General features: G+C 41.6%; 6 protein-coding genes, 1 long non-coding RNA gene and 2 other non-coding genes across 15 annotated transcripts; 4 read left to right on the forward strand and 5 right to left on the reverse strand.

Annotated features, from left to right (window-relative positions):
- The first annotated feature begins 247 nt into the window (after positions 1 to 247).
- Positions 248 to 7,789, forward strand: DNAL4 (dynein axonemal light chain 4). 4 transcript variants are annotated; one of them, XM_039338432.1, is made up of 4 exons: positions 248 to 299; positions 2,474 to 2,652; positions 3,948 to 4,031; positions 6,858 to 7,789. In XM_039338432.1, the coding sequence occupies exons 2-4, from the start codon at positions 2,581 to 2,583 to the stop codon at positions 7,020 to 7,022; spliced, it is 321 nt and encodes a 106-aa protein (XP_039194366.1). In that variant the 5' UTR covers positions 248 to 299; positions 2,474 to 2,580; the 3' UTR covers positions 7,023 to 7,789. The 4 variants fall into 4 exon arrangements, with proteins under 4 accessions (XP_039194366.1, XP_039194365.1, XP_039194364.1 ...); XM_039338431.1 differs by having other exon boundaries at positions 252 to 342; XM_039338430.1 differs by lacking the exon at positions 248 to 299 and adding an exon at positions 349 to 719.
- Positions 7,790 to 8,500: 711 nt separating this feature from the next.
- Positions 8,501 to 13,402, reverse strand: LOC120305956. Its single transcript, XR_005556142.1, has 3 exons — positions 13,233 to 13,402; positions 12,572 to 12,710; positions 8,501 to 9,910 (listed from the first exon to the last, which is right to left on the reverse strand). It is a non-coding gene; the product is annotated as an uncharacterized LOC120305956 (long non-coding RNA).
- Positions 11,996 to 12,114, reverse strand: LOC120306007. The gene has a single exon (XR_005556150.1). It is a non-coding gene; the product is annotated as a small nucleolar RNA SNORA26 (small nucleolar RNA).
- LOC120306008 lies at positions 13,069 to 13,188 on the reverse strand. Its single transcript, XR_005556151.1, has one exon. It is a non-coding gene; the product is annotated as a small nucleolar RNA SNORA26 (small nucleolar RNA).
- Positions 13,403 to 15,763: 2,361 nt separating the features above from the next.
- AP1M1 (adaptor related protein complex 1 subunit mu 1) lies at positions 15,764 to 27,233 on the reverse strand. The gene is made up of 12 exons (XM_039338435.1): positions 27,013 to 27,233; positions 25,985 to 26,141; positions 24,783 to 24,850; positions 24,380 to 24,510; positions 24,059 to 24,206; positions 22,407 to 22,533; positions 21,152 to 21,294; positions 20,663 to 20,734; positions 19,953 to 20,111; positions 19,509 to 19,634; positions 19,258 to 19,333; positions 15,764 to 17,992 (listed from the first exon to the last, which is right to left on the reverse strand). Exons 1-12 carry the CDS (start codon positions 27,052 to 27,054, stop codon positions 17,970 to 17,972), a joined length of 1,272 nt encoding a protein of 423 aa, XP_039194369.1. The 5' UTR covers positions 27,055 to 27,233; the 3' UTR covers positions 15,764 to 17,969.
- Positions 27,234 to 27,495: 262 nt separating this feature from the next.
- On the forward strand, positions 27,496 to 38,199 carry RAB8A (RAB8A, member RAS oncogene family). The gene is made up of 8 exons (XM_039338436.1): positions 27,496 to 27,668; positions 28,739 to 28,799; positions 30,068 to 30,128; positions 30,829 to 30,906; positions 31,757 to 31,846; positions 32,965 to 33,030; positions 34,224 to 34,274; positions 37,590 to 38,199. Exons 1-8 carry the CDS (start codon positions 27,545 to 27,547, stop codon positions 37,680 to 37,682), a joined length of 624 nt encoding a protein of 207 aa, XP_039194370.1. The 5' UTR covers positions 27,496 to 27,544; the 3' UTR covers positions 37,683 to 38,199.
- Positions 38,200 to 40,692: 2,493 nt separating this feature from the next.
- On the forward strand, positions 40,693 to 45,296 carry FAM32A (family with sequence similarity 32 member A). The gene is made up of 4 exons (XM_039338441.1): positions 40,693 to 40,846; positions 41,522 to 41,666; positions 41,788 to 41,841; positions 44,584 to 45,296. Exons 1-4 carry the CDS (start codon positions 40,770 to 40,772, stop codon positions 44,650 to 44,652), a joined length of 345 nt encoding a protein of 114 aa, XP_039194375.1. The 5' UTR covers positions 40,693 to 40,769; the 3' UTR covers positions 44,653 to 45,296.
- Positions 45,297 to 46,851: 1,555 nt separating this feature from the next.
- On the reverse strand, positions 46,852 to 68,589 carry TPM4 (tropomyosin 4). 4 transcript variants are annotated; one of them, XM_039338438.1, is made up of 9 exons: positions 68,235 to 68,589; positions 64,708 to 64,833; positions 58,711 to 58,844; positions 54,519 to 54,636; positions 53,620 to 53,690; positions 52,582 to 52,657; positions 49,875 to 49,937; positions 49,708 to 49,777; positions 46,852 to 48,043 (listed from the first exon to the last, which is right to left on the reverse strand). In XM_039338438.1, exons 1-9 carry the CDS (start codon positions 68,346 to 68,348, stop codon positions 47,961 to 47,963), a joined length of 855 nt encoding a protein of 284 aa, XP_039194372.1. In that variant the 5' UTR covers positions 68,349 to 68,589; the 3' UTR covers positions 46,852 to 47,960. The 4 variants fall into 4 exon arrangements, with proteins under 4 accessions (XP_039194372.1, XP_039194374.1, XP_039194371.1 ...); XM_039338437.1 differs by lacking the exon at positions 46,852 to 48,043 and adding an exon at positions 48,509 to 48,912 and having other exon boundaries at positions 68,235 to 68,577; XM_039338440.1 differs by lacking the exons at positions 64,708 to 64,833; positions 68,235 to 68,589 and adding an exon at positions 60,059 to 60,715.
- Positions 68,590 to 110,486: 41,897 nt separating this feature from the next.
- Positions 110,487 to 113,815, forward strand: KLF2 (Kruppel like factor 2). The gene is made up of 3 exons (XM_039338442.1): positions 110,487 to 110,628; positions 111,109 to 111,955; positions 112,513 to 113,815. The coding sequence occupies exons 1-3, from the start codon at positions 110,560 to 110,562 to the stop codon at positions 112,686 to 112,688; spliced, it is 1,092 nt and encodes a 363-aa protein (XP_039194376.1). The 5' UTR covers positions 110,487 to 110,559; the 3' UTR covers positions 112,689 to 113,815.
- The last annotated feature ends 3,823 nt before the right edge of the window (positions 113,816 to 117,638 follow it).

A 117,638-nucleotide genomic window follows, 5' to 3' on the forward strand; every position in this document is an offset into this window, starting at 1 on the left:
GCAATAATTATACCTTCGCACGAAACTCTCCTATAGTTTTCCACAGGATAAATTAGGAAACGAAGAGAAACTTCTCTACCTCTCAAACTTATTCTAATAATCTCATCAGGCAGATTATGAACACCTATCACTCCGTGTCCCAAGTAAATTGTGGAGGTGACTTAGGACCCCTTCGCATAATAGGCAAACCTTGGACCCTATCCGTGCTCTCTACCTTTAACAGATGCCCAATGGCAAACTAGAAGGCGGGACTTCCGGCGTCGGTTGCTAAGACAAGCACGTTTCTTTCCTTAACAACGGTAAGGAGACTGGCTTTGGGGGCTCGGGGTCGAGGTGACGCAGGTGAGATGTACCACCGAGTGTTCGTTCGGGGCTCCCGGCGTGGACGGAGCTGCTTCTGGCTTCCTCCTTGGACCGGGTGGCGCTCACCGGCCGCACGCCTTTCCTCTGCCGGGTCTGGTCCCTCGGATAGTGCCGTCCGCCCCTGCCTTTAGCCGGGTCTTAGAGCACTCCTTTCTCCTGAGCGGCTGGGTGGGACTGTCCCACATTCCAGCCCGTGTATGATCCGGGCGAGGCGAGCATCTGAGCGGAGCTCAGGAAGATGAAGCGGCTCGCCTGGGCTAAAGGAAGGCAGCCGAATCATTATTTCAGCCGGCTGCGGTTCTTCCTCGCCGCTCCTTTCGGAGGTGCGTGGGAGGAAATTCGGATTTTCACTTAAGGTATAGACATCCCTTCGGTTAGGTGTGAATCTGAAGCGGGCTGATACTCCAGAGGGAGGATTTACTCTCCCGCCGGCCTTGAATCACGGGGGAAGCAGGGTGCTAACCTTCGAGCAAGTGCAGAGTGTGTTTGCCCACGAAATGAAGAGTTAGCCCTTGCGTAGATGGAAAGCTTTCCGGGTCTGGAAATGTCCTTTTTTATGAATAAAATAGCAGGCTTTGTTACTTGATGTGATAAGGTACTATTCTCCTTAGCAATGAAGTGGACAACAGAATCTTATATTTTTTTTCTTAATACTTGACAAATCATTCTAAATTAAAGTGATCCAAAATCAGTGACCCAAATGGATCTTTTGATTGTACCTCAATAAGACGATTGATTGATTCTGATTCTAAGTGATAGTCAGATCAAAAATTACTGTGAGATGTATTTGCACAATATCTAAATATACAAATGAGCCAAAACTAACCTTTGGCTATGGGTTTCAAAATAGCTGAATGGTTGGAAGTTATTAACACACAGTATAGTTTTTACTTCAATTAGTACCTGGTGAAACCACAGTGGAATAATTTATTTGGAGGCAATGCAGTTTTGATGTCTCAAGATTATTGAAATAGTTTACAGAATAATTCAAAAACAACAACATAGTAAGAAAGGAATGATACAATGATACAAGGCAGTATCTTTTATACAAAGATATGGCAACAAAGTTTTACAGTTACAATATTTAAAAGATCATTATTTAAATGTCCTCAAAAAGAGTAACAGATAAGCAAGCTAAGCCCCTAATGCCTCCAAAATCACTTTTCCTATAAAACACACAAAAAAATTAGCATAATTTTTGTTAGTAATGAAGATTATTTGCCTAAGATTCCAGCATTTGGATGGCAAAATGATATTTCCTTCTGGTCTTTGAGGTCTCTTAAATTTTATCTTCCAAGAAGGCAGAATCATTGTAAGCATTTTTGTATTTTCATTTTACTGCTCATTGTTTAGTAGTTGCTTCTTACAATTTGCAATGAAAGATCAGATTTTTTTCAAATGTATAGTATGCCAAATGTACTGAGTATCTATGTTGCCTGTAAACAGCATACTGAATGATACTGTGGTATTTTTAGAAGGAATGCAGCACACTGACATCCTTCTAATATCATCCTGTATTGTGCCCATACGGTTGATTAATTCTTATTTATCCACATCTTCTATTTTTTTATGGAGCTACAGAATAATGTCTTGGTGATTTTGAAATTCATTATTTGAAACTGACTTACCTGAAATATATTTATGTCCCCTCTAGACCAGTGATTCATAGAGTCTCCAGAAAGAGATTTTTTTTCCTCTTATAATACACAATCTTTAAAATACATGTGAATACACAAGATTAGCTAATTGATTAGCTGTTAATTCCACTGGAGTAAAAAAGAGAGCTAGTTCCTTATCTGAAAGAATAAAAAAATCTGTACAAGACTTGCTACTTCTGAAACTCTGGTTCCCAATATGAAATTTAAACAAATTGTAATAATTTAGTCAAATAAACAGGGATCATTACAGTCACCATAATTCAATTTTTTTTTTATTATTGTTACTATTTGAAGCCTGTCTATTTTAACAATATTAGCAAGAATAAAAAAAAAACTAGACAAATGTCATTGTCATATAAATGACTGTTTATTTTAATTCTCTTAAAAGGGTTTGACTGTATTATATCCTAACTATTATGCTATATTATTTTTTCCTTTATTTTTCTATATAGCATAAGGTATTTTTTCCAAAACTGAACTGAATTCACATTGCTAGCCTACACGTGACTGGTTTCCTTCAAAATATTCTGCCCCCACTTGAAGTCACAGTGGACAGATAATGGCAGATACCGGGGAGGGGAAAAAAGAAGAAGCAGATTATAAGAGACTTCACAGCTTCCCACTGATTAGGGTAAGAATGCAAGTGAAGAGAGATGACATATTTCAAATCAGAAGATATTGAAATGTAATGCCATTTTTATATCTTAAATTTGTCACAAAAACTAAACAGAAGAGTGAGGGGAAGGATGGAGAGAACTAGTTGCCATAGTGACTGAAGAGTTATTAGTTTATCTGCGAAAATCTGATTACCCAAGGTATACAGAGCACCCTTGATCAAAATGTGCATTCCTGTCCCTCAGAGCTTAGTAAGCATCTTCTTTCAAGGCTGTTTTGTATGGCATCATACCATGTTTTTATAATGTATCATACCATGTTTTTTTATAGCGTATGAGCTGTGGTTAAAGTACAATACTGTAGGCTAATTCTGCTGACTGTCAGCAGTTTGGCAGTTTGATTCCCACTGGCTCAAGGTTGAATCAGCCTTCCATCCTTCTGAGGTCAGTAAAATGAGGACACAATGTTGGGGGGCAATAGGCTGACAGTTTTACAAACTGCTTAAAGAGAGCTGTGAAGCACTATGAAGCAGTTTAAGTCTAAGTGCTATTGCTATTGCTATCTATGTTGAAGAAATCTTTGCTATGGGCCCAAGCAAGCTGATACTTCTTTGTTTGTGTTACATAATGCTTGTGAAGTTTTCTAATGAAGGAGACTCTGCTCTCCCTCCCAAGTTTGAATGATGAAATGTTGATCACTCTAAAGCTAGCCTAAGAGGTTCATTCCAAGGCCTTAGGTAAGGTCAAAAATCAGGCTTAAGATTTTATATGCATAGAGATGGAAAGAAGTTGGTAGTAACTATAATGGAGGAATGGTTGGTGAAGATGATCAACTTGGTGAAATGGCTAAATTGACTTGTTTGATTAGAGAGAAGATGATATCTACATTTATTGGTGATTAGAAACCCCTTACAGACTTTTTGCATTAAAAAAGACAAAAATTAATATTGAGTCCTGCAGGCCCTGGCTTAGCACAAATGGTTGCAGGAGAGAGGCTGTGGTAGTTTCTTCATTAACCATGACAAAGTGGCATGTGTGAAGCTTTTCCCCTTTGTGTGACATTTGTATTAGAAAGGAGGATTGCAATTGAAACTAGAGTATATTGCATAGAAAAGAATTACTGGGGAAAAAGTCTGTAGACTGGTATTCTTGGTAGTTAATTGTCTGTAATAAATAAAGACAAATTTATGGAAGAGATTTGAATCCTTCCATTCTTCATGTCTTAGCATCTCATTATGATTCAGTGTTATGCAGTAACCAATCCTGGCTTAAAACTGACAGAGATCCTCTATGCTTGTAATTTTTTTCCCAGCACTCAGACATGCCGGAAGAAATGCGAGTTGAGGCCATGGAATTATGTGTCACTGCATGTGAGAAATATGCCACCAACAATGAGGTACTGACACTAAAACCTCTGTATTTGGTGAGACACCAGATATGCTTCAGTTAATTTTTAACCACCTCTTTCTAAAAGGAAAGGTAATAGAAGAAGCAATAAATCTATATTCTTATAGATTCTGGTATCATAAATATATATTAAAAACCAGTAATCATAGTTTGTATAAATGCCCTTTTTACTCCTGCCTTTGATGCTAAATCCCTTTCTATAACTAAATGATAATAGAGCATTTTTCCCTAGCATGATCTCTTTATGCTTAAAACCTAGCATTGCATGATAAGATTAATGTTAACTATGGTAATTTTTTTGTAGCTCAGCTAGCAGTGTTGTATGCCCTTAGGCCTCCCAGTTTGCACACAGTTGTTTCTGTTGGACGAATTGGATTCAATTATTATTTAGGGCAGAAAAATGCATGCTAAGCTCCATTCAAGCATCCAGAAACGTGTTCATTATGCAAGTGCTTTAGATTTTATTTATCTATATTTCCTATTTTTAATCTCCCTCAGTGATAGATAAACTGTGTTCCCTACCCATGTCACTCAGATGACTTTGACTCCTGTGGTCACTGATCTAGCGCAAATGACTACAGGAAAGTAGCTGTGATAGTTTCTTCAGTAACCAGGACAAAGTGGTACATGTAAGGCTTTCCCCCTGCAGACATTTGTGCAAGGAGATGCCATTTAACTGTAACGCCACCCCCATAGGGATCACTTAAGTCCGGGCCCTCCCAACCTCCTCTCCAAGCGGCCACCAGCCCAAAGAGGTCTCTCACATTGGCGCCTCTGTCTTACAGGGCACGTGAAGTAGTATTCAGTCACGATCGGCAGCCACACACATGGGGCGGTGATGGTCGCTCTCTCTCCCAACAGTGACTCACTTGGGATGATGGTGGTTGATCTCAGGCAATAAGAACTTACAGGGAAGATGGTAGTCAATCTCTAATGACAACAACTTGCTCAGAACAATGTTAATCAGCCTCTGGTGATGGCAATTTGTCTAGAACAATGGTGGCCAGTCTCTGATGACAGCAACTTGCCTAAAGCAATGGTAGCCAGTCTCTGGTGGCAACAACTTGCCTAGGACGATGTTAATCCATCTTTGATGACAACTTGCCTAGAATGTTGGCAACCAATCTCTGGTGCTGGCAGAGGCCTCCCTTGTCCGCTCTCCTTGTCCCTCTCTGACCTCACCCCATGTAATCCCTTTTTATCTTCCCCAGCTGATCCTATAAAGAAAAGAAACCCTTACCTCCCACTAAAAGAGGTATGTCAAACTCTTCCCTAACTCTCCCTCTGGCTAACTTAGTCCAAGGGAAAAGAATTAAAACTCCCAAACTACCCTCTCTCCCTCTCTTCGTCTGGCCTGCCTACAAGGAAAGAGAAAGAAACAATAAAACCTCACCTTTCCCCCCCCTACCCCCGCCTCTCTCTCTCTCTCTTTCTTTCTCCCTCCCTCCCTGGCCTGCTTCAAGCAAACAGCTCCAACCAGCCACTCTCACCATCTTTCTCTCTGCTTGGCTTGCTTCAGGCAAACAGCTCTGGCAAGCTACTCCCACTTTCCCTCTCTCTCTCTCTCTCTCTCTCTCTCTCTCTTTCTGCCTGGCCTCCTTCCAGCAAACGGTTCCAGCAACTACTCTTATCCTCTATCCCTCCCTGCCTGGCTTGCTTCAAGCAAACAGCTCCAGCAACTACTCTCTCTCTATCCCTTCCCCTTTCGTCCAGCTTGCCTGTAACAAAGCAAAAAAAGCAAACGCAAAAACCCCAGCTTTTTACTCTCTCTTCGATCAGCTGGATCAGAATGGCAAGCTCCACCAAGCCTTCTCTCTTCCTCCCTTCTATCAGCTTCCCCCCTTTTTTTCCCTCCTCTGAGCCACGCCCCGCTGCCAGACCCATTGCAGCTGCTGGAGCTCCTCATCTTCCTGCCTAATCAGCGGGGCTCCTGCAAAGCCTCTCAGCTGGCCCCATTCTCACTCCAACTCCGCTACATAAGCAAGGTCAGGGGAAAAAGTGTTCCTAATATTTCAACTAACGGAGCTAGCAGGATAAAGACCTTTTGTTACTTTGTTAAGCATTCTGGCAATAAGTACAGGTAGCCCTCGGCCACAATTGGGAGCAGAATTTCTCTTGCTAAGCAGGGCAAATGTTAAGTCAGTCATGCCAGTTTTACAACCTTTTTTTGCCACAGTTGTTAAGTGAATCACTGCAGTTAAATGAATCCTGTGTTTATTAAGTGAATCCAGCTTCCCCCCCCCCCCAATGACTTTGCTTATCAGAAGCAGACTGGGAAGGTCTCCAGTGATGATCACACATTGCCAGGATGCTGCAGTTATCATAAATACATGGCAGTTAACAAGCATCTGAATTTTAATGATGTAATCATGGGGATGCTGCAGTAGTGGTGGCATTTTTTCAGTGCCATTTTAACTTTGAACGAATGGTCGTAAGCCAAGGACTACCTGTATGCTAATTTACTTCTATCAACTGTTTTGTGAGTGATCAGATGTTGACACATTTACCTACAGCTCAAGCTATCTTCCTGAATACGGACATGTGGCTTTCATGGCAACAGTACAGATATGGCTTACTGCCTTTTTCTGGAATGTTTTTGGGATTCCTTCATCTAAATTACAGTCCTCTACTTGCTGGAGATATTAAACAGGCCCTAGCCTGCTTAGCTTTGCAGCCTAACATTGCCCAAATGTTGCTACCTGCTGGAAAACCTTTTGTTCTAGTAATATTTTTTTGTGAGGTGAAAAGTATATTCCATTTTAGTAATGTTACTTTTTTCTTTTGGTTTCTGTTCCCTGTCAAACTTTTCCTTCAGAGCGCTGCCAAGATGATCAAAGAGACAATGGACAAGAAATTTGGATCTTCCTGGCATGTAGTGATTGGGGAAGGGTTTGGCTTCGAAATCACCCACGAAGTGAAGAACTTGCTGTACATGTTCTTTGGAGGCAGTCTAGCAGTTTGTGTTTGGAAATGTTCCTGACACATTTTTCACTATTGAAGCTCACTGCAAGCAGGATACTTTTTTCCCAGACTTTTAATTGGTTTTTGTACAATTTAAAGGGCAGCTTTATTTTTAATAACAACAAATATTGGGCTTTTTCTTATTTATATGCAAGTTTTATGAGATATATTTAGTGTGTTATCTGTAAATCTGTTTGAGCTACCTAATCCAGCTCATAAGTGTTTTGATTCTGATTTTACCAATGTGTCTTCTTGCTTAGAGGTGGGATTGTGCAAGAGCAATTGGGTTTATGAAGCCATACATTGGAGGTAGGTGTGAGAATTTTAACCCAAGTTTGCTGCTACTTCTCCTTGCTATCCTTCCCACTTTCTGAGAGCAGACCTGAAAAAGCAGCTTTCTTTCTGTCTGGATGGCAGCTGCATGGTTGAGAAACCTAAGCTGGCGGATGGTTGCTAAAATGATTTGCCTCGCCACCTCACTACACCTAAAGAGCACTAATATAATTTGTGGAGCATATGGTGCAGAAATAGAGAATATTTTGCCTAGCATGGGGATGGGGTGGGAGTATCATACCAATATGTTCAGAAACTGGTAATGGAAAAAACGGACCTGACCTGCCGGTTTCTTATACTTCTAAGTACAATTGTACTTCCATTTTGTAGGCTGATGCCATCACAGAGGTGTTTGATTAACGGAATGATCCTAATTGTATTTTCTATATCCCTTGTTAGAATTTGGAATGGAAAGGGGATTTACTTTTTGCAATAAAACTTTTTTAAAATGCATGCCTGATAGATTCTCCTAGAATTTTGTGTGTGCTCATGAATGTTGAGGGACCAATAGGTACTTGCTTTCCAGTAGGATTCAAAGATCCTACTGACAACATGACTGAATTCAGTGTTGTCCTTTGGTTAATGCTTAGGCCACCATGTCGTGGCTCACCTCCAGCCTTCTTGGGACAGCAATTTGCTAGAACTGAGCCATGTGCAGGATCGTATTTCTTAATCGCCCTCTACACTTGGTGGACAATCCCAAGACATGTTTTGCTTAGAATGCCCCAAAGGTGCGCTATGCACTCATGAACTTCAAATCTCTAGTTAGCTTTAATGTCAGGTTGCATCATCCCATAAAATGGTGGTTAACTGCTATAGAATTATTCCACTGAAATTAACAGGACACCTACAGGCAAACTATATATCACAATGTAACAAAACTGAATTGGGACTACTATGTAATGGTGTCCTTATGGCCATATCTTACCAGTTTAGAATACCACTATAATGGTATTAAAACATATCAAGTAGTTCAAACTAACCCAAATAGCTGCATTCTCCCTTTCCCCTTTATCCAATTTCTGATGCAAGCCATCCATCAAAGTTATCAAAGCAGCCTTACTATATCATGGCCTGATTAAAATGAGTCCAGATAATCAACATCTTTCAAATAAAACTAAAGAGGTCATTGCCACCTTCCCACCAAAATAGAATGTATGAAAGTAGAATAATTAAAGAGGTTTATTATTCATTTTAGAAATTACACAGCTGCCCATTTTAAACATAACTCTGGGCAGCGGAGAAATAGGTAAAAGCAATATTTAATAAAAAGTGGTGTAAAGCTATACAGAATACATGATCCAAGCTGGGTTGGTCACCATAAATTAGTCTTCCAAGCCCATCCTCAGGGAACTTCCCCCTCGCCAGAATATGTGCTTTGGGCTATTCCATGCATAGCATTTGTGTGGTGCCTGGTTGTATTTGACTTTTTAGCTGTTGGTTGGAGTGTTGATGGCTGGTAAACTTGATTTTGTTTCCTTGTGCTACCAAGTCCTCATCTCCCAAGTACTTTATAAGCTGGTGGTAAATCAGCACTCCTGTTGTCTGACAAGGGATCCATTTCCCAGGCTTCAATCATTTCCTTGGCTATTTTTATACCTGCTCAGCCAACGTCTACAAAATTCAATGTATGTCCTTGTTCATTGCAATGTGAGGCTGCCAATGAGTTTGGATCTCATCTGACCGCTTGCTTGTGTAATTGCAATGTAATGGTTAACTTCCCATCTGTCCTACAGAGGGACAACACATGCGGGGGATCTGGTAGGTTACATAGGAAGTATCACCCACCTCCAAATGATCTTTGCAATGCATGATCTATCCTCATATGAGTAGCCTCTGGGCAGTGTGCAAGGCCTACTTGCAGATCTCAGAAGCTGCTTTCTACCATATAGTTGGTCTTGTGCCTTCTTTCTTCTTTTCTCTCCCCTGTTTTGTTGCACAGGAATCTTGTAATAAATGCTTGTGGGTACCCATTTGTCATGTAGAATACAATTAAAATCATATTGTAATTAAAGGTTCCTCAGAAGGCTCCATGTAACAAATCTATGGTGCTCCACTGAGGTTCTAACCCTATCATCTCAGGAAAGAGCCAGATTTCCAAGGGAAAGATGTTCCAAAGTTAATTTAAATCTTAAGTTAACAGGATATTTTCAACAAGAGTCTTAATCAACTTCTTATTAAACGAAGAAGAGAAAGAGAAACCGTTTTCACAGGTGCAATTCCTCCAAGACCAATTTTATCAAACAAAAGGAAAAAGGATGAAGGAAACAGATGGTGAACTTCTATTTTAACATCTACATTTCTGAAATCTACAAGATGAAAAAACAAAACAGGACAAGCAAATTGCCAATTTGCCCGTATGATCTGCCCCAACAATGGATCCAAGTCAATTTTATCTATGAAGAAAATCCAGTATTTTTTCCTCACAGCTCCAGGGCACAAGGCCAATACTCAGGAAAATTCATGGTAAAATATCAATTTGAAGCCAGATCTCTCCAGGCTAAATCAGACATCACAAGACAAATCTTCAGTGAAGTCAGCCACCAATCACTTTACCGATATTGTCTTTCCTTTCTGTGAAAAATTGGGGGATAAATAGGTTATTCATGGTGCCAACAAGTGCATGCTACATCTGAAGTAAACATGAAGACTTATAACCCTTTGTTGCTGCCCAGTGTAGGTACCTTACATACTAGAACCAAGCTTAGAATAGAGGGAAAGTCATCCAAAACCCAGAAATCAAACATTAAGCATTATTTCTGTTCCTTGAGTTTTCCATGTCCCAAGTCCTTCCCATCCATGATCAAATTTTGACAGTTAAAAATGATGTCTTCAGGTGGGAGCCATTCACTGTCTTAGTTAATAGAGGGATCTGGCAGAGAATGCATGCTACAGGTCCCATCAGCTACTTTCTGGAAGTGCCACCAGACCTGCTTATATCCTCAGGCCTGGGGATTGCAAGGAACCAGTAACATTCTAAAATGGTTCCATCATTGTGGTTTATATTCATTTTCCCCTGTGCCTGTGGTAACAGAATAACAAGAGTTGGAAGGGACCTTGGAGGTCTTCTAATCCAACCCTCTGCTCAGACAGGAAACTCTACAATATACAATTTCAGACAAATGATTGTCCAGTCTCTTCTTTAAAACCTTCAGTGTTGGAGCACCCACAACTTCTGGAGTCATTCCACTGATTGTTCTGTGGGGAAATTTCTCTTCAGTCCTAAGTTGCTTCTCTCCTTAATTAGTTTCCATCCGTTGCTTCTTGTCCTGCTGCTTTGAAGAATAGCAGAACCCCCCCCCCTTTGTGGCAATCCTTTAGATATTTAAATATCGCTATGTTACCCTAGTCCAGGGGTAGGCAACCTTGGCTCTTTTATGACTCGTGGACTTCAACTCCCAGAATTCATGAGCCAGCATGGCTGGCTGAGGAATTCTGGGAGTTGAAGTCCACAGAGAGTCATAAAAGAGCCAAGGTTGCCTACCTCTGCCCTAGTCCTTTTCATTAAACTAGATCAGACATGTCAAACACAAGGCCTGGGGGCCGGATATGGCCCGCAAAGTGGTTTCATGTGGCCCGCAAAGCCATCCTGGGAACAGTGAGGGAATGACCCCTACTGCCTTGGCCCTGGCCCAGGTCCCACCCCCTTCTGCCAGAGACCCTCTGATCTGTCCCACTCCTGCCCAGGCCCCCACAGACACCCTTGACGCGAATGATGCAGAACTGACCACGACCACCCAGTAGGCCACACCCACTCCATCCACGCCCACCCAGCCGGCTGCACCCACTCTGGCCACACCCACCCAGCCCCCCAAGGGCAACCACAATGCTGATGCGGCCCTCAGTGAAATTGAGTTTGACACCCCTGAACTATACACAATTTCTTCAGCAGTTCATATTTTACCTCTAGTCCCTTAATTATCTGTATTGCTCTTCTCTACATGCTTTTCTAGAGTCTCAACATCTTTTTTATATTGTGGTTTTTATATTTTAATAATGACTGTTCTACATTTTTAATAATGTTTTTTCTATATTGTTTTACAATTGTATGCTAGTGAGAGTCACCTTTTGTGAAATGGACAATTGTATAAATTTCACAAATAAATCAAGGTTTAAGATGTGTAATACCAGCTAGTTAGCATACTTTAAACTTATTTTGTCAGGGGAATAGGTAATTTTTATTATTAGAAGCACATCCCATCTTTATTTTGTACAATTTATTGCTGCAGAAATAATGCTCCTGCTTCCTTTTTTCCCCATAACACCCAAGCTGACCCAATTCAGTCTCCCAATTTCTAGCTTAGTGATTTTAACCAGTACACCACACTGGCTTTTAATTTAGAGAGGTGCATAGTCCTCAGGAATCTTTCGACTCTAGCAGAATATAAAGAGAAATATAAATTCTTTTCAGATAAAATTCTACTAATGATACTGATGAAATATCCATGTAACTGGTTGAAAAGAAAAAAAAAAAAAACCTGCCAAGAAAAGGCTAATTGGCGTTGCAAAAAAAAAAAACCAACCCTATGAAAGCAACTACTTTAAAATCCCAAACTCACATTATGATGTGTAATAAAATGCTACAGTCAGTCCTAACTGCACTGGTCATTCTTGAATAAATACTGTCTTCTAGTATAACACATATTTAGTAAGGATTGTCTTTGTTTCTCCCAATAGGATCCAGAGAAAAGTTTCATTCTCACCTCTGGGTTTAAAGAAGAATTTACTTTACCCCTCTGTATTGGCCACTTAAAGCACAATCAGCCTTAAGAGGGCAAAGCTAAAAGGGGGAGATGAATTCTACACATAGGTCCATCTCTAATTATGACTGACATTGGTAACTATGCAAGTGATAATTTTTCTGAAATATTGTGGCAATGGATAAATTGTAGCATTGTTTTTTTCAAATCTGACATTGTGGAGATTTTTAAAAGCATGCTTTCCAGCTATGGTTTGAGATCTAGTGGAGAAAAAGAACACATTCACCACCTTCTAGATCAAAAGTCAACAAGAATCAGAAAATCTACAATAAACAGAAGAGTTGGAAGGGACCTTGGAGGTCTTCTAGTCTAATCCCCTGCTCAAGCAGGAGACCCTATACCAGGGGTAGGCAACCTTGGCTCTTTTATGACTCATGGACTTCAACTCCCAGAATTCCTGAGCCAAGGTTGCCTATCCCTGCCCTATAACATTCCAGACATGTATCCACATGATAAAGAGTGAAATAAAACTTACCATTATTTTCTAACAGAAGGAACGGCTATTGCTTCAGCCATTACATTCATCTCATTCAGCAGAATAACTTCTGCAAAACACCAACAGTTTCATTGCAGGCCATTTGTGTAAGCAGACAAGTTATTCCTTGGGTCTGTGCCTGGAAAAGAATGACAACCAATTAATGTGGATGTAAAGAGCTCAAAGCAGCCAATTAATATAGCCACAGACCTTAACCAGGCCTATTTGAACCTTTTTGTTTTCCTCTGGTGTGTTGTCTGTGTGGTGGTAACAAAGAGCAAGTTGAGATACAATAAATTTTGTCACCTTAACCTCGTTTCTTGGGTAATTTATTAAGAATTTATAACAACTCTTAATAGTACAAAAATAGCCATTTTTACATAGGAATACAATAGAAGTTGAGACTAACGAGGGAAATTGGTACCCTTCCCGCCTGCCGCTGCCAATCCAGTAACAAGATCCGGGATTTGCCCTTATACTATCCCGCCAAACCCAAAACGTGTTTCTCACGACAGGATCCGAAGGCGGAGACCCAACCCCGCCCCAGGTTTCAGTGAGAGAGCGATCTACCCCCCTGTGTTGACCATCCTAAAGCACAGATCGCTTCGGAGGCGCATAATTTAAGGGGCGAAGAAAAGATGAGGGAGTTTCAACCCCCTACCCTGCGCGGTGATCATACGCTTCACGGGCAAGGCCTCCGCGCCTCCTTCGCTGCTGTGTTTTCGGCAGGAGGGCCGGGGTTTCTTTCCCTTCGCCCGCCATCTTCCAGACTCCCGCCCTGGCCTGGCGCATTCAACAGAACAGCCTCAGCCGCAGGGGGGGCGAGAAAAGAACGCAGGAGGCGCCCGACGGGTTTATATAGCCCAAGAAAGGCGATCCCGCGAGACTGGCTGGGAAGGGGGCGCGCAAGGGCGGGGCGAGAGGAAACCAAAAATAAATGAATGAATAAATAAATAAATAAAATAAGCTTAAATAAAAAGGTGGATGGGGGAGGGGGAGGGGGGAGGACGTGGGAAAGACCCATTTCGGATTTGTGGCAGAAATGGCTGCCAGGTTCATTGGCTCAGCGACCAGGTGCCGTCTACGCAAACGAGAACATCTTACACACACAAGTAGTCCTCAACTTAAAACAATTCGTTTAGTGACCATTCAAAGTTACAGTGGCACTGAAAAATGTGACTTATGACTGTTTTTCAGTTATGACCTTTGCAGCATTCCCCATGGACAAGTGATCAAAATTCAGATGCTTAGCGACTGGTTCACATTTATGAGCATTGATGTGCCCCAAGGGCATGTGATCCCCTTTTGTGACCTCACAAGCAAAATCAATGGGGAAACGAGATTCATTTAACAATTGGGTTACTAACTTATCAACTGCAGTGATTCACTTAACTGTGGCAAGAAATATTGTAAAATGGGGACAAACTCACTTAACAACAAAAATTATTGGCTCAATTGGGCCGTAAGTTGAGGACTACCTGTATATATATGGAAGCAAGCACATAAATATTCTTCATGTCTGGTTTTTCTTTTGAGGAGGAATGGGTGTTTGGTGTAATTTACTTAAAAAATATTAATCTTTGAACTGTTTTGCTCCAAAAAAAACTCTCCGGGATCATGATGCGCGTATTCTGTGTGGAATGAAATTGTGACTCCGTTGTTTTCCTTCAAGGAAGGAGCAGAGAGATCTTTACAACTATGATCTTTACCTTTGAACCAACAAACTTTTGCTCTGGTTCATAGAATTTAACGCTAGAAGTAAAAAGTTTTTACTCCAACATGTATCTTGAATTTTACAAATTACTGTGTAACTGGTGTGTAGTTTTTGTAAGTTAGTTGCAACTGCTGCCAAACTACATGGCTTCCACACGTTGTATAAGATGCTTCACAATTTAAGTAAAAATCGTTACTAGGGATCATAATTAATAATACTGTAACCCAAACAGGCCTTAGGATGAAATATGTGTCATGTCTGAACACTAATTTTTGCAAAAGAAAAAAAAGGCTAGGATAATTTGGTGGTATGTATGCAGTTTTATTTTCCTTTTTAAAAGAAACATTGTATTTGATCAGCTGCGCCTTCTCTAACATTGTAGCATTCATCTGAACACAAGGCATTTGTGCCATTTGGATAACTATATTTCCCAAATCACAACAGAAATCTGTTGCATGAGGTTTGCTCTAGGTTTTTTTTTACTGTGTAATTTGCAATCATTGATTCGATTTTCTACACTGATATAATTTTCAGATCAGCACTAATAGGATCACCCTTCCCATCAAAATTGCTTTACATTTTATCTCCCTGTTCCAAACTATTCCTTACTACATTATCTTTGTTTTTAACACATTAAACAATATTGCTCTTTTTTGTAACAATTCCTGCACTTTCACTTCTTCCACAGCCATTTTTTTTTTGCCAAGGCCCTCACATGGCACCACTGAACAATGGTCTGTCCCACACTAAGAATTGCTCATGACCCTTATATCCTTCATCAGTTTTATCACTCTTTCATTATAAACCATCATACCCTTTAATTTGTCCCTTTTTTATTTTAATTTTTTTTTAAAGTGTGTGCATCAAAAATGCTTCAACCAAAATCAGACCATTTTCTAAACAGATACTCATCGGTCATTGTTATAACATCACTTGCATTGAGCCCAAAGGCAACTGGACTTTCTTGATTTTTTTTTCCTTGAAAAGATTCCAAGAATCTTCTTCGGTTTTGAAGAACTGAAGAAGCTTCTTGGATGAGAAGCAAAACATTTTCAAGGAAAAAGCACAGGAAAAATCCAGTTGCCTTTTAAAAAGCACCTTTGGGACAACCATAACCTGGGTGATTGTGAATCTCTCTAGACACTTTCATTGAAGGTGGCTGGAATGTAGGACTGAAACCAAGTAACCAGTCCACATGCTGCCATGAAATAGCTAGGTGACAAGAGCAATCACTACCTCAACTCCTGGTGATATGAGCACATTATTTTGTTTTCCTGGGGACAATACAAGTAGTTTTCTACTATCTTTTTCTTGGCTTACATTACCACACAAAATGGTTAAAGTGAAAAAATTCACCAATGTTGCGGAGTTCCTTGGAGCAAGGATAGAATAAATATGCATCTTCTCATCTTAATTTCTCAGTCCCCCCAGGAAATACCAAGCTTTGATCTGTGCAAAAGAAAACCAAGACTCTAAAATTCTGGTCATTTCATTTATTTTAAACAGACTTTTAGACAACAAATACAATGCCCTGGTTAAAGGCATGATGTTGACATTTCTGGCAGCTGGAGGGAACCGTTTAATAACAGGAGTGGTCTTAGATCTAACTTTAGCAAGTGAGCCCATCTGTCCCTGACCAATCATTATGTTGTATATTTCTCAGGAATAGGGTGTCAGACCTGCCTTGGTTTGAAGCTCCAAGAACAATCCATTTGGTTAAAAAAGGTACAGTTTACTAGACTACAGTAATTCACTTGACTTCTAGTAAACTATACCTTTCTCAACCAAATGGAAGTTAAGGATTGTTCGTATTTAGAAGCTCAAGCTGAGACAAGTCTGACCTAGGGATTCTGTGACCTTCCAGAGTCCTGAACTAGAGTTTCCAACCGTCTCGGCAGTAGCATTTGCAGGTGGGTCAGACTGATGACCCACCTGCCCCTTTTCCATGAGCTTCATGATATCACATACATGTCCCACAGGGGAGGCACTGGAATGCTACTTTCATCATTCTGACAAAAACAAGCTACAGCGCTGCAATTCTTCATGATTACTGCCATGAAGATGGCTGAAAATTGCATTTTAGCAACTCTAGGAGGTCCCCACTGGAAACACAGCCCTTTTAAGTGCAACTATGGGTGAAAATATACCTATGAATGATTAAAGTGTACCATCAATCCATTACTGTTGCATTTGTTCAACTACAAAGTGATTTTTCATGGTTACAAGTAACGGACTAGGGCTATTTTTCCAGGAACTGACGGGTCTTGCTGCAAAGTTACATAGGGCATCACATTCCCAACTTCATGTGTATTGCTGCTCCCAATCCACTTTGTAAAAAGCAAGCTCTTAATGTAATCTTTGCAAGTGTATCATGAACTTGAACCCTACAACTCTTTAGAAGAAAAAGCCAAATTGTAAGCAAGATATGTTGCTAAGAAGCATATGTAATGTTGTGTGTTCTATCAGAAGTGACCAACTGCCACTGAGCAGACCTCAAAGACGGACTGCCCTAAAGGAAGCAGTGAGAAGGCAACAAAATCTTTGACCTAAAGCCATTAGGGGGGGACTTGCTTGTCCGGCTAAAACAGCCTTTCCTGATATGTGTTGGAAACAATTGGGAAAGGCTGAGTTGGAACACAAGGGGCAAGATAGGTAGGTTGCAGTGCTGGGAATTCCAGTCCCAACACACCCAGAAGGGGCTAGACTAGAGGAGGCATGGCACTCACAAGACACTCTGCATCTGTTTTACCGTTTTGGGAGTTCTTGTAGGAACCACCATCAACAGACACTGCAGCACCTAGATGACTGTGCCATTTGAAAGCTAAGCAAGGGCTGGCAGAATGATTCCCAAGCAAGACCCTCTATGCACAGAAACCGTCCAAAGAACGAAGACAAAAACAACAACAACAACCCTAGGACCTTTCTCAGTAGCAAGGTAAGTTTTCTATATACAGGTGGCTTTTGTTTAAGGAGAAGCAGATCATCTTACAAATTCTACAAAGTGGCTTCAGTTGCATGTTGTTCATCTCAGTTGCTGCTTGCAAAAGATATATGGATAGGATGTTCTTCTCGGCTAGATGATTCAGAAGTGGATGGGGTCGGGCATCCATTTTGAGAGCCGCGCCATCACATAAAAACACCTTGTAACACCAACTGCATGTTTTCTTTCTTGAACCGAGCACCATCGATCAAATGACTTTGCATTTTGTAAACTCTGCATTTGGGGAATCCGTTGTAGATAATTAATTTCCCAAAACAACCCAGCAATGCAAACAAAATTGATTTCAAGATGTCACCAGAGTTTAACTAGCATTTAGATGCATCAGCAGGCAAATGGTTGGCAAGAGGAGCTCAGCTAATACTCACAGAACTTCAGAAAGGAGGACTAATAGCCCCCAAATTCTGAAGCCAAGAAATAAGACCAGCCAAGTTTTTCCAAGATTGATTCTTGGCCTTGTTTCAAGGCAACAGCTACTCCTAACAAAAACAACACTGAATGGGGCGAACAAGAAAAAAAACATTCATGACGTCTGCACTAAACACTGGTCCAAGTACAGCTGGATATGGGACACAGCCTGATTCCACTTCCAGCCAGCAAGACAACCTTGGCCCACGCCTTCAAGCACCAAACATTTCTGACCAGGGATATTGATTACTTTCTTGGCCGCAGTAAATGAGCTGACGTTATTGTGTTCGAAGTTGATAATCTAGGAGGAAAAGAAAATTTAATGAGCTCAGTGATGAGAAGCAGCGAAGCTATGCACAGAGAACCCCTCCACTCCATTTTTTTTAACTTGTTCATTTCTTACCATTGCATCCAACCTTTTTTCTATGGAAATGAAACAGGCATGTGAAAAATTGCCTCTCATTTATTATTATTATTATTATTAAGTTGGAAGGGACCTTGGAGGTCATCTAGTCCAATCCCCTGCTCAGGCAGGAACCCTACACCATTTCAGACAAATGGCTGTCCAGTCTCTTCTTAAAAACTTCCAGTGTTGGAGCATTCACTGCTTCTGGAGGTAGGTTGTTCCACTGGTTAATTGTTCTAACTGTCAGGAAGTTTCTCCTTAGTTCTAGGTTGTTTCTCTCCCTGATTAGTTTCCATCCGTTGCTTCTTGTCCTGCCTTCAGGAGCTTTGGAAAATAGCTTGACTCCCTCTTCTTTGTGGCAGCCCCTGAGATATTGGAACACTGCTCTCATGTCCCCCCTTGTCCTTCTCTTCATTAAACTAGACATACCCAATTCCAGCAGCCGTTCCTTATATGCTTTAGCCTTCAGTCCCCTAATCATCTTTGTTGCTCTTCTCTGTACTCTTTCTAGAGTCTCAACATTTTTTTTACATCGTGGTGACCAAAACTGGATGCAGTATTCCAAGTGTGGCCTTACCAAGGCAGCAACTATTAGGGTAGACTGGGAAAAAATGACTAGTCCAAAGCCCCCCAGTGGATTCCCTGATCAAGTAAAAAATTGAAAATAGTCTCCCCATTGCTACTCCCAAGATTCTAATTACCATTCCACCCCAGACCTTGCTCATTTTCCCCATGTTTTTTTACAGAGGACCGTCTAATTCTAAAACTATGGTCAGCTATATACTAGCCATCCCATTACTTACTTAAGTGATTGCACAATTAACGTTGCTAGTTTGGGAGTAAGATCTGCCTAACGTATATATTTTAATCTTGTATTTTATATTTAAAATTTTATGTTGCATAGTATGCCTTATTTTAATTGTGATGCTTCTGGCACAAATAAATAATCCCATTCCTTATCCTAGGAGAAACACATGATAAAGAGCTCTGGTTACTTAACCAAATTCAGTCTCACCTAGACCTCATTCTTACTGCAAGCACATGGAAACCATCCTACACCACGTGACACCCACCAAGTTAAGCACTCGATATACTAGCACCATTTTGTGGCTGCAAGGCCACCTTAAGGTATCTAATAAGCAAAGTGTCTTTTCACATACCTCCGTTCTGGGTAATGTAGCGGACCCAAGGCAATGCCTGGTAGCCACTCTTCTCAATTATTTTTAAATAACGAACCTAGAAAGGAACAGAAGTAAACTTTCAGCTTCCGTCTGAAGAAGTCCATTTGCTTCCCACATTCACGGGGGTGGGGCAGATAAAAGAGAAGGAGAAGCATGAAGCATAGAGAGTGGACAAGATCACTGAAATCCCATCTAGGCTGGCAAGGCACCCACAATGATAGCCTGCTTACCTGAATTCCAGATGTGGTGAAATATGGGATTTCAAACTTCACACTGATGGGAGGTTTCCCTTCTTTGTCCTCAGCTTCCACACTCGGAAGCCCAAAATGGGCCCTCATCAAGTACTCCTTCCCTCCCTGTAAGTTAGCAGAGAGTCAAATTTCATTTTATCCCACCTTTCAGGGCTTCTCACACCAAAGAGCTGAAGGAAAACCATCCGTTCCACAAAATCTGTGCAATTCTATCCAGAGTGATAGACAGAATTCCACGGGATCGACGGAGGTGAACTAAACCATGCTGGACAGGGCAAAGTTCTTTTGAAATGAGCTAATGAAACTTGCTCTGAACAGTTAGGGAAGAACTGTCTACGCAAAGATCCTTTGGAAATAAAATGGATAGAGGGTTGTTTTTTTTTTGGCCTCTCTCCCAGAGATGTTCACAATCAATGAGCTTACTGGAAAAGACTTGATGGACCACACAATGGCACTGTTCTCAGGAACCCACTTGACATTCCCAACTGTGGTTTTGAACTTTGGTGAATCGGCATCATTGGGAACAGGAATGTGAATCTCCACGTTATTGGCTGTAGATCTGCGCTTGAATTGACTCTTGGCCTAAAAAGGTTTTAAAATTGCTATAGAAAATACAATCCCGAATAAACTGAGAAATTTGCAAAGTATAATTTTTAATTTCTTTCTAGTGTCTTTTTCTCCACAAGTACTGTTCCAAAAGGCTTGCTTAGTTTGAATAAAATGGGTGTTATTTTATTGGCTAAGAATCAATCTTTTCCTGGCCTCTTTTTCAACAAAAAAGACAAGGATAGAAATGTTAGGCTTGTTCTTTCAATCATTTTTATTAGATTTTTTTTAAAAAATGCACCATCGTAATTTAATGATGCAAAGTATGCTCCAAGGCCACACGCAGCCCGTGCTTCCTCATCTTTCCTTAACAACCAGGTATTCTCAATATTTATGGAATGTTCAATAGGAAAACATAGCAAGGAATGGACACTGGAGCCCTTTGAGATTTTACTCCATGTGCAGCCCTCCCTGGCCTCCAAGATGCTTTTAACAGCCTGCTACCTTTTCTCTAGAACCTTTGAGAACAGAACTGCTTTGCACAATGGACCACAAAGGGCCAACAGAGTTTTCTGGATTCCACTCACCTTGATCATGTACTCTATGCGACTATGGGAATGTTTCTCTATAACTGACTCAATCCAGATTAGAGGTTTTACCTGCAGATGACAAGATAAACTGTTATTGCATCACTGGCTCCCCAAGCACCAGAGGATTCATCAGTTTCTCCTTTATTTCTAGAGAAAAGGAAAGCCCCACACAGAGGATCCAAGACACTGATCACTACCGATCCCACAGTACAACTTGGCTCTTGACTGGTCTACAAGCAACCCAATGCTGCAGCGCTTTCTGTCTGGGATCATTTCACCTTCATTAGTATCATATACATAGCAGCAATCCAACATGCAGCAATTGATTGATTCCACCCATTTCACCCACCAGGTATTTCACAGATATCATCATGTGATGGTCTAAATGGAGAATTAAAGCCACAAACTCTTAAAAAGAAAGAGCCCCCCCCCCAAAAAAGGGGGGGGAACGATTCTGTTTGTAACCCAAGATTAAAACACACGTACATGGGTATTAAGACGATAGGACATGAGCTCAAATTCCCCATCGGGTGGGATAAATGAAATAGTCCTATCATTTTCAAAACGAGAGAGACGAACACACTGGTGGAATTTCACATCTTCCAGTTCCACAGATTTGCTCTTGCCGCCTGTCAGGGATAGAAGAGAAGGCCCGGGCTTGAAAAGTGTAACAGCAATAAAGGGAAGCTATAGAAGTAGGTCTGCTGAGATCACTTTAGGCCAATTTCCTAAAGCAGGGGTTTCCAAACCTGGCAACTTTAAGACTTGTGGACTTCAACTCCCAGAATTCCTCAGCCAGCTGTACTTGGTGCCAAACCAAGTTTGGAGACCCCTGTCCTAAAGAATAGCAATTTCAGCTATAAGAAGAGAAAATAAAGGCATGCATAAATCAAGTGCAGAGAATCCCAGGTCATAGGAGTACTCCTGTACAAACCCCATGCAGAAGACAGATAGATACATCACAGTAAAAAACAGAATTTATACATGCTGTTCCTAAGCCTGCCCCTCTAAGCCAGGGATTCTCATACTGGGATTGATGACCAACTTAAACGATGGTGGTAGATTTGTTGAGCAAGCAAAGCAGGCGTGGTGTCAAAACTCACTCCTCTTGTGCTTGGCAATGTCCTCAGGTGATTTCACCAGGCAAAGCAGAGAAAAAGCCTCAAGCTAGTTTTGAGGGATGGCTAATTGAGTAGTATATCAAAACCAAAACCACAGCAGCTTTATTTTATTTTACTCATAAATGAATTCATCATTTTAAGAGGTCATGGTAGTGCAAATTTTGAGAATCTCTCTCTAAGTTTCATAATGAAGAAACTGACAGGAGGACAGAATTAAACTGGTTAAGACAAAATGTTTCTGGAAGAATTCCAATTAGCACAGAGGAGTTCAAAGGGATTCTTTCATAAGATCCTTTCTAGTAAAATGACTCTAGTAATGAGTCATTAGCTATTCAATACGATGGGTTAGCAGTTCACATGCAGCTCCGCAGCACCCAATTTTCAGCTTCCAATCACTCTCCCAGCAATCCATGGCACAAGAACAGCCACAGTTCAGCACTTTAAAAAAAAAAGTTTAAAGGGCAAGATGGGTATTTTAAGCCTTGCAACATCCTCAAGCGTTTATTATGTCTTTTAAACTACCACCCCCCCTTCCACAGGTACAATTCTTTAAAATTAGGTTGCAAGGACAGGGAAGCAAAGAGGTAAGCAGGTAACCTGGAAGAAGCAGACATACTCACGGCCAGTATTATCAAAGAGGACTTTGTCATTCAAGCCAAGGCGAAGCTCTGGCATTCCAGACAAGAAAACCCTCATTTTGATGGATCCAACAATTTCACTGCGCAGAACATTCCCATTGGCACTAACCTGAAATTGAAGGGTGGGGAGGGGCGTGTCCACATTTCAAAACACTAAGGCAAAACTAACAAGATGAAATTCGGTGGTGATCAATGTAAAGTGATACTTTATAGCAACAGATCCCAACCTTTCTGGCTTTGCAGACTGCTGGTGGCTGGGGGCGGGGGAAGGGGATGGTTCCACGCAAGCGGCAGATGTCCACGCTCATATGCATACCGTTTGCACAAGTGGAGCTGCACATATGGCCTGGTTCGAAATGGGAGGTGGCCTGCTTTAATAAATGTTAACACAAGCGGAGAATACAAGGCATCTGGTTTTCCAACAGTACATATGAAATAGAATTAAAGCCTTTGCTGATCATATTTATGAGTTTTCAAACTAAATACATCTAGCAAAGGAAAAGTCCAGCACTGCTGGAGACTCTGTAGTGCTTCTTCAAACAGCTCCTTCTGCTAAAGGGATCAAAATCGGTAGCACTCAAAAGATGGAATGGGTTTGTATTCTATATCTCCATGCAGGAATACAAAAAAAATTCTCATCACACTTGTGTAAGAAGCACTGCGATGTTTCCGGGTTGAAAGGATTAGCTGGTGCCATCACCATTGCCCCAAGAGGTGCCTAGTTGGGGGCTTCTTTCATGTCCCCACAGGACCTGGAGTGAAGGACTGGAGCTCACTTCACCCCACAGCAGCACTCAGGTGTCGAACACAGGCTTGCTAACCTCCAATCCAGAGTCCTAACCATGTGAGTCACTGAGCTCCTACCAAGGGTAGGAAACCTTGGCTCTTTTATGACTCATGGACTTCAACTCCCAGAATTCCTGGCTGGCTCAGGAATTCTGGGAGTTGAAGTCCACGAATCATAAAAGAGCCAAGGTTGCCTATCCCTGTCCTAGACAGTAAAGGTTTAGACAGAGGAACAAATTGCCTGGATGGATGGAATCATTTTTATTGGAGGTATCTAAGCAAGGCCCGGTGGACTATTTGCCATCAATACTATCTTAATTATATACTCAAAAAACAATTTAAGTTCCTTTTATTTTATTAAGATCTGTTAAAAAGCAAATAAAAGGAACCTGAATAGATTTTTGAGTCTCTATATAAATGAGATTCTCTCTGTCAATCTCTTTTAAGTTTTCAGTGTTTCATCCCACTAACATAATCATTAAAATTAAACAGACTCAAAGAATTTTGCTGGACCTTTCTGAAGCTTGAACTCCAGGACAGTGATTAGAAATCAGCTCTTGTTTAAACACGGAGCGATTCTGGGCTGGGAAAAGAAATTCCAAAGATCTTGAAAAGCTGCCGACAGGCCAAAACAGTAGAATAATAAATCTGTCTGGACCATAAGATCTAGAGTGGCTCTTTTGAAGATGCTCCCATTTTCAGATAGCGTTCTCTCTCTCTCTCTCTCTCTCTCTCTTTTTTTTTTCTCTCTCTCTCCCCCCCCCACACACGCACCCCATTCTTCTTGCCTTTAGAGTAGCAGTTAAAATACATCGTTCAGTATTAATGATATATAATCATAGACCTACCAAAAGATTAACAGATTCTATGACATCCAGGAAGACTTCATTCTTTCGGTACTTGATCCCTTCAGAACGCCAAGACACGGCATTTGTAACAGTGGCAGGAGGGCGTGGGGCTCCAGTTTCCAGCTTGTGGCCTTCTTGTGTTATGTATCTATAGCATCACAGGCAAGATGTTCAAAATGCGAGTATCTGCATATTTTAGCCCTAGAGATTTATTTAAATTAGAATTACACCAATTAAATAAAAAACAGTTTTAGACATCCTGAATCGGGATTATTAAATATACAGAAAATGCAAGTTTTTAGCTCCAAGCCACATACTTACTCTTGTAAAATTTTACTGTCTGTAGTTTGGGGATATCCAAAGTCCATCAATTCATCTAGCAGTTCATAAATGATCACAAAATTATCCCGAATGCTCTCTTCTTCCAATTCCTTAAAATATTCAGAAAAGACCTGAAATAAAAAGGTAAAAGAAAACAATGCAATATGCCCACACAGTAATATTCCAATTTTGCTATCATTTTTAAAATAAAAGCTGTTAATGTAATCACAATGATTTCTCAATTTTTAAATGTCAACTACTACAAGGGTTGGGGGCAAGGGTGAATGCATTCAATGTATATTTTTCTACTCCAGTAATTTAATAGTCAAATATTAGACACTTTAGAGAATAAACCCCAAATGAAATCTCAGAATTTTAATAACAGAATCAATGCCACACTCACCTGAACTACCTTGTATAGAAATGAGAACACAAGAGATACACAGGCATTCTTCTTTGAAGTGGCAACCACTGGGATAGCATATTCAGGAGTTTATAAATATTCGTATTTCCAAGCTATTCCTCTTTATATTTTAAATTTTACTAGCTTCTTTTTCAATGAACATCCTATTTAATTTCCTGCAAACTATTAACTTGTATCAAAAAAATTATAATACATATCCTAACTTTAGAAAACCAGAAATGCAATGATTCAGAACTTCACTGATGTCTTTCTAAGCAAAATCAATGAAAGTATTGTGTCTAGATAATGGGAAAGAGGCATACTCTATTCTTTTGGACAGACCAATACTATGCCCAATTCCAGGCTCTGTATTTTAAGAAAAGTATTAATAAATTGAAATGAGACTAAAGAAAGGAAAAAAATACTAAGAGGCTGGATCCAGATGGATACCAGGCTAAACATGAAGCTGCATATGTTTAGCCTGGAGACAATTAAAACAATGTGAAATCAGTCTTCGACTATCTAAAAGATTGTCACATAGGAAAATGTTTTTAAAGGAGGGTCAATGCTAATAAATTCAAAATATAGAGAAAATTTGACATTAATATGGATTTCCTGATACTATGCTTCTCATTTATATTTGACTGGCCATTGAAAAGTCAGAGTGTATTGAAGACAGATCTTTAGAACTGATTTTCATGTTCTCTTCATAGCATGAAATGTTCAACAACAGAAGGCAGTTAACTTTGCTTCACTAGAACAGAAGTAAATGGATGACAATTTATCAAAGATGCAGCAGTAGGAAATTTTCTGCCTGAGTAGGATTTTTGAAATTTAATTCTGAAATTTAAAAGTTGGTGTAATTATTTTTCTTTTTCCTGACCAGATTTAGTGAATTCAGACCTGATCAGCTGCTCTCTGCTATCATCTAGACCGCCACTTTTTTAAGCCTGAAAGCATTTCTTGGAGATAAATAATAAATAAGTAAAATGTTTATGAGAACAAAGTACAGATTAGCATGTGAATAAAGAGGGAAATTGGTTGCCTTTCTTTTGACTTAGTTATTAACTTGAGCCTTTTTTAAAAATTAAGTTTGAAGTGGAAAGTTTGGTTAAAGAGATTCCTTAAAAATTGCTTTTTTCAGTATCTGGAATCCTAGATCAAGGTTGCAGCTCAATAACCCTTATTTTGGCAAAAGATACAGTATAAATTGTTGTGTTTAATCCACATGAAGCGAACACCTCCGTGAGCCAGAATAGGTGAGAGAGTCCCTTCTTCTTCCTTCTCCATAAGAATAGGCATAAAATGCTCTACCTCTGACATATCCACATCTCCACGGTAATTTCTACAGATAAGAACCTAAAATAGTAAGGACACTATTAGCAGTTTTTGAAACAGTAAAATTTATAAACGTTGCTTCAAACAAGTTTGTATGTATTACAAAAGAAACCACTTTTCAGTAATAAGTTACAGTACCAGAACCTCACTTATTCTTGATACTAACCAACCCTCTAGCTCAGGGGTAGTCAACCTTGGCTCTTTTATGACTCGTGGACTTCAACTCCCAGAATTCCTGAGCCAGTTGTGCTGGCTCAGGAATTCTGGGAGTTGAAGTCCACGAGTCATAAAAGAGCCAAGGTTGACTACCCCTGCTCTAGCTTTTAATTGGCCTGTTTGCTACTGGCCAAGTAGGAAGTGTAAGAGCTAGAAGCTCATTTAATTGGGCCACTAGTGGTATGACTCTAAATTTAATCCCAAGGAGAAACACATACTGTATCCTCCCAACAATTCCCTTTTACTCAAGAGCAAAATACAATTATATAAACAATAATAATATTAAACAGATTCAACTTGTGACTTATTTCACCTTTCTCCCTTCTCTCAATCGTAGATCAATGATTTCTGACATTCAATGCTGGAGTGATTTAGTGAGGGAGAGAACAGAACAAGAAAGAAATGTGGACACATGGTGACTTTCTGGCATCGCTCCCTGTTTAATCCCTTCCCTGGATATTCTATTTAAAATCAGAATTACCTTTCCATGTTTCTCGCAAAGCAAAAACTTGACACCTTACTTAGCCTTTCCTATTTATAATACCCATAACTGTTTTTTCATCTAACAAAATAAAGTAGCTACCTCTCTGAAAGCATTTATTTATTTACACTTTACAGCTGGTAGACTGCCCCTGCAGCTGGAAGTTTTGCAGAAGACTCATCCCTCTCTACACACCTTGCCCTTGAGATCCAATACATAGACAGCGCTAGCCGACATGACGGCGGTCCTCCAGCAGCCCGCACACGAGAAGCCCCGGTGCCCCCGAACCCAACGCTTCTCGATACGCCCAAAAGCCTCGCGAGCTCACATCCGCTTCACTTGCACTTCCGTTGTAAAATTGTGTGCCTAGAGCGGGGTGTGCCTAGAGCGGCATCCAGCCCACAAGAATGCTGTAATTGACCCAGAATGCTTATACCGCTAAAATTCCCTACAAGATATAACTCTATGATAACGAACGTACATCCGTCCAGCCAATGCTAGAGCCCGCCGGCCCGTGGGGACATATTAGCCAATGGCAGACCCCCGCTGTCGTCAAGACCGTCAATTGACCAATGAGATTTTCAGTCCAATTTTTCCGGCTATAATCTAGGGAGGGAGGACACCTGATGACATTTCAGTCACAGTAACCAATGAAATTCCATCGTTATGAAGATGGACAGCTTTACTGGCCGGTAGCAAACCCCATAGAGCCGCCGGGTCGAAGAACATGGCGAAGACCTACGACTACCTCTTCAAGCTGCTGCTGATCGGCGATTCCGGCGTGGGCAAGACGTGCGCGCTCTTCCGCTTCAGCGAGGACGCTTTCAACGCCACTTTCATCTCCACAATCGGTGCGTCACCGCCTGGCAACGGGAGCATTCCCACCTACCGCCACTGTCGCTATGACAACTCCTTGCTCCCTCGCGACCTCAACCCCTTCCGGTCGGCGTTACTATGGAAACCGCCCCCTCCCTTCTCCTGTAGCTCCAGAGAGGGGCCCGGGTGCGAAGCGGGCCGCTGTTCAGACTTGGGAGCGGCGAGAGGCGGCGTCCCCTCTGAGACGTTGCGGAGATGAAGGAGGGAACGGGTGTCGTGTGGAATGAACTAGCAGGGTGATCTGGGTTGAAGTCCCCACACCAACGGCCCAAATTGTCTGAGTTCGGCTATCTCAGGGTGATTGTGAGGGTAGCTGAGATGGGAGAAAGGCCCTCCGTCCTTGTAATTTGGCGAAGGAAACAAAAATGTAGTGAATTATTTTTAAAAGACTTGTTAATAAAAGTTGAAGCCACTTTTCCAGGCAGAAAATTAGTGAAAAATTGTAATCTACCTTCGCTGGTTTTAGAGGAAGGAGAGAAAAGAAAGGAGAAAGGAATAGCAGTGAAAAACGAAACAAAACAAAAAACCAAAACAGCAGTGGGATTATGATAGATATAATGCTAGATTAGATCAGAGAAATCCTGCTTTCAAATCATTCACTAATCAATATCCCAACCAATCACTGAATAGGTGACAACATAGTTAATTAAACTGGAATTTGCTGCTGTCAGATGAGGCTATGGCTTTATGAGATGACTGAAGAAATTTATGTAAGGGCTGTCAAGTGGTAGTACTTTTGATGGCTTGGCAGCATCCCTTAACAGTGATTAAACAGCAATATTGGAGCTCCTGTTTTTAATTTTTTTGCAGATGAGATGTTGATCTACTACACCAGAGTTTCTCTTAATTTTCTATGATTATTTTGTGGACAAGTAGGTGAATGAGTTATTCTGAGAAAGGGTAATATACAAAGGTATATGAATAACTAAAAATCCAAAGAAACTGCATTGTCCATCATCCTCATCTGTAAAAAAGAACAATAAGATACTTTGATTCCTTAAAAAGTAAAAAATGTTATAATATGTTTCTAAATCTTCTTTTGTAGGTATTGATTTCAAAATCAGGACGATTGAACTCGATGGCAAGAAAATTAAGCTGCAAATATGGTAGGGGACATCTCAGAGGCTACCAATTTTGTTGTATCAAAATATAATATAAATGTGGTGAGCCTACAATACAGTTGAACACCAATATTGGGGGAAAGTGCTTCAAACCAAATGCCAAATTTTAACCATTATTTTTACATATAATATCTTTGATTTCATATAAGCTCAATATTATTATTAGGAAGTAAAAAACAAATAGCAGTAGACTGATTTGAACCTGCCAAGAAAAAGTCAAAGGCAAATTAAAGTAGTAGGTACCTCATAGAATTGGAGCAATCTGATCCATTTGCCTTCTGATTGTTGTTTTTGGCTAGACATTGTTTCATAGTTGTCTCATCTTTATCATCAAATACTCATATTACAAATATTTTACTGTATGCTTTCTGTTAACACCATGGATCTAGCCAAAACTGAACAATCAAAAGGAGTCCTGGATGAGCCAATCAGCTGTTTTACATAACAGGTAGTCCTTGACTTATCAACCACAATTGGGACCAGAATTTGCATTGCTAAGCAAGCAGGTGTTATGTGAGTCATGCCTGATTTTATGAGCTTTATGCCATGGTTGTTACACGGTTAAACAAATCACCATGGTTGTTACATGGTTGATAAGTGAATCCAGCTTCTCCCACTTGACTTTGGTTGTCAGAAGCTAGCTGGGAAGATTGCAAATGGCAAACATGTGATCTTGGGATGCTGCAACAGTTGTAAATACATTCCAGTTGCCCAGCATCCAAATTTTGGTCATATGACTGCAGGGATGCTGCAATAGTCATAAGTGCAAAGAACAGTCATAAGTAACTTTTTTAGCATTGTCACCACCTACCCTATTGTTCATTAATTTACTGGTTCCCTTGTACTTATACCTCTTCTATGGTGGAGAGGTCTGCCTCTTCTTCGTACAAGGATCATAAGTGAGCAGAAAATCCAATGGACCAAATACTATCCCTTTTCCACTTTGCCCTTCATCTAAGAACACTGGAGCTGAATGATAAGCTATGATAAAGATGGAGCAGAAATCTCTCTTCTACTTTCTGACATTAAGGTTGACTCAGCCTTCCATTCTTCCGAGGTCAGTAAAATGAGGACCCAGATTGTTGGGGGCAATATGCTGACTCTGTAAACTCCTTAGAGAGGGCTGTAAAACACTGAAGTGGTATATAGGTTTAAGTGCTATTGCTATTAAAGATTTATTAAATAGTGGTGTAATGTAAAAGTAGTATTATTTATAAAATCCCTTGAAACAACATTTTGTCTTATTCTTCTAGGGACACAGCTGGGCAAGAACGGTTCCGGACAATTACAACTGCTTATTATAGAGGAGCAATGGTAAGTTCAATTCTCTAAAGTACTGATGAGCATTAACACTAGATAGGGTCCCTCAAAGTCTCTTCCAATCTGTTAAGATAGTGGTTCTCAACCTTTCCTTGACCACAAATCCCTTTTAAATACCTTTTGTGGCCACAGACCATGGCCATGGCCCTCTACAACTTAAGATTTAAATCATAATATTTCTTCAAGGATTAGAGGACTTCCTGTGATAACATCACAGGCACCCCAGGTTTCTGCAGACCACAGGTTGAGAACCACTGTGTTAAGATGTTCCTTCAGTAAGAATTTGGCTGTAGTCAATGTTAACGCTTTTATATATAAGCTTGCTGTTTTTTGTTGCTTATTGCTTTTCTTCCATCTTTTCTAAATGCTTAGTGTTTAACTTACTTTATTTCCTTACCATACTGTCATTTCTTTCCTTTTTTATGTTTCAAAACTGATTCCCTATTCTCTTTTACATCAGATTTAAATCTCAGAGTTTTGAATGCTTTCCACACAATTCTCATCTGCCTACCCTCCCTCGCCCCCATCATCACTAGTCAGATCAGTCTCCTGCTTTTTTCCACCAAACTGTTCCTTGGAAAACCTTTCTCAATGCTATCAGCTAAGTTATATCAGTTATCTTGTTTACATTTACATTGTCAAGTCCCTATAAAATTAAAGAAGCAACAGTCTACTTTTCTGTCTCATTCTTTAGGGCATCATGCTAGTGTATGATATTACCAATGAGAAATCTTTTGAAAATATTCAGAACTGGGTCAGAAACATTGAAGAGGTATGTTTTCTTTATTAAAATGTATAAAACCTGTTGTTTTTTTAAGTGTCAGATTTGGGTTATTTCTCACAGGTCAAAGTGTAGGGGGGAAAACCCTGTATTTGTCTCCTGATATTTGGGAGATACTAACACTTAAGAAGTAAAGTTTATACTTGACAGCATATTGTTCAAGGCTCTACTTTCATTGACAGATAAGAGGATAGATTAAAGCTAATGGGAAAAGTCTATGTTTTTCTAAGACCCTCAAGAGCAGTCATTGCTCTGAGTAGACAATCCTCCTAAATAGATTTTGGTGACCTGATGACTTTCAAGGGTGTTGAGATTACAAAGTCTAAAACTTAAATCAGTAGAACCAGTAGTTGGTTTGGAATTTTGGAGATGTGATTCTAAGATAATCTGAATATCGCAAGGTTATTGAAAGCTAGATGAATATACAATCTTTCTTTCCATAGGGCAGCTTTCTATTTCTTCCTAAACTTTTAGCCTAATGATGTCTGTTTGATTGCTGCAGAAAGTTGCGCTGTGGAATATTATTAATATTTTGCAGTCTAAATAAAATTTCATTCTTATTTAGCACAGCACCACATTCTGTGAGAAGTCTAGGTCTGATAGTGACAACATTCCCTATAGCTAGATTTCTTTTGTGGCATGGATAAAATGAGTACATGAAACAAAGAGATGAAGTAGTTGGCCTTTAAAATCTCTTATAACTTTAGGATTTTATAAAATTTGATGACAAAGAAGTTGTCCATATTAGCAATTTTTCCTTAAGCATCAAGGGAGGAATAATACATACATGCCAATTATGTTGTGATAATATCATAAACTAGTTGTATTTTCTTTCTCTTAGCATGCATCTCCAGATGTAGAAAAAATGATCCTTGGAAATAAGTGTGACATAACCCACAAGCGGCAGGTTTCCCGAGAGCAAGGTGAAAAGGTAAGGTTGATCCTAGAATCTAGAAATTCAGAGGATCACATAAAAAGCAATAAATAATTACCCAGCTCTGTACAGGTAGTCCTTAACTTACAACCACAATTGATCCCAAAATTTCCATTGCAAGATATTTGCTCAGTGAATTTTGCCCCATTTTGCAACCTCTGTTTTTATGGTTAAGTGAATCACGGCAGTTGTTAAGTTAGTAACACGGTTGTTAAGTGAATCCGATTTTCCCATTGACTTGGCTTGTCAGGTCACAAAAGGTGATCACATGCCTCAGGACACTGCAGTTATCATAAATACATGCCAGGTACCAAGTGTCTGAATTTTGATTATGTGATCATGGGGATGTTGCAATGGTCTTAAGTGTGAAAAATGGTCATAAGTCACTTTGTAACTTTGCATGGTCACTAAACAAATGGTTAAGGTGGAAGAATAGACAATATCATTCAGGAGGTTTGGTACTTACTCTGAAGTTGTATTAGGCTAACAGAAAACAACAAAATATTGGAACAGCCATGCTGGCAGTGAAAACTCTAATACAATTCACCTTTAATCATATATAAATCATCAGCCCTTGTGAAGACTACAGTAGGCTCCAGAAAACTTAAGATATTTCATATCATTTGCTTGATCTATCTATCTTTGTTCTGCGACACAAAGTGAAAAAAGAAAGCTCCTCTCTGATACCCTTTGTTCTTAGTCTGGACATTGAACTGAACATGACATAAGGGTGACCTAATTGGAGTACTTTGAGCATTTAACCAAAGAGGGTAGAAAAAAGCATTATGTCAGTGCAGTTGGCCCAACTTGGATGACTGTTTTTCTTAACCTTTGAGCCCTGAAAGGCCTTTGGTCTTTGTATGTTGTTAGAAATGTATTTATTGCTACAAATAGGGAAGCAGTTTCTAGCTAGTTTCTAGAAAAGCAGTTTTAAATAGTTAAAAAAAAAAAAACAGAAACCCATCTGTTGGACAGCAGCTAATATGCCGACATCAGATTGTCTGTATAGCTTTTGTATTCCTATCACATTAGAATGTTTTGTTTTTTGGTAACAAAAGAGGAGAATTTCATGTTAAAATTCTGTTTCAATTAATCTGAGGTCTCTTTTTCTTCAGCTTGCTATTAGCTTTGGAATTAAATTCATGGAGACCAGCGCAAAGGCAAACATTAATATAGATAATGTAAGTATTGGCTCTTCATCTTGTAAAACTACCGTTGTCCCAGTGGCAAAGGGTTGATCTATTGTGATATCCCAAATGTGATTCTGGCTCTGATTTGGATTCCAGTGCTAAGAAGGGTCTTAGTGGCTTCCAGTGGTTGGTGTCAAACTATCATATTAATATAGAAAAAGGGCAATCATTTGGAATAATTGCATCAATTATATTTAATTTGGTATTATTTTTTAAAACCCACTGACCTCTTTACCATGGCCATACTAAGTTTCTAGACTATAACCATCAACCACTCAAATGCCAAGTGCATCACCTGAAACAGTTTTACTTTTTGAACATTAGACTTTCCTTCTTGTTCACTACACTAGCCTTTTGCAAAGTTCTCTAATTTTAATCTCAAACATCTAGCAATCTTACTGCACATTCTTTGGTCTCATAACAAAAACAGTGTATAGCTAATCCTGTAGGAGACTGCATAATGGGTGTTTATTACGCCAGTTGGGAATCTTGGCAGTTGTAGCTGCCACACATCCCAATTGTTTATGGCCATATTCTGTAACTGTTGACCTATGAATGAATGGCCAAATGTTTTCTGTGTCCTTCCTCATTTTGAATAATTTGTGTTTAATTTTGGTGTTCTTTATATAAAGAAAACAGTTGAAAAGCAACCTGGAGTGCAGCTTGTAGCAGTGAAGCATTTTTCAGTCCTGCACTTTTAATAATAATAGTAGTAGTAGTAAAGTTGGAAGGGACCTTGGAGGTCATCTAGTCCAACCCCCTGCTCGGGCAGGAAACCCTACACCATTTCGGACAAGTGGCTGTCCAGTCTCTTCTTAAAAACTTCCAGTGTTGGAGCATTTACTGCTTCTGGAGGCAAGCTGTTCCACTGATTAATTGTTCTCACTGTCAGGAAGTTTCTCCTTAGTTCTAGGTTGCTTCTCTCCTTGATTAGTTTCCACCCGTTGCTTCTTGTCCTGCCTTCAGGTGCTTTGGAAAATAGCTTAATTCCCTCTTCTTTATGGCAGCCCCTGAGATATTGGAATACTGCTATCATGTCCCCCCTTGTCCTTCTCTTCGTTAAACTAGACATACCCAATTCTAGCAACCGTTCCTTATATGTTTTAGCCTCCAGTCCCCTAATCATCTTTGTTGCTCTTCTCTGTACTCTTTCTAGAGTCTTGTATTTCTTGTTTTCATTTTAGGCATTTTTTACACTTGCCAGAGACATCAAAGCAAAAATTGACAAGAAACTGGTAAGCACCTTCACTATAATAAAATTCTCTTGGGGAAAGTCTCTGAACTGTGACAAATATTCTCTTTCATGAGTGTGAAGATTCCCTGATTGTTTGACTCATTGACTGAGTTCACACATCACTCTAAGTCAGACATGTCAAACTCGTGACGTCACGCAACGTATCGGGACAGTTTCGCCATTGGTGGCAATCGGGTGGGCGCGGCTTCCGGATGATGCGTCCGGCCCGCGGGCTGGCAGTTTGACACCCCTGCTCTAAGTGGTTTGTTTTGTTTAGATTAGGCAATAACGTTAAGAAGCTAGGTGCACAAGTAGTGTTCTCATCAGTACTCCCAACAAAAGGCCAACATCCGTTGAGGAGAAAAATAATTTTAGAAATAAACCATTGGTTAAAGGGTTGGTGTCGCCAAGAAAACTTTGGTTTTGTGGATCATGGGCTGCATTTCTTACACGAAGGACTCTTGGCAAGGAATGGGCTGCACCTCACGAAAACAAGGAAAAATGTACTCGGAAAAAGACTGACCCAACTCATCAGGAGGGCTTTAAACTAAAATCGAGGGGGAAGGGTGACCAATCTCTAGAACCCAAAACCAATCACAAGTCCCAAGAAAACAAACCAAACAATGAGGTAGGCAGTGATGAGAAAAAAGAAAAACTCAAACAACAATCAGGAGATGCAGGAAATATACCCATGGACAGGGATAAAAATCTTAAATGCTTATATACAAATGCTCAAAGCTTGGGGAACAAACAGGGCGAACTAGAAGCAATAGTACACAAGGGAAGGTATGACATAGTTGGCATTACAGAAACCTGGTAGGACGAAACCCATGAATGGAATGGACTAATGGATGGATACAAATTGTTCAAAAGAAACAGGTCTACAAAAAGAGGGGGAGGAGTTGGACTATATGTAAGAGAACACTACACGTCTACCGAAATGCACATGATCAAAGATAAAACCTCCAGAATGTATATGAGTCAATATAAAAGAGAAAAAAAGTGACATTGCCATAGGTGTATATTACAGGCCACCCAACCAATCAGAAGAAATAGATAAACTTTTTGCCAACCAGTTAACAAATGTATGTAAGAAGCATACCGCAATAGTAATGGGAGACTTCAACTATCCAGATATCAACTGGGAGACAAACTGCAGTGAGCAAGAGATCAAACAGATTCCTAACCAGCCTAGCCGACAACTTTGCCACCCAAAAGGTGGAGGTGGGAACTTGATGTAAAGCTATACTGAACTTAATCCTTACTAATAGAAAAGAAGTGATAGAGGAAATTGAAATTGCCGTAACCTTGGGTGAAAGTGACCACGTCATACTGGAATTTAATATATTGCAAACACTAGCAATAGAAAACAACCCCACCAGTGTCTCAAACTTCAAAAGAGTTGACTTTAACAAACTCAGAGGGAACCTAGGAAAGATCCCATGGATGAACATCCTAAAGGGGAAAACAACCCAAGAAGCATGGGGAAACTCTGAAAAATGCGATCATAAAAGCCCAGGCCAGCACAATACTACTGAAAAAGAAAAACAAGAAAGTCAAGCATGGGTGTATAAAGATCTCTCTGACAAACTGAAAGAGAAAAAGGACAAATACAAAAAATGGAAAGAGGGGCACATAACTAAGGCCGATTATCAGCAGACAGTCAGAACATGCAATGATGATGTCAGGAAAGCAAAGGCTCAGAACGAACAAAGACTTCCAACAGAAATCAAGGATAATAAAAAAAAGTTTCTTTTAACATATTAACAAGAAAAAAGTCAAGGAAACTAGGAACACGAAATAACAGGCAATAGGGAGAAAGCAAAACTGCTTAACTCATACTTTGCATCAATCTTCACACAAAAAGAAACTATAGCCCAACATACCAAAAAAACCACTGCAAAAGACAAACTAGAAACAAAAATTAAGCAAGAAAATGGTAAGAGAACACCTATCTGACCTTGACGAGTATAAATCACTGGGACGCGACAGATTACATCCCAGAGATCTGAAGGAGCTGGCAGATGTTAGAACCATTACACTACATCTTTCATAAATCCTGGAGCACCAGGGAAGTACCTGAAGATTGGGAAAGGGCTGATGTAGTTCCCATCTTCAAGAAAGGGAAAAAAACAGATCCGGGAAACTACAGACCATTCAGTTTAACATCAATACCTGGGGAAGATCCTAGAAAAGATAATGAAATAACAAATCTGCAAACAACTAGAAGCAAACATATTTATAACTAGTAGCCAGCACGGGTTTGTTAAAAACAGATCATGCCAAACCAATCTAACTTCATTCTTCAATAAGGTGACTACACTAGTGACCAACTAAATGCTGTGGATGTAGTATACTTAGATTTCAGTAAGGCATTTGATAAGGTAGACCACAACCTACTCCTTGGTAAGCTAGAAAAAGGTAGAATAGACAACATCACCACCAGATGGATCTGTAACTGGCTGGCAAATCATACTCAATGAGTAGTCCTCAATGGCACTACATTTACCTGGAGAGAAGTAAGCAGTGGGGTACCACAAGGTTTCGTCTTCCTTTATAAATGACTTAGATGAGGGAATTGAAGGGGAACTCATCAAATTTGCAGGTGACACCAAACTGATAGGAGTAGCCAACACCCCAGAAGACAAACTCAGGATCCAAAAAGATCTTGACAAACTTGAACAATGAGCCCTATCCAACAAAATGAGTTTTAATGTGGAGGAAAGCAAAGTTTTACATTTAGGCAGGAAAAAATAAAGGTACAAGTACAGATTGGGTGAGACCTGGCTCAAAAACAGTAACTGTGAGAGGGACCTTGGAGTCCTAGTGGACGATCACTTGACTATGAGCCAGCAGTGTGCGGCAGCAGCCAAAAAAGCTAATACAGTCCTGCGTTATATAAACAGAGGTATAGAATCAAGATCACACAAAGTATTAGTACATAGTGATCATGTAAAACAAGAGCTCATAATTGGAGTTCTGAATCTAAAATTCCAAAGTGGGTACAAAAACTGTGTCTTTCACTTTTTTTTTATTCAACTGATTTCATAATTACTGTATATAATTATCCAATATGCCATACATAATTTTGCTGCTCTGGATATTTTGTTGCATAGCATTGCTGGCAACCTAATATTACTTACATGTTCCAACAGTATTTCAGCATTACTTCATTAGTTTTGGCTAGTTCTGCTGGCATAACTGGTATAACAATAGTATAATAGAGCTTCCACTCTATTCTGCTAGCGGGTTTTAAGTTTAAGAATGACTTTTAAATTTCCTAGTAACTGAATCTCACCATTCTTTACCTTTCTAGGAAGGCAATAGCCCTCAGGGCAATAGCCCAGGAATGAAGATCAGCCCAGATCAGCCAAAGAAAAGCAGTTTTTTCCGATGTACCCTTCTGTGAGGGGCATGGCCTTAACATGAGGTGCTGTTCAATATTTCTGGACTTGCCCATTTGCACGGCCTTTTTTCCTCTCTGGATCTGATTCTACATTAGTCTAATGCAATGGGACAAAGTGGCTCCTTTTCATAATCGTCCCTTCTGCGATAAAGAACTCCATCACTGCTCCACCTGACAAATGTGGGGCATGTAGATCAAGAAATCAGATACCGGACATTTTGAAACAGGCTTTTCTTTTTTTCTCGGGAGATGTGGTTTGTTAACTGTATCATGGCTAGTAGAAAAAGTAATGATCAGCATAATTCTAAATGATTTTCCTCTGCCTTTCCAATCTATGAAGGAGTATAGGGTGTAGCCTGTAAGACAGAATGAAGCACTGACATTTGTAGTGGATTACTCACCCTCCCTCTTGGGAGTCAGGAAAAATAAATTAGTCTGTTCTTGGCACTCATTCTAGACACTCCCACGATAGAAATTGCACAATGTCTCAAAATAAAAATAAATTATTTTTTTAGAGAAATCTGTGTGTATTCTTACATATACAGGTCAAATTCCTCTTGTGCTTCCTTCACAATATAGGAGATTGATTCAGAGAGTGTATTATTTGACTGATTAGACAAATGTTTGTTTTGGAGTGGATAGCTGTGAGCTTCAAGTCCTTGTGATCATATAAATGTTCCCAGCAGGTTAGACAACACCAGTTCACTTTGCTTACTACACCTTGGCCTGTCTGTGCTAATCTTGCAATTCTTATTTGGCATTAGACACTTGTCTGACTTACAAATACAGTAGCTGTTTTCTCCTTTGAGAAAGTCATTTTGGTTCAGCTTTTTCTGTGGAATTTTCTGAAATTCCCAGGCACAAGTTCAAACTTAGTATTGACCCTGCCACATATATGGCCACAATAAAAACCTGATCTTGTAACTTTTCTCCAGAGTATTCAGGATTCCAGTATAACTTCTGTATCTCTGGGAGACTCACTTATATGTTGGAGCCTGTTTACAAGACATTGATTATTAAAAGGTGATTTGGGCTTCATGACTAAAACTATCTTCATCAATGATTTGGATGAGGGGATAGATGCGGAAATCATCATATTTGCAGATGACACCAAGCTGGCAGGAAGACAGGCTCAAGATAAAGGAGGATCTGGGCATTGTTGAACACTGGGCACTATCTAACAAAATGAAATTCAATGGTGAAAAAAGTAAGGTTCTACATTTAGGCAAGAAAAACCAAATGTACAGATATAGTATAGGGGTACCTTGCTCAATAATAGTAATTGTGAGAGGGACCTTGGAGTCCTAGTGGACAATCACTTAAATATGAGCCAGCAGTGTGCTGCCGCTGCCCAAAAGGCTAACACAGTGCTAGGCTGAATTAACAGGGATAGAATCAAGATCACGTGAAGTATTAATACCACTTTACAATGCTTTGGTAAGGCCACACTTGGAATACTGCATCCAGTTTTGGTCACCACGATGTAAAAAAGATGTTGAGACTCTACAAAGAGTACAGAGAAGAGCAACAAAGATTAGGGGACTGGAGGCTAAAGCATATAAGGAACGGTTGCTGGAATTGGGTATGTCTAGTTTAATGAAGAGAAGGACGAGGGGGGACATGATAGCAGTGTTCCAATATCTCAGGGGCTGCCACAAAGAAGAGGGAGTCAAGCTATTTTCCAAGGCGCCTGAAGGCAGGACAAGCAGCAACAGATGGAAACTAAGCAAGGAGAAAAGCAATCTAGAACTAAGGAGAAACTTCCTGACAGAACAGTTAACCAGTGGAACAACCTGCATTGGCTGATACTGCCCCTTCAAGAACCCAGCACCTAGACGTTACAAGTCAACTTGAAACCTTCAAACTCTTTCCTGCCCAACCTAAAAAACAGGATGAAAGAAAGGATTCCCATCTATTACCTTATAATAACAAAGACAAAGGTTACAAGCAAAGATTCAGCTTACTGTCTAAAATCTTTGATAGAGCAAGCAAATACTGTACACACCTAGAGATCCTTCCCATCTCCGCTAAAGTTGATACCAAAAGCTGGACTTAAATTTATCTCAAAAGGACTTGGAAATGTAAATTTTTAATCTCTGCTTTTGGGAAACTAAAGCTAAAAATACATACATCTCAAATTGTAAATCACGTTACCATCTCAAAAAATGCAAAATAATATCTTTTTCTTTTATCTCTTTATACTTTTTTCTCAGTTCTTTCAGTCCAGCAGGCAGTTCAGTTACCAAGATTATCGTTTTCCATTTGCTAGATCTGGCTATCCTGCAGCACATTTGCTAATTTAGTCTTGTTTCCTGAACACAAGGAGATTCAAGTCTCTGGAAGCATTCAACAAGAGCTTGATCAAGACCGAAGACCAAATATCTGTCAGCAAGAAATACAAGCTGCACCAGGTCCCAGCAATGGTGGTTCTTACTGGACCTTGCATTTCTTTCAAAGACAATAGCAACCAATGGTGGAGTTTACATTCATGACTGCAGTTCAAGTGTTTCATTTGGAGACCAAATTCAGGTCTCCACTTAGCCATGAAGTTCACTAAAGTGACTTTGCGCCGGTCACTATCAGTCTAATCTTCCTCACCAGCCTATGATGAGAATGATATGAGAGAATCTTTTGAGGAAAAACAAAATGAACTGCAATGTGCCTTGCAATGATCGAGGGGACGTGAGGGCAAGCGTCTTATGACAATCCTGCAGTGTAGTCCACTTCCGAAGCTGGGCCTCCCTAAATGTACGTATCTCAGATAAAACATTCCCCCTGGCTTGCTCGCAGCTCCAACTACGTTTCTCTTTTGTTTTCCTTAACATTCCAAATAGTACAACCTTTTATGAATCTTCAGTAATTAGTTCCTGGAACCGCTCTAGCATTTAACTCTCTATGGGTTAAAAAAAAACTGCCGTTCCTTTATTTTAGGGATCCGCCCGTTTACTCATTCCGAGGTTTCTTGTTGTTTGGTTCGTTTAACCCGGAACTACTTTCGTAGACCTGTCCTCACATCCCCTGGAAGAGAGAGAGAGAGAAGGGGGGGGGTTGGGGAGGAGAAACGTTGATGTGCTGAAAGAAACGGGGGTTATGTCGGAGTACGAACCTGTCCAGCGAGGCGCTCTGCGTCTGAAGGGGGACACCGGCGGCGGGTCTGCGGGGAAACGGTGAGGGGAGCCTCCCAAGGCAGAAATTTGATAAGAGAGGCGGCCGCGGAGACGCTGGTTTTGTTCAATCTTCATCTTGTTTTTAAAAGTCCTACACTCACCCCATTCTTTTGGGGAGGCGGGGCTTCTTTTGCCGATAGCCAAAAAGAAATAATAAAATCTAATTTCTAGCTTTGGTCATCTGTAAGAAAACAAAGAGGCTTCACGACCACAACAAGAGAAGGAGAATGATTAATTTGGCTGTTGCTGTTGTAAAAGCTCTGGGAAAGCAAGGCGAGGCTGCCTCAAAAGAAAAGGCCCACTGTTGGAAAGACTTGGTCTTTTGTATAGTCACCCACACGTTAAAAGGGCAAAGAGGCGACGCATTTGAGAAGTTAGTGGAGTTTATAAATTGACAATGCTTAATTCCACTCCCCGAAATTAAGAAGTGGAGATATGATTCATAATTAGCAAAGTGTTTTAAAATCCTGATCTCTGCTCTAAAGACCCTATCCCCAAGCTTGATTCTTTGTGCCATGTTCCAATTTACCCTTTTCTCTAACAAGAAAATCCAAATAAAAACAAAGCAGAGTATGGGTGAAGATGTAGAAAGTTATCTTATTTTTCCTATCGTGCTTTATGAAAGAATTTTACTTACAATGGGTTTTATCTCAATGGTCTTTTTTTTTTTTTTAGAAAGAAGAAGAAAGATAAAGAAAGAAGCAAGATTGTAGACCAGATTGTGAGCAGCAAGAAGCAGGAGGAAGAAGAGGAAAAGAAACGGGCGTTGGACAAACGTACTCCAGCGCAGCTGGCCTATGAAAAAATGCAGGAAAAGCGGGTGAGTGTCTTAAGAGGAAAAAGGACCACTAAAGAGAGTTTGGGTGAAGCGGAAACTCATCAAGTGCAAAAATGTTCCTTGGCAGAATAACAATAACCAGTACTCTCTTTTTATTCTGTAGCAAATAGAACGAATCTTGAAAAAAGCATCCAAAACCCACAAGCAGAGAGTAGAGGTAAGTTCTTGCTTTTTGAGCTACATGTTCCTGCATAAAAGTAAACTATGTTATGATTTAGCATTCTATATCACCCAATCTAAGATGCCTCTAAGGAGGAAAAAATATGGATGAAAACGTTACTATTTAGATAGATACCTAAGCTATTTGCAAAAGAAGGTTAATCGATTTCCCCCTCAATCTCCCCTCATATCCTTCTATATTATAGAACAGCCTAAGTGATTTCTCTGGCAGGCAGTTCTTCCTTGGTCATTAGTCATTAGAGAAAACAAAATAAGAAAGACCTTTGAGATTATCCACTCTATTCAGGATTGTACTACTACAGCATTCCTTAAAAATGGCTATTTTTAAAAACATCTCTAGATAAAGAGAATCCATCTTAGGCGATCTGTCTCATTATTTATATATATTTTTAATCTTTTTTTATATTATTTTTTTTAACACACACCCCCATCTCCCTCAGAGAGTTGCTCTGGGTGGTGTACAATATATTGAACAGCTTTTACTGTTAGGAACTGATGTCCAATTAATGTCTGCTTTAAAATGAAATAATTTAAACCCATCATCTATCTATTCCACCCTATAAAGGTTTGTCAGATTTTTGAAGATTGCACATCTTCAGCTGTCTTTACCCTTCCAGTTAGGATCAGATCTAGGAAGGATAATCCCTTTGTTTTTGACCTCCTGGAAAATGAAAGTCAGAAAACTGAATAATCTTGGGTACTTTGCAGTTTTAATTATATGGAGTGTGGACAGTTGAATCTCCCATGTTTTTCTTCCCTGAAAGTTTTCTAAGCTGGTCAACCAAGGCATTATTTAAATTTTCTGTTGTTTATAGCGTACTCCCATAGAATATATTATTATACTTTTCCTTGTATTTTTACTCAGTGTCCTTGTCTGGAGCCTTGTGTTCAGATAGCTAGATCTGTATAAACAGATGTGCACTTTCATTTAATACCATTGCTCCTCCGTCCATTTAATATGATCTATTCCTGTTGAAATGTATTTATTTACTAAGTTTTGTATGTGACCCCAATCAAAGTACTCATAGTTTCATAATCCAAATCCACAATCATTAAAACAATTCAAAACAAGCAATAAAAATCATACAAATAAAAACTGGCATGAGATACAACTGCCCCATTGTACAGGTAGTCCTCAACTTACAACCGTTTAACAATGGTTCAAAGTTATGACAGCCTGGATAAGTAATTTATGAAAGGGCTTTTCAACCTTTTCACCCATTGTACCGCTTTTAGGATATGGCAATATCCGAGTACCACCCGTTGCCTAGCAAGGTGTCAAAAACTTAATGACCAAAAAAAAAAGGGGGGGGAAGTGATAAAGTACAGGTAGTCCTCAACTTACAACAGTTCGCTTAATGACTGTTTGAAGTTACAATGGCACCGAAAAAGTGCCCCCCAAGCCACAGCCAAGCAAGACACCTGCCTGCCCAGCAACGCTCTTCCTTTTTGAGGCTTTCATTGTTGTGAGCATTTCTGTTGAGGATTGGCAGCTGGGTGGCGTGGGGGGTGTTTGGTTTTTATTCCCCCCATCTGCTGGGTGGTTGCAGCAGGTTTTGGTCACTTCACATGACCCTAGGACGCTGTGACCGTCATAAATATGAATCAGTTGCCAAGCATCTGAATGTAAATCACAAGACTCTGGAGATGCTGCAACATTCCAGCTGATCGGCGCTTCTTCAGGGCTCAGCAGAAGTGCCAGGATCAGCACCGGGCTCCAGGGCTTCCACTGAGCCCTGACAGCCCTGCAGCTGCAGCCATCTCTCGCTCAGGCTTGTGCGGTGCTGCCACTGGTTCAGCTCATTCTCCTCCCCCGCTACCACTTTTCTAGGATGGTCGCGTACCACCTGCCAGGTGCCAATGCACCACAGGTGGTACCCGCACCACTGGTTGAAAAGCCCTGCTTTATGACACATCCTCAAAGATAAAACTATGACACCACCCAGCAGTCACATGATCACAATTCAGGCATTAGGCAACCGGCTCACATTTACAACGGTTGCAATGTGTTGCAGTCACGGATCAATTGGGGAAGCCATAATGACCAATTTGCTTAACAATGGTAAAAATGTTAATTAAATTTGGTCTGGTCACATGATGACCGTTTAACGATATATCACTTAGGGACTGAAATTCCAGTCCCAATTGTGATTGTTAAATCGAGAACTACCTGTATCCCCTTTTCCTCCTTGAACTCCCAGCAGAAGAGCAGTTCTTAACCACCTTCCAAATATTTAAGAAAGGCCCTACCTAATTTTGCAAGAGGAGACAAAGACAAGTTGTTCAGTAGAGTTGGGGCAAACATCAATTCTCAATCCCTTCATTTCATGCCAAGTCAGATGAGATCTTCAGGATGGTTCAATAAGACATGTAACTTCCTTCCTGTAATTACATGCTCATTATTAGGTGCCTGTTGAATCTCTCCCAGTGCCAGTTTACACATAGCATCAACGCTATTTTCTGAGCTCTTTCCTCCTCCTTACTTCTAAATGTGTATCCTTTTGATTAGACTGTTATAAAAATTGTGTTAATATATTTAAGGTTTCTTATTTTGGATTAATGTAGATTGAATACATACAAGCTAGATTCACCTAAATCAGAGGGAGTTTAGGTATTGACAATGAAATTTATTCAAATAGATATTTGCCAACTCTGGATATTTGTACTCTATATTTGTAAATGAGTTCTTGTTTCCAACTAATATTCTTTTCTTTCTTAGGATTTTAATAGGCACTTGGATACTCTGACTGAGCATTATGACATCCCCAAAGTCAGCTGGACTAAATGAGCATCTTTTCCATCAACATTTTCTTCTTATAAAATCTTTGTTTCTGATGTGAGGACAGACAGAGGTGTTGAGCTGCAACTCATTTGCCAGAATTGCTGTTTTCTTGTAACTTCCTTTTCTTGATGAAACTTGCTTTGAAAGAGACACACGGCACCTATTACTTCAAGTAACTGGCAGTTAGCTGTTTAAGCTGTTTAAGTTATTTCTGCTTTATTGTTGCACATTTAAGGACAAATTAATCCTTGGCTAATTATAGACAAGATCAGACATATACAAAACTTAGGATTTATGCAAATACTGTTGCTGAAAAACAGCTCAAGAAGGACAATTTAAATGCTTGGGGTGGGAGAATTACTCTGTGTATTGCTTTTCTAACTTGATTGCTGCATTGTAAAAGTATAAGTAAATGCAAAGGGAATAATTATATCAGCCAAAGCATTCATCCAGCATATTTCCATCATTTCTGAACACCCCAATTCAATGGCTCTACCATCTTCTTGGTATACAATCTCATCATTTCTGAAGAAATATTAATTGTAAAACAATTCTAATGACTCCCAGCTGGAAGGACCACTGTATTCTCTAAATTGTAATTTACTTATAATGATGAAAATTTGTTTAAATAAACTAATTAAAATCACATAGTTTGATTATAAATAAAGAGCGTGCCTATACCATATTGAAAGTTTAATACCACTACAAAAAGGTGATACTGAAACTAAATGGGTTGACTAAAACCAGCAGCAATATTGTTTTAATTCTTACCCATTTGAATCCTCCTTCCGTGTACAAGGATGACAGGATAATCATTTTGGTTTTATAGCATCAATATTTAATTTTAAAGCTAAGCTCCGGAAAGGGACAAAAATGAAAGCTACTGTAAACCCAGATTATATCTCAGCAAATGTATGTGCCACTTTTGGTTTTGTAGTTTTTGTGAACTGCTACGATCTTAATGTTTTATCTTCCTTCAGTTGATTTTAGACTCAAGTCTGTTGATCCCATGTAGGATTTTCTTCTTGGCATAAGGTGTAGAAGTGTGTTAGGGTTGTGCACCATGTAGGGGCTGCAAAAACGTGAAAGTTATACCTGTAATACTTTAAAGCAGCCCTTCCTTCTAAGAATAGACACACCTTTGTGTGTTGCATGCTCACTTCAGCAATGTCCCAAGTGGTGCAGTTTTAAACCATGCATCATAATGCAGTATGAAAAAACTTTGGGCGGATCTGAAAGTTGTCAGCCTGACTTTCAAATAGGACTTATCTACTCCCTTGTCCCCCCCCCCCGCTCCACTCAATGTCTTGCACTAATTTTGTACATTTTACTTAAATGTCTAATCCTTTCAGTAGTTCGAGATGGGTCACAGTTGCACACATCTGATTCTCTGAGGGTGGTCCTGGATTGTTGATTATCTGCTGTGGTAATGGATAGGACAAATTAAAACCAAGGCAATAATAGATATTCTAATTGAAATTTGGTGTGTAAGCTGTTTTAGATGTGAGGTTCACTATTCTAAAAGGTTGAACTTGGGAGTGGCCCAGAATTGTTATTGCAGTGGAAATGGCCTTTTTGCTGTTTGAGTTACCAGGCACCTCTTGTAAATTTAGGCAACGTCCCTAAAGCACACCATTTTTTCATTATACAGTAGTCCTCAACGTACAATCATTTGTTTAATGGCTGTTAAAAGTTACAATGGCACTGAAAAAAGTGACTTATGACCATTTGTGACATGACTGTTGCAGCATCCCCATGGTCACATGATCAAAATTCAGATGCTTGGCAATTGGTTTATATGTATGAGGGCTGCAGTGTCCTGGGGTCCTGTGATCACCTTTTGCAACCTGTCAAGCAAAGTCAATGGGGAAGCCAGGTTCATTTAACAACCCGATTACTAACTTAACAGCTGTGGCAAAATTGGGGCAAAATTCACTTAGTTGTCTTGTTTAGTAACAGAAAATTTGTGCTCGGTTGTTGTAAGTTGAGGATTATCTGTCTTCAGTATTTTCACACATTCTCTATAGTTCTGCTATTGCAAAGCAAAGATTATGCCAATTGCTACAAAATAGTTCTGCCAGTTACTACCTGGAGCTACACACATTTTAAATATGCCCTTATTCTGTTCAGCAGCTGAAACCTCACACCAGACACCGTTTCTATCATTTTTCTCTTCTATCTCATTTATCAACACGGCTTCCATCATCAGCTGTCATTTTTCTATTTATTTAAGAATGCCACATCAAGGAATATGTACTTTAAAAAAATTATTATTAGATCAAAAATCATGTTACAGGGTTCCCTTAACAGGAGTCAGAAAGTTTTAATACAGATTGATTTGGCAATTTTTCCCCACCTTGCAAAATTGAATAAATACAGAAGTAAAAAAAAAAAACACAAGCAACTCTTTTCTTATCAGAGCACAAGGAAGTAGACCAACAGGAAAATGTGGGGTTTTTCCCCCCTGCATCTCAAATCTTCAAGGAGATGAACCAAAAAGGACATTATTTAGAACATTGGTCTAAACTAGAAAAACAGTTGCAGCCTTTATAATTAAGTCAGTGGAATCCAGTGCTATGTGAATTAAAGCCCATTTGTTCAAGAGAACAGTCCAGCCCTGCCCTTCCCCTTACTATGCCCTTGTTCCCTATCTGCTCTGGAGGAGATTTGGAAGGCTTTTGCAAGGATTGGAGGTGGAGTGGGGAGAGAATTCCCCCTTTTCCAGTTGTGCTGATAGAATTGTGTTTCCAGCCTTGAGCTGCCTAAGGAATGTGCAAGCTACTTTGTCTTTTGTTACATTTTTGCAAGGAGATTTCCCTTATTCACATTAATACCCAAGAATCTAAGGCAGAAAAGATTCTTTGGCACTGTTTAACAGAAACCAAGGACATGAGACTACCACAGAGGATCCATCCAGATTCAAACACAGGGCAAATGTGTTTTGTGTTGCAAACTGCTATGAAAAGCAATTTTCTGCAGAACACATCATATGGATTGTGTGTTCCCAGTACTGGATGGGCCTAGCACCTTGGAAGGGCCAACGTACAAAAAAAAGGTTAAAAAAGACAACTTTTCCAGTTTCACAATGTGCTTGTCATATAAGACAGGGTAAGAACAGAAGCCTACATTCAGTTTGTGCCTAAAGCCTTAATATTTCAGGGTGGGGGAGAAAAGATTTGGTCCCATATTTGCTCTTTGCAGAATGTGAAAGAAAGAAAAGAAAAGTGGGTTCAGAAAAAGAAGCTGCCAATCCAAACATGACTGTCAGGGTTTTTTTTCTTGACCTTCCAAATCTGGGTGCTTCCCCCACAGATTTATATGCTGCCCAGTTCACAGAGGGTTTGATCCAGCGTTCGGTGCAGAGTCAAATTATCTTCTTTTGCTAGGGCAACTTTTTCTGGTGAGAATGGGAAAAAAAAATATTAAGAAAAAAACATCTCAAAGAATAGGATTGGTTCTAATTTTACATTCCAATTTTAGTTGCCTTTCTATGTTCCTTCAATTACACCTCTTCCCTCGATCTTAATGTTATTCTTGTGCCTGATACATTCATCCCAAAGGCCAGCTGAAGGAGAGAAACCTGTTCTGGGATGATGAGATTTATGTAAAAAACAGCCAGGAAGTCTGGCTCACCAACATCCGGAGGAGCAAAGGTGCCACAACCCTCTATTACAGGAACTGAATTAGTGAAAGATTTAAGAGTCACAGTTGTAAGAGTGGTCAAAGATCATCAAAGCCCAACATGCTCCTCAAGGTAGGAATTAGCTGGAGATAGATTTTATACACAAAAGAGGAAAACTCCAGATTGAGTTTCCCACAAAATGGCCTGATTTCATTGGTGATTTCCAGAAATTTCCAAAAATCAAATGGAAAATCAAATTTTATTTTCAGGAGAAAGTTACATAAATAATCTCCAACTGTTCTGTTGAATCAGTGTTCAAGCTAAACTTAAAGGGACTATCATTTTATACAGGAAACAAGGAACAAATGCCTTATACTTCATAAAAAGAGAAAGACAGCAAATGAGAAAAGATTCCTGAAATATATATATATGTATGTATGTATGTATTTAATTGCAGTGCAGTTTTTACAGAGAAAGGCTTGTGAAAGCACACAGAGGCAAAGAAAGCAAAAGCTGCTCAGTAGAAACACCCAGCAGGACAGGAAGCCCCATTGTATTTATCTACAAAGAAGTCATATCATTGAGTGCGTGGTCCAATTCCTCGCTGATGGCCTTGTATTTCAACTTTTGAGCATACAGCTCATCTGCAGGGCAAAGGGTGGCGAGAGAGGCAGGATGAAATGCAGAAGTAACAGGCGCATAGGCAAGTTCAGAGGCGTTGGCACAGAGCAAGGAGAGGTGGAAGAGAAGGAGGAAGGGAAAGAAATGAATGTTAAATACAAAAATTGAAACACAGCAGATATTTTACACAGAAATGCAAGATGATCATGAAAATGAAGATTTTAGCAAAAGGAAGTTGGAGTGCTGAAAAGATTAAACATTCAATATTCAGAGCATTTTAATTTGAGCTGCTTATACTGGCCTATCATAATTACCCTGGATTTGTCTGGGCCCCAAAGGAGGTTGTTTCAAGCATATAACATTTGTAAGTGACCAAAATGAGATATTTCAAATTTGGGACATCTGTTTTGACCTTGGAGGGCTCTTTGCCTTCAAAACAATTGTAATTCAAAAGGTTTTACACTCCCCTATCCAGTATTATATATGCTACTTTGAGCTCTTAGATCTTTAATGAAATTATTACAATAATCGTTTTTTAAACATTCTAAAAGCTACCCAAATTGCAAAGAATGAGCTTTGCTCACCCGAAGACCAACCAATCATATTCATGACAAAGTGAGAAATGTGAACACTTAATTAAACCTTATTCTTATCCTCAGATGCTATGTTAAATTGCACCAAGATACTGAGTGAGATTGCCATAAAGCTCTCTAGGGCAGGAAAAAGCCTTCTAGAGGCCAATTCACTGACATGCAATTATGCAAACAGTGCCCTGTTAAAAGTTTTCCATCCCAAGCTTCAAAAGCTTTATCCCGTACCTTCCAAATCATCAATGGTCTTTTCCAGTTTAGCAACTGTTCTCTCTGCAAACTCAGCTCGTGTTTCAGCCTGAGAACAGACATTAAAGCAATGAAAAGGTTGCACTACGGATCAGACATCACTTTCCCTCCTCCCATCTCCAAGCCAACATGATCACTGGCCTCACCTCCTTCAGCTTGTCAGTCAGAAGCTTGATTTCCTCTTCATACTTGTCCTCTTTTTCAGAATACTATGAAAACAAGGTTAACATTAATCATTTTGTTTGTAAGAGGAGGGAGGGAGAATTGCAGAAAAAAGCAACTGAAACCATTTTCATTTCTTAATTATTTACATATTGGACTTCCTCTAGGATGAATACCAGGGGCACCAACTCCCTGTTTTACTGAGACTCTTGAACCATCCATACTGGCTCACTAAATTTCAGCAACATAATATTAATATTAATAATAAGTAGTAGTAGTAGAAGTTGAACGGGACCTTGGAGGTAATCTAATCCAACCCCCTGCTCAGGCAGGAACCCCTGTACCATTTCAGACAAATGGTTGTCCAGTCACTTTTAATTCTTCTAACTGTCAGGAAGTTTCTCCTTAGTTCTAGGTTGCTTCTCTCCTTGCTTAGTTTCCATCCGTTGCTTCTTGTCCTGCCTTCAGGCACTTTGGAGAATAGCTTGATTCCCTCTTCTTTGTGGCAGCCCCTCAGATATTGGAACACTGCTATCATGCCCCCCTTTGTCCTTCTCTTCATTAAACTGTTCCAGCAACCGTTCCTTATATGTTTTATTTGAAGATGAAGAAGCAAAACAGAAGCATTAAACCATTACTAAAAACATGGCATGTATTTATGACGGTTGCAGTGTCCTGGGATCATGAGATCACCTTTTGCGACCTTCTTGACAAGCAAAGCCAATGTGGAAGCTGAATTCACTGAACAATCGTGTTACTAACTTAAGTGCAACAATGTGGCAATAAAGGTCGTAAGATGGGGCAAAATTCACTTAATAACTGTCTTGCTTAGCAATGGATATGTTGGGCTCAGTTGTGCTTGTAGATTACAGGACTACCTGTATCCTGGCAAAGAGTGCACTATTGAAAGACTTGATGGGCCTTGATCACCCTGGAGAATATCTACAAGTAGTCCTCAACTTAACAACAATTCATTTAGCGATGGTTCAAAGTTACAACAGCACTGAAAAAAATGACTTATGACCATTACCCCACTTACGACCACTGCCGCATCCCCACGGTCATGTGTTCAAAATTCAGATTCTTGGCAACTGGTTCACATTTATGACAGTTGCAGTATCCTGGAGTCAGGTGATCCACTTTTGCGACCTTCTGACAAGCAGAGTCAATGAGGAAGCCAGACTCACTTAAGAACCAGATTACTAACTTAACAAATGCAGCAATCCACTCAACAACTGTGGCAAGAAATGTCATAAAATGAGGCAAAATTCATTTAACAAATGTCTTGCTTAGCAGGTTTCCTGCCTGAGCAGGGGGTTGGACTAGATGACTTCCAAGGTCCCTTCCAACTTTACTATTATTATTATTAATAGAAATTTGGGGCTCAATTTTGGTCAAGAACTACCTTGACCAAATGATGATCACTGAAAAGTAAACACTGACTTGATACAGCACAATCCGTGTCCCATAATATAGTCCTGCTTCTTCCTGGGACAAGACTGACAGAACTGTATTAGGTGTGATTTTTTTGTTGTTGTTAAAGTGCACTCCCCTGTTTTTTGAGATCCTACCCAGCTCTAAGAGGAGTTCATAATGCACAGTGCTCTTCTCTAGCTGTATCTCCACCAGTCCACTGGAACAAAAGGCAGGGACCTTAGTGAGCTTCCATGGCTGACTCTTGATTTCATCCTGATTCAACATTCAAACCTCTATATGTTGGCTTTCACTAAACATCCTTGCATTAAAAAACCCCTGCTAACTCATCTTCCAAGTGATGGATTGTTTGGTTTCAAAGCAAAGATCAAAATAGTCTTGTACAAGATGTGCTAATGATGCATGGAGGGCAAGGAAAATATTTATCCATGTTTTATTACTCTGAAGTGATGATCTTCAAATCAATGGCCTGTTGATGTGTTTTGTAATAGACGAACATCCAACAGATGTTATTTAGTATTTTTATATGTCTATTCATCTACTTGCATATGGAACTCCCTTAAAAAAAAAAATCAAACCGCACTAGAGGCTGATCAATTGAGTATGTGCCATCAAGTTGGTGCCAATCTTTAGTGACACCACCTAAACACCAATATCTCAGGGGCTGCCACAAAGAAGAGGGAGTCAAGCTATTCTCCAAAGCTCCTGAAGGCAGGACAAGAAGCAACAGATGGAAACTAATGAAAGAAAGAAGCAACCTAGAGTTAAGGAGAAATTTCCTGACAGTTAGAACAATTAATCAGTGGAATGACTTGCCTCCAGAAGTTTGCTAGTGCTCTATCACTGGAGCTTTTTAAGAAGAGATTGGAGAACCATTTTTCTGAAATGGTATAGGGTTTCCTGCCTGACAGGGGGTTGACTGGAAGATATCCAAGGTCCATTCCAACTCTGCTCTTCTGTTATTCTGACCACATAGCTAGATTTTCTTCATGACTATCTATCCCTACCCTAGCTTTCATTCTTCAATGGTGAATCCATCACCACAGTAACTGAGTCCATCCACCTTGCTTCATCTTCTTAATAAGGTCTCAGCAGAGAAGATAAACCTCCAGACTACTAAAGCAGAATATAGAGGGAAAGGAAATCACCTCAGTAGTTCATTATAAGAGCAAAGGCCTATCCATCCCATCTATTTTTGAACCTTTAAAAAAGCATGAAACCCAATTCCTGATCTTTAAAAGGTTAGGAACCACCAACCTTCTCAGACTGAGCCTCAAGGGACTTCAAGTTGTTGGTGACGTTCTTGAGTTCTTCCTCCAGGTCACTGCATTTCCTATACAAAGCAAAAGAAATCATCCACTGTCAGCTCCTGGTCTTCTATTATTTAAATGAAAATATCATTGCCATTCGAAGTTTTAAGAACCTCTTTACTGATCCACTGTTTCTTATTTTGTAATTTATTTGTATCCAGTATTCTTACACATAAACATCTCAAGACAACCCATAATGAAAACCTAAAACATTTTTGAAATATGATGTGTGGGGAAAATTAAAAATCATTCCCATTTAACAGCATCCCCCCTCCCAAGTCCTAAGGAAAAAGATGAAATTTCAGTATGCATTAAAAGAAGACCTGCTTTCAGAGGTTAGGGATTATCTTCTCTGTGGTACCCCTACTTTACAGAAGTCTCTACCAAGAAATACATCCAGCCCTCATCTTGTGAGTACTCGTTAAGGAGGTCAAGGCTGCATTGTTTCAAGAATCCTTTATCTCCTACTGGTCTTGTATGGAGGTGTTCACTTTCTGTAATTAATTTGGGAGAATATTATGATTTTTCTCTATTGCTGTATGCCAACCAGAGTTCTTCAGGAATGGGTGGGTTAGAGGTGCAGAGAGAAAGAGAGAGATGCTGACAACATACAACTCAAGACTCTCTTGGACACTGTAGGGGGCTAGATGAGGGCATACAATCTGAAGAACAATCAAGTAAACCTATTGTTCCACAGAGAGATGACTCTCAAGTCTAGCGATGTTCTGAATAGAGCTCAAAGAGGTGTATAGACAGCTGAGAGGCACAATCAGTTTGTGTCCAACAGCCTTAACTGTTAGCTGTGATACACATGGAGCTTCCCTTGAAAAGTGGTCCAGAAATTACAGCAAGGGCAAAGTGCCTAGAGAACACAGATTGGGAAAGATGATTCTGGATGCCTTCAAGCACTTTTAGAAGTTACTCTGCAGGTAACTAATGAGTTTCTTGCTTTAATCAGATTTCTGACATACAGTGATCAACTCACAGTTCAGACACCTCAGCTCGTTCTTCAGCTCTTTCCAGTTCTCCCTCCAGAATGACAAGCTTACGGGCAACCTGGAGAAAGTCCAAAGAAACCATCATTGTGTGCACCAAACAATGTAATTCCAACATAAAGCACCTATTATGGTCAACATCTGCTCTACCCACCCAAAATAGCAAACTGGTACTTAAATAAAATTAGCAGTTTCTTGGAACACTACAGAGTCCAACTGCAGTGGTGAAACGCTGATCCCCCTGATATTTTCTCAGTGATTCTGTTTGGTTACTGTATGACAAATAATGCTTCTATCAGGGCTGTTCTTACTCTTTAACTGAAATGTTAAGTTCTAAATTTGCAACATAGACTGGAGCACATTCCAAAGAGAACGTGCGAATCAGACTCATGAGAAACACAGGAATTCAATCAAAATAAAATGAAGATCCAGGGCATCATTGAAACTCACCTTGTTAATTATAACTACCTTTGAAATCACAGCTCAGGCTCTTGGGAAACTACCTAATCCCCACCCACTTTGTGACTTGTCTAGCCAAGTTTTTATCTCTTACTCCAGATCTTTCAAGCAGAGCAAGGATTTCCCAGACATGCTGCCAGAGGCAGTTTCAAACTGGAGGAACTAAACCCAAGGCCTTCTGCAGCAAAAAAACAGAAGCTTCACCTCTGGGCTGTGATTCCACCAAAATAGGCTGGAAGACATGGGGTGACAACTGACATTTTGAGTTTGCAGTCTTTTCCTTGTTTCTTTAGGGCAACTGTGCTTGTCAGCCTTCAAATGAATTCAAACTGTCAGAATGCCATGCAGCATGACAGGTGTCCAGGAACAAGTCCCCACCCCAAACTGTTCCCAGATGCTGAGCCTTTCTCTCTCAGGATGGCTGCCTCACCTCCTCATATTTGCGGTCAGCTTCTTCAGCAATGTGCTTGGCTTCCTTCAGTTGCATCTCTTGAATCTCCATTTTCTCCTCATCCTTCATAGCTCTGTTTTCAATGACCTTCATACCTCTGTGGAAGGAACCAAAAGTATACTTTTAAACCCTCTGCGAAAGTTGTCTACAGAATTTATGTGTCTTGGTAGGATCCATATTTGGAGAATTATGAAGACCAATGAGGCAACAGTGTCCTGCATGGACAGCAATTTTAACATCTGTTCACCAACTAGAGAAATGTGATGGGTCTTGTTGTGCAAAAAATTATGTGTATAATGGAATTTAATCCTGGCTAGTCTGTCCACATTGCAAACCTTCTAGTGATGGCTTCCTGCATCTCTAATTCCCTCTATGCTTTATTATGATATGTTGTTGGTATTTTTAGACTTTTCTACTTAAATAAGCACTCATGCGCATAATGCTTCTACCATCTACTATTGTGCTCATTTGTCTTTATATTTATACAGTACATTTTATGGCTATGTATAAATCAACTTTTAAGCACAAAGCAATTTATATTAGTAATATTATTTATTGGGGTTATATTTCATAGTTTTTTCATTGATCAACTAATGGTAAAATATTTGCTCAACAAAACATGATTATTACAATTCTAATGGCCGTTAATATATAGTCACTATTATGATGTAATATCCAGATATCTATTTTTTATTTTTTCCAACAACAAAATGAAATGGGATCAGAACTATATCTGTCTTTCTGCCAGCAAGTTAACTGTCTGAAAACTGAACTGAATGGGATTACATTTGGGGTTGTTGGAAGAAACTGGCAAATGGAAAATGAAGTTTGAAAACTAGGTAGGTCAGGCTGAGGTCTAGAAAAAAAATAATTTTTCCCATGCATCTCAATGAGAAAGGCAAGGGGACAGAGGTTTGTATTGCTGGCACTTGCTTCATTGTAAGCCCTCTCTAACACATTGCCCAGCGCAGAATGTATACAACCCACATTGTGCTTCCCAGTGCAACCATACAGATCAATAGAAACAACACAGAACAAAAGACTTCAAAGAGCCATGATCAGCATGCTTTCCTTATGTGAGCAATAATTCTTGTAGCTGTATTATTAGAGTACTGTTTTGCAACCTCAGCAACTGTAAGATCTGTGGAACCTGAACTCCTGCTTGCTGGAGAATTCTGGGAGTTGAAGTCCAAACATCTTAAAGGCGTTGAGATTGAAAAATACTGTAGAAGAAGATATCGGTGGCTAATCTCCTGCAATCTATACAGAAGAGGGCCCTGCCCTATGGAACACCTCTCCCCTCCTAGCCTTTCATAAAGCCTTAAAGACCTGGCTACCCCCCACCCACTCCTTAAGTGCTGAGAGATGATTGGATAATGGCATAGCAGATTTGGTGCCAGGTTTTTAGTAATAGTAATAGAAGTAAAGTTGGAAGGGACCTTGGAGGTCATCTAGTCCAATCCCCTGCTCAGGCAGGAAACCCTACACCATTTCAGACAAATGGCTGTCCAGTCTCTTCTTAAAAACTTCCAGTGTTGGAGCATTTACTGCTTCTGGAGGCAGGCTGTTCCACTAATTAATTGTTCTCACTGTCAGGAAGTTTCTCCTTAGTTCTAGGTTGCTTCTCTCCTTGATTAGTTTCCACCCGTTGCTTCTTGTCCTGTCTTCAGGTGCTTTGGAAAATAGCTTGATTCCCCCTTCTTTATGGCAGCCCCTGAGATATTGAAATACTGCTATCATGTCCCCCCCTTGTCCTTCTCTTCGTTAAACTAGACATACCCAATTCTAGCAACCGTTCCTCCGTTTTGTTTTACAGTTTTAGTACGACTGTATATGTTGTTTTAACTTTTTATTGGGAGCTGCCCAGAGCTGGTTAAAACATGGTCAGCTATATAAACATTTTAAATGAACAAACTTCCTAGCCTTGTGAAAACTTCTGAAAAATTCTTAAACAAAGTACAGTACAGGCAGTCCTCACCTTACCACAATAGAACCCAACATTTCTGTTTTTTAAGTGAGACAGTTGTTAAGTGAACTTTGCCCTATCTTATGAACTTTCTGGCCACACTTGTCAAGTGACTCACTGCAGTTGTCAACTTAGTAGCACGGTTGTTAAGTGAAACAGGATTTCCTTGTCAGAAGGTCACAAAAGGGGATCACATGACCCAGGGGCTCTGCAACCGTCATAAATATGAGACAGTTGCCAAGCGCCTGAATTTTCATCACATGACCCGGGGGATATTGCAAAAGTCATAACTGTGAAAAATGGTCATAAGTCACTTTGTTTGGCCCGCTGTAACTTCAAATGGCCACTAAATGAACTGTTATAAGTCGAGGACTACCTATACCACCAAATGTGAGCAAAACGTCTGCTGCCCTCTTTCATTTCCAATTGATATCCAAAAATGCTGAGAGTAACCATCAAACAAAGCCACATGAACTGAACAGCATACAAACCTTTGTTCTTGTTCATTCCTCAGCTCTCTTGTCAGGACTTGTCAGGACTTTTTTTTTAAGATGATTTGGCTGACTCTCTTTAAGACCAACAATACAGATTTGCTAAGCCAGAAGCAAAGCTGATAGTGTAGCCGATTAAGGTAGCTTAGTATATAAATGTCTCTAGCTCTGATTTTCTTTTAGAAGGAAGTAATTCTCAGATTATTTCATTAAGCTGCCTTATTGTTAAGTCATTTTTATTAGGCCACTTGGAATTCTTTGACATAAACTTTTTTTACTATTTAAAGCTAAAGTAGGCCAAATTTTCATGGTACTCATTTTTCTCCTGGCTTTGAAGGCAGTGATCAGCATGACTGTCATTCTCAAGATTAATGCTTTTCCAGACATTCTAATATTTAAATTTTGGGGAGCTCTCACATGGCTGATTACTAGCAATTTGTCACTATATTCTGACAGGACAGAGCATTTGGGAGCCACATGCAAATTTAAACTCATGGATGGCCAATCTGTACTTTAAGCCTCATATGGTAATAAGAGAAAGCAAAACAGACTAATAGAGTCAGGGGTGGAACTGAACAGATGTCTGTCTTCATCCATGTAACTTTTTTCTTCCATTCGATCACATCTGATTCACAAAGACTGCAAAGACAAGTCCCTGCACTTTTCTTGGGAAGGGTCTTCAGAAGTGGTTCACCCTTTCCTCGGTCGTAGGGCAGAGAGAAGTGACTGGCCCAAGATCACCCAGCTGGCTTTGAGCCTAAGGCAAGACTAGAATTCACTATCTCCTGGTTTCTAGCCGAGCGCCTTAACCACTATACCAAAATGGCTCTCAACTGAACTCTAAATCAAGGGGGGAAAGTTGTAAAATGAATAATGACCTTATCCTGAACGTGTCAAGGCACTTCTAACTCTGCGCTGTTTACCACAGTATTCCTTGTCCTTTATTTTTACAGAATATTTATAGGATGGCCGGGAGCACACATGGGCAATATATAAGTAGTCCTCCATATCTGAGCCCAACATTTATGTTGCTAAATGAGAAATTTGTTAAGTGAGTTTTGCCCCATTTTACTTTTCTCGCCACCTTAATTAAGTGAATCACTGCAGTTCTTAAATTGGTTGTTAGAACCAAGTCTGGTTTCCCCATTGACTTTGCTTGTCAGAAGGTCGCAAAAGAGGATCGCATGACACTGGGACACTGCAACCGTCATAAATATGAGTCAGTTGTCGAGCATCTGAATGGAAATCTCGTGGCCACAGGGATGCTGCAATGGTCATAAGTGTGAAAAACGGTCAAAAGCCAGTTTTATCAGTGCTGTTGTAACTTTGAACGATCACTAAATGAACTGTTGTAAGATGAGGACTACCTGTATATTCATTTGATTAATTTATCAGTGTTTCTCAACCTTGACAATTTTAAGGCATGTGGACTTCAACTCCCAGAATTCCACAGCCAGCAATGCTGGCTGTGGAATTCTGGGAGTTGAAGTCCACATGCCTTAAAATTGTCAAGGTTGAGAAACACTGGATTATGTGAACTTTAAACTCTTTACTGAGATAAGGCAGTGGTTATCGAAAGGGGTCAGAATGAGGACCAAGAGTTTTAGAAGTGGGATTGACAAAGAATTAGCTGTACTCTTGACTGGAAGAGGTGCTGCCAAAGGTCAAACCCAGCACTTTCTCAGCCATGCAGCCCAGACCAGCCCTTTGATACCTCTCACTCTCATCAGCTGCTTTCTCTGCCTCCTCCAGTTTTTGCAGAGCTGTGGCCAGGCGCTCTTGGGCACGATCCAACTCTTCTTCCACCAGCTGGATCCGGCGATTAAGAGCGGCCACCTCTCCTTCAGCCTGGACAAGAGAGAAATCCTCAATTATTCAAAGGCAAGAACCTCACTTGAGACCGGAACTGAAGTGACATGAAACTTTAAAAAAAAAAAAGAAAGAAAGAAAGAATTGCCAGCCTCCCCACCCCTCATGAAATTCAACTTCTGCAAGACGTCAGCTTACTCTAAGGCCTCCTGAGAGCAACTTTTGGGCAGACTCAACCCTCTTGAGAGTTAAAAGCCAGTCCTACCTTGCCGGCACAGAAAGAATCATTAATGCACGTTGAAAGAGGAGAAGGACAGCAGTTTCAGAGAAGGAGAGGAAGATCTTTCCCTTCCTGGAGTATAAGCTCAGTCTACATAAGGTCCATCGGATCTGGGCAAATGTTCCAACTGCAGATCAAGGAACCGGCAAGAGGCTGGGAAGAGCCACCTCTCCATAAGCCACTATGGAACCGAAAAGTTAAGACCGATCAGACCAAGGCGAAGAAAGAAAGGCAGGTGGGCGGAGGGACCCACGTAGAGATTTTTTTAACTTTGGTGTTGTTTTTTTCATTAGCTGGAAAGAGGGAAGATGACAGACGAAAAGGGACAGATCACACTGAGAGCCTCTCCAGGCAAGCTGTCCAATTCCTTATCTTCGGAGCCCCCCCACCCCCCCAAAAAATCCGTCGGCACTTAAGGCCACCCCATCCGAGATGGCGACGGAGGGGAAACGGGCGGGGACCAGATCTGGGTGCGCCTGGACCATTCATTGCAAGCGCCCCGCTCCAAGAGCTTCCTTTTTCGGCCAAGCGAAACTTTCAATTAAGTTTAGCGGGAGCGGGGAAGCAAGCAAGCCAGGGCGACGATTCCTCCTACTCCGGCGGCGGGCGCCCCGCCTTGCAGGCCCAGATCGGGGGGGGGGCGGGGGGGCAAACGCCGGAGGAGGGGAAGGGGAAGAGTATCGGGCAGACCCCGCGATGCAGGAGGAAAGGGGAAGAAAGAGGCGGCGGTGCCGCCCTGGCGGACGTGGAAGCCAGCGGTAGCCGGGCTGGCTCCACCCTCCTCCGCCCGTCCTCCAGCCTTGCCTTATACGGGCAAAAGGCATATCCAGGCGGCGGCGGCGGCGGCGGCGGGCTGGCCGGGCTGGGATGTGGGAAAGAGGAGGGCAGGCGAGGAAGCGGAGGAGAGGCCGAGCGAGAGGCCGGGGCCCGGGAGGAGAAGCCGACCAGAAGCTTCCCCGCCTTCGATGCTCACTTTCTCGCGCAGCTCCCGCTCCTGGTCGCGCTGGCGTTGCAAGATTTGGGCGCGGTCCTCGGCCTCGTCGGCTTCCTGCTGCAGCGCCTGGATCTTGCGCTTCACCGCCTCCAGCGAACCTGTAGTGGCTGCCATCCTAGCGGCGGCTGGGTCAGAGTCGGATCCGGTCGCGAGAACGGCGGCGAGAGCTACACGTGAGCCGCGGCGGCAAGGATGCGGCTCCGGTTGCTGGCGGGAGGAAAGCAGCTGGGGAGGGGTTTGGACGTCAGCACCGCTGGAGGGCGGGGCCGTGACGTGGCCACCGCTGGCCCAGCCCGAACGAACCCGCTCCGCAGTCCTTCGGGAGAGCGAGGTGGGGCTGGAGGGGCGGGTAAGAACGGCTGGGCGGCTTCTGGCATCCTTTGATGGCCGAGCTTCTGTCTCCAAAACGTCTGCTGAGTGGCAGCGAGAAGGCGGTTCAGGCTGCCCCACCTGGACGTGCTGGGAGGGACTCCGTACCGGCTGGGAATTTGGGGGCTGTGAGAGATTGGAGACCGATTGCGCTTTGTCTGCTTGCGGGCTGTCAGGTCTAGCAAGAGTTCCCGCTCAGCTGACCCCTCGTTCAAGGCCCGACTGCGAAAGAAACCGAGTTTCTGCACCAATCAAGAGCGCATTCATTCGTCCCCACTCGCTATGTGGATATAAGATATATGGTGGTCGAACTAACCCTAAACAAGATTTCTCCAAGCCCCTGGTGTATTCAGTAGCACACAGGGTACCATGCCTAGGGAGCAAATCAAGAGATCAACCCAGTTGAGGGATCAAAATCCTTCTGGAAAGGCAGCCAGAGCTTGTGTTAGCACAACATGCTTCAGTGGTTCCTCTGAATGCACAGTATACTGAAGCACAAGTCAACAAAATGGGCTAGATGTTAATAACATGTTAAATTGCAAAAGAAAGGAAGCTTAGTGGGTGTACAAATACGCCTTCTGGGACTCTATCTCAGCTGGTTTAGCATATGTGAAGGCAGCCCTAATTGGAAGCTGTAGAGCTGGCTCTAGGATCACCTTCCTAAATTCCTTAATCTCATAACACGTGGATAGATTCAGCCGTAGTTTCAGCTGGCACCAAGCTAAATCCACAGATGTTAGGAAAATCCAGAAAGTTTGGCATTCAGACAAATTAACCATCACATAAACTAATTTTCACACTATTCAAAAGAAACAATACAAAAGTTAAGGAAACCAAAAGACCAGAACACATCCTCTCCAACAGCCAACACCCAGATAAGCAGGGATTAACACCAAGCAAACATCAAGCAGAAAATATGTTAATCAAGAAACTACCAAGAAGCAAACACACCTTCACTGGTATTAGGGCAAGCTACTTCATATAAACAGGGAGGAACCTCCACACTCCCTTAGACTGATGAGGTTACCTTGCTGGATAAAGAAACACCTGCAAGCAAATAACTAGAGAGCCCAAAGACTCCACTGTTCAATCCTGAGCTCCAAATATTCTCTTCTGCTGGCATCTTCCTTTTGTCCCGCACTTAGTGCCTCTATGCTCCTATACTGAGAAAGTGTTCATCTTTAAGGTTACTCATAAAGGTTGGTTCAGCATAACCTGGTCAAAAAAGCAGTTGTGGATTTTTCTCCCCCAAACATGGAGGCTTCAAAGGGGCTTCCTTGGCCCATTCTATGTAGGGTAGGAATTGCTTTGTGTAGCAAAGAAAGCATGAAAAAGGAGACCTCCTCCCTCAGACCCAGTGTGGCTAAACAGTGATGAAGGCACCAGGCTAGAAAGGCAGACTTAAGTTCTAGTCCTGTCTTAGCCATGAAAGCCAGCAGGGTGACTGGCTTTCTCTCTCTCTCTCTCTCTCTCTCTCTCTCTCTCTCTCTCTCTCTCTCTCTCTCCTCTCCCTCTCCCTCTCCCTCTCCCTCTCCCTCTCCCTCCCCCTCTCTCCCTCTGTCCAACTCATCTCACAGGGTCCTTATTGAGGGAAAAATAGGAGGAGGAAAGTGTGTTGCATAAGTTGCCACCTTGAGTTATTTGTAAAAATAATAAAGGCAGAATACAAATAAATCCTGTACATATTTTGTAGAAGACTTGGAGTGAAGAGGCAGTCTTCAATTCAGACTGAATAAGCTTTAGGAGAAAGCAGGAAACAACTCTTGCTTCCCAATTCTTGTAACTAGCTGAGTTTTCCTACACAGAAGTTCCTGCTATTAAAAAAAAACTTTTGTTTCCTCTTCCTCTTTCCTCCCTATCTTGTTTTCCTTCCAGATTGTTTTTTTTTTTTTTTTACAATGTAGGCTGAGGGCAGGGATCATTTGGCTCTTATGATTCTTGAAACAGCACCAAGAACCTTTAGATTCAGGAGGAAAGTGCAAATTCTTTAAAGCAAGAGTTCACAGTAAATCAAATTACAGTTTCTGTGACCAAGGACCAAAGTGGCCAAGGCAACAACACTATGTAAATGGGTGGTGCTGAGATTTCCAGAGTGATTTTGAATGGAGAAGCTGGAAATTGTTTCCTCTCCATGCTAAAACTTTCCAGTAGTTCACACATCAGTTTTGATTGTTTTGTTCCATGTGGTAAAAGGTCACACTTTCATTTTGCAAAAGTCTTTTTCTCCCTGTAAAATTTCAACAGTGCATTTGCAAGGAGTTGCAAAAAAAGAAGCAGCTTAGAAGAAAATATTTGTACCTTGGAGTTGAACTGTGGGGTCCTGAGTGCTCTCTGCGCTTGGCTGTTTCCTTGCATTACCAAACTAGGTAACATCATCAGTGCAGCGAACTCAGAAAGCACCAAGGACCTTACAAGAAGAAGCTTGGAAGCTACCATTTGGTTATAGGTGTTTTCAAATGGACAATAAGCCATTTTGGGGAGTGGACTTTACAAGAATAGTGGATAAATGTATGAGTTAAGTTGCTTTTGAAGTAAAGTGCTTGCACATCAGTCAGCAAGGGGAAGAATTAGGAGGTCTTGGTGCACTCTGAGCTTAGAGATGTTTCAATTACTTGACTAAGTAACATCAATATGACAGTATGGGTAATGAAACGCCTGCAAGCAAACAACCAAGCTGAGAGAGCACCAAGAACTCCACAGCGCAACCCTGAGTTATACTCTCTTCTATTGGAAGGGGGAATGTGGGCACTTCTCCAGCTAACTCTAATACCGTGGTTCCCCAAAAATAAGACCTATCCCAAAAATAAGCCCTAGTTTGATTTTTACACGTGTGCCTTATGTAAGCCAACCCCCCAAAATAAGCCCTACTTAAGACCCTGCCCACTCTGTCCTACTCTAGTTGCACAAGGTGGGGTGAGGCGCATGCATAAAACTCAAGCAAGGGTGGGGGTTGGGGATGGAGCTACCTCATGAGCCCCACACCTCCTTACCTCAGGACCGCCACAGCCAGGCCTCCCCTCACGGTGCCGGCACCAGCAGCCCTGTCCAGTAGGAGTTCGTGTGGCTACTGCCAGCATACTTCTACACTCACTCACTGCCATTCGCGCACGTTGCCCTGGCCTCCGTTTCACAGCAGAGGTCTTCAGAAAAGGCCTCTGCTGCCCAGAATGGGGCTCCAGGTTGACACGCATATCACCTGCAGTCTCTGTTTTTCCAGCAGAGGTCTTCAGGAGAGGCCTCTGCAGCCCAGAACAGAGCTCCCGGTTGACCTGTGTGTCACCCCTGAGCCTCTGTTTTGCCGGCAGAGGCCTTTAGGAAAAGGAAAAAGCTTCTGCTGGCGAAATGGAGGCCAGGGGTAATGTGTGCAAGTGGTCGCGGAAGACGTGGGTCAGCGGCAGCCACGCAGGTTCCTGCTGGATGGGGCTATTGGTGCCGCCGCCGCCACGAGGCGAGACAGTGGGGGAGAAAAAAGACATTCCCTGAAAATAAGACCTAATGCCTTTTTTAGAAGCAAAAAAAAAATAAGACCAGGTCTTATTTTGGGGAAAAACATGGTCTGTTGTACCAATAATATGCTTTGGCTGATGCAGTTCTGGTCTAGTTAAGATGGTTCAATTTCTTAGAAATTTTGTATCCCTTCTCTCTTCCTTTATTGGGACCTTGACAATTTCTTCCTTAGGCCTCAAGTTTTGGGAGGATTACCATTACATACACATTCAGTGATCACTCATTCTGTGACCAAAGTTACAATGGCACTGAATGAGGGATATTTACAACAGGGCCACATAGTCCACATCCCTGCGGTTATGTAATTATGATTCGGATGCTTGGTGACTGGCTGACAATTATGACATCACAATATCCTGCAGTTATGTAACTACCATCTGCCAGCTTCTGACAAGGAAAGTCAATGGGGAAGCCAGCGGGAGTGAGCAAAGGGTTTTATGATTTGTTTAACAACAGCAACCGGAATTGCTGCCACTGTGCAGCATGGTCATGTGATGTCGTGTTTTACAATCATATCACTTAGTGACAGATTATCATTGTTAAGCAAGGACTGCCTGTGTTATGTCTTCATTATACAAGTATCTTACAGTTTGCATTATGGTCATAGTAATAGTTGCCACCTATTATTAAATTGTTGATACAATCAGGTCCAGGTTCTTGTCACCTAGTCATGTCTTCCACCTCATTGGTCTCCCAGTTCTCTTCTTCCCATGAACCCTCCCCAGAAATCCGCATGAAGAGTCCATACATACATCTGTAGCTTTCTTTTCAGCTTGCTCCAATTTCTCCTGGGCATCCTTAAGAGCTTCAGAGTACTTATCCAGCTCATCTTCTGTTCCTTTCAACTTCTTCTGCAAAGCCATCAGCTCATCCTCCACCTAGCCAAAGATCAGAATTAGCCATTAGGACAATGTTTCTCAACTTTCTAACATCAGGCTGGCTGGGGAATTCTGGGAATTGAAATCCGCACATCTTCCAGTTGCTAAGGATGAGAAACACTGCATTAGTAGTTACCTGCTATCTTTTCAACTCATTCTGTGGCCCTTTTAAGGAAGTTTTTCCTTAGACTTGTTTACTGTGCATCCGATTTAAAAGTCCAGACCTCTGATCTTCCTACACAGATTTCATATCAAGAACCTAGGTTGTTTTTGAATGCTCAAAAAACCACTCCTTTTCTGGCTATGATAATTATGTCACTAATGTCATTGCTTTGTTTTTGCTGTGGGGTCTGTTAATATTCATTTAGTGGAAGAGATCAGGATCCTTTTTGTATCTGTGAACATTATTTCTCTTCAACAGCAAACCCGGTATGTATGGGGCAGATTATGCCCTCCTGGGAAAAATTAATACACACTTACATGGGAGAAAACTGTGTTTCAGGTGCAATCTATAAGATATTGTCCTACTTTTACTTGTCATTGTTTCTAAAATAACAAATTTCTTTCCAATTCTGACCCCAGGATACCCTTTTTGCTCAGCCCCTTCAACAGAAGTCTTCCAAACAATTGGAAAGAGCTGGCAAAATGAAAATTGTGTTCTTATAACAGCCATCAGCTTCACTTTGGCAACTGAGGAAAGATTACCATTTTACAGATCATGATTTTTTGATGTTGGATTCATTCATTAAGCTAGGTTGTAATGTAGTTTGGTTTAGGGTTAGTATGGTCTGTGAACCCAGCCACTATCATTTGCTGAACTATCCATAGTTATCTGGTTTGCAGACAATGCTAACCAGCAGATGAATTCACATTATACTAAGACAAAATCAAACCACATTATACCTTAATAGTATTAGCAGTTGCACTCATACATTCATACAAATGCAATATGCTAATCCAAATCCAAATAAATGATATCATCACTAAGATTGATTTGGATTAGCATATTACAGTATATGCATAATCCTATGCATTTATGTGATCTGTAAATGATTTGTATGGCCGATTCTAAGTTCACCCATTGCACTAATCCCTAACCTGATATACTTGCTTGTGCCCTAGGATCCTGCATGAAATCAGTTATTTTGGACTGTAAACCGTAGTGAGCCTATCGAAATATGTTTATTCCGTAGACCATAGTTTAGCAAACAATAGCTTCATTAGCTCAAAGTGAGACTTGATTTGGCTTCTTTAAGATCATTTTTTCCAAGCCATGGCTTTAGAACGAGCAGCCAAACTATGCTCCTTTCTTATCTTAATGGCACTCGCTCTCCTTCCACTTTCCCATATAAATCCATATTGCTTCCTCAAAGCAGCTATTTATATCATGTTGAGCATGCTCTGGGTGTCAGTTTGTCCCTCTTCTGAAGAGAATTTCTGTTATCTAGTGGCTGACTGGTGATAATGTGTTGGGCTGTTCCTTGGCTTCTGAGCTCTGAGAAAGAATGCTTTGTCCTCTTCTCTGTCTTCTGATGTGCTAGGAAAATTTGACCCTATAAAGGCAAAAAAGTAGCCCTCACTGAACCAGTTCAGGTTTGGGGCTTGTACTACCTAAATGCCCTATATTTTAGTCAGGTTTATTTGTGAGACTTCAGAGATTTCAACAAAGAGAAAAGGTTTCCTTTCATTGGCTGCCGTTTTACGATAGAAATTTGTCCAGACCCTACTTTTCCCAAGATTGCTCCAGTGATGAAGAAGGAAGCAAAGTGAGCCCTGGCCATCCTAAAGATATATCATGCTTTTTCAAAATTTCTCAGACAATGAAGCATATTATTAACTAGATGCATACATTGCTGTAAGCTATAGTTCATATAACCAAGGTTTCTGAATAAGCCATAATAGCTAGGATCTTCCCACATATTTAAGTGACAAATCATGGTTTTCAGACTGCAATGGGTTGAAAGCAGAATCAAACAGATCACATTATCTGTTAGTGCAATAAGTGAAGTTGACTACATTGTCCTCTACTTTGCTAAAGTCAGAAAACGGGAGACCAAAGAACATCTGAAACTCATTCTTGGACTCAAGACATGTTCCACCTGGTAGTGCCCGTATCTGCATGCTATACATAAGAATAATTTTAATTAGATGTGGTTTGCTTGCCCTGAACCCCTATTTGTGCCAGCTGTATCCATTTCAACAGGGAAACATATATCAGATCTGAATCCATGTCTAATTCTGTAAATTCATAGCAGTTCATTTTGTTTTAAGAAGTCACACAGAACTGATAGCTGGAACAGTTGAAGCATCCATCAGAGTTGAAAAGGAAGCAACAGCTTCATCCTAGCCACATTTTAGTTGCATTGTGGGGGGAAAGTAACACAGCCCCCACCAGCCATGCCAGAGCCCTGGCCCCAAAGGTCAACATTAAACCCAGATAGCAAGCAATTTGTGCTCTCCCTCTGTTACAGCAGTTACAAATAAGCACTTCTTAATCCTCCTTCCATCATATCAGCCATGACCTCATCCATCCTCACAGAAAATGTGAGACAGCTGTTCAGTCTGCCTTCAGTCCTTTCAGACATTTATTTAGGAATTGAAGGCAGGGTAGGTAGGCTAAGTAGGATGTTTCAAAATAATTTCCTACTTTAGAGGAAACCTGTTATATCGAAAAATTAAAAATTGTAACGACATCTGTCTAATCTGATGCTGATGAATATGAGGGATGACTTTTCTCCACCTTAAATTTCCTGAGGATGCAGCACACACCCCACATTTACCTGAGAGTAAGCCCCACTTATAAAGGGAAATCTGCCTCCACTCAGCCTTGAGTCTCTAGCATGGAAATAACACAACTGAATAAGCTCTGCTTTGAAAAATAACAGAATGGCAGAGTTGGAAGGGACCTTGGAGGTCATCTAGTCCAACAGTTACTCAAGCAGGAAACCCTGTACCATTTCAGACAAATGACTGTCCAATCTCTTCTTAAAAACCTCCAGTATTGGAGCATTCACAACTTCTGGAGGCAAATTGTTCCACTGATTAATTGTTCTCACTGCCAGGAAGTTTCTCCTTAGTTCTAGGTTGCTTCTCTCCTTGATTAGTTTCCATCTGTTGCTTCTTGTCCTGCCTTCAAGTGCTTTGGAGAATAGCTTGACTCCCTCTTCTTTGTGGCTATTAGATATTGGAAGACTGCTATTATGTCACCCCTAGTCCTTTTTATTAAACCAGACATACCCAAATGGAAAAGCTCTATAAGAAAGACCAAATATTTAGTCCAGTAATTGTACCATAACCAATGCATACAACTCTTGCAACAGCTACCTGTATCACCCTGAAAAGGCATGCACAAATCTCTGCAAATAATGAACACTCATTCACATCACATGCAGACCCTTCACCTGCTTGCACTTGTCCTCAGCCGCTTTCTTGTCAGCCTCCGCCTGTTCTGCTCGGTCAATGGCATTCTCCTTGTCCAGTTTCAGCATCTGCATCTTCTTCTTGATGGCTTCCATCTTTGCAATTTGAAGTAAAGGTGGCTTCAGGTGCTTTTATGTAGAAGAGAGAAGATGAAGGCTAGCCTTCAGTTGGAGGCTGTGTAGAAACAAATGGGCACTTGGGCAACTGAAGATAAATTTCTCTGAGAGCTTTCTCGCTGTGGTAGGCTAGAGTCTGATTGTGTCCCTGGTGGCTCCCTCTTCTTTCACAGGCAACCTTTCTAAGAGATAAGTTGGAACCCAGTCAGTCCTGGCATCTTTAGCACTCATGGATCACCTTATTTGGGCCTCAGCTTCTTTAAAGAAAGAAAAGAACTGTTTCCATTTTTAACCTTCCAGCAGGAGCAAAAAGAGATTGCAGGGGCTGGAGAGAAAACTTGTCAGCCATTGTCAAGCAGTTAAAAGAAATGCTGGGTTCAGGGAAGCAACGTAACTTTGTAAAAATCCAGAGTAGGTACTCTAGGTCAAGGATGAGACAAATTCATCCTTCTAGGATGACAACTTTGTGGTTAGGACAGTCTTTGGATCCAAAATGAGAAGAGAACCAGGGTGTAATGATTAAGGTGCTGGACCAGGACCAAAGAGACTCAGGTTTTGTTCTGTCTTCAGCCATGGAAGATCATTAGATGATTTTGGGTCAGCCACTTTCTCAGAGGGATTTTATTATGAGGAAAAACAGAAGGAGGAAGCATTAGGTACACCTCCTTAAACTCCTGAATAAAATAAAAGCAAGCTGGGTTCCAAAAAATAGTAATGGTTCTAGTTTCTTCCATGATATTGGTGGCTACTTCAGAGGTTTAGTCTAGTAGTCCAACCTCTTCTTAAAAAATTCTGGTAGCCAGAGAATCCCTTGTTTCATATGACTCATAACATGACACACATCTGAAGCATCCACCAATGATGTCTCTGTGTGTGTGTGTGTGTGTGTTTGTTATGACATACATAACAAGGAATAGTAGGTCTTGTTTTACAAGCTTGCAGTTGCCATTTTGACACTTTTTACTCTCCTTCCCCCTTCTTGTGGTTCCCAGTTCCAAATTAGTGGTGGATCAGGTCAAGATAAAAGTGAATTTTATTTCATTTACATTTAAATGAAATTTTAGGAAGTCCTCAACTTATGAACAGTCGCTTTTCGAAGTTATGATACCCCCCCCCCCAAAGCTACTTACAAGCTGGTTTCAAACTTCCAGTGTCAGCCCCCTGCCATCACATCACCGCATTTTGGGCAGTTGGTAAACAGCCCACCTTTACGGCTGTTGCAAGTCTCTGCAGTCACATGACTGCAATTTACAACAATTTTGCTGGAAAAGACGTTGACTTCTGGTTTCTAGCTTAACCACCTCATAACAAACTTTGGTGTTTGCTTAATGATTGCAGCATTCACTTAAAAATTGCCACAAGAAACGTTGTAAAATTGAGTCCAGACACAAGATGACCTGCTTTATGACCATCACAACTTACAATGGTATGGTCATAACTCAAGGACCACCTGTAAAAGCAAATAAAATTGGTTCAATTACTTTACAGGCCTGCACATACTTTTTTTTTGTCACATTCAAAATAACACATAGGCTTTCCGCATTCTCATATTTATATCTGGGGATTTCAAGGGGCACTGCTAGCAGCCTTCTAGAAATATAATTACTGCCAACTAAAATGAGTTGCTAAAATTATCCATTTTCATATAATTATGGCAGCTGCAGTTTTCAAAGTCAGAAAGAGGAAGTGGTTGATTCCTCTTAGTTATGTCAGGCGGGTGAGTTTTCCATGTGTGTCCTAAGATAAAGGGTCTAAATATGATGTATGATAAATCATTGGCTGTTATTGGAACTCGAAAATGTTAATCTGCTGTGTTTTTAATCTATTTTAGCAGAATTATTATTCTTTTCTCGACTGCATCACGTTTTTTTGTTTCAGTTTAACACTGATTCTGCTGCATGTCAGCTTCTGGCATTAAGGTGGTCCTCAACTTACCACAACTGCTACCAAAATTTCCCTTGCTAAGCAAAGTGGTTATTAAGTCAGCCTTGTCCAATTTTATGACTTATTTTGCCACAGTTGTTAAGCCAGTCATTGAAGTTGTTAAATGAATTTATGCTGCCATTAAGCAAATCTGGCTTCCCAATTGTTTTGCTTATCAGAAGCCAGCTGGGAAGATCACAAATGGACAACAGGTGATTACAGGATAGTGCAACTGTCGTAAATACATGCCGGTTGCCAAGTGTCTGAATTTTGATCACATGACTGTGGGGATGCTTTGACACTTGCAAATGACACTTTCGGTGCCACTATAACTTTGAACGGTCGCTAAACCGAATGGTTGCAAGTCGAGGACCATCTGTATTTCACCATTGGCTGCAGTTTCTAAGGATTGCTGTATAGCACACACAGCTATACATCCCACATCTAAAAGCTGTGGATTGCCTTTCCCCATTTTGTATAAAACTCTGTTTAAAAAAAAAGGAAGTAAATATTGATTGTATCTGTAATAACTTAGGAAGGGGGAACTCCTTTCTACCGACGGTAAGACTTTATCGTGGGAATTTTCATTGCATCTTGCGTCACCATTTCTGCTAATAATTGACAATAGTTGGCATGAATTGCAAACTAGAATTAGTTCAGGAGAAATTAGATGCTTTTTAAAAAGCACTCTTTGAATGTAAGAAGCCCAAATGCTTCTTAGGTTCTGAAACAGGCCAAATACTAGAGGCTATATGAGCTGCCTTCCCGATCTCCTTCTATCCTAACTCTGATGACGCTGGCAGTTTTTGACCGGACGAAAGCTTAGTGACTCTTCTTAACCACAGGCTTGTTTATATTAAACAGGCTGGTTTATTATATCCTGGTATTCGTTTTTTCTTTTATTTGTTAATATATATATTAACAAATAAATATATATATATGAAACTGACATATAAATGAGAATTGTCCTATAAATGAATACATTTCTAGTTACTCCAAACAGCTTTACTGTTCTGATATCCATCTTGCTATTATGGGGTTTCCGAAGCAGCCTTTACCAGTCCATTGTGTCCACAACAGATGCTGCTGGGCCAGACAACAGAAGTGGAACTCTTCTTGGAAACTCAGTGGAAATTAGAGCCATCCCTCAGGAACTGATGAGACCCTCGTCCATAACCTTGTATGGCAAACATTGAGGGGTGTAGAGTGAGAGGCAAAGCTTTGCAGGACAAGGCAGTGACAGGCAAAGACAAGAACCAGACACAGATTTGGCAGCCTGTGAGTGAAAAACAGTTGTTGCTTATTGGAATCCAGGTATGAATCCATCTTGGAAACTAGTCTTTGGGTGTCTTTCAAATGCGTGAGGACCACAACTCTCAAGATTCCCAGCTTGCATGGCCAAAAGCCATTTCTGGGAGTGGCAATCCTTTCCCAAAATATCCAAAGCAAAGCAATGGATGGATGGAAACTAATTAAGGAGAGAACCAACTTAGGAATAAGGAGGAATTTCCTGATCGTTAGAAAAATTAATTAGTGGAAGAGCTTGCCTTCAGAAGTTGTGGATGCTCCAAAACTGGAGGTTTTTAAGAAGAGATTAGATAGCCATTTGTCTGAGCAAGAGGGTTAGACTAGAAGGCCTCCAAGGTCCCTTACAACTTTGTCATTCTTCCCTAAGTTGGAATCCAAGGGAGAAAATAATCATAGATTGTATATCCCACATATACCATCTTATCTTGGGGCCAGGCTATTTGAAGGACTGTATTACATCCACCTGTCTCACCAGGGCTGAAAGGCAGGACATGTTACAAGTCCCATCAATTAGGAATGTACATCTGGTGGGACCATGAAAAAGGGCCTTCTTGGTGGTGGCTCTTTCTTTAATGGAAAATAATTATCCCCAACATACAGTTGGCCCCACCGAAAGATCCTAAAAATGTAGTTTTGCTAGCAGGCCTGAGGGCCATGAATGGAGACAACCAAGTGGTTAATTTAATAATAACAATAATAATAATAAAGTTGGAAGGGACCTTGGAGGTCATCTAGTTCAACCCCCTGCTCAGGCAGGAAACCCTATTCCATTTTGGACAAATGGCTGTCCAGTATCTTCTTAAAAACTTCCAGTGTTGGAGCATTCACTGCTTCTGGAGGCAGGTTGTTCCATTGGTTAATTATTCTAACTGTCAGGAAGTTTCTCCTTAGTTCTAGGTTGCTTCTCTCCTTGATTAGATTTCATCCGTTGCTTCTTGTTCTGCCTTCAGGCGCTTTGGAGAATAGCTTGACTCCCTCTTCTTTGTGGCAGCCCCTGAGATATTGGAACACTGCTATCACGTCCTTCTCTTCATTAAACTAGACATACCCAATTCCAGCAATCGTTCCTTATATGTTTTAGCCTCCAGTCCCCTAATCATCTTTGTTGCTCTTCTCTGTACTCTTTCTAGAATCTCAACATCTTTTCTACATCATGGTGACCAAAACTGGATGCAGTATTCCAAGTGTGGCCTTACCAAGGCATTGTAAAGTGGTATTAATACTTCACATGATCTTGATTCTATCCCTCTGTTAATGCAGCCTAGCATTGTGTTGGCTTTTTAGGCAGCTGCAGCACACTGCTGGTTTATATTTAAGTGATTGTCCACTAGGACTCCGAGATCCCTCTCACAGTTACTACTATTGAGCAAGGTACCCCCTATACTATACCTGTACATTTGGTTTTTCTTGCCTAAATGTAGAACTTTACTTTTTTCACCACTGAATTTCATTTTGTTAGATAGCGCCCAGTGTTCAAGTCTGTCGAGATCCTCCTGTATCTTAAGCCTGTCTTCTGGAGTGTTGGCTATTCCTGCCAGCTTGGTGTCGTCTGCAAATTTGATGAGTTCCCCATCTATCCCGTCATCCAAATCGTTGATGAAGATGTTGAAGAGCACTGGACCCAGAACAGAACCCTGGGGCACCCCACTACACACTTCCTCCATGTAGATGCGGTTCCATTGAGGACCATACGCTGAGTACGGCCGGTCAGCCAGCTATGAATCCATCTGGTGGTGATGCTGTCTAACCCACATTTTTCTATCTTATCAAGTAGTAATTTGATTGTGTTGTTGCTGTTGCTGGGGGGGGGAATGGTGGGGTTTTTTTTTACTATATGGTGGTGTTTTAATGTTGTGAGCATCTAGTCCTCTATGTGTGAATTTGGTAGCTACATAAATTTGTTAAATGACAACAAAAGAAATAATATACAGGAATAAGGTTTCATTAGATGAGCAACTCAAATAGTTAGCAGAACCATCTCTAACTCTCATAGACAGACTCAGATTATTTCCATTTCCATCACTCTTCATTTCAACTGTATTTCTGTATTTATTTATTTGTGTTCCGCCTTTATTATTTTTACAAATGACTCAAGGTGGAAAACATATCCAACACACTTTTGTTCCTCTTATTTTCCCCACAGCAATAACCCTGTGAGGTAGGTTGGACTGAGAGAGAAGGACTTGCCCAAAGTCGCCCAGCTGGCTTTCTTAGCTAAGGCGGGACTTGAACTCATGGTCTCCTGTTTTCTGGCTTGGTGCCTTAACCACTAGTCCAAACTGGCTCTCTTATACAACCTAGAAAACAACATTTTCATTATTAATGCAGTTATGAATTGAACAATGAATTTGTGAGCCTTACACCTCCAAACATCCTACTCACTAGTTCACAATCAATAGTGGATAGTGTGTTGGTCCAAACAAGATATCTGCTTTAATTCTGCTCTTCTCAAACAGATAACCGCCAAAGAACGGGATAATATTCAGATTATTTTATTCCTGAGGAATCTCAAACAATAACTTACAGTCAAGAAGAGTTCTTCTGATGAACATATCATAACCTTTTTCCATTGGTCCAGCACAGATAGAGTCATTACCCACATTTATCGCAAGAATCCTCATCCGTTTATCTGTTTCTTATGACTTCTTCCGACAGGGGGAGCCTACGAGCTAATGTAAGTATTACTTGAAAACGTTAAATCTTATTACAGAGGAAACATAAATGTCAGCTTATTGGTAGTATTGTGGGTGCAGGAGTAACCAATCTGAGGTTTGCTAAGCTATAAACTCAGCTAAATAAGAAATCTTCAGTTGAATAAGGTCGTGCACCTCTGATTTGTAATTGTGTTAATTGATTTTATTAAACCAATGCTTTGTCAGCCATGCAGAGTGCTATTGTGAGTTTAGTTATTGGTGGTCTATGGATCATGGCTTAACAGTATATATGAGCCAAATCAATATGGCTTACACAAAAGCTCATGGTTCAGACTGGTAGCTTGCTTAGTGCAAAGTATAAATCCAATCAAAGCCGTCATTGAATTGCTTTGTGGGGTGAAGGAGATCCTGAAATAGGAATATTTATTTATTTGTTTGCTTGCTTGCTTGAATCCTGCATTTACTGTTTTTACAAATAACTCAAGGCGGTGAACATATCCAACACACGCTCCTCCTCCTATTTTCCCCACAGCAACAATCCTGTGAGGTGGGTTGGGCTGACAGAGAGGGATTGGTTCAAAATCACCCAGCCAGCTTTCATGGCTAAGGAAGGACTTGAACTCACTGTCTTCTGCTTTCTAGCCTGGTGCCTTAAACAGTAGACAAAACTGGCTATCCGAAAGGTCTTTTGTGTGTGCTTACAAATTCTAATTTTAAGCCTTGTTTTGCATAATAGAATCTGTAATTAAATTAATAGCAATAGCACTTAGACTTATATATCGCTTCATAGTGCTTTACAGTCCTCTCTAAGCAGTTTACAGAGTCAGCACATTGCCTCCAGCCATCTGGGTCCTCATTTTACCAACCTCAGAAGGATGGAAAGCTGAGTTAACCTTGAGCTGGTGAGAATCGAACTGCTGGCAGTTGGCAGAATTAGCCTGCAATACTGCATTCTAACCACTGCACCACCACAGATCTTAATAACTGAGTTTCCTACACGTCCAATCATCATTAATTACTGCTTAAAACTTCTGGTTTCTCTCAAAACTCTTACTGTTCTATAAAGTGTTTATGCAAAAGTCTTGGGTCCCAATATAATACACACTTAATTGGGAACAAACAGTAGAGGAGGTATAATCTATCTGAAGGTTCATCCTTGTGTCTTGTTTCCTGCAGCACAAAGATACCTTGGTAATACAGATAATCCTCAACTTACAACCACAACTGAGCCCAAAATTTCTGTTGCTAAGTGAGATAAGTTAGTGAGCTTTCCCCCATTTAATGACCTTTCTTGCCACAGTTGTTAAATGAATCACTGCAGTTGTTAACTTAGTAACATGGTTGTTAAGTGAATCTGGCTTCCTAATTGATAAAAATAGAATAGAATAGAATAGAATAGAATAGAATAGAACAGAACAGAACAGAACAGAATAGAATAGAATAGAATAGAAGTTGGAAGGGACCTTGGAGGTCTTCTAGTCCAGCCCCCTGTTCAAGCAGGAGAACCTATACCATTTCAGACAAGTGAGTGTCTAGTGTCTTCTTTAAAATCTCCAGTGATGGAGCACCCACAATTTCTGGAGGCAGAAATTAACTGTTCCACTGGTTAATTGTCCTCACTGTTGCTCATCAGAAGATCATAAAAGGTGATCACATAACACTGCAACCAGCATAAATACGAGCCAGTCGCCAAGTGCCTGAACTCTGATCACGTGAACATGGGGATGCTGCCATGGACATAAGTGTAAAAACCAGTCATAAATTACTTTTTCCAGTGCCATTATACCTTCAAATGGTCACTAAACAAACTGTTATAAGTCGAGAACTACCTGTAATTTCTAAGTCAAAATCTTGATATATTACATATGATGATGCAACACTTTTTTTTTTTTTAGACAAAATCTTGATTTGCTGGCAATCCTCCTAACCAGCCTCAGTGTACAAAATACAGAGTAACACAATTAACAGAGGGCTTTGGGGTCTTCTAGTCCAACCCCCTGTCCATGGTAGGGGATTCTATGTCATTCCGGACAAAATGGTTGTCCAATCTCTTCTTCAAGTGACAGACCACCTATAACTACTGGTGGCAAACTGTTCCACTGATCAATTGTTCTGGCTGTCAGGAAATTTCTTCCTAATTTCTTCTTAAATTTGTTAGTTCGGGTAGGGTTATTCTAGTGTGTAATGTAAGTCCTGCCAAATCAATAGGGCTGTCTGCACTGATTATATGTAGTCCTCAATTTATGACTGTAATTGAGCCCAAAATTAAGGTCAAAAGTCATGAAGGTCATTAAGTTGGTCATCATAGGTCTGATTTTATGACCATTTGGGCAGAGATCATTGAGTAAACTGCAGTGGCTGTAAAATAAACACAGTGGTTGTAAAGCAAAGATAGCAGTCACAACAGTTGTCAAGTGAAAGGTGGGGTCATTAAACGAATACAGTGGATGTTATGGGGCATTTTTTGCTAAGAACTGGAAGTAAACACAAAAATGACATAAATTGTGAAGATATGATTGCAGGATACTGTAATTGGCCTTAAAAGCAAGCTGATTGTGACTGCCCAAATGCCTTCCCATGATTATGGAGGCAGCCATCAGAACTTCAAATCTGGATTGTAAGTAGCTTTTTCAGGGTCAATCATAATTTTGAATAGTCACTAAAGGACCAGTTGTAAGTTGATGACTATCTGTACATATCTCGTTGCAGCCAATCCCACATAGACCAGACTCTGTTAAAATTCTACAACCAATCTCCCCTATTCTGGTTATTAATAAATATTAACCACTCCAAGCCCAGATATATGCATACACGTATGGCTTTCAATGCTCCAGAATTTTTCCTGGATGTGCCTTTCGCAGTTTGAGAAGGCAGGTTCTTGAATGTTGAAGCTAAAAAAAGTGGTGCAAGATTGCTAACAATTAGGACAGAAGTGGCCAGGGGGTATCTTGCATTATCAAGAGTTCCTTCTATATAAAAAACAAAACAAAACATGGGCAATACACAGAAATCAGAACTGCTGCAGTTAAGACTGTGTTCAACTTTTGATATTCCGTTGGCCAATAGAGGGCAGCAGGGACAATCACTTAAAATGGAATACAGTTAAAAAGTCTCTTAAGTTCAGATGACTTCCTACTTTTTTTTTAATGGTTTTACTAAACAAAATCAAGTAACTATATTTACATGCATGCAATATACATAGAGAGAGGGAAAAAAATCAAAAAGAAAAAATTATAAAAAATACCAAAGGGCTCTAATGCGGTGTGAATAGACAGGTACTATACAGATAGTCCTTGGTTTATGAACATAATGGATCTTGGAATTTCTGTTGTAAGTTATGACAATCATAAGTTGCGGCACCCACGTGACAAACCCAAGTTTATAACATTTTTTTCCAGCAGATGTGAAACGAATACCACGGTGGTTGAATGACCCATTGTCTGCCTTTTTTTTTTTTTTGCCAGAAACTAGAAATAAATGCCCTTTTCCTGCAAAAAAAAAAGTTATAAATCATGTCATGTGACCGTGGGACTGCAAATGGCTGCAAATGTGGGTGGGTTGCCAACTGTCCAAAATTCAGTCACATGACTGCAGGTGGAGCAGCCATCGGAATGTTGAACCCTTGTCTCAAGTAACTAGTGACCAACTTTTTTACAATGAAAAGGAGGACACAAATAAATTGAAGAAAAAAATATCGTAAATAAAAGAAACATTTTTTTCATTGCAACAACAATATAGATAACTTGCATGTACAAAGTTTGCCAGCCGGGTGTTTTGGCACACTCAGCAGCAATTCCTATTGGCTTTCGAAAGCCAATAGTGGGAGTAGCACAGCTCATGCAAAAGCTGAAAAAAAAAACCCATCAAAAAAAGGTGCTGGAACGCCATTCTGAGCGTTCTGTGAGGGGTCAAAAAAAAGCCCTGCAGATTAGTCTTCAAATATCGAAATATCAAAAATGAAGGAGGACACTTTTTGAGGGAGGACAGAACTTACAAAAGGAGGACTGTCCTCCCTAAAGGAGGACGGTTAGTCACCTTACTCAAGTACCTTTTGGGGATACATCAGAACTTTGAAGGTTCTGATGTGGGTGGGTGATCGTAAGACAAGGACTACCTGGACATATGAACATTTTCAGGTGACTTTCTAATAACTGCGTGGACACCCATATCTGTGCAATTTTCTGGGCAAAGACCAGGAATAGTTTATTACTTCCTTCTTCCTGGAATGTTTTTCCTGATTTCCCTGTACAGTATTAAACAGGCTCCCCAGTGATAACGGTACTTTGCTTTCCAGCCCCATTGGCCACCTGCTGAGACACCAGATGGCCTAAATCCTATCCTACCATTAGGCTAAAACTGGATTACATGCTTTAAGATTGGAATACTGGATTTTGTTATGAATTTTAGATTGTGGTTTAATGCATTTATTTTATACTGCTAGGTTACTACAGGCCTGAGCTGACGAGAGTCCTGCCGTTTGCTGTTTGCTGCAATCTATTTGCATGAGTTACCCGTGTTGTTTTAAGGGTTTGAGGGTTTCTTTTGAAAACCAGGCTGCAAATATGGAAAAAAAACAAAAACAAATATAGCTTGATACGATTAGGAGAGCAGAGTGCTTTGAAATCTGCAAGATCCTACAAACCTGATTACTTTCATGGCCTCAGGTTCAATTTGTGATAAAAGCCTGGTCAGGGAATAGATTGGCTGATTTAATCCAGATTGTGAGGGCAACAGATTTGCAGCTTCTCAGGGACATCTGCCATAAATATTGATACAAAATAAAGGAGCTTTATCAACAGATCAGTACTGCAATTTATTCTTTAAGCAAGCATCAGTTATAAGACCCTTCCTTGGGTCCCTGTTTTTCTTCCTTGGGTTATTTTGTAATCTAGTTATGCCAGAAAGATTTGTGATTCAGCTATTTCATCTTACAAATTTTATCTGTATCCTTTTCAGCATGGACCCTGTTATAAAGCTGAACTTTGGTGCTGCATGTAAAGAGAGTTAGCACTTGTCTGGCACTTTGTGGTACACTGAAAAAAAAATTGATTTCACCTTCAGGATCCATCCCAAACTGTTTCTGCCTTTGTCCTCCTTCAGAGAGAAATCAGGGCATTTCCCAATGCAGATTAAAATAAATTTGCAACAATTCAACCCAAGTCTACAACAGCAAAATACAGGATGAAAATCAACCCAATACAAATGCATAAACAGGAGACAAACAATTAGCAAAGTACAAGGCTTTTTCTAAAAAAGTTCTTGTTTTGGTGCAATTATTCAAATTTCCTGGGGAGGCATTTCAAAAGACTGAACCGCACCCAAGAAAGCGCTTTTTCTTAGTAATTGTTCAAAGAGTGGGAAAATCTAAAGCACATCTTCAGAGGATGAGCAAAGCGTTTGAGGTGGGTTGAGGAAATACAGTCTAATGTTATTCTTTAAATTGCTCACAACACTTTTCCCCTGCAAGGAATGTTGTTGACATTGCCTCAGGAACAGGAAATTGAATCTGCATCTATTTTATACCTACAAGAAACAATCAATGGAAATTAATGAAGGAGGGAAGCAACCTAGAAATTTCCTAACAGCGAGAATAGTTAACCAATGGAACGGCTTGCCTCCAGAAGTTGTGGATGCTCCATCACTGGAGGCTTTTAAAAAGAGATTGGACAGCTACTTGTCTGGAATGGCATGGGGTCTTCTGCTCGAGCAGGGAGTTGGATTAGATGACTTCTAAGATCTCTTCCAACTCTGTTATTATGTCAAATACACATTTACTAACTAAGCATAAAGGCTCAGCATGGTCTAAGCATCCACATATGACATTTCCTACAGAACCTATTGTAACTAGGTTTTACATCTTGCACTGAAGTATAATTCATGGTTTTCAAATTGCAATAGTTGTGCTAACTCCTACTGTCGTTTAATATTATTGTTTAACAGTCACAATGGCCTGGATTTACACAAGACACCCTGCTGAAAACTGTTTGGATTAACGCAAAATGCTATATCACAAACCACATTATGACTATCTTTTGTGAAACCAGCAATGCAGCATGGCACGTAAGCAGGAGGGTGATTAGGTGGGAAGAGGAGAAGGAGAAGAGGTTACAGTAAAACAACAATAAATAACCTGCTTCAAAGCTCTAAATAATAAAGTCAAGTAAATAATGACTACAACAACACAGCCCTTTTTATTTTGAAGAATAGCGGTATTGTACTTTGCAGCTAAAATTAAAAGCAAATTTATTCATAGACACATGGAACGGTTCCAACAACTGAATGAACCACAGCCTATCAAATGCCAAATATAGAATCAAAGCGCCTTTCCCCACTTCTGAATTAGTGTTCCCCCTCCATTCTTGACTCAGCAGAAAGATGGGCAGGCATAAACTCTGCAATTTCCACAGCCAATCCCTATCCTGTCTCTATTGCCTCTATTCCCCATCATTGCAGTTGGCTGGGCATATTTTACACATCTTGAGGTTGTGCTTAATGATGATGTAATAAATGGGAAAACACTCTTTTAGCATCCGTACAGCAATTCAGTGATCTCACTCCTGGACCGACTAATGGAGGGTTGTTGTTGGGATATGTTTGTTTCATGGTTAGGTATGAGAGGGAAGTTTATAAAAAGCCGTTATGGTTGCTGAGTTCAATGTTCTCAGTACAGGAACCCAAATTAAAACACTGCTGACTTGTCTATCCAGGTGTTGCCTGAACACAATCAGCAAAAGTATTTATGGAGGAGAATATTTGTAGCTCAGGATTGAACTGTGGGTTTTTGAACTGTGGGGCCCTTGGTGCTCTCTGGTTGTTTTCTTGCAGAAATTTCATTACCCAACTAGGTAATATCTTCATAGGATAGGATGGGATAGGATAGGATAGGATAGGGTAGGGTAGGATAGGATAGGATAGGATAGGATAGGATAGGATAGGATAGGATAGGATAGGATAGGATAGGATAGGATAGAGCTGGAAGGGACCTTAGAGGCGTTCTAGTCCAACCCCCTACTCAGGCAAGAAACCCTATACCATTTCAGACAAATGGTTGTCCAATCTCTTCTTATAAACTTCCAGTATTGGAGTATTCACAACTTCTGGAGGCAGGTTGTTCCACTGATTAATTGATGATGTTACTAGTCTGGTAATGAAATTTCTGCAAAAAAACAACCAAGGTCAGAGACCATCAAAGTTTTCACCATAGAGTATTATCATCTGCCCCCCCCCCCCGCTCTCCTCTGCCATCAACAATTCTCTGTGTATATTAGATTATAGGTCACCCATTTGCTGGAGTAAATTATGATCTAGAAAAATTTATGTAACAATAAATTGGTCTATTTACTAACTACATAAGACTGTTCATTACTAAATACTTATGACTCCTAAACTTAATCTGCCCCATCACAGCATTCAGCTGCCACAAAATAAAATATTCCCACCTGTATTCAATATTACATTCACATAAGGGCTGCTGTAGCTTTATTGTCCTATATTCTGGGAAGGTTTTCTAAAGGGCACTGTTGTCCAAGAACTGCATTGATCTAAACTCAGGATCTGTTGGCTAATCTTGATTATGTCTACTTTGGCTTGATTTCTCACTTGCAAACCTGGAACTATCATGAGCAGGACATTAGGAGACAAACTCCAAAAAAGATAAAAAGAATAGCAGGCAATGTTAGATCCAGTCACATGGGAGCTCTGAAGGAGATAGGCTTCCAAGCAATATTTTTTTTATCTGCTTTTAAAGGGTGAGAATGATTTGATGAGAACTAGTCCTTGTTGAACAGTATTTTTTTTTTAATGTGTCAACTATAAGGTATGTGGACTTCAACTCCCAAAATTCTGCAGGCTGAGGAATTCTGAGAGCTGAAGTACATGTGCAAATTTGAAAAACACTTTTTATAGACTGAAGCCAATGCCATCTCTTAAAGTCTGAGCATTGCTTTCATAGACCTGGCAAGATGGCCGCCTTAGGCCACTTAAAGCTGAGCAAGATTCAAGGGAAGCAAGTCATCAGTCACATGATATCATTACCACTCTTTGCTATTTCACTGAGGGAGAGAGAGACAACTGGGAAGCGTAATGGACCACTGATTCATGCCATAAAATGCGTTGGGTCTGCTTGCTGCAATATTGCTTTAGCGCAAGAATTCCCTTGTCACGAGCTGATGCATTCTGCTCAAGAGAACCGCTTCCCTCTCTCTTTCTCGCCCAAACAGGACTACAATGATTTCAGTGGCAATGAGTCCTATAAGCTGTGCAATTGTCAAGCTCCAAGAGGTCACAAAAGGTTCTCGCTTGTGCTGGCAGCTGAAGTGTCCCTCACTGCTGTCCTTTGCCCTATCAACAGGAAACATCTTTAGCAGGGCAGGAAGTAGCTCTTTGTCATTGGCCAGGAATGAAAACATGACGGGATTCTCTCGTCCTATTAGGGCAGAGATATTTTAGGAGTTGTATATAAAGCAGAAAAGTGCCATGGAGAATGAAGAGAGAGGGCTGGTGGGTTGTGCTGATGCTTCGGGAAATAGCACTGCAATAAAACACTGCACAAGTTCTCCATCATCCACAGGTCTTGAAAAAGCATGTTAGGTAGTCAGGGTATTCCACAGCAATAAGTAAATATATCTCATTTTCAGCAACAAGACGTCAACCACAGTTTGCTGAATCAAGATACTTTCCTACCAGCCCTTTCATTTGAGCTATACACAGAGAACATACTGTAGATTATTTAAAGGCAAAAGAAAAAACGCACAAACCACATGTGTAGTCAACTAGGAGCTGGCAGGTTGTTTGTATGTGTTTTTAGAAAATTACTAAAAACCAGAATTCTGTGGAATAAATTATGCATATGTGCAACAGGTTTCTGTATCTGAAAAATGATAAGCCTTCAAAAACAGTTTGATCTGCTCCCTCTCTCAGAGTAAGGCTGTTGTTTTACACACTGTTTAAAAAAAAAATCCCTTTTCCATTTCAGTGTTCTAAAATGTTAGCTGTTCAAAACTGAATTCTCAGAGCTTGAACTTTCAGAAGTTTGTATATGTAAAGCAGGTGCATTGTTCATCTGGTATTTTGGAGGAATGATTTACATTTTCATTAATGGCATCTGATAAGTATCCTTTTTTTTTAAATTTCTGCTTCTGGATCTGTGGTTCTGCTGTGTTCAGGCCCTATATACTGCTATGGAACCTGTACTGATTTTCTGGGTGTTTTTGAATTTTTTGTGAAAACAAAATGAATACCAGGCAAGCCCTGTTTCCTTTGACCTTGCACATATCACTCAAGCAGGGTTGCGCCACAGCCTTAGTCTGAAGAGATTGTACCCATTTGTGCTGCTATCTTAGATATCAGTGATGGGAACTCTAGCACATGTGGTTAAAGTCAGAAGCATCTCCTAGATTCTGAGAAGAGAATACTCTCATACGCCTATTGATGCAAACACCTTTTTTTTTGGTTAAATGCTTTTTTTTAATTTTCTTTCTTGTTTTTTTTTAAAGTCCCATTATCTTCTCCCATTATCAAGATGGGAGTGATAACAATCCTTCATGTTACGGCTTTAGTCACTTGAGTTACAGTAAATGGTGCTGCCGCCGAAGGACTTTCTATATATATATCAGGAGTTTATTTTTCAGCTATTATTTTTTTAAAGAAAAATACAATCTTTTTACTTAAATGGTGGTTTAAATTGAATCTGTATCTTCGAATGGATAGACATAGTTCAGAAAATAGGAAAGTATATGCTTTCTCAAATTAAGCATTAATTCTGCAACCTCTGCTTGCAGAAGACTTCAAGAGCTGACAACCATTAAACCCCCTGCCGCCCCAGATTTTAGAATAACACCTTTTCTCTTCCTTTTAAATTTTGTTTAAACGTCAAGGATGAATTTGATGAAACTGATTATGTAGCACTTGAAAAAAAAATGTTTTCATCTATTACCAATCAACTTGTGAAACCCAGGGCTAACGTACACTTCCTGCTTACTTTGGTTTGAGAATCGGGCCCCTAACCGTTTCAGGAGGGGAAGAAAGGATAACGTCCTCATCCTCCCCCATGGCTGCTGGGAAGGTGACCTGGGTCTAGATTTCCTTGCTCTTCATCAAAAGAAATGTTTGCAAATAGGGTTTGCCAGTGCTGTGCGTCATGCCATAAATGCTGTGATTCGATTGGCTGATGTGTGTGTAGCAGGCCCAGTCTTACTCCCAGGCCCTGCTCTGTGCCTTTACCAGCCATTTTCTGACGGGTTGCCTGCCGTAAAAAGTTGGATCTCCTCCCTCGCCCTCCTCCAGTTCACTAGTCCTCAACTTACGACCACAATTCAACCCAAAATTTCTGCTGCTAAGTGAGGCATTTGTTAAGTGAGTTTTGCCCCCTTTTACTACCTTTCTTGCCTCAGTTGTTAAGTGAATCACAGCAGTTGATATGCTAGTAGCCCGGCTGTTAAGTGAATCTGGCTTCCCCATTGACTTTGTTTGTCAGAAGGTCATAAAAGGGGATAACATGACCTTAGGACTCAGTAACGGTCATAAATATGAACCAGTTGCCAAGCATGTAAATTTTGCTTACATGACCATGGGAATGCTGCAAAGGTCGTAAGTGTGAAAAACAGTCATAAGTCGCTTTTTTCAGTGCCATTGGAACTTTGAACGGTTGTTGTAAGTCGAGGACAATCTGTACTAAATATTGTTGTTGGTTTCGTTGTTTTTAAAAAATAAATGCAGCATTTTGAAAAAAAAAACTTTGTGAAATTGACAAACACTTTTGCAACTTTTTATTTTAGGCCACGGGTATGCAACCTTGGCTCTTTTATGACTCGTGGACTTCAACTCCCATGCTGGCTCAGGAATTCTGGGAGTTGAAGTCCACCATTCATAAAAGAGCCAAGGTTGCCTACCCCTGTTCTAGGCCAAGAGACAAGAAGTAATAATACTTGTAGTGGTCCTTGACTTACAACCACAGTTGAGCCCAAAATTTCTGTTGCTAAGCAAGACAGTTATTAAGTGAGCTTTGCCCCATTGTACGTCCTTTCTTGCAACCATCGTTAGGTGAATCACAGCAGTTGTTAAGTTGTCACATGGTTGTTAAGTGAATCTAGAATCAATGGCTTTCCTATTGACTTTGCCAGAAGGTCACAAAAGGGGATCACATGACCTTGGGACACTGCAACTATCATAAATATGAACCAGTTGCCAAGTGTCCGAATTTTGATAACCTGCAGTTTTGATGCTGCAATGGTCATAATGTGAAAAGCCATCATAAGTCATTTTTTTTTCAGTGCCGTTGTAACTTTGAACGGCCACTACATGAAAGGTTGTAAGTAGAGGATTACCTGTAGTTATTTTTTCACCATTTCTCCAAAGTGTTGCTGCTTAAATGAACACAGTTTTGTTCTTGCTTTGGATGGGAAAGGAAAAAAGAGGGGAATCCACCAATTTGGAGCTGTGTTAACCACAATCCGGACAGAACCTCATGGTGAATAATGTGGAAGAAAGCTGAAATCCCAGAAAAAGATTTCTTAAGGTGATTTTATTTCTAGCCATTTTCTACATGGGAAGTTAGTACCTTGAAAAGTCGCAATGTAGAAAAGTGGTTAGTGTCAGCGATACCAGGAGTATTTGAGTGATTCAGCAGCTTCTAGATGAAAAGTAGTGCTGGTTTTGGAAAAACATGGCCAGTGAGAAACACAGCTTGCTGTTTTTCAGTTTCACCTTTGAACTAAATCGTACTGCTCATCTTCAGGCTTCTCTAGAAATTCTTTTTTTAGGTTGCTGCTGCTGATCTCCTTTCTGTCAATGCTGCTAACATCAGATGTTCTTGCTTTGACAACAGATGCAAATGTAGCCATCTTTTCTCTATGGCTTTTAGAGTTCGTTGATGCTGGGAGGGGGAATGTGGATGAGAGTCCAGCTAGTCATAACAATAATAACTCAACCGTGGGAACCCAAGGTTATTAGGTCCAGAGTTGATAGAAATTTGGCCAGCAGGAGAGATGGGGGAAAAGCCCATACTTCAAGTTAATTGGGGAATGTGATTTATGACCGTTAATTGGAGGAGGGAATTGTGCTTTGTGCAAGGGGAGAGGAATTCAGTTTTTGGCTTCAACTATGTAGTGCCGATACTTTGTTTCTTGAATAAAAGATTCTTTAAGGAAAACAATGCCTTGAAGTTCTTTTGAAGAGATTCATCTGTCGGAACCATGACACTTTCTTTGGCTTGGCTCATTTCAGTCTTGATTTGCCCATCAACCAAGCTAAATGGACAGGGCATTGCCATCCAGGAAAAGAGTTAAGGTGGGATTTCCCCCCCATTCTTGATTTTTTTTTAATTTCATGTGCCCTAAAAATGGGCATACAGTACAAAAATATTAAAAATGCTGCAGCTGTCTTAGGATATTTTGTTGACGTGATTATGGGAAAGACTCTCTATAGGTTTAAGATTTGTGGACTACAGCTCCCAGAATTCTCCAGCCAGCATGTTGTCTGGGGTATTTTGGAAGTTGTAGTCCACACATGTTAAAGTCATTATAGTTGAGAAACATTGCTGTGTAGTTTTATACTAATCTTCTGTAGGCCAACCTCCTCTCCCTGCAGTCCTGTTTTATAGAATAGAATTCTGTATTGGCCATGGGTGATTAGACACAAGAAAATTGTCTCTGGTGCAATAGCTCTCAGTGTACATGCAAAGCAACAGGATAATGATAATCATAATAATACCAATATGAGTAAAAAACATAATAGGGAGGATGATGATACTACAGCCATACTATATGGATCTATACATCTATACACTATATATCTATGCACTATATAGATCTAATAACTATACATAGATATTAGACAGCAATGTGAGAATTAGGGTGATCAGCGGAAGAATTAGGTATTCAGCAGAATACCATGTATTGTTACATTACATGTGTTGTTCTTTATACTTTACACATCTCTCTTCCTTGTGATCCATCCCCTCTTCCTTCACATATTCCTTTTGCTGTTTCATTCTAATTCATTTTGTCCTTAACAATCAACTCACTACAATATATATCTTTCATATCTTTATTTAATCTGCATGTAAAAAAACGCTTCATTCTGGGCTCCACCTCTTATCGATTTAGCTTCTTGTTTAGTTTTATTTCTTCTGATCCATCCAGCGCTCACTAGCATATAGAGTTGGCAGGAACAGACTTCTTTTTAATACACTTCATCATTGCACTCAACATCCTTTTTCATGTTACCTAAAACAATGACTCAACACCCCCACCCCGGACCACAGTCATTCATCAAGTTGCACTATTTTCCCCAAAACTCATTTTTGGTTCTTCCGTTATCATAATTTACTGGAGCATAATATGAATTATCACCAGGGGTTTCTACTTTCACATACACCTACAACTTAGATGACACAGATTTGTACTTTTTTATGTGTGGTCTTTTCATTCATAAATAAACCTATACATATTCTTTCATGGATCCAGCAATTTATAATGGGCAAAAGGAATACATGTGGTCCTCGAAGTTATGACCGCAATTGAGCCAAAAATGTACGTTGCTAAGTGAGTTGCTAAGCTTTGTCCCATTTTATGATGCTTCTTGCCACAGTTGTTAAGTTATTAACAGTTGTTAAATTCCAAGTCACAATCTCCTATATGCTGTGGTCATCACTAGATGGGCCCATACAAAAGATATTGACCTTTATTGCCGATTGCTACTTTGGTCAATAAAGACATTCATATAATATTTGCTAGGATAATATATAATCTATAGATCTCTAATCTAGAAACTACTTTGCAAATGTTGCTAGCATCCCACCAATTAAGAGATACATGCAGCATATCAACATGCATTCAAGTAAAAAAAAAAAAAAAAACTGCAAAAGAGCCATTCTCAACTATCCGCAATCCAGATTCTAAAATTTCACTTGGCTTGGAATTTTGGGAGCTACAGTCTCAACCCATTTGAAGAGTGCCAAGTTGGAAAAAGTTGGTATTTTTAAAAAGCCATCAAAACCGGAGGGGGGAAAAAATATGAACAAAAACACACTCAAGCCCATAACTCTGGAATTCAGACTTCTGTCTTTCTGCATAGCAAAACTGCAGTATCTGTGATCTACAGTGCACTGCTGCTGTACAGTAAGCTAGATCTCAGAAAGCAAAAGAAAAAAAAGAAGAAAAAAAAAAGCTGAAGCCAAGTCATTTTGCTTTGGGCACGTGGCTTCAGTTCCAAAACCACTCAACAGCTTAACTAGAAAACTGCGGCTCTCCACCAACTATCTGAGGTTTACTGATACAACTGTTAAGTTAATAACAAGTTTTTTAAAAGATAAACCACTGAAAGTGATGCTCCAGCACTGCCAGTGTGTGGCCCAACTGAATCGTAAACTGTAGGCAACATCGGGTTTCTGAACCCTGAGAAAAAGGCTGAGCCTGGGAGCACAGGAAGGACACTGTACTCACCCTGTGCAGCACATGTTGTATCCCAGAGCTCTGTTGGTTTAACACCCCTCCTCTTCTTTGTAATTGTTAAAGAATGACTGAAGCTTTAGCTGATACCAACAGAACAATTTCCTCCACTGCCTCATGATGCACTTCTAGCTGCATGGCACTACTGATCCCATGTGGATGAACAGATGTTACACGGAGAAAAAAAAGCACATGCAAAGTTGCTGATACAAAACGTCAGGGCCTGCTTCCTTGTTACAGGAAGTCCTCAATTTATGACTGTAACTGAGTCTGGCAATGATGTTCATAAGTCATGATGGTCATAAAGCAGGTCACCACATGACTGGACCTGTTTTTACAGTCTTTTGTATGGCGGTCATTAAGTGAACACTGTAGTCATTAAGTAAACCCATTGTTTTCGCTTTGGGCCTTTTTTCTCTCCAGGAAACCAGACGTAAATGCCAGTTTCCAGCAAAACTGTGGTAAATCAGTCATTTGACCATGGGGGAATGTAAAAGGCTATAAATGCAAAACAATTACCAAGGCCCAAAATTTGGTCATGTCCTGTTCCAGGCCACGAGCAAAAGCACGCCGGAGGGAGTTAGATTTGTTTATTAGTACAACTAGCCCCAGTCATTCCCCAGGTCCCATCATGCCTGTAAAACATTCTTTGAGCAAGACCTGTTTCAAGGCAGGAGGGCAAAGTTCCCTCCAAGGTCTTCAGGCCAACCGTAGCAAAGTTCAAAACCCAAAGCAAGGCCAGGTGCCATTCCTTCTGCTCCAAAGGTTGCAAGGCAAGGGGGAGGGGAGCCAAGACAGCAGGGCGAGATGCAGCACAGGCGGGCAAGACAACGGCACAACAATGGCAAGAGAAAGACATGACAAAGACAATAGCAACATCACAGGATTCAAAACACAACAAAGGCCTTCAGGACAAGGCCTTCAGGGCACACACAGCAAATTGGATTCCAGATGGTTATCCCTGACACCAACTTAAGTTCTAATGCCCGCTTAAATAGGCGCCTCTGGGTGCTGCTCATTGAGAAGGGCAAGGCTACCTCCTCACGAGTAGCCTTGCTGATCTCTGCTGCACCTCTCTCCGCTTGGTCCTGTGCGGGCGGAGGCAGTAACTCCTCCTTGTCGACATTGATTGGTTGCAGCTATGTCTCCTCCTCAGTCTGCATACCCAGCTATTCGTCTGCATACCCAGCTCTAACCAGTTGTCTTCAGCACCTCCTCAGCTGCTTCGTCTTGAACAACCCTCTCTACCATTCCCGACTTTGGCTTCCTGAGTTGTCCACCAGAGCCATTCCAGGTTCTGAGTCCTCAACATTGACCCTCTCAGATGGCCCTGAAGCTGCCTCCTTCTCCTCGTCAGAGCCCACGTCTGAGGGAGCCATGACAGGTCGTGTGACTGGGCAGGGCAACGTCAGAATTCTAATTGTTCTGGAAGGTTTTAAGTAGCTTTTGGGGGAGGGGAGATGTCATAATTTTGAACATTCGCTAAGCGACCAGTCATAATCTGAGGACTTCCTGTGTTCTGCCAGCAAGACCCATCAGGTTCTTATATGGCTGAGCTGAAATTCAGGTGCTTGTAAAACTCCTGTTGCCACCAAATCTCCTTTTGAATCTCTCTAAGCAGGAGAGGGCTACTATGGCAACTTTATGATCTGTGGACTTCAACTCCCAGAATTCCTGGGTGCTGGTTTCTGGGAGTTGGAATCCATGCGTTAGAAAGTTGCCATAGTTGCCTACCCTTGCTCTAAGGACAAACTTTTCTTATTTTATTTGCCTTTGCCTCAAATCTGTTGAATCAATTCATGATCTGCACAATCCTCCCCTCATCCAGGGAAGGGCTGACTACAGGGCAGGGACCTGATAAACCTCTTGACACAGTTGTTAATTAGAGCAAAGTTCTGTGCAAGATGATTCATTAATATATTAAGTGAGACTCCCAGGGAAGCTCATACATACAGTAATTGCAACTTTAATTTTTTTTTTCAACTTTAACTTTTTCTACTCTAAAGTGTATTATATCCAGTCTAAGGGCAAGATATTATTTAATGTATTTAGAGACTGCAAATCTCCCCATAAAGCAATTCTGTGCAGTATACAAATAGACACAAAAGCATAAACCTATACATAAATATTAAAATAAAAAGCTAAAACAAGAGTAAAATTTCAGATTTAAAAAAGGCAGGGGAGAGACCTCAGGTACTATCCAGCAACATTGATGTGTGTGCCTCAAAAATATGCTTATGTGCTACAATTCTAGGCCCTCATCCCTGAAGAGACTATTTAAATAATAACATTTAAATTTTTAAAGAAAAGCCTGAGTCAAATGGCCTCTTTTTCCTTCCCAGCTTGCATGAGGAAGAAGTCTCTTCTCCTATGGGTGAGAACATTTTCAGCACTAATGAAGTCATTTGATAATTAGATACTTTTTGAGGCCAACAATGGATAGGTTCTCGTGATTCCCAATGATGTAGTAGTATAAATTGGGATATGATCTCCAAATTAATATAAGACCTTAATTTGTAAAAAGAGGACGTCCCAATTACACAATCAACCACTTTGATATGTTGCAATACCCATTCTGAATTATTTCTCATAAAACCAGAACCACTATCTGTTTAATAAATATCAGGCATGAATAACAAGACCCACACATGTAGAATTCAAACTAGCTACTTTATTTCCCAAAGGGGCTTTTTCAAAAGGCAATTGGACTTTCTTTGTTTTTCCTTGAAGACGGTTCGCTTCTCATTCAAGAAGCTTCTTCAGTTCTGAACTGAAGAAGTTTCTTTGATGAAAACTGAAGGAGTTCCTTGGATGAGAAGTGAAAGATCTCCAAGGAAAAGCAAAGAAAGTGCAGTTGCCTTTTGAAAAAGCACCTTGGGGACAGTCATGACTGAGAATCTCCATAGAGATTTACTTTATTGTTCTTTGCCTATAGTGCAGGAATCTGCCCAGTCTGGCAGTTTTTGCCAGGAAAGACTAGATAAAGTTCAAATGCATTCAGGGAAAGGGGGTGTTTCAGATCTTTTTCTCATGTGTTTACCTAGGGCAGGGGTAGGCAACCTTGGCTCTTTTATGACTCATGGACTTCAGCTCCCAGAATTCCTGACTTACCATGCTGAGGGGAGAGTTTCCATGCTGAGCCATGCTGGCTCAGGAATTCTGGAAGTTGAAGTCCACAAGTCATAAAAGAGCCAAGGTTGCTTACCCCTGACCTAGGGAATTCATGCCAATTGCCCATTTGAGTCCTCCTTGAGATTGGGACAGTTGCTCTAGAATAAGGATAGGATAGGATAGGATAGGATAGGATAGGATAGGATAGGATAGAATAGAATAGAATAGAATAGAATAGAATAGAATAGAATAGAATAGAATAGAATAGAATAGAACCTTGGAGGTCTTCTAGTCCAGCCCCCTGCTCAAGCAGGATAACCTATACCATCTCAGACAAGTGACTGTCTAGCCTCTTAAAAATCTCCAGTGATGGAGCACCCACGATTTCTGGAGGCAAGCTGCTCCACTGGTTAATTGTCCTCACTGTCAGGAAGTTCTCCTTAATTCCAGGTTGCTTCTCTGTTTGATCAATTTCCAACCATTGTTTCTTATCCTGCCCTCTGGTGCTTTGTTGAATAACGTGACCCCCTTTTCTTTGTGGCAACCCCTCAAATACTGGAATACTGCTACTATGTTTCCCAATTTCTTCTTTTCTTTAGACTAGCCAAACCAAAAATAATAGATCAGTCTTCCCCAGTCTGACCCCAGCTGGTAGATCTGGCTGGGATTTATGAGAACTGTAGTCCAGGCTAAGGTATGGAAGAATGACATGGATGGTTATGATTTGACCTTAAATGTGAGACAACTGCATCTGGTAAGTTATAGGTGATGCTCTTCTAAAAGTGACAGGCAATATCAGGTTTTTTTATCGCTCTATATGATCACCTTGAGGGAGTTTTCTAAACTAAAAAAGAGATGGATAACACTAAATAAGCAAATAATTGGTTATTACTTTACAGCTTGCCCTACCATGGCATGAGTTCTCGATTAGAGTTGGCTGGCTTGCTTTGCTTTCCAAGCCACACTTTTGCCTGTTCAAAAGATCAGCAGAAAATATTTTCCAGACACTTTTCTTTACATTAAAACTATTTGTTTTTCGCAAATGTGAAGGAGCAAAGTCTGGGCCAGGAGGAGGCTTTCTGGCAGAGACCAAAGTTGGCAATCTTTTCTTTTCCATTCGTTTTCTAGAGCTGCTTTTCTACTCTGCCAAAATTCTTGCAAATTATACAGCAGGTTCCTCCCCTTGTACAAACCAACAGAAATATCCAAAATCCTTTCCAACTCACTGCTCAGTTTCCAAAATATGTGAGTAGGCTCCCACTTGCTAAGCCAGGCTGAATAGAGAAGAGTAGGCTATTAGTCTCCAGACATAAACTTGGCTGAGTGTGCAACCTTCTCCTCTTATCACAAATCCCCTTGAACATGTTGTTGTTGGGGTTTATTTATTTATTTTTCACAGAAGAGGAAAATACATTGTGTACCTTTTGATCTAGATGGCATGTTTTATTCTGCCAGCTACATTCCTGGCATTATCAGGTGAACTCCAACCAAGCACATGAAACAGGTTGTTTTTTAAAAAATTGAATTGAATACTTTATTTGACCGAGTGTGATTAGACACACAAGGAATTTTTCTCTGGTGCAGAAGCTCTCAGTCTACATACAAAGCAACAGAATAATGATAATCATAATAATGCCAATAAGAGAGGGGAGTAAGAAAGATAGTAAGTAGGATAAATGGATAAATAATAATACTACAGCCATACTATGTGGGTAAATACACACCGATATTAGACAGCACTGTGAAAATTAGGTGTTCAGCAGAGTGGTGCCCGAGGGGAAAAACTATCTCTGGGTCTAGTTCTTTTGGCATGCAATGCCCTATACAACGCCATCCTAAGGGGAGGAGTTGAAACAGTTTATGTCCAGGATGGGAGGTGTCTGGAGATACCTTTTCAGCCCTCTTTCTGGCCTATGCACCCAAATATAATGCCAAGCTGGAGACAGCTGTTTATTGCCTGATCCTGAACTTTGTAAGGCAAAACCCCCAGTTCAGCCTCCAGTTGAAAGAATTTCCACAGAGAAGGGAAAGTTCTGATAGAAGAGAATATTTGTAACTCGGGATTGAACCCAGGTGGGGCGAGGTGGGATCCTTGGTGCTCTCTGAACTTGATGGTTTTCTTGCAGATGTTTCCTGATATTACCTAGTTTGGCAATGAAACGTCTGCAAGAAAACCATCAGGCTCAGTGAACATCAAGCAGCCCACAGTGAAGGATCTGAGGCTTGACAAATTTCAGCTAGGCTGAGTAAGACCTCAGAGCTCAGTAGCCCAAAGATATAAAGCAGCTTTGTAGGCGTTAACTACTAACATTAGAATCATAACAACAGGCAGGACTGCCAGATTCCAGTTGTAAAAACCGAAGCCAACGAAAGCAAGACAGAATTCGCTCTGCCATGTTAAAATAATCATCAAGCAGCAAAGCAAATATTATGTCCATTAACTCTGGATAAAATATGCCCAGCCATGTCCCTCTCTCTCCCAGCATCACAAAAAGAATTATTTTGCATCTCGAGGTCCTCTCATAGGATTGCCACATGGAGGCTTCAAATACTATGCACTGAAAGCAGAAAATGCAGGCTCTTCAAAGCATCCATGAAAGAGGAGCCCTTGTGTTTCAAGTCCAGGCCAAGTATTTATCCAGCTGGCACCGTTCAGCACAGCGCATACATGCCAAAACTGTGCTTGCGGTCGCCATTGTGTATAAAAATACTGCCGCCTGCTCCTGTGCCTCTGTCTCCAATAGAACCCTCCGTAATTCTCTTTCCAAATAAAAGGGCAACCTATTTCTGGTGGTTTTCTGAGGCTTCCTGAGTTGTAACGAGGCAAATTTCTGAAACGCTAAAATTGGCTTCTTCCATCCTCATTCTCAAACCAGGACAACTCTCTAGCCTGCCCCATTCTGGGGCTTGCTGAGCTTGTTACTGTATTAGCCTGAAACTAAGCCACCCTGATTGCATAAAGGCCCTTGGGGCTGTTGGTTCTGGGAGCAAGAACCCTGTTCTTCACTTACAGTCCGGACTCGGGGAAATCAGGGGTTGGTTGGTTGAAAAATCTGAAGGATTCCTAGTCTGTAGAATGCTTAATTCAGTCGATTTGAATTGGCCTGTTCTCTGGCATGACTGTGAAATTGTAGGTATGTGCTTTGATGTATTTGGAAAATGCAGGATGGAAACCATTTCTTTCATCAAAACACAGCCAGTATTTTGTCCATGACACGGATTGGTACCTAGCCAGCTTTTTTCAAGTCAGCTCTTTGAAAAAAAAAATCAGCTAATCTGTATATGACTTTCCATTTTGCATTTTGCAAGGGGGCCTCCTTTCCTGCAGAAAATTTGCCAGAGGAATGTTTTTGACTCAACATCATGCCGGTCTTCCCAATCCCCCTTGTTTGAACAGCATTTTGTAGTGTTAAAGGTGGGAGGGGAGCTCAAAATTTCATCTTATCAAAGAATTTCTTCAACTCCGTTTTAGAGAATCAAGTTAAAAAACAGAGTTATGACAGTGGGTTTGGCTTCCCCATTGATTTTGCTTGTCAGAAGGTTGGAAAAGATGATCACATGACTCCAGGATGCTGCAACTGACATAAATATGAGTCAGCTGCCAAGCATCTGAATTTTGAACATGTGGTCATGGGGATGCTGCAACGATCATAAGTTTAAAAATCATAAGTCACTTTTTTCAGTACCATTGTAACTTTGAACAGCTACTAAATGAACTGTTGTAAGTTGAGGACTACCTATATTCTATGGAAGCAAAAGTTGGACTTTAAAGAAGTAGGCTAGGAACTTTTGAACTTTGGTGTTGGGTAAGACTCCTGATAATACCACGGACAGCCAAGAAAACAAATGGATGGATCATCAAACAAATCTATCCAGAGTTCTCATTTGAGCCACTGATGAACAGGCTTAAATTATTGTCCTTCATATACTATTATGTGAAAACTTCACTGTCTGGAAAAGGCTCTAATGTTGCAAAAGGTGAAAGAAAGGAAGGATAAGGGATCTGGAGGCTAAATTGTCTGATGAACAGTTAATCAATCAATCAGAATAGAGCTGGAAGGGACCTTTGAAGTCTTCTAGTCCAACCCCCTGCTCAAGCAGGAGACTCTATACCATTTCAGACAAGTGACTGTCCAGTCTCTTCTTAAAAACCTCCAGTTAAGGGAACTAGGTATGTCTAATCTAACGAAGAGAAGGACAAGGGATAACATGATAGATATTTTCCTGTACTTGAGGGGCTATCACAGAGAAGAGTGGGTTCTCCAAAGCACCTGAGGGCAGAAGAAGAAAAAACAGGTGCAAGTTTATTAAAGACAAATCCAACCTGGAACTAAGGAGAAATTTCCTGACAGTGAGAACAATTAATCCATGGAACAGCTTGCCCCCTGAACTTGTGGAAGGGGAGATTGGACAACCATTTGTGGGATTTAAAGTCTTCTGCTTGAGCGGAGGTTGGAGTAGGAGGCCTCCGAGGTCCCATCTGATCCTATAATTCTATAAAAGAGAAGAGGAGGATGACCAGTTGCAAGGTGGATGGACTCAGTTACAGTGGTGATGAGTGCCCCATTGGGAAACGTGGAAGAACAGGCTAGGGGTAGGTCATCATGGAGAAAATCTATGTTATTGCTAGGAGTCAAGAATGACTTGATAGCACCAATCACTGGCTCAGTCAATCAAATCAATCAACCATTCTTAGAGTTGCTGTGCCAACAAGTCTAATGCTAGATGGTGCAAGTGCTAGGTGGGGAAAGCTGATCCTAAACAATGAATTGGAAACCCCCTCGCTGAAGTCATGAACACAGAAGATGTTATTTTAAGGTCCTCACTTCCCTGATTGGGGCAGGCCCTGTTATCACTGTAAAGATTTTAAAAGGGACCCATTTGTGGCATGTCAGAATCCTTTCCCAAGCCTTGCTTCTCTCCCTGCTGTACATTTCAAACAGCTTTATTCTCATGATTTAGTTACAGAGTTTTCCCTCTCGTGTTATGATTCTAAAACGTTACTACTCATTGTCAGCAACCATTGGTCTAAAATAGATTATGTCTTAGAAAATAGTAACCATGTATTGTATGAAACATTCTCTGCCTTCTGTTCCCTGTTTCCAGATTTAATTTCATTGTGGATGTTTGCCAGAGGTCCAACCTGAGTAATTGATATTAATTCAGTGTTACGAAGGTGCTTCTCATAACAGATCTTACAGATTTTGTTCATATCTCATATAGCACTATCTTGCAGTGTGTTTGATTTGGGCTTAATCTTTATCCAGTTATGATTCATAAACCACAGTTAAGCAACTAAAGGCTTAGCATAGTGTGTAAAACTAGTTGCAGTACATAAGAGCAAACATTGGGAGATTGCAAGGACTGGGACAGGGACCCCAAAATAGAAACTGCTGGAGGTTCAACAGGGACTAGCAGTTTGAATTCTACTGAAGGGCGATGTTAATAGCTTCTGTAGAGTGATTATAAGCACTAGAAAGCTGCTTTATTGGTCCACATATTCAACAAGGAGAGACTCACAGTCAAATTTCCACAGAGGTTCAAAGCTAACTGGGTGCCTTTGGGCCGATCCCTATTTTCTACCCTTATTTACCTCATAGGTTTGTTAAAAGAAAGAAAAATTCCAAATGGGAAAGAGAACTACATAGGATGCCTTGACCTCATGGAAGAAGGGAGGAATGAATAACTCAATAGAACGCTTGTCACTTATTTGGGGCACTCTGAATATTATATATTTAAATGGAGTCAAAATAAGGAAGCTGAGGGGATGGGAAACGCTGTCATTTCCTCAAAAGCTACCTTTCAAAAATGTGAAGGGGGGGGGAAAGCAAGCCCCCTTCACAACCATCACAAAGGCAGCCTTCATAAACGGAAGACCCAGGTTAGACAGCAAAGGGCCTATTGAACCAGGAACCTTGGCTTCTGGTGTTCCTGGAGAGAGGGTCCTCACTGGAGAAGCCACGGCCTACTCCGCACCCGGTGTGCTGGCTGCCTGCCCTCTGAGGCTTTCAAAGGATTTCTGTCAGGTCTTGAGCACTTGCCAGGTTTTTTTTTTTTCCCCACCGAGCTGTGTTGTTGTAGTATCCAGATTTTGTGCGCCAGGACCGCGTGTTAGCAGGAAGCAGAGCCAAGCGGGCTTCCTGAACGCCTGGGAGAGGAAATGCTGCCATCAGCAGGGGAGGCTGTGGTTAAAAATAACTTGGGTATATAAAGGTTGCAGAGGTTCCCCTCACTTGCTCAGATTCGCTAGTGTGGCTGCCTTTGACTTACATGCGCAGCGCGGGCTCCCGGCAGGAGCAGCCAAGACACAGGTGCTTCCAAGGGGGAGAAGCTGGTTGGCTGTGGATGCCCGAAGGAGCAAAAGGCCAAGTAGGGGTGCAATTGCCTTACACCCCACTACTTTAACACACCCCAGACAGCAAGGGACCCCATCTCCTTCTCCCCAATGATTCTGCCTTTAGCAGACACTTCCACAGCGCATGAATTGTTCCAATGATCATTTTTCACAGCTCGGCTCCCTCTGGAGCATCACTTTTTTCTCTCTCAGCTCCCGCTCCTAGATGATCTTGTCATAAATGGAGACACCCCACTTCGTAAGCCACCCAGTAGTGAGGTGAGTGGCATATCCATTTAATAAAATGAACATTAAAATTCTCTGCAAGTGTCATGCTATGGGCCGAACACAGGTAATCCACGAGGTATGGACCACAATTGAATTTCTGTTGTTAAAAAAAGGTGGTTGTTAAGAGAGTGGCGCTGACTTTACAACCTTTTTTTGCCAAGCAAATCCCTGCAGTTGTTAAGTGAATTATGTGGATATGAAGTGAATCCATTGACTTTGTTTGTCGGAAGCTGGATGGGAAGGTTCCAAGGGACAATCACATGATCCTGGGATGCCCAAACTCTTGTAAATACATCTTGGTTGCCAAGCGTGTGAAAATTTGTTCATGTGATTGTAGAGAGGCTATGACAGACATAAGGACAAGGGTACCTCATAAGTCACTTGTTTCAGTGCATTTCATTTAATTCTATTTAACTATCTCTGCTCCAGAGAGAACTGGAGATGAGATGCTCTGCCTGAAGTTGGGCTTAAGGGAGCAGTTGGGAAGGCTTCTAGGACTTGGAGCTCTCTCTGTGGGCACACGTGCCATTGCCCCAGCCTTGCCTCTCCCCATGACCCCCTCCTCACCAGCAGCCTCTTGGAGGAGAGTCGCCCCTGAGCATGGCCCATGTGGAGCAGCGCAGCCAAGAACATGGCAGCCAGGCAGCATAGCCAAGAATCTGGCCTCATGCCCCATCGTGCACAGTTGATGCTGCGGGATGTGGGCAGAGGGCGTGGCCGCCATGGCGCTGCTGGGCTGCCTGGGTGATCTGCAGCGGGCCCTGGAGGCGGTGAGTGGCCCTGTGGGCAGGCGTGGTGGGGGTGGGGCAGGGGGTGGAGCAGGGGCGGTACCACTGGTTGAAAAGCCCTGCTATAATGCATCTGGAAATATTCAAAGGGATGATTATAAAGCCCTACATGATATGGGTGTAGTTCAGTGGTTCTCAACCTTTCTAATGCCGTGACCCCATAATACAGTTCCCCATGTTGTGGTGACCCCCAAGTGGGTGTGGCCACCAATAAGAGGGAGTAGGACAGCTAGGGAAAAGGGAAAAAAATGGCGGAAAGCGTGGTTTGGCGACCCCCATGAAATGGTCGTTTGACCCCAAATGAGGTCCCGACCCACAGGTTGAGAACCACTGGTCTAGTTACTTAAGGAACCCCTTGTCTCCCACAACATCTGGCCAGCCAATCTGATCTGGTAGGATTGGCTTGTTCAGGGTTTCTTCAATTAAATAATGCCATCTGACAGAAGAGAATATTTGTAGCTCTGAGTTGAACTGTGGGGTCCTTGGTGCTCTCAGAGTTTGGTTGTTTTCTTTCAGACTTTTCATTACCAATCTAGGTAACATTATCAGTGCACCATAATGGGGCTAGATAACATCATCAGTGCATCATAATGCCGTCTATTGGAACCCCAGAAGTGCACTTTCTCTGTAACGGTGCCTGTCCTTTAGAATGAGGTTCCATCTATAGTTTGAAGAACCCTTTAAAGACCTGATTTTTGCCCATTTTGGCAAACATGAATAAAGGCCTCTTGGATTGTGTGAATTGTTTCTCTTTCGTTCCTTTTCAATTTTGTCACTCTGGTATCTTTTATTCTTGTATTTTTTTTTCTTGCTTTAATGTTTTAACTTGTGAACCACTCAGAGGAGTGGGGAATTGGGAAACATTCAAATTAAATAAATACATAGATGTGAAATGAATTTCGCTTTAGTTTTGGTATGGCCCCGATTTTGGCTTTGTTTCCCCTATTTCTTGGGATGTGACCTCCTAGTCTGCCTTCTGTCTGAAAAAGATTATGAATCCCCACAATTAAAACACAGGAACGTTAACTTGTTGGCAAGGGGCAAGCCTATAGTCTTCTGTGTGGGAATCTCTCATTCAAACCAGACTTGCTTTCCGCAACCGAGTTTTTAATTGCTGCAATGAATTAAGAAAATACGAGTCTGCCCTTGAGCATTTATGAAGTAGACTTCCTCGATAACCTGCCATCTCTTTCTGAAGGAGGTCAAGACAATAGGATTTACATTTCCATATGATGTAATTAATCCTCTGTCAGGCAGACGTGGCTTCCAAAGCCAGGGAGTTCTTTTCGTGCAACCCATTGGCTTCTTCCTTCTGCATGCAAAGCTGCCTCTGATTCACACTTCCATGAATTCAGCCTAGGAATGTGGCAACCCCAGCAGGTGCTGCAATTCAAAGACCACTCATTTCTGACTCAGTTTTGAGTATGACACAGGCCCTGCATGACAAGTGATTATCTGGGGGAGGGCCAGGACTTCAACCCTTCCCTCTCTGGCAGCATTTGACCATCAGAGCAAGTAGAAGCCTCCAGTCTCCAGCCAATTCTTTCTCTGTCCATCCTTCTAGAACAGTGTTTCCCAAACTTGACAATTTTAAGGCATGAGGACTTCAACTCCCAGAATTCCACAGCCAGCGTTGCTGGCTGTGGAATTCTGGGAGTTGAAGTCCACATGCCTTAAAATTGTCAAGTTTGGGAAACTCTGTTCTAGAATACACCTGGGTATTTTACTCCTAACCCTCCCACCAAGGCCACCTCCGGCCCTTTGGCTATCCCTGTCTGACCCGCTTGGACTGCTTTTGTTTTTAAGGCTTTTTTTTCCCTTCCAATTTATACATGTCTGAGCATGCCTGCCTACACACCTTCACAGTCCTTTTGGTTTGGTCCTCCACAACAGGCCCAGTTTTTCATGTGGCCCCTTGGGAAAATTAATTGCCACCCCTGGTCTAGAGTATTGAAGAAAGAGGCTGGATGGTCAACACAGCTGGGTTGTCCCAGAGCAAGAGGGAGTCATAATTGTTTCTGCGAGGATGAAAGACATCACCCTTCACCTACCCCAGAGCCTATGAAGGCAACCTTCCCCCATCTTTTCTTGCTACAAATCAGAAGTAGTGTTTTCCAATAAGCCCATTCAAGGGGTATCCTCTGTTTTGTCGGTTGCCCTTCATTCCACTTCAGGCAAAACTGCTACACAAAGTGGCTTCTGTACTTCCAGTCACAGGCTGCTGCCCTCCGTGGTCAATTTTTCCTGGACTTAGGATTTCTTTAGAACTAACAGAACAATTAATCAGTGGAATGGCTTGCATTCAGAAGTTATGGGTGCTCCATCATTGGAGGTTTTCAAGAAGAGACTGGACAGCCACTTGTCTAGAATGTTTTAGGTTCTCCTAAGCAGGGGAGAACTTCCAAAGTCCCTTCCAACTTTTTTATTCTGTTATTCTGCTGAAATGCTGAGGGTTTCTTTCATCCTCCTTAATGATCCACTGACCAACTACTGGAATCCCTTTTTTTTGACCAATTAAAAGTTGGGCTTTTTTTCTTTCTTTTACAAGTTGACTAATGGAAAGGTGAAATGGTGAACTTTCCGTATTTTTTTTTAACCAGGTGACACTGAGAAGAGTTCTGCCAATCTTCTCATTCTGTCTAAGTGATGGGAAGACGGGTGCAACTCATGGGGCAGTGTCTTGGGTGGGCGTCAATTATTCTTTCTCAGCCCAACTTATCTCATGGAACAATTTTAATAGAATCAAAATTATATATCTTATATATCATCCTGAGCATCCAGAGCAGGCCTGCAGAACATATGACCTATGGACCTTATGTGATCTACCAAGCAACTTTTTATGGCCTGATAGAGTTTTTTTTTTTTAAAAAAAGTAATAAACACCAAGCTATGTTGTTACCACCAGTTCCAGTATAGGTAGCTCTCAGCTAACAATCACAATTGGGATCAAAATATCTGTTCTTAGGCAAACCAGTTGTTAAGTGAGTCACACCCAACTTTATAACCTTTTCTGCCATGCTTATTAAGCAAAACACTGCCATTATTAAGTGAATCACATGGTTCTTAAGTGAATGGCACAGTAGTTAAGTGAATCCAGCTTCCCACATTGATTTTGCTTATCAGAAGACAGCTGGGAAAGTCATAAATGGTGATCACAGGGATCGGCTTGTGGGTAAATACATCGGTAAATTCATAAATACATGCCAGTTGCCAAGTGCTCGTGATTGTGGAGCTACTGTGATGACTGTAAATACAAGGACTGGTCATAAATGTCTTTTTTTCAGTACCACTGTAACTTTGAATGATCATTAAATAAATGTAAGTCAAGGACTATGTCAACTTCTGTAATGAACCTAGCTGACGCCATCTTTGTTGTTCATTCTCAGTTGCCACATAAAGAGAAGGGAGGGGGGATCAGGTTGCTTTTACTTTTATTAGACTATATATAGAATGATCCCGTGGGAACCAAGGTCATTCTCATTGGACCTGAAGGCGGAGAGAAGAACTGTCAAGAAGGCCGCCAAATGTACTTATTGGATAATGTGATCAGTAGCATAATAGAAGGGAGGGAATTGTTACATTTAATTATTTTGAAACTCTGGAGGGAAAGTTTAGAGTTGGTTTCATTTTTGATCCTGCCGATATTGTGTATCCAATAAATATGTTATTTGAGGAATTATTAAGCCTCAGAGTTCTACTTTATTCAGTTTCATTAGTCAGAACCTTGTCATTGCTCTACTATGTTATTGCTCTACTAGCTGCTGAACAGCTGATCGAACTCTGGGTATTTCTTTCTGACTCATATTGATTTTCAATTTATTTAACTTGGCCATTTGTCCTTCACAAGTGGGGCAGGCCTACTCTAGAGGGAATATGAAATATAATGCAATAAATAAATACACTGCCAGAGAATGCTTCCAAATGGCTAAACATGGTGCAGATTCAAGATAAAATGTAGGCTCGTGTTTCTCAACCTTTCCAACTTTGGGATGTGTGGACTTCAACTCCCAAAATTCCCCAGCCAGCTATATCTGGAATCCAGATCCTAAGCATAGGAATTACAGCAGCCAATTAATTAAATTGCCTTACTGAGGCCTCACCAGCTGGATGGGGAATTCTGGGAGTTGAAGTCCACACACCTTAAGGTTGCTGAGATTGAGAAACACTGATTGTAGGCAGTTCAAAGGAGGAAAACACTTATGCTATTTGCTTATCTCATCTCTGCCCTTAGAACAACAGCACAAGTTCACACTGCCAGTAGAATGCATTGGTCTTCTGTTGAAAAGAAAACAGAAAATCACCAAATTTTCAGAGTAGAATAGGGCAAAAATAAGATACCAGTGACATCATATATAAATACCCAGCAGAGAAACCATGATTCACTTGTAGAGTGTGCAATGTGGGCTTTCACTTTTATGGCATCCACATTTTGCATTTTTATTGCTCATGAAGAGAATTCTGATGAGGCCATAATAAGGCAATTTAACTAATTGGCTGTAATTCCTATACTTAGGACCTGGATTTCAGATATAAAGTCCCAGATAATTGTAATTCCCCTCCCCCACCTCAATTCAAGAACTTTGCTTTAGCCAATCCAGTACTTTGCATGAATCAAGGCACGATGTTCTCCTGACTGCCCTAATGCCATAAGGGACATTCCTGTCTCCCTCTTGTTCGTTTTGTCCAAGTGGTTAAGGTACCAGATTAGAAGCCAGGAAACTGTGAGTTCTAATCCTGCTTCAGGCATGAAAGCTGGCTGGATAACCTTGGGCCAATCATCAGGTGACAGTGAGTTCTAGTCCTGCTTTACATATGAAAGCCGGCTGGGTAACTTGAGATCAATTATCAGAAGACAGTTCTAGTCCTGCTTGAGATATGAAAGCCAGCTTTGGAGCAGTCACTCTCTCTTAGCCCTATCTACCTCACAGGATTCTTCTTTGGGGAAAATAGGAGGCAGATGGAGTACTGTGTGTGTTCGCCACCTTGAATTATTTATGAAAATAATAAAGGAGGGATATAAATATAAATAAATAAAATATACAAAGATGACCCAGCTCTGAAGATCAAATGCTAAAGACACAGAACGGAGAAAAGACAAAGAGTCTTTATTACTTGGCTTGCAGCTTCTTAAAGCATCTGGCTGCTTTAAAACAGGGTGGCTGAAACATTTATATAAAATGTTAGAAAAAGCACAAACCCACAATGCTTCTATTAGGCCAACTCAAAATACAGACAGAGTGCAAACAGCTGAATTCTCCAGAATTCTTCATTGGGCAAGATGGTAAACAAAGGGAAAACAACAAGAAGGGAGAAGGAAAAAAGTGACTAATGCTAAAGCCATGGGATCTGCTCTTAATTATGGTCTTGACAAATGTGGGAACAGGCTTCAGACTTTTAAAGTAAGTTCTATCAGGTGCATAGAGATTACCAGGAATCTTCCATGAGCTGCCAACATAAGGAAACCAACAATAGTTGACATAGATAATAGACATATAAGAGCTATGTGAAGGGCTGTTGTGGCTTATGGGCCTTCCAGTGAGGCAAATATCAAAAGGAATTATCTCAGAATAACAGAAAAACAGTTGGAAGAGACCAGAAGGTCATCTAGTCCAACCACCTGCTCAGACAGGAAACTATACCATTTCAGACAAATGGTTGACCAGTCTCTTCTTAAAAACTTCCAGTATTCTAGCATTCAGAACTTCTTGAGGCAGGTTGTTCCACTAATTAATTGTTTTAGCTGTCAGAAAAATTTAACCTTAGTTCTAAGTCAGACATGTCAAACTCACGACGTCACATGACGTCGCACAACGTATCGGGACAGTTTTGCCATTGCCGGCAATGGGGTGGGCACGGCTTCCATGTGACACGTCTGGCCTGTGGGCTGGCAATTTGACACCCCTGTTCTAGGTTGCTTCTCTCCTTGATTAGTTTCCATCCATTGCTTCTTGTCCTGCCTTCAAGTGCTTTGAAGAATAGCTTGACTCTCTCTTCTTTGTGGCAGCCCTTCAGACATTGGAATACTGCTATCATGTCATCCCTAGTCCTTCTCTTCATTAATAATAATAATAATAATAATAATAATAATAATAATAATAATAAAGTTGGAAGGGACCTTGGAGGTCATCGAGTCTAAACCCTGCTCAGGCAGGAAACCCTATACCATTTTGGACAAATGGCTGTCCAGTCTCTTCTTAAAAACTTCCAATGTTGGAGCATTCAATGGTTCTGGAGGCAGGTTGTTCCACTGATTAATTGTTCTAACTGTCCAGAAATTTCTCCTTAGTTCTAGGCTGCTTCTCTCCTTGATTAGTTTCCATCCGTTGCTTCTTGTCCTGCCTTCAGGTGCTTTGGAGAATAGGTTGACTCCCTCTTCTTTGTGGCAGCCCCTGAGATATTGGAACACAGCTATCATGTCCCTCCTCATCCTTCTCTTCATTAAACTAGACATACCCAATTCCAGGAACAGTTCTTTGTATGTTTTAGCATCCAGTCCCCTAAACATCTTTGTTACTCTTCTCTGCACTCTTTCTAGAGTCTCAACATCTTTTTTACATTGTGCAATCAAAGGTGGATGCAGTATTCCAAGTGTGGCCTTACCAAGGCAATTTCATTCAGTTTACCAATCTCATATAATTATCTAAGTCTTTTCTTTTCATCTTTATCCTTGTGCCACCTTTGGAATGAAGAGCTGGTATATAACTTTTATAAATAAACAATTGAGAAAAATGTGAATGTGAAGCTCCTGCCATGATCTTCCTGCTTCCCTCCAAACATATCATGTGGGAAGCTCTCTAACGTAGCTTTGGTGTTTCTTGGCTGGCCTTTTCAAGCTCTGGGTAGTGTAATGCAGGGATGAAATTGGCTTGGAAAAGGGAAGGCCATCACTGTGTGTGTGTGTGGGGGGGGGGGGTGATCAGGCAAAAGAGATGGGACTCCAATGGTGTAATTGAAGCCTTCCCTTTTCCTCTCCTCTCCTCTCTCCCCCTTCCCCCTCTCCTCCCCTTTCTCCTTTCACCTTTCCCCCCTTTTCCCTTTCTTTCTCCTTCTTTTCCCATTCCCTTCCTTCTATTTAGGGAGCCAATTTGGTCTAATGCAGTGTTTTTTCAAACTTGGAGATAATTGAGGATATTGGTCTAATAATGGTTTAGGTTGTGAACTAGGAGCAGGGAAACATGAGTTCTAGTCCTGCGGCTAGAGATGGGAAGGCCTGTAAAAAAAATGGGGAAAATTGGGGAAAAAACAACAGCTTTTTTCCAGGCCTTCCCATCTCTAGAACTCCTGCCTAAGGCATAGAATGCAGTTGTGTGACTTTGGACCGGTCATTCTTTCTTTCTCAGCTCTAGGAAGAAGGCAAGGGCAAACCACTTCTTGAAAACATTGCCCAGAAAGCTGCAGGACTTGTCCAAATAGTTTCCAGGAGTCAAGACTGATTGGAAGGCAAATGTATTATAAAACTATTTCAGATATATCCTTTAGTTTAGTGGTCATGTGTTTACTGTTTTAAAACGCCAGGACATAGAAATTAGGGAGAATCCTGGGGATTGGAGGGGGGGGGGGAAAGGATTTTGCAGATGGCCTTCAGATATAAGGATGCCAAGTTGCCTGTCATATGTAAAATGTCCATTCCTGTTAGTAGCAGCTTTTCTGTATGCAGGAATCCAGGATCAAGTCGTTCTCTGGAGGGATATCTCTAGATGCTCCAGGTCAGTCAATTGCAGTCCAACCTACCTTGTAGGGTTCCTGTTGAGGAGGACATGATGAGAAGTGCACCACTGTGTACCTTCATTGCTCTGTGCATCCAACAGGAAGGCAAGATAGCAGTTGTGTGTGTGTGTGTGTGTGTGTGTGTGTGAAAATAATGTTGTTATTCTGAGTTCATGGGGAAGGGACTTTTTTCACCGGAAAGGCTTTGCTTCTGACATTAGTACCTGCAGGTTTTGCAGAGGAGCTAAACCGTATTTGCTTGAGAGAGGAGAGGGTGTCTTGGTTTTTTTTTTTCTTTTCACCAGCAGCAATCGAAAGAAATTACACAAGTGTGAAAGTATAAAGGCATGACTCACCAAGCTTTGTGTACTAGGTTACCGGGCGTCTCCGCCTGAAGGCAATCAGTGCTCGCCAGTGAACTCTTCCACGCCAGCCTGACATCACCGTGGTGCAAGTTCACTCACTCACTCGCGCGCGCGGAGGAGTTGACCGTTGCCATGGAGACAATGTTTTCGCGGAATCGGGAACCGCGGGGACTGCAACGTGGAGTTCGGGAGAACAACGGAGGGCAACGTGGACCAATCTCAGGGAAGCTTCAGAAAGTCCCGCATATGCTCTAGGCCAGGGGTAGGCAACCTTGGCTCTTTTCAGGAATTCTGGGAGTTGAAGTCTACGATTTATAAAAGAGCCAAGGTTGCCTACCCCTGCTCTAGGCGCTGCACACAGAAGCCCTGTCCCGGGACGGAGGGAGGGGGACCCCGTTCATTTAGGGGAGAAAGGTGAGCCTCACCCTTCCCTGGAGAGTACAGCAGGAGGGGAGAGGTTGCAGAAGCAGCATCTTGGAAATGCGGACGAGGGAGAATCCAGACACAGCCTTTGACACGAGGGGCTTAGAAGCAACCAATTCTGTTAAATGCCAATACAGGCTCGCCCCACCTAATAGAGAAACGGATGGATTTGGGGGGGGGGAAGCGTGTCCAATGCTTTGATCGAAATAGGAACGCGCAGGACCCCCCCCCCCTTCGCGGTTGAGCGAAGCCACCCGGGAGGTGGGAGACAGTGGGCCAACAGAGCCTTTGAACACCGGGGGCAGCATTTTTCCCGCCTCGGCAAGGGGGTTCGACTAGATGACCTTTTAGGTGGCCTGCGATCCCCCGTGCTGCTACGGTTCAAGTTGGAGGAGACCCGGGAGACCCCCACCCTCCGACTATCTCTTGCTGTGACAGATTAACCACCTGCTCCCGGACAAAACCCAAAACCCCGCCGGGTCCCCGTTTCCAAAAGCCCTCAACTTTGAACTGAAAAAAAAAAAAAAAAAAGAGGAGATAGGAGGTATCAGCTCCCAAGGCACAGATTTCAGGTCCGGATCGAGATTTGTAGAGGTTTTATTTTTACAGATAGTGTTTCCCGCTCCGATCGCTTTTTTCCCTCTCTTCCAACTACCCCACCCCCACCCCGCCTGCCAGATTTTGTTGGACTCCCCCCTTCGCGCCCCTTTGGCACGCCGGCAAATCGTTTCTGGATTTGTAGCCTGGATCGCGGGGCAAGAATTAGCAGCGATCGGGGCGAGGCAATCCTGCCTAGGGCGCCTCTGAGGATCTCAAGCGCTGGAAGCGAGAAGGGGACTTTCACTGCCCCTCCCCCCGCCCCAGGTTCGAATCCCGATACAGCCGTGAAGAGGCGGCCTGACATCGCCACCGAATCACAATCACTGCACCATTGTTTTGTTTATATGCCGCCCGATGGTTTTCGTTCTCAACTGCTTTGGAGCCTGGGAAAAAAAACTTTCCTTTTTTTTTTTTTTTACAACTGTTAGCAAATCCTGCCGAAAATCCAGCCCCGTCATTAAAATTCCGTTCTGGCCCATGGCTGAGAATATCTCGGCAGACAAGGGGCTTCTCTAGGAAAGAAGCGACGGGCAGTCCCTCCAAAACCCAAGAGACGCGTTGAGCGGGATTCCTCTCCCCATCGGCCGCCCCAGCTTCATTTTAGCAGCCCGGTCCAGCCGTTTGGAGCCCCCTCGAGACCCACCAGAAGTGCGGAGGGCACTTCTTACTGGAGAGAAAGGGCAGGCGGGCGAGGGAGCGAAGGGTCAGATAAATATAAATATTATCTAACTGCTTCGTTAATGTTTTCATTCCTCGTTGCAATGGGACATAGAGGGGGAAGAGGCACGGTGCTCTCTGCCCTGCCTCGCAGCCGGGATGGTTTCGCGCGGGGGACCTTCCAGCAATAAGCTGGGCTCGTCTATCGCCCTAAATCACACGAGTGGCCGAGTTCAGACGTTACGTTGCTCCCCAAGCCCCGCCTTGGTCCCTCGACTCCGATCCCGTTTACCAGACGCCCTGAAATCCCTGAAACAAATCACATGGTGGTTTAAGGCGACGTGTGAACGCTGCCCAACGCTCGACGCCCAGTTTTTTAAGCAAACAGAGCCTGGAAAGATTTCTCCTCGGTTCTCCTTTATTAAGGAGTCTTTTGAATTGTTCGGGAAGAAACCGAACCGGGCAACCGGCTGAGTCCGGAGGTTCAGATTTTCCTCTGTCTGGAAAGTGGTACAACTCCGTTATTTCATCTTGCTACTTGTGCACTTGGTAGTCGCAGGAAAGCACACTGCACATGCCCAGAGGCACCAGCCTTTCCAAACGTCAAACGGAGGGAGCTAACCGGAGAGATAGTGAGGTGGAACGGTGCCTGCAGGCAATTCCCCCCCCCTTTCCTCCTTTGCGTCCTGTCTAAGTGTTTGAAGGCCATATGTGGAGTACCAATAAAGGAGAATTATTTGTATCAATAAATAATTTGCAGTTCCTCCCAACCTTGTGCTACGTTCTCCTTTACTGGTAAGGAGGTAGTGGTCTGCAAATCCAGATTAAGTACCCCGCGTCCACAGGCTTCTACCATTTTTGCTCCGGATTAACTAATTCGGGACTGCTGGGCTCCCTCTAACACGGAGGAGACATGATCAGACGGTGCCGTAGTGATGTACCGGGGACTCCTTGGTTACCTTTGTTTGGGTCAAAAGTCGTCACCTTTTGTCTCCCCAACGTCAAAATGAAGCTTAAGGGGAGACAATGGGGATAACGCGTATAAACGTCCACCGCGCCGGCTTTGGGCATCAGATGCCTTTGAGGCGAGTGTGAGTGGTATCGCTTCGCACGAGCTGTGAGAAACTTTGCGTTTCGTTAGGCATCTCGCGACATGGAAAACTCGCGCCGAAGACCAGCTAGGGGCCCAGGCCACCTGGGCAGCGAGCGTTTCCGTCGCACGAGGAATGCGAGACCCGTGCAGCTCGAGCCCCTGGCTCGGCTGCCCGGAATGAGTCCGGCCAAGCCGGCCGATAGCTCGCCGCGCCCCGAAGATCAGCGGCCGCGGCAACCAGAGCGCCTTCCTCCGCTCCGGACTCGCTCTGGCGGCTCTCCTTTTATAGGGGAGCTAAATTTAGGCCCGCTCGGCCAGGCAGGAGCGGTAACTGTACATCCCCCGAGCGGCCCCCCCCCGATCCGGAGACGCGTTTCCTCCGTTAGCGCCATTGGCCTGCGCGCATACTCGGCGCGTCTTAAAAGCTCTCCGCCGCCGGCCAGGCCTTCCACAGCGCTGCAGACAAGAGATCGGGGCAACCCCGAGGCAGACATGGCGATGCCGGCCTCCAGCTTGCCTTCGTTCGCTTCTTTCCGCAAGGACAGCCGCCCAGCTTCCCAAGTGAGTGTCCCGGAGACGGTGGGGAGGGATGGCTCTCTGCACATGCTCAGAGGCACACCCGCTGCCCCGGTGACGGGAAAGGGCCAGCGTGGAAGTTTCGGGGGCTACGACCCTGGCCGGTGTCCCGATCAAACCTGAGCGGTGGCCCCCACCGAACTCGGAGGGACTCGCTTCGCCGGCTGCCCTCGCAGGAGGAGCGCCGGGTCTTGCCCGGGGGAGTCACGGGAAGGCGCCCTCTGTTCTCCGTTACGCCTTTGTGAGGCTGCCTGGAAACAGATCCGGGGGGCTTGGGGGGGACGGGACCGCGACCCCTCCCCGGGCCAGGCCAATCTCTCGGTCCAGTCAAGGCGGGCCTGGGACGGAGCTGCTTCCGCGCGGAGGTCCACCGGAGGGCGGGCGGGCGGGCGGGCGGGCGAGCAGGGTCCCGCCGGCCGGCTGGGTCAGCGCCTACTAACTCGCCCGCTTCTGCTCTCCTCTCAGCAATGGTCCTGCGGATTGGAAGCTGCGATGCCGTTCAGCCACTGCCCCTTGCCGGACCTGAGGTCGAGGATGGAGGGTGTCGTCCCTATCAGGGACGAAGAGCTGAGCACCGTGCTGGATCTGGTCCTCTCCATGGGCAGCAGCGACAACAGCCTCACCTCGGACATGCCTCGGGGAGATTACGCCAGACCGGACGATTTTTACGGGATGAATTCGGCGGCTGGATACTACAGTCCGGTGGAGACTCGCACGCCGACTCCCTACAGCCCCGTTTTCACTCCCGAGATGGATCCCGCGGAGCTGGAAGCGGGAAATTACGCCCACGGGCATTTCTTCGTGGGCTGTAGCTCGCCCTTCGTGGACAGCGTTAAACCGGAACCCGAAGTGGACACTTACGAGCCTCCGCCAGGCCTGGGCTCCCAGGTTTGCACCAACATCAAGCGGGAGAACGCCCCGGCGCCCTGTATGCTGTCTGGCTCTCCCCAGCTGCCTTGTGCAGAGACCCCCCCAATGAGCCCGGATGACCTGCTGATGGCCTCCAAGCGCCACGGACAGTTGATGCCTCTCCCACAGCAGGGCTACCACCCAGCCTTTCCCCAGCCTCAGTACCCCCAGAGAGCCTCCCCTTATGGACTCTTTGATGAGAGCCTCCCCTGTCAGGCCTCGGCCTCCAGGACCCTTCTCACCCCACCTGCCTCACCCCTGGAAATGCTGGAAACCAAAACGAAGAGGGGGCGCCGCTCTTCGTCCCGTAAACGGACTGCCACGCACACTTGCACTTACGCTGGCTGTGGAAAAACCTACACCAAGAGCTCCCACCTGAAGGCACATCTTCGAACTCACACAGGTAAGCATCCTTTATTGCCTGCTAGGAAGAAAGGGAAGGCGGATTTGGACCCAAGGGAGTAATAAGTAGTTTGGCCACACATTATTCCATGAAAGTGGGTAGGTTTCGAGGAAGTTGCAGCTCACTTTTCAAGTAGAAAGTTTCAGAGGAGTCCCTGTTAAACACACAAAGTTTCCCCCCTTCTCCTCCTGAGGTTTGCACACATTTCGGGAGGAGTGGGCACAGAGGGAGACATAGTTATGCAGGTTCAACTGAGGTCATAATGGATATTTTACCTGCCCTAAGGCAGTATAGGGCAGCAGAGAGCACATCACAATGGACGGGTGTGAGGTATACAGCTGTTAGAAAACTACAGGGACTTTTGGCTTTTTACAAAAGGATGCTTTGACAGCCTTTCCTACTTAGGATAATGGGAAGGCAGCTACATTTATAAGGGATATAAGTTTAATAAATGAAAAAGGCAGATCCTTTCAGAAGGAACACAGAGCCTGGTGGTCACTCTTGGCCTGGCACATGCCAATAATTTTTTTTTCTCTTTTCTCCCCCCCCCCAAACAGGTGAGAAACCCTACCACTGCAACTGGGAAGGGTGTGGATGGAAATTTGCTCGCTCAGATGAACTGACCCGCCATTATCGGAAACATACTGGGCATCGTCCCTTCGAGTGTCACCTGTGTGACCGGACCTTCTCCCGTTCTGATCACCTGGCATTGCACATGAAGAGACACATGTAGTTTTCTCACGCCTGTGGCGTGACCTGAAGAACTCTGGGGATGGGGAGGAGATCTTGTAGCTGGTACTACTATGTCTGTCGATGGAAGACTTGGAATGAACCCCGACCCGAGGAAGCCAGTCCTTCCAGTGCTTCCTGAAGAGGCCAAGAACCTGACTGACTGGTCTTCTGCTATGGAAGAACAAGACTTATTTATAGGATGGAGAAGAGACCAAACTGGGCGACTGCAGCTCTGAAATCAAAAGCACTTGAAAGAACTGCAATGTCTACCATGAACAACACGTGGAAGAGTACATATTTAACCTTACAACCAAATGCATATTATTTCACCTAATAATTTTCCCAATTGCTACTTTTGGCTGTGAAACTTGGGACTCTGAAAAAGGCAGAAAAAATGGGGATGCCTTTAAACTGGGGTGCTGGAGGTGACTATTATGCATCCCCTGTACACAAAAATAACAAAGAAATCCTAGACTGACCCTCATAAAAATATTACTTGAAACTGAGATTGTCAAACACGAGGCTGTCATATTTTGGTCATGTCATCACAGCTGACACACTCGAAATGTCAATTGTGCTGAGAGTGATCAGCAGAAAAAAAGGGGGGCTGCCCTAGCACCTGCTGGCTGGCTACTATAAAAGATGACAGAGATGACCATGGCAGACCTGAGGGATGCAGTGATGATCCAGAGTGGTTGAGGGTCAAAAGAGCTGCATGGCTGACAATGACAGAGAAGAGACAAAGGGCTGGCTATATGTACATAGCTGACCATGCTCAAAACATAAGCTGTATTTGAGGACTGTAAGAGGTTTACTGTAGCCAAAAACAAAAACTTACTTTCTGAGACAGGAGGTTCTCACTGAGAACATGCCAAATGTATGCTGTACACTCAAAGTGTGCACTCAAGGTGCCTTAAACTAGAACTACTGGGAGACAGGTCCTGTAAATAAACTTGTCTTTGGACCGGAATTGTATAAATATTGTAAATAGTTCTATAATGAAGTTGGAATATAAACAGGAGACAAAATAGGTTTTTTTTCCTCTGCCTATTCTTTTATTTTAAATAAATTTTCTGAAAACTGTTAAAAAAGACTTTTCTAAAATAAAATAAAATAAATTTGAATTGATGCGTCTTTCACCCTTATTTAAAAGTCATTTGCTGAGAGTCAAAAGTCGAAGTTCAGTGACAGGATGAACCAGGCTTATCTTAAAAGCCGCTTTGCTGTTCTACCAATGTCTCAGCTGCGCCATAGGACAGGGCTTGGTAGCAAAACTGTCTCTTAAGTTCAAAAGCAATCAAGGCTATAATTTGAGTCTCGTTTTTAGTTTACTTGATAGCTATTTTGGTAGCACCCTCAAATCTCTTCCAGATGTAGATACAACTGTGCCAGCAGTAAACCTATGGGCGGTTTTGCTTGTTGGTATTTTTTTCTAACTTTGGAACATAAACATCATTTTTCAGTAATTATAGATTTTTAATCTATGATCTTTTCACTGTATTTGCTCTCAAGTCCTGGGTGGCAGGATAAATTTGTGAGCAAGGCTTCTTCATAAGTAGGTTGTAAAGATACATCTTTAAAATGACCCCTAATTCCTAGAGCTCATAGATTTTAAATATTTTTTAACTGGATGTTAAGTTTCCCAAAGTTGCACAGGAAGTGGATGGCCACACAAATCAAACTGAATAAGTAAGTATAACCACCATACAATGCTTTAAGTTCCAGTATTAGGAGAAAGTGGAATCTTTATGAACTTTCTCTTCATATTTTTCCCTAAAACAAAACCATTCATTGCTACAGCAGATCTCTGGTCATACTTTTAGCTGTCTTTTCTGAGCTTCACCACCACACCATTATGCTTGTTGAGATGGAATGTCCCAACGTGCATAATATTCCATAAATCATTATCTACCTCAGCACAGGAACAGTGCGGAAGTTAAATTAGGACTACTAGATCTGGGCTGCAAAAATCCAGGTTACTACAAGGGGGCAGCAAAAAGAGCTCTCTGCTATTATCTGGTGTTATTCAGTTTTTTGCTGTCTAGATTTGACAGTCATAGGTAAAGTCAGGATCCAAAAGGATGGGGTTCAACCAATTTATTGGTTCTTTGTTGCCCTGGTGAGTTGGATATGTTGTCCTATCAAAGCCAGGTTGTAATACTGGGCTGGGAATGTTAGGAATTATAGGACAATTAAAGGACACCAGGTTGGGAAAGGCCTGGCACACCAGGTATGTGAAAGTTCTCACTATTATGTTTGAAGATTCTCCTTATATCCCCCTCAGTGGCTCTAGAGCCAAAATAAAGGATTATACAGGACTGAATAGAACTAGACCCTATCAACAGATTTTGTCACGTCTCCTATTCCCTACCATGGCGAATCAGAACAGAACAGGGTCATGGGAACAACTTCTGGCTGCTATTTACTACCCAAATATTGATGTTCAGCAACATGGTGTCTCTGATCCCAGGGATTCTGACTGGTTGAATATCTATTAAATTTCTCTTTTACACTATTTGAATTGGTGGCCAGGTAGATTATAATTTCCCAACCTTCAACTTTACTGAGTGACCCAGGGTTTCAAACGTGAGAGGAAGAAACACGGCTCTTCACCTATTTTATCCACATTGCACATAATTTTACAAACTCCTTTCTCAGCCACCTTTAAAAACAAAACACCAAAATGCTCCAAATTACATCATCTTTTCTCATAAGGAAACTGCAATATCCCTGAACATTTTGATTGCCACTTTTTTCTATTTCTGCAATCTCCTTGCCAGGATGTTTCTACACAATATTCCAAGTATGTTTGTATTACATTGCTGTATTGGCAATTCTAGTTCCATAATTATACCAATGCGAAATTTGCCTTTTTTTTTTTTCACAGCTTCTGCATTTGGGTTAACATTTCCACTGAATGTTCCACCATAACCGCAAAAATCTTTCTTGGTTAGTCATTCCTAGGTCAGATCTCCTCAATTAACGTCCTCAATACTTAAATAGTTAACTGGTAAAGATAGAAAAGGAAAACAAGTTTAAAATTTGCATGTAGGGATGGGCTGTTGTACACAACATTACTAAAATTAGCACTTCAATTGTACACTTGCAGAAAATGACTGGGAAGTTATTTAAAGTAGCTGCAGAAATAACCACTCTGCTCTGAACAATGAAATCCTGTCATTTCTTTAAAGTGGCAAAACAAAAGTAGATTTCCCTTTTGAAAACACTGCCTGGAGAAAAGGTTTTGCTGCTTTTTGATGGCGGGAGGGAGGTCCTGTGTTTTCACTGCAGAAAGAAACCATTGCACAATCCCTTCCAGAAAGTATGAAAGATATGCTAAAATGATCGTTCAGATTACTGCAATTGTTTCAGCTCCTCCTCCTCTTTCCTCCTCTTTCACCAACTACGGGGCACAAAGACATCAAAAGCAGCTTGGGGTTTATGTAGTGGTGTAATAAGCAGAGAGTGTTACAAGAGCAATATTTGTGTCTTCAAAAACTACACTTCTTCTTTCAAGAGGCTTGTTTGACCACAAGTCCCTTTCTCACAAGTTGGAGGGCTCACTCCAAACCTTGCACCCACAGAGATCCACCTATATCCCAGTTTGATTAGATCCAATATGTTTGCAGAGGTGATTCACAGAAGCTAGCCAACTCCTTATTTGTGCTTGAACTTTGCTATAAACTAACAAACATTAATTAAAAATATATTAACCACCAGAACTTTAAAACGTTTCAAATCTCATGGAGACTATTCATATTCTCTGGAGTTGAAAATTGACTTGCAATATTTCCTCTGACTCCCCATGTCAATGATTTAAAGTGGACTTTTTCAATTTCAACAATCTTTTAAGATTGTGGACTTCAACTCTCAGGATTCTCCAGTCCACATATATTAAAATTGCTGAGGTTGAAAGACACTGGTTTAAAACATTTTGAAGAGTTCATTAGACAAAGTAGGCTTGGGCAAACTTTTGGAGCAAATTTTGGGGAACAAGATGATGATGCAAAGTGGTGACCCTTCTCATCAATGTCAACAGTGCCAGAGTTTTAAGATTATTTTTTAGGGTTGACTGGCTGGGGAATTCTTCAGCTTGAAGTCCACAAATCTTAAAGTTACCAAGGTTGGACATCGCTGGACTCTAATGTAAGAATAGTATAGTATATGTACTGCTGTACTCTCCGAACACTGCAAGGCATATTATGTTGATATCAGCAGAAGCATCTCGTTGTGTTTCTCATTTTGGAAATAGCTGTTTAAAATGCAAAACTGGAATGTTGGGCCAATTGGAGATTATCATCTCCTACTGTGTTTTCCCCAAAATAAGATCCACACAGAAAATAAGCCCTAGCCTGATTTTTTGGGGTGGGCCTAATATAAGCTCCACCCCCTCCACCTATCTTGCCTCACGTTGTGGCAGCAGCACGGGTGCAATGCACGCGCTCCTGCCCCGCTGCGGCCGCAAGCAACCAGACGGTGGGAAGGAGTGGGCAGGCGGCTGAAAATCCTCTGAAAATAAGCCCTAATGGGTCTTTTGGTCCCCCCCCCCAAAAAAATCTAAGACTTGGTCTTATTTTCAGGGAAACACGGTATATTCAAAGGTAATTGGTAATTTCCCAGTGATCTTGGAAAATTTCATTCAGAGAAGATGCTTTTCTCATCACCTGTTTCCTTAATCCTTTGGAGATCTCCTGTCTAACATATTTAAGCTATATTCTGAGGTTTCCCAACTGAACAACAAAGATACCTTCTCACTACCAAGTCAAGATTGCTTCTAAGGGTAGAGACTGTTGGCTGTTTTATATGGAGGAGGGTTATCTAAATTTTCAGGCTGAATTCTATAGAGAACTGTACCTAGCACAGTGGTGGCGAACCTATGGCACATGTGCCAGAGGCGGCACTCGGAGCCCTCTCTGTGGGCATGCGTGCCATTGCCCCAGCCTCCCCCCAC

The sequence above is a fragment of the Crotalus tigris genome, unplaced genomic scaffold (assembly GCF_016545835.1).
Source record: "Crotalus tigris isolate CLP2741 ecotype Arizona unplaced genomic scaffold, ASM1654583v1 scf7180000017701.1507938, whole genome shotgun sequence".
NCBI classification, from domain to species: Eukaryota; Metazoa; Chordata; class Lepidosauria; order Squamata; family Viperidae; genus Crotalus; species Crotalus tigris.

What these genes read in the sequence shown, in the direction of transcription:
- KLF2 (XM_039338442.1), top strand. Translation starts at nt 110,560, where the DNA reads ATGGCGATGCCGGCCTCCAGCTTGCCTTCGTTCGCTTCTTTCCGCAAG. An exon ending in ACAGCCGCCCAGCTTCCCAA is followed by an intron (nt 110,629 to 111,108) that starts GTGAGTGTCCCG and finishes CTCTCCTCTCAG; the next exon opens with CAATGGTCCTGCGGATTGGA. An exon ending in ACATCTTCGAACTCACACAG is followed by an intron (nt 111,956 to 112,512) that starts GTAAGCATCCTT and finishes CCCCCCAAACAG; the next exon opens with GTGAGAAACCCTACCACTGC.
- AP1M1 (XM_039338435.1), bottom strand. Translation starts at nt 27,054, where the DNA reads ATGTCGGCTAGCGCTGTCTATGTATTGGATCTCAAGGGCAAG. An exon ending in TAAACACAACAATTTATACT is followed by an intron (nt 24,851 to 25,984) that starts GTATCTTTTGCC and finishes ATGCTATCCCAG; the next exon opens with TGGTTGCCACTTCAAAGAAG. An exon ending in TCACCACATCTGGAATTCAG is followed by an intron (nt 19,334 to 19,508) that starts GTAAGCAGGCTA and finishes GTTCCTTTCTAG; the next exon opens with GTTCGTTATTTAAAAATAAT.
- FAM32A (XM_039338441.1), top strand. Translation starts at nt 40,770, where the DNA reads ATGTCGGAGTACGAACCTGTCCAGCGAGGCGCTCTGCGTCTGAAGGGG. An exon ending in GGCGGGTCTGCGGGGAAACG is followed by an intron (nt 40,847 to 41,521) that starts GTGAGGGGAGCC and finishes TTTTTTTTTTAG; the next exon opens with AAAGAAGAAGAAAGATAAAG. An exon ending in AAAAAATGCAGGAAAAGCGG is followed by an intron (nt 41,667 to 41,787) that starts GTGAGTGTCTTA and finishes TTTATTCTGTAG; the next exon opens with CAAATAGAACGAATCTTGAA.
- RAB8A (XM_039338436.1), top strand. Translation starts at nt 27,545, where the DNA reads ATGGCGAAGACCTACGACTACCTCTTCAAGCTGCTGCTGATCGGCGAT. An exon ending in CTTATTATAGAGGAGCAATG is followed by an intron (nt 30,129 to 30,828) that starts GTAAGTTCAATT and finishes CTCATTCTTTAG; the next exon opens with GGCATCATGCTAGTGTATGA. An exon ending in CAAACATTAATATAGATAAT is followed by an intron (nt 33,031 to 34,223) that starts GTAAGTATTGGC and finishes TTTTCATTTTAG; the next exon opens with GCATTTTTTACACTTGCCAG.
- TPM4 (XM_039338438.1), bottom strand. Translation starts at nt 68,348, where the DNA reads ATGGAAGCCATCAAGAAGAAGATGCAGATGCTGAAACTGGACAAGGAG. An exon ending in CTGACCGCAAATATGAGGAG is followed by an intron (nt 53,691 to 54,518) that starts GTGAGGCAGCCA and finishes GACTTTCTCCAG; the next exon opens with GTTGCCCGTAAGCTTGTCAT. An exon ending in TTGAGGCTCAGTCTGAGAAG is followed by an intron (nt 49,938 to 52,581) that starts GTTGGTGGTTCC and finishes TTGTTTTCATAG; the next exon opens with TATTCTGAAAAAGAGGACAA.
- DNAL4 (XM_039338432.1), top strand. Translation starts at nt 2,581, where the DNA reads ATGGCAGATACCGGGGAGGGGAAAAAAGAAGAAGCAGATTATAAGAGA. An exon ending in ACAGCTTCCCACTGATTAGG is followed by an intron (nt 2,653 to 3,947) that starts GTAAGAATGCAA and finishes TTTTTTTCCCAG; the next exon opens with CACTCAGACATGCCGGAAGA. An exon ending in AATATGCCACCAACAATGAG is followed by an intron (nt 4,032 to 6,857) that starts GTACTGACACTA and finishes CTTTTCCTTCAG; the next exon opens with AGCGCTGCCAAGATGATCAA.